This window comes from Theobroma cacao, chromosome 9 (assembly GCF_053813885.1).
Source record: "Theobroma cacao isolate CCN51 chromosome 9, ASM5381388v1, whole genome shotgun sequence".
NCBI lineage: Eukaryota > Viridiplantae > Streptophyta > Magnoliopsida > Malvales > Malvaceae > Theobroma > Theobroma cacao.
Genome location: NC_142647.1, coordinates 43,501,144 through 43,641,692, shown reverse-complemented (window position 1 = coordinate 43,641,692; position 140,549 = coordinate 43,501,144). Strand labels below are relative to the sequence as shown.

At 33.3% G+C, this 140,549-nt stretch overlaps 17 protein-coding genes, 1 long non-coding RNA gene and 1 other non-coding gene across 29 annotated transcripts in view; 5 read left to right on the top strand and 14 right to left on the bottom strand.

Moving 5' to 3' along the window:
- Positions 1-10,046: 10,046 nt before the first annotated feature.
- Positions 10,047-10,153, bottom strand: LOC148761004 (small nucleolar RNA R71). The gene has a single exon (XR_016028692.1). It is a non-coding gene; the product is annotated as a small nucleolar RNA R71 (small nucleolar RNA).
- Positions 10,154-33,203: 23,050 nt separating this feature from the next.
- On the top strand, positions 33,204-36,016 carry LOC18590071 (zinc finger protein JACKDAW). The gene is made up of 3 exons (XM_018127432.2): positions 33,204-33,724; positions 33,835-34,231; positions 34,443-36,016. Exons 1-3 carry the CDS (start codon positions 33,592-33,594, stop codon positions 35,485-35,487), a joined length of 1,575 nt encoding a protein of 524 aa, XP_017982921.2. The 5' UTR covers positions 33,204-33,591; the 3' UTR covers positions 35,488-36,016.
- Positions 36,017-41,108: 5,092 nt separating this feature from the next.
- Positions 41,109-42,382, bottom strand: FLA12 (FASCICLIN-like arabinogalactan-protein 12). Its single transcript, XM_007015366.3, has one exon. The coding sequence runs from the start codon at positions 42,099-42,101 to the stop codon at positions 41,364-41,366; it is 738 nt and encodes a 245-aa protein (XP_007015428.3). The 5' UTR covers positions 42,102-42,382; the 3' UTR covers positions 41,109-41,363.
- Positions 42,383-43,800: 1,418 nt separating this feature from the next.
- On the bottom strand, positions 43,801-46,566 carry NF-YC10 (nuclear factor Y, subunit C10). The gene is made up of 4 exons (XM_007015365.3): positions 46,002-46,566; positions 45,465-45,549; positions 44,468-44,509; positions 43,801-44,163 (listed from the first exon to the last, which is right to left on the bottom strand). The coding sequence occupies exons 1-4, from the start codon at positions 46,470-46,472 to the stop codon at positions 44,090-44,092; spliced, it is 672 nt and encodes a 223-aa protein (XP_007015427.3). The 5' UTR covers positions 46,473-46,566; the 3' UTR covers positions 43,801-44,089.
- A 135-nt stretch (positions 46,567-46,701) lies between these two features.
- Positions 46,702-49,369, bottom strand: LOC18590068 (Pentatricopeptide repeat (PPR) superfamily protein). Of its 2 annotated transcripts, none has more exons than XM_007015363.3 (2): positions 49,174-49,369; positions 46,702-48,552 (listed from the first exon to the last, which is right to left on the bottom strand). In XM_007015363.3, the coding sequence occupies exon 2, from the start codon at positions 48,378-48,380 to the stop codon at positions 46,788-46,790; it is 1,593 nt and encodes a 530-aa protein (XP_007015425.3). In that variant the 5' UTR covers positions 48,381-48,552; positions 49,174-49,369; the 3' UTR covers positions 46,702-46,787. The 2 variants fall into 2 exon arrangements, 1 of the variants encoding a protein (XP_007015425.3); XR_016028422.1 differs by having other exon boundaries at positions 48,428-48,557; positions 49,174-49,316.
- A 13,641-nt stretch (positions 49,370-63,010) lies between these two features.
- BGAL8 (beta-galactosidase 8) lies at positions 63,011-71,605 on the top strand. 3 transcript variants are annotated; one of them, XR_016028479.1, is made up of 20 exons: positions 63,011-63,637; positions 63,725-63,820; positions 63,993-64,105; positions 64,189-64,255; positions 64,397-64,489; positions 64,701-64,844; positions 65,050-65,138; positions 65,302-65,407; positions 65,551-65,638; positions 65,893-66,011; positions 66,174-66,338; positions 66,441-66,643; positions 66,753-66,862; positions 67,643-67,752; positions 67,929-68,042; positions 68,398-68,499; positions 69,768-69,979; positions 70,072-70,408; positions 70,495-70,654; positions 71,246-71,605. XR_016028479.1 is itself a non-coding variant. In XM_007015359.3 (19 exons), exons 1-19 carry the CDS (start codon positions 63,476-63,478, stop codon positions 70,600-70,602), a joined length of 2,538 nt encoding a protein of 845 aa, XP_007015421.3. In that variant the 5' UTR covers positions 63,011-63,475; the 3' UTR covers positions 70,603-70,997. The 3 variants fall into 3 exon arrangements, 1 of the variants encoding a protein (XP_007015421.3); XR_016028478.1 differs by having other exon boundaries at positions 71,239-71,605; XM_007015359.3 differs by lacking the exon at positions 71,246-71,605 and having other exon boundaries at positions 70,495-70,997.
- An 896-nt stretch (positions 71,606-72,501) lies between these two features.
- On the bottom strand, positions 72,502-73,963 carry LOC18590066 (uncharacterized). The gene is made up of 2 exons (XM_007015358.3): positions 73,556-73,963; positions 72,502-73,436 (listed from the first exon to the last, which is right to left on the bottom strand). The coding sequence occupies exons 1-2, from the start codon at positions 73,863-73,865 to the stop codon at positions 72,718-72,720; spliced, it is 1,029 nt and encodes a 342-aa protein (XP_007015420.3). The 5' UTR covers positions 73,866-73,963; the 3' UTR covers positions 72,502-72,717.
- Positions 73,964-80,654: 6,691 nt separating this feature from the next.
- On the bottom strand, positions 80,655-82,861 carry LOC18590064 (uncharacterized). The gene is made up of 2 exons (XM_007015356.3): positions 82,362-82,861; positions 80,655-81,614 (listed from the first exon to the last, which is right to left on the bottom strand). The coding sequence occupies exons 1-2, from the start codon at positions 82,780-82,782 to the stop codon at positions 80,896-80,898; spliced, it is 1,140 nt and encodes a 379-aa protein (XP_007015418.3). The 5' UTR covers positions 82,783-82,861; the 3' UTR covers positions 80,655-80,895.
- Positions 82,862-85,683: 2,822 nt separating this feature from the next.
- PDX2 (pyridoxine biosynthesis 2) lies at positions 85,684-89,438 on the bottom strand. The gene is made up of 7 exons (XM_007015355.3): positions 89,135-89,438; positions 88,923-89,050; positions 87,706-87,793; positions 87,486-87,559; positions 86,897-87,088; positions 86,296-86,393; positions 85,684-86,051 (listed from the first exon to the last, which is right to left on the bottom strand). Exons 1-7 carry the CDS (start codon positions 89,187-89,189, stop codon positions 85,925-85,927), a joined length of 762 nt encoding a protein of 253 aa, XP_007015417.3. The 5' UTR covers positions 89,190-89,438; the 3' UTR covers positions 85,684-85,924.
- A 2,268-nt stretch (positions 89,439-91,706) lies between these two features.
- Positions 91,707-98,364, top strand: LOC18590062 (serine/threonine-protein kinase GRIK1). Its single transcript, XM_007015354.3, is given in 13 exon segments — positions 91,707-92,321; positions 92,663-93,050; positions 93,763-93,837; positions 93,921-93,965; positions 94,288-94,362; positions 95,638-95,725; positions 95,831-95,955; positions 96,529-96,624; positions 97,131-97,197; positions 97,303-97,418; positions 97,543-97,621; positions 97,752-97,859; positions 97,862-98,364. Coding segments are annotated over 12 exon segments (1,233 nt in total). The 5' UTR covers positions 91,707-92,321; positions 92,663-92,729; the 3' UTR covers positions 97,900-98,364.
- A 27-nt stretch (positions 98,365-98,391) lies between these two features.
- Positions 98,392-102,402, bottom strand: LOC18590061 (putative serine/threonine-protein kinase PBL23). Of its 2 annotated transcripts, none has more exons than XM_088809984.1 (9): positions 101,962-102,402; positions 101,727-101,866; positions 101,120-101,217; positions 100,782-100,975; positions 100,149-100,607; positions 99,882-100,033; positions 99,585-99,797; positions 99,173-99,322; positions 98,392-98,919 (listed from the first exon to the last, which is right to left on the bottom strand). In XM_088809984.1, the coding sequence occupies exons 1-9, from the start codon at positions 102,137-102,139 to the stop codon at positions 98,641-98,643; spliced, it is 1,863 nt and encodes a 620-aa protein (XP_088666110.1). In that variant the 5' UTR covers positions 102,140-102,402; the 3' UTR covers positions 98,392-98,640. The 2 variants fall into 2 exon arrangements, with proteins under 2 accessions (XP_088666110.1, XP_017983526.2); XM_018128037.2 differs by having other exon boundaries at positions 99,882-100,030.
- Positions 100,419-101,789, top strand: LOC148761003 (uncharacterized). 2 transcript variants are annotated; one of them, XR_016028402.1, is made up of 3 exons: positions 100,419-100,558; positions 100,656-100,726; positions 101,160-101,789. It is a non-coding gene; the product is annotated as an uncharacterized LOC148761003 (long non-coding RNA). The 2 variants fall into 2 exon arrangements; XR_016028403.1 differs by having other exon boundaries at positions 100,471-100,564.
- A 636-nt stretch (positions 102,403-103,038) lies between the features above and the next one.
- LOC18590060 (Translation elongation factor EF1B/ribosomal protein S6 family protein) lies at positions 103,039-105,308 on the bottom strand. Its single transcript, XM_007015352.3, has 6 exons — positions 105,120-105,308; positions 104,857-104,973; positions 104,653-104,722; positions 103,801-103,915; positions 103,574-103,687; positions 103,039-103,471 (listed from the first exon to the last, which is right to left on the bottom strand). Exons 1-6 carry the CDS (start codon positions 105,203-105,205, stop codon positions 103,308-103,310), a joined length of 666 nt encoding a protein of 221 aa, XP_007015414.3. The 5' UTR covers positions 105,206-105,308; the 3' UTR covers positions 103,039-103,307.
- Positions 105,309-106,705: 1,397 nt separating this feature from the next.
- LOC18590059 (beta-glucosidase 8-like) lies at positions 106,706-107,817 on the bottom strand. The gene is made up of 4 exons (XM_018126900.2): positions 107,789-107,817; positions 107,615-107,702; positions 107,372-107,462; positions 106,706-107,100 (listed from the first exon to the last, which is right to left on the bottom strand). The coding sequence occupies exons 3-4, from the start codon at positions 107,452-107,454 to the stop codon at positions 106,866-106,868; spliced, it is 318 nt and encodes a 105-aa protein (XP_017982389.2). The 5' UTR covers positions 107,455-107,462; positions 107,615-107,702; positions 107,789-107,817; the 3' UTR covers positions 106,706-106,865.
- Positions 107,818-108,204: 387 nt separating this feature from the next.
- Positions 108,205-109,235, bottom strand: LOC148761002 (hydroxyisourate hydrolase-like). Its single transcript, XM_088809726.1, has 3 exons — positions 108,972-109,235; positions 108,582-108,697; positions 108,205-108,379 (listed from the first exon to the last, which is right to left on the bottom strand). The coding sequence occupies exons 1-3, from the start codon at positions 109,233-109,235 to the stop codon at positions 108,205-108,207; spliced, it is 555 nt and encodes a 184-aa protein (XP_088665852.1).
- On the bottom strand, positions 108,619-114,712 carry LOC148761001 (beta-glucosidase 11-like). Of its 5 annotated transcripts, none has more exons than XM_088809967.1 (10): positions 114,518-114,581; positions 114,334-114,397; positions 113,452-113,504; positions 112,246-112,321; positions 112,076-112,147; positions 111,825-111,912; positions 111,478-111,733; positions 111,108-111,223; positions 108,972-110,937; positions 108,619-108,697 (listed from the first exon to the last, which is right to left on the bottom strand). In XM_088809967.1, exons 3-9 carry the CDS (start codon positions 113,497-113,499, stop codon positions 110,631-110,633), a joined length of 963 nt encoding a protein of 320 aa, XP_088666093.1. In that variant the 5' UTR covers positions 113,500-113,504; positions 114,334-114,397; positions 114,518-114,581; the 3' UTR covers positions 108,619-108,697; positions 108,972-110,630. The 5 variants fall into 5 exon arrangements, with proteins under 5 accessions (XP_088666093.1, XP_088666095.1, XP_088666092.1 ...); XM_088809969.1 differs by lacking the exons at positions 114,334-114,397; positions 114,518-114,581 and having other exon boundaries at positions 108,972-110,287; positions 110,371-110,399; positions 110,717-110,937; XM_088809966.1 differs by lacking the exon at positions 113,452-113,504 and having other exon boundaries at positions 114,518-114,712.
- An 8,835-nt stretch (positions 114,713-123,547) lies between these two features.
- Positions 123,548-129,730, bottom strand: LOC18590055 (beta-glucosidase 11-like). 2 transcript variants are annotated; one of them, XM_088809784.1, is made up of 14 exons: positions 129,369-129,730; positions 129,207-129,270; positions 129,051-129,116; positions 128,405-128,460; positions 127,543-127,618; positions 127,371-127,442; positions 127,125-127,212; positions 126,779-127,034; positions 126,387-126,502; positions 125,964-126,184; positions 125,612-125,640; positions 125,441-125,528; positions 124,407-124,497; positions 123,548-123,933 (listed from the first exon to the last, which is right to left on the bottom strand). In XM_088809784.1, exons 1-14 carry the CDS (start codon positions 129,507-129,509, stop codon positions 123,693-123,695), a joined length of 1,605 nt encoding a protein of 534 aa, XP_088665910.1. In that variant the 5' UTR covers positions 129,510-129,730; the 3' UTR covers positions 123,548-123,692. The 2 variants fall into 2 exon arrangements, with proteins under 2 accessions (XP_088665910.1, XP_007015406.3); XM_007015344.3 differs by lacking the exon at positions 129,051-129,116 and having other exon boundaries at positions 129,369-129,723.
- Positions 129,731-130,150: 420 nt separating this feature from the next.
- On the bottom strand, positions 130,151-135,233 carry LOC18590054 (putative serine/threonine-protein kinase PBL18). The gene is made up of 6 exons (XM_007015343.3): positions 134,911-135,233; positions 132,950-133,305; positions 132,723-132,858; positions 132,249-132,385; positions 132,011-132,134; positions 130,151-130,784 (listed from the first exon to the last, which is right to left on the bottom strand). The coding sequence occupies exons 1-6, from the start codon at positions 134,969-134,971 to the stop codon at positions 130,366-130,368; spliced, it is 1,233 nt and encodes a 410-aa protein (XP_007015405.3). The 5' UTR covers positions 134,972-135,233; the 3' UTR covers positions 130,151-130,365.
- A 3,891-nt stretch (positions 135,234-139,124) lies between these two features.
- The window catches only part of LOC18590053 (proteasome subunit alpha type-3), a 4,354-nt gene continuing 2,929 nt past the window's right edge, over positions 139,125-140,549 (top strand). The window contains exons 1-6 of the mRNA XM_007015342.3: positions 139,125-139,344; positions 139,449-139,488; positions 139,590-139,673; positions 139,795-139,868; positions 139,980-140,151; positions 140,287-140,333. Coding sequence (XP_007015404.3) covers positions 139,241-139,344; positions 139,449-139,488; positions 139,590-139,673; positions 139,795-139,868; positions 139,980-140,151; positions 140,287-140,333 — 521 coding nt within the window. The 5' untranslated portion in view covers positions 139,125-139,240. The remainder of the gene's footprint in view (positions 139,345-139,448; positions 139,489-139,589; positions 139,674-139,794; positions 139,869-139,979; positions 140,152-140,286; positions 140,334-140,549) is intronic.

The window sequence follows — 140,549 nt, the reverse complement described above, 5'->3', positions numbered from 1 at the left end:
ATTGGAGTAGAGAATGTTGGAATATAGGGATGGGGCATGGTGTCACTATCATTGCCGTTTGAGCAACATGTTTAGAGCTTAAACAAATTTTCTAACCTAGAATTAGCTTAATAAATATATGAAACACACAATTTTGGTGCATCTCATTATAAATGTACACTTCAAAGAAGAATGCTTGTTTCGATAACTTCTATCTTCTCATATTGTGAAGCTTTTATACTTCCATCACTGTTGTTTAGTGGTAGTATGTATGGAAAACCTGCTAAACATTAGTAGTTGCCTGGGCTCATAATCTTAAGGAGAAAAACACTAGTAGGGCTCAGGTTTCATATATAAAACAGATTTGTCTTTTCAACAAGGAAAATTCTGCCTGTCAGATCGAGGTCAGAATTGATTTTGATTGTTGAAACGGCTTGATTTGGAAATATTGTTGATTCCTTCATCCTAAGTTAGTGCTGCATTTCATGGGCTTGCTTTTTCAACTAATTTAGCAGAAAATTGGATGCAAGAGGGAGAAAAGATGCTGCTCTTGTCTTCATTGCTTTCTTTGACATAGTTTTCATACGAGCCATGGTTTGCTTGTGGAAAAACATAATGAAGGCATACCAGAATAACAAGTCTCTGGGGTTCCTTGTTTGGTCCTTGTGTCTTTTTCTCTAACGTTTGCTTTGAATGTATGTAGTTAGACATGTTATGTTCCTCTTGACATACCTCTTTTGCATGAGAATGAAAACCTCATTACAGCTTGATTTGAAATGTACTCCTAGTCGCATTAGAGGTTGAAAGAGTATTATCAGTTTGGCAAAGGTGGCTTATAACATGCGAATTTTTCTTTCGATGAAAACAAACTGATGATACCTAGGCCTCATTTCTTCGGTAATGGAGACCACATGGTCATATTTTTGAACTTTATCTGTTCTTAGTATTATAAAATTGGCCTTGTTTGACTTGATTTAATTATGCCATTCTCTGTGGATTCGAATCCTAGGTGCATATCTTGTTATGTTTGGCATCTGGCTTATGAGTAGGAATCATGCACTGTCAAATGATTGAAACTTAATTTGTCTAACCTGTTCATGCCTCATTTGATGACAAGCATTACTAGATGATAAGGATCAAGTTTGCAGTTCCTTCTGTTGAAGTTTGAGTAGGAATATGATGGCTTTTTATTAACGACTAAAAAGCAAGTGAAAATTGTGTAAGAAAGAAAGGATAAAATGCAACTGGAAAATGTTTTGCCAAAAATGAAATAAAAGGAAAGGAATTCCCATTTGGGAAAGAAAATAGCGTTCAGTGTTTAGTTGGCGAAATTTTGCAGTTCTAAAGTTTTACTCTATTTTCTGTAAAAATAATTACTATATTTTGGATTGAGAAAACTGAAACTGAAAGATCAATTTTGTTAAATATATTTCTTTTATTTGGTAACACTTGTGCCATAGGATTTTTCACTTGTGATTTCTCCCCACTAATTTAAGCTACATTTAGTTGATAATTTTGTTAGTTATTTTTTTAAAAATAAGAGATTATATTAAATGCGTTGATAGTATATACTTTTTATATCTGATGTAGCTTAAATAAGTGGGGATAAATTTAATGTTTAATGGACCCTTATAATTTTCACATTTTGTTTGCAATTCTAAATGCTTATCTTAACAAAGTAGACATGCGTTTAATCATATGGAGCCGAAAATTTAGAAGTAAAGTAAAGAGAATTTTATGGAGCAAATGCTTTAAATCTATCAAAACCCATCACTCAAAATTACTACTACCGCTACCACTAATCACCCTTTCAAACTTTCAATTTCTTTTCAAAATGAATCAAGTCAATTAAATGGAAAAATTAAAAACTTTTCATCAAAATAAAAGCCCCACCATTTAGTGGGATTGTTCACTATAAAAAGCTAGCGTTAGTAGGTAGCGTGGGAAGAAGAGAGGGAGACAGAGAGCCATCAACAGCATGGGAAGAAATAGAATCCCTTTGATAGAATGATATTAGAGAGAGAAGGGTGAGAAGAAAATTTTAAAAAAATGGGTTAACTCATTAAAAATTAACATTTTTATATTTATTATTTTTACTTTTACCTCGTTAATGAAGTGGTAATTTTTTGTGGTTGGACAATGCATAGAAGCTCTATATTATTAATACATCAAATATATTCCAAAAACTAAATAAACGGTAAATAGCAAAAACATCAATCCTATAAAGTTTTAAGCTTATCTCTTAACCACCTTGGTTGAATTATGCAATTAGTCACTGTACTTTATAAAAAAGGTGGATTTAACCCCTATACAATAATTTGTGTAAATTAAATCTTTATACTTTGTGAACTTGTTAATTATAGTTTCTGACTCTAACATTGCTAAACTTAAATATGTTGACATGACGTTGATTATATATTGACGTGACATGATTATGTTGATGTGAGACAAATGTTGACATGGCATAATGCTAACATGACATAATATTAATAGGTCCACATGAATTTAAAAAAAAATAACAAAAAGCACTCTAACTCTAAATTCAATGAGATTTACCAAAAAAGAAAGAAAATTAACAACCTAAGAGGGAGAAACAACTGATATTGGAATTAAATAGTTGAAATTTAAGAAAAGTATGATCATGATTCTTGGCCTTGTTTTGAATTTTAATTCTCAGTGAACATAATTTTCGAAGAGTTTTGGACAAGTCGAGAGATTTTGGTGGATAAAACAACAAAGAAGAATTAGAGATTTTATAAGGTTTTGTTAATATATTTTTGGGTTCTAAATGGTGCAAGGTTGATTGTGCATAATTAGTTCTCTTGTAAATCCTCTCGATTCTTGTCAGTTTTTACAAAATGAAAACATATTTTTCTTTAGTTTTCTTGTGGGTACTTTTTATTGCTGGCTTTTGTTTTGTTCTGCAAACTAAAATTAGTTTCTTGGATTGTTGCAGGAAAACCTTAAATAGCCAGTTGAGTATAAAATAGTTATTTCCATAATAAATTTTTTTCTTGTTTTTTTCTTATTTTTCCTTTTTATTATTTTCAATTTTTTTAATTTTATTTTTTCTTCAATTGAGTAAAAAAAATAGGGTGGTACTCATGGAAGAAGATAGTTTCATGTGAGGGTGCTTTTGTTAATATATTTTTGGGGGTTGTTAATTTTCTTTCTTTCTTTCTTTGTAAATCTCATTTAATTTAGGGTTAGGGTGCTTTTGTTATTTTTTTTTAAATTCATGTGGACTTTTTAGTATTATACCATGTCAGCATTGTGCCACATCAACACGGTCATGCCATATCAACATATAGTCAACGCCATATCAGCGTACTTAACCGTTAAATTTAACTGTGTTAGAGTTAGGGATTATAATTAACAAATTCACAAAATATAAGAATCTAATTTACACAAATTATTGTATAGGGATTAAATCCATTATTTTCGTAGAGTATGGAGACCAATTGTATAATTTAAACCAACCATCTTAGTAAACTTGGGTGACGCTTATTATTAAATCAAAGTGCTATTTTATAATTTGTTCAACATATTTTAAAGTTGTTTTCCATTAACATCATTCTAAGAAAGCAACACATGACTGATGTTTCTGAAAATATGTTTGGTGGTAGTGTGATTTTAAGTTACACAAATTGGAATAGCTCTTTCCCCAACAATAAACCTCATTGTTTTCATGGCTGGGTTAGGGTTCTAAGAAGAATTTGAGCTACGGCCTTGATATGGGAATTTCACCCCTTTTATATTTTTAACTTTATTTACAAAATAAAAAATATATATTTTAACAATTAACCTGAACTTGTCGATGGGAATTCTGTCAAAAAAATGCATCAAACGCCAGTTTGTTGATAGGATGATATTCCAACAGATTTTTCTACCAAAAGATTGTTCGTAAAAAATTTTGAATTAGCGCGCACCTCAATTATGACAAATTTTCAACCAACTGTATTTGTCGGAATTTTATTAAAAATAGGTGAGAAAAACAAAAATTATGAAAGGGTTGGAGAATCATCAGAATTTCGTCAATAATGGCACCTTATTTTTTTACGAAATTTTTCTTACAAAACTTTGTTCCTAAAAATAATGTAATTCTTTTATCATGTGTTAGTTTTAAGCATAAGTAGGGTATAAATTGATAGCTTTAAGGTTGTATAGTTCACATATAAAATATATTTTGAGATATGTAAGGTAGATATACAAATTTATTGAATAAACTATAAAGTTTTTCTTTTCCAAACTTGGGTTGCATAAAGTGGAAATTAAAGTGACTAACAAATGAATACAACCTATGAAAATAGATCATCAAAAAAGTGTTGTTGTTCATTGCTACACTCTAGCATTGAGTTCATGTTAATAAGATTGAGTGATATACATGTATATATATATATATATATATATATATATCTTTATACATGCAGTTATTGCTATCTTTCGATATCATAAAATTTTATTGAAGAGAACGGTGGTTGTAGTAGTCTCAAGACCATTTTGTTTTAATTAACCCATAAGTCTTCAGTTTGTCCTAGACTATGAGTTGTTTTTAAGAAAAATTGTATTTCAAAATTATGAATTTAAATAATATAATCCAAATGCAGAATTGTTAGTTTTTTTGAATAATTAAAATGTGGACCCATTATTTAATTTATATTTGTCTTTTATCAAAATTATGCTAAATTAATTTGATCTTGATAAAAAAGATAATATTATATAGTTCATAATATGATCTTATAAAATGAATTACGATAAGTGGTAGCAAGAATTCATTATATAAAGGTAAGGTTAGATCTCTCCTCATGTTTACAAAAAAATATTATAAATAGATTCTTTCTCCTCGTATTCATTCTCATACCTTCGCTCACTTAAGTCGAATTTGAGGAAAAGGAAAAGGTAGGGATGTGTTCAGTATGAAGACGAGGCTTGAGACCAAGAAAGAAATTTCGAACTCTTCAAAGATCTCTTAATTCTACGAAGTAGAAAAGCAAGCCGAATGTGAGGAAAAAGGAAAAGGTAGGCATGTGCCGAATATGAAAGCAAGGTTTGAGATCAAGAAAGATATTTTGAGGAGGAAATTGTGAGAAATAACCCTCTTGATAAGGTGATTTCAAAAATAGCCTACGATATAAAGTTAACTGTTTTTATCCAATCTTAACATGAGTTGACAAAAATACCCTTGAATACATTTCTGGCAAATTAATCTCCCAATATCTTCCTCCCGCCATATGCTCAACTATCTTAACTTCCTCAACTCTCTCAACTCTATCAACTCTCTAAGCTTTCTCAGCTCTGTCAAATCTCTCTTGCCATCCAGCTATCTGTTGAGCACCATCGTCATCATGTTGTGATTTATCTCTCGACATTTCACTATATCGTCGTTGATATACTGACCCTAGAGCAGAGATGACATCAATGTATATTATTGAGTTTATTGCTGCTTTTCACAAAATCAAAAAGTTGATGAAAAACCCACCCCATTAATTTCTTAAACTTTGTGTGTAAATTAAAACATTTCCTATAGTTGTTACACGTCATGCATGTAACATCTCTAATGCAAATGGCATGTAAAAAATATATTGAAAGAGCTTGGCTTTTAATAATATGTTTTAGTACATGGCGTATAATAAAATTTTTCTGTACATGATGTATAGTAAATATAGCGTGTAGCAAAATCATTGTACTTGGGGTGTAAAAATTTTTTTGTTAAAGATGGCCTGTAGAAATATTTCTTTTGAAAATGGTGTAGCAAAATTGTTATGCACATGGCGTGTAGCAAAATTGTTATGCACATGGCGTGTAGCAAAATCATTACACATGGCATGTAGCAAAATCATTGAACACGGCATGTAGAAATATTTCTTTCAAAAATGTCTTGTAGCATACTGTTCTTGAACATGGTGGGTAGCAACATTGTTATGCACATGGCGGGTAGAAAATTGTTATGCACATTGTGTGTAACATGTTGTCAAAATGGTGTGTAACATTGTTTTGAACATGCCGTGTAACAAAATTTTTTCAACATGGCGTATAACATGTTTTCGATAGGGCGTGTAGCAAAATTTTAAAATATGGTATGTAATGTGCAAATTGACTGACATTTTTTTTTTCAAAATTTCAATGGCATGCCAATTGTGCGACTTATGATAAGACACGATGGTTAGTGGGTCGAGGATATTTACAAGGGTGGTGAGTCACAAATACAAGGGGTTATGAGTGATTTGTCGTTTACTGACTTAATGAAGTTGATTGAAGATGTTGTTAGGGTAAACTCATAGATTCACAAGATTGAGTTACATGCATTGATCAATACACTCGGAGAGTTATCACACCCAATTTTTAAAGACGAGGAAGATGTTACATTAATTCTACTTGAGCAAAGGAATGTTTTGGTAATGTACATCACCATTAAGGAAAGCCATACAAATGTTATGCCATATGAAGAAGTTGTACAACATGGTAATCACATCAATCAGATTGAGATTTATAGTGCCTCACATATACCACAGCATTCGGTCCCACCCACAACAATTGCAATCGACGTATGCACATGAGTTTGTGCAACACAACAGTTGGCTACACAATTCCAATTAGCATGTGCATCGAACCAATTACTTGTTTCTATCCAACCAATGCAACGATCGGATGAAACTATAGAAAGTGTAATGCCATTTTCAAATGACACTGTGACATTGCAATCAACGTATGCACATGAGTTTGTGCAACCCAATAGACACACAAAAGTTGACTACACAATTTCAATCAGTATGTGCATCGAACCAATTACTTGTTTCTATCTAACCAATGCAACCATCTGATGAAACTATAGAAGGTGTAATGCCATTTTCAAATGACACTGTGACACTTGAGGATGACACTACGATGCTCAAGGATGGCATTGTGACACTCAAGGTTAATACTGCATCTGATCAGGGTGAAGAGGATTGGTTCCCTATCGGTGAAGATAGATTTTATGACGATTCTAATAGCGGGCCTGATGAATGGCATGATGACAGTTTAGATGATGATTGGCTTTATGACAATGACATTCCAAATTGCAATGATGTTGAAGGTGAAACGGAACATGTTGGAGGTGTTAATGTATGAGATGTTTTGTGCGATGACCCATATACAATAACCTTATTGCTGGTAACAATGGGATTCATTCACCTAAGACATTGCCCAATGATAGTTATCGAGCAAAGGGAAATCCATGTGTATCTCGTACATGGCTTATTTTGGGTGCCAAAAGGTTTTCTTTCCAAACAATTACCATTGAGGAGTTGACATCTGCCAATGACTATTTATACAAAGGAAAAATGTTTTCCTTCAAGGCCGAATTGAAACGACCTTTGAACATATTAGTATTAAAAAAGCAGTTTAAGAGTAAAAAGGTCATGTCAAGCTCATTTTGAGGTTATTTGTAAGGACAAGGCATGCAAGTTTAGTGTGCGTGCAATGAAGTTACCTGAAATAGAATATTGGTAAGATCAGGCATACCACAAAGTACACATGTGTACTGTCAATGGTTTGCATGGGCGATTCTGAATCGTGAATGCGTAGATAATTGGTGAACTTATGTCACACAAGTTTCAGGCTAATAGAGTAGCATTGAAACTTAAGGACATAATTTGTGACATGAGGGTTGTGTGGGAATTGTAATGCTTGTATGGAAAGGCCTGGCAAACGAAGAAGTATGCAGAAAGGCTTGTTTTTGGTCCCTCGGAGAAGTCATTTCAACTACTACCCTCGTATGTTTATATTTTGAAATGAGAAAATCTCGGTACAATCACTACAGTGGCTATTGATGAGGCACAATGATTCAATATTGTTTCTGGCTAAACGGGGCTTGTATCTAGGGGTTTAGGGATATAATGTGTCTTGTAGTTGCAATTGATGTGACACATCTGAAAGTGATAACTCTATGATATAGAGTTATTTGAGCGTAATTTTGATAATAATTTGGCTTAGTTTTTGTAGTAATGCATAAAAATTAGTAGTTTTTATTTAATTATTTTAAAATTAGTTATTTTAGGTGAGTCAATCTAATCATAATTAATTTTATGCATAAATTGGTCTTAATATGGTTAAGATATGCTGTTATTGATTTATTTGTGCTTTTGTAGGTGTTTGAAAGAAGAATATTAGTGAAAGAAGGAGAGCAATTTCGAGGTGCAGACTTGCACTACACATGCTTCGGTATTTTGGTCATAACTTTCTCTACAAAGTTTCAAATGAAGTAATTCTTAAACCATTGGAAAGATAAGACAAAAATATATAACTTTTATGTTTGCCACTTCACCAATTTCGGCATGTATGATGGTCAAAATCTTGTCGAATTTGGTACACTGTAACAATCTTAGAGTAATTGCAATTTCTATTAATTAATTGTGCAAGGCTCTGACTTACATAGTCTGATGAGGACATCCCAGCTGAAGTTGACTACTTTCTTCACCCAATTTGGCATAACTTCAAAGCCTATAAAAACAACCTTTCGGAAGACTTGATGAAAAAAAGAAGCAAGAAAACACCAAATTGACATCGGAGAATTAAGCTACAGAGTCATTGAAGGAATTTGAAGAATTCAAGGAGATTTGGAGATCAAGAAGACAATCCTTGGTTTTTTCTATCTTTTTGTTATTCTTTTATTTCCTTAGTTTTAATGTGTAAATTTTATTCAATGATGATGTATGACTTAATGGGGAATTAAGTTTTTAATCTAAGATTACGATTGAACTCAATATATAGTCTAAATTATTTATCTCTCTTTTATTTATGTTTGATGGATTTAAGTTGTTTATTTTATTCTGTTCTTGATACTTCTAATTGACTGGCCACCAATTAGATTGAATTGAAAACCTAGGTTAAACATTGACGAAAGAGGTTTAGGTAGACCTTGAATAAAATAGCGTATGATCGAATACACTTAGTGATTAGGTGGTTTGATTTGCATATAGGGTAGACATACACCTATAAGCCATACGTAGCCAAAATTAGAGCACAAACTTAATGAATCTTTCTTCAATATAATTTGCATAGACATGTAGTAAATTAATTGGGAAAGGTATTTTTATGAGAAACTCGACAGAGACTTGTAAATAATTTAGGACTCTAGGTTAGCAACTTAATCCATTAAACTAAGTTAAGAGAGAGACAATAATTAGATAAAGTATTGATGGATATTATAATCTTAGGTCTAGTAGTCATTCACATTTAATAAAGTAAATTTGCTAATAGATTTTAGACTAAGTTTTAGTTTTACTTATTAGTTTATTAGTTTAAAATCTTTCTTTTTAATTGTTTAGATAAAATTAAGGTGTATTAATTTTAGTAGTTAACAATAAGGATTAATTCAATTCTTTGTGGGATCGACACTCTACTCATCTCTATATTATCTTTGCGATACGTGCACTTGTGTGAGTAGAAAATTCAACAACAAGTTTTTGGCACCGTTGCTGGGGAATTGATTTTTAATTCTTTCTTGTTAATATTAATACCAAGCATTCTTAATTTTAATATAGACTTTTCTTTTCTTTAATTTTTCAGGTACTTTTGGTCGTTGTATGCGAAGAGCCTAAAATTTGAAAATTGTTCCTTTTGATCCAGAAATTGAGAAAACTTTTCATAGACTTCAGAGGAAAAATAAAAAAAAATTTGCTCCAAGTAAAACAATGGCTAATCAATAAGAAACGAAGACTAAGCCTTCAAGGGAGTATGCAGTCCCACAACTGCAAAATCTCCACTATAGTATCCGAAGACCTCTTATTCAAGCCAACAATTTTGAAATTAAGCCATCAATCATTCAGATGATTTAGACTGTTGTTCAGTTTGGGGGTTTGCCTAATGATGATCCGAATGCTTATATTGTAAATTTCCTGAAAATCTATGATACATTCCAGGCCAATGGTGTTACTGATGATGCCATAAGATTGAGGCTTTTCCCTTTTTCATTGAGAGATAAAGCAAAGAGCTGGTTAAATTCGCTTCCTACTAGTTCCATTAATACTTGGGATGATTTGGCTCAAAAATTCTTAGCAAGATTCTTCCCACCTGCAAAGTCAGCAAAGATGCGGAATGCTATTACTACTTTCATGCAATTTGATTCTAAATCACTATATGAAGCTTAGGAAAGGTATAAGGATTTGATGAGAAGATGTCCTCACCATGGATTACCTAAGTGGCTGCAAGTTTAACCTTTTTATAATGGTTTGTTGGGACCTTTTAGAACTACTATTGATATTGCCGCTAGAGGTGCACTTATGAGTAAATCCATTGATGAGGCTTATGATTTACTCGAAGAGATAGCTTTTAATAATTATCAATGGCCATCTGAAAGATTGGATACAAAAAAAATTACTGGAATTCATGAATTAGATGTATTGAACACTGTTTCTACACAATTGGCCTCTCTCACAAAGAAAATAGATAAACTGAGTGTTAATGTTGCTTAAAACTCCTTTATGACATATGAATTTTGTGGGGAAAGACATTCCAATGACAATTGTCCCATCTATTCTAAGTCTTGTCAATTTGTTGGAAATAGGCAACAAAACAATCCCTATTCCAACACTTATAATCCTGGTTGGAGGAATCATCCTAATTTTTTATGGAATAACAATCAAGGGTCTTCATTAGCAGCTAAGTCAAACTTTCCCCCTAGATTTCCATCTAGAGCCCCTATGCTAGAAAAAAAGCCTTCAATGGAGGATATGTTCATGCAATTCATGACAAAGACTGATGCATTTATAACAAAGACTGATGCATTTATGGTAAGGATTGATGCCTCCATTCAAAATCAAGCAGCTTCCATTAGAAATCTTGAGATTCAAGTAAGCCAACTTGCCAATGCTTTAAATACTAGACCTCAAGTTACCTTACCAAGTGATACTGAACCCAACCCAAGAAGAAAAGGTAAGGAACATTGTATGGCAATCACTCTTTGCAATGGAAAAGAGGTACGTAAAGAGGTAAGTAATCAAGCATTAAATCTTGAGATTTCAATTCAATCTGATGAGAAAGAAATTGAAAAAGATGCTAAAAAAGATATTGTGGTTGAAAAATCTGCTGAAAATTCAAAAGAAAAATCATAATCTGCTCCCACACCTCCACCACATTTTCCTCAACGTTTTCAAAAGCAAAAACTTAACAAACAATTCTAGAGATTTCTTGAGGTATTTAAAAACTACACATTAATATTCCTTTTGCTGAAGTTTTAGAACAAATACCAAGTTATCTTAAATTCTTAAAAGACATCCTGACCAAAAAGAGGAAATTGGAAGACTTTGAGACAGTTGCACTCACTGAAAAGTGCAATGCTATAATCCAGAATAAGCTTCCACCAAAGCTTAAAGATTAAGGGAGTTTTTCTATTCCTTGCACTATTGGTAGTTTTAAAATTTCTAAAGCTTTATGTGATTTAAGTGCTAGTGTTTCAATAATGCCTTTGTCTATTGCCAAAAAACTTGGATTTCAAGAGATACAACCTATTACAGTTACCTTGCAATTAATAAATAGAACAATTAGGCACCTAGTTAGGATTATAGAGGATGTTTTGCTTAAAGTTTGGCATTTATACATTCGGTGGACTTCATTATGCTTGAGATTGAAGATAATGTTCAAATTTCTCTTATTTTGGGAAGATCATTCTTAGCTACAGTTGAAGCAATTATTGATGTGAATAATGGCAAAATAACTTTCAAAGTTGGAGAAGAGGAAGTGGTATTTAATTTGTTCAATGCAACTCAATACCCCTATACAGATAGTTGCTATAAAGTGGATTCAGTCAATGAGGGTAAAGGTAAGCCTATTTCACCACCTTCAACAATGCAGGCGCCAACTCTTGAGACAAAACCACCACCATTTTTCAGCTATCTTAATTTTGTGGTTAGACAGCGAGTAGTACTTTCTGATTCACAACTCTATCTTTTGCCAAGGAATCTTAGACCATATTAAGGGAACAAGTTTAAGGTGGTAAAGATTCATCCTTATGATATTATTGAGATTTATAGCAGACTTGTCAGAGAAGTCAAGGTCAATAAAGAAAATCTCGAACCATATAAAGTAGTGCAAAATGGGGTATCATAGTCAAGCTAGTGACTATAAAGAAGCATTTCTTGGGAGGCAACTCAATCACTCTAACTTACTTTATTTTATTATTTTTATTTTTATTTTTTTTATTTAATTATTAAATTATTAACATTTTTTTTATTTGTGCAAGTTCATAAAAAATATATATTTAAAAAAAATTTAAAAATTCAAAAAAAATTCAAAAAAATATATTTAAAAAAAACTTTTCGTGTAAAAAAAATAAAAATAAAAAATAATATTTCAAAAAAAATTCAAAAAAAATTTGAAAAAAAAAGAAAAAAGGAAAAAAACAAATTTAAAAAAAAAAGTGATAAGCAGCGGCTCCCACTATGGGAAGCCGCGGCTTAGCAGTCTTCCAACAACATGAGCTGTGGCTCCATAAAAACAAAAAAAAAAAAGGCCTCTTGGATGTAGGTTGTGGCTCCCACATGGGGTAGGCCACAACCCCTTTGAAGTGGGCTACCCCACCACCCTCAATTGGGCTGCCAACATTGGGCAGCCCACTAACAAAACCCAATTCCCCCCATATTTGTACTAGCCCACTACCCACCACCTTCCATTAGGCTGCCAACATTAAGCAGCTCACTGACCAAACCCAATTCCTTTTTCTTGTTTGGACTACCCATTACCCAATAAAAAAATATTTTTTTTTATTTATTTTCTTTTTAGTTATTTTTATTTATTATTTATTTTATTTCTCTACATTATTTATTTATTTATTGTAGTAAAAAAAATTCATCCAAATGGCAATGTGATGATAACAATAAAAATGAGGATTAGAGCTTCTCAAAAATTCATCCAATCACCAGGGAGTATTCTTTACCTTTCTTTTATTTTTTCTAACATTGAGGACAATGTTTAGTTTAAGTTGGGGGGATGAATTTATTTTTCTAATGATAAATATTTTGTGGAAGTTTTAAATTTAATTTTATGTGCATGTTTATCTAGATTTATAAATAATTTAGGATTAGCTAGTAAATGAATTTATTTTTTGTTTAAATTTTAGGAATCTAGAGTAAAGTTGTACCAATTTTTTTTTTATTTCTCAATCCAATGATAATAACTAGTTGTCTTGAATTTTTAGCCTTTGGTAAATAAGGTTTTGTTTGGATTCATGCTAATTTTTTTTTTTGTTAAGTATAATTGTTAGGATGTGATTTTCACAATTTTAAACATTATATCTTTTACTTTGAATTATTGTGAATATCTAGATAAGGTTTATATTGATGTGAATTTTAGATTATGTCATGAATTTTAGAATTTGCTTGATTTTCTCTTGAGGTAAAATCTTAGGCAATACTTACTTCGAGAGATGATTTAGGCCATCTTTGGACTGTTTGAGCCTAAAAACCCAACTTTTTAAATTTTTATCCCTAGTATACCCCTTTTGAGCCTAATTTCCCTTTTCTTTGTTTAACTACATAATATTTGAGCCTAGCTTTAAAATTAATTTTCCAATTTTGCAACCCTCACTCCTAAGCATGTATATTGTTTTAGGAAATATAAATTGAGCTAAATGTTGAAAAAGGTGGAAAGGTGATGTTGATGTGAAAAAAAAAAGTTCAAAATATGAAAAAAAAAACCTCATTACATACAATACAAAGAAAATAAGTTTGGGGGTGTGAAATTACAAAAAAAAAAAGTGTGTTGAATGAAAGAAAAGTTCAAATGTGGAAAAAAAGGTGTTCTAGAAAAAAATAGAGCTCTATATATAAGTCCTAGAATAATTATGTACTTAGAGTGATTTGAGCCACATTAATATCCTTTATCATACCTTGACCCTAGCCATACAATACAAGCTTTATAAAGTTCTATTGATCCCTAGCTTTGTATTGGTCTACATTAGTGAAGAGAGAGATGAAAAATAAACCTATGGAAATCTAGTACTAATATGAAATTGGTGTTGGCATAAACTCATCCGGATATCATGATATTTTTTGTAAAAAATTTCACACACACGAAAATCCATTTGAGAATGTGCTTGCATTAAAATTGAAACATGAATTTAAATGAGACCTTTATTTTTCCTTAGATTAATGATTTATAGACACTTTTTAGGAAATTATAAAGAATCATTGAGTTTGTACACTTTATCTCTAGTAGTAGTAGTAGTAGTAGTAGTAGTAGTAATAACAATATTTATTTAATTGAATTTGATTTTCGTAAGTTAGGTTCTTTTCTATGTTTTACTCGAGGACTAGCAAAATCTTAAGTTTGGGAGTGTGATAACTCTATGATATAGAGTTATTTGAGCATAATTTTGATAATAATTTGGCTTACTTTTTGCAGTAATGCATAGGTGAGTCAATCTAATCATAGTTAATTTTATGCTTAAATTGATTTTTATATTGTTAAGATAGGTTGTTATTGATTTATTTGTACTTTTGTAGGTATTTGAAAGAAAAATTTTAGTGAAAGATGGAGAGCAATTTCGAGGTGTAGACTTACACTGCATACATTTCGGTATTTTGACCATAACTTTCTCTACAAAGCTTCAAATGAAGAGATTTTTAAACCATTGGAAAGAGAAGAGAAAAATATACAATTTTTATGTTTACCACTTCACCCATTTCGGTATTTAACATGATCAAAAATCTTACTGAAGTTAACATACTGCAGTAATCTTAGAGTAATTACGATTTCTGTTAATTAATTAGGTAAGGCTGTGACTTACATAGTCTGATGAGGACATCCCAGCTGAAATTGACTTCTTTCTTCACCCAACTTGGCTTAACTTCAAAGCCTATAAAAATAACCTTTCAGAGGACTTGATGAAAAAAAGAAGCAAGAAAACACCAGATTGACATCGAAAAGTCAAGCTACAGAGTCATTGAAGGAATTCGAAGAATTCAAGGAGATTTAGAGATCAAGAAGACAATCGTTGGCTTTTTCTATCTTTTTGTTATTCTTTTATTCTCTTAGTTTTAATGTGTAAATTTTATTCAATGATGATGTATGACTTAATAGGGAACTAAGTTTTTAATCTAAGATTATGATTGAAATCAATATATAGTCTGAATTATTTATCTCTCTTTTACTTATGTTTGATGGATTTAAGTTGTTTATTTTATTATGTTCCTAATGCTTATAATTGACTGGCCACCAATTAGATTGAATTGGAAATCTAGGTTAAACCTTGACGAAGGAGATTTAGGTAGACCTTGAATAAAATAGCTTATGATCGAATACATTTAGATGATAGATAGTTTGATTTGCATATAGAGTAGACATACACCTATAACCCATACATAGCCAAAATTAGAGCACAAACTTAATGAATCTTTCTTCAATATAATTTGTATAGACATATAGTAAATTAATTGAGAATGGTATTTTTATGAGAAAGTCGACAGAGACTTGTAAATAATTTAGGACTCTAGGTTAGCAACTTAATCTATTAAACTAAGTTAAGAGAGAGAGACAATAATTAGATAAAGTATTGAGGGATATCATAATCTTAGGTCTGGTAGTCATTCACATTTAATAAAGTAAATTTGCTAATAGATTTTAGATTAAGTTTTAGTTTTACTTATGAGTTTATTAGTTTAAAATCTTTCTTTTTAATTGTTTAGATAAAATTAAGGTGTGTTAATTTTAATAATTAACAATAAAGATTAATTCAATTCTCTATAGGATCGACACTCTACTCATCTCTATATTATCTATGCGATATATACGCTTACATGAGTAGAAAATTCAACAACAAAAAGACAGGTTCAAGGTTGTTTTGTTTGTCACTGTATGCAAAGATGTGAATGAGTGCTTATATCTGGTTGCATCTGGCATAGGCCATATTAAGGACGAAGACTCATGGATATGGTTTCTTAGCAGCCTGTGTGATGCGGTTGGTTGTCTTAAAAGCACTATGTTCATTTCTAATCAACATCTCAGTATTAAGAAAGCAATCCAAATTGCATACCCAGAAGTGCACCACAATTTATGCGATTACCACTTGAAAAAAAAAACTTCAAAAACAAGTTCATGCAGGAGCCCATTTTGACCTTATAAGAATAAACCCTAAGATATAGGCACGTGCATGGTCACCGGTAAGGCAATACCAACTCACGACATCCAACATTACGGAATGTGTTAACTCCTGCTTGAAGCATGCAAGACAACTGACAAGCATTATTCTAATCGAGCTCATCAGAGATATATTCCAGTGTTGGTTCCATGACAGATACAAGGAAGCCGTCAAGGTGACCACGCCCCTCAACCCTTGGGCTATCAAGTAGTTGAGCAAATGGTTCAATTATGCACATCACTTTCTAGCTAAACCTATCAATCAAGTGGAGTTCTAAGTTAAAGACGGGGAAGATAGACAAACTTGTAAACTTGTCTAGAAAGACGTGTTCATGTTTTGAGCTACAGACAGATCTACTACCATGCTACCAAGCCATCGCGACAATAAGGTACGAATATCTTTATCTGTTATTTGATTAATAATTAACATAACTTTATCTGTTATTTGAGTTCATTGGATTTTTCAGTAAGTGCAAACATGAAGCCATTGAATTCTGCGCAAACTACTACAAGACAACCTCTTTAGTGGAGGGTTATGGTGGGTCCATTCCCTCGGTTAGGCATCCTAGTGACTGGTACATCCCTCTAATTTGAAACAAATCATCGTTTTGCCACCACCTTGGTCAGGTCAAACGGGAAGACCTAGGAGGAGAAGGATTCCATTAGCTAGGAAAACAGTCTACCACGGAGATGTTCACAATGCAAGAAGGTCGGGCATAATAAACAAAATTGCCCATCTTCGTTTACAGTTTCATCCACAAATCTGGTACCATCTCCAAGTTAGACGACTTCTCCACGAGGACGATGACCGAAAACATGTTCAACTTACAGACAAACCAATCACACATGCAACACCTATCCAATACGAAGGACAATGTCTGAAAATGTAATGTGTCTTGTAGATAAATATAGTGGGTCGACCTAACTAACTGTGTAAACCATGTCCAATACCTTTCTCACAATTTCCTTTTAAATTTTCTTGCATTTATATTTTGTGTTTGTTATCTAATAATGGACTGAGTTGATATTTCAACATCTTGTTATTCTAGCTTGTTATTCTAGTTTGTAATGATAAATTCAAAGAAAATGTCATCATTGTATCTGGTCTAAAATGACAAGGTCTGAAATGAAAAATATTTTCTTCTTAATTGCTTCTAATATTTAGTAGATTTCATTGTAATGTGATTACACGCTACGGCTTGTTATATGTCATTTACCTGTTGTTACATGCCATTTCGTTTTACTCATATGGTGTTACACGCTACAGCTTGTTAGATGTCGTTAATATTTTCTTGTTACACACCATTTCAAAAATTCTTATATTGTTACAAGCCAAACTTGTTAGATATCGTTTACATCTTGTAACACGCCATTTAATTGAAGTCTTATATTGTTACATGCCACGTTTGTTAGATGCCATTCACATTTTCTTGTGACACCATTTCAAAAAGTCTTATATTGTTGCACGCCAAGCTTGTTAGACGTCAATTACATTTTGTGACACACCATTCATTGAAGTCTTATATTGTTACACGCCATGCTTGTTAGATGTTGTTTACATCTTCTTGTGACATGCCATTTCAAAAAGTCTTATTTTGTTACACACCAAACTTGTTAGATGTCGTTTACATCCTGTGACACGTCATTTCATTGAAATCTTATATTGCTACATGCCACACTTGTTAAATGTCGTTTACATCTTCTTGTGACACGCCATTTCAAAAAGTATATCTTGTTACACACCATTTCAAAGAAGTCTTATATTGTTACTCACTAAGCTTGTTAGATGTCGTTTGCATATTCTTATGATGTGCTATGATGTTGAAGTCTTATATTGTTAGCAGCAACTCTTGTTAGATGTCATTTAAATCTTTTTGTGACATGCCATTTCCAAAAAAGTCTTATATTATTGCACGCCATGGATTGTTAGAAAAGTTTACATCTTCCTATTACACGTTATTAGTTTTACTCTAACTGTGTTAAACCTCACAGCTTTTTAGATGTCGTTTACATCTTCTTGTGACACGCCATTTCAAAAAAGTCTTATATTGTTACATGCCATAGATTGTTAGAAAAGTTTACATCTTTCTATTACACGCCATTTAGTTTTACTTTGATAGTGTTAAGCACCACAGCTTGTTAGATGTCGTCTACATCTTCTTGTGACACGCCATTTCAAAAAAATCTTATATTGTTACACGCCATAGATTGTTAGAAAAATTGACATTTTCTTGTTACATGCTATTTAGTTTTACTCTAATGGTGTTAAACGCCACAGCTCGTTAGATGTCGTTTACATCTTCTTGTAACACGCCATATCAAAAAAGTCTGATATTGTTGCATGTTATGGATTGTTAGAAAAGTTTACACCTTCCTGTTACACGTTAATTAGTTTAACTCTGACAATGTTAAATGACATAGCTTGTTAGATGTCATTTACATTTTCTTGTGACACGCCATTTCAAAAAAGTCTTATATTGTTACACGCCATGGATTGTTAGAAACGTTTACATCTTCTTGTTACACGCCATTTAGTTTTACTCTGACAGTGTTACACACCACAGCTTTTTAGATGTTGTTATAACTTCTTGTTACACATCCTGGCTAATGAATAACATGCCAACACTAAAAAATCACTGCTTGAATGTAAAACAACCAATTAATTTACGAACATGCAATCATCATAGGCACTATGTCTGAAATGAAAACTTAATGTATTAAATGTACATATATTAAAGTTAATTGTATCAACCAAAAATGTTCATACAACTTCCCATATGTTCACTATGCAAGGTTTAGGGTTCGCTATCACAACTATTGGTAATAATTTCAAAAGCGTATTGCAGCCGCATATTTGCAATAATTTTTTGCTTAACTTTCATTAGTCCTGATTGCAAAATATCATCAATGTAACCTACTGTGAAGTGTCTTAAAGTTCTCTTTTCTATTATGCTTCACTCTTATCTTTGTAAAAGAGCTTTGAGTTTAACTTTGTACATCTTAAATCAGCTAGGTGATTAATTATGCCATATCTTCTCTTTATTCTTGTTTTACTTAGAATGTGAGAGACACTTTAAGGGTCAGACTAAGCTTGAAAGTCTTAGGGGTTGTTGTAAGGGTTTGGAGTTTGGATTAAAAGCTCACCTTGTAAAAGCTTGGTGGAAGCTATTAATTTTACTGGTTTAGTGAAGTTGGGTTGAAAATTCTTGATTGAGAGATCAAGGTAGCAGATGTACGTTAAGGGAACTGAATCACTATAAATATTTGTGTTTTGTCCACTTCTCTCTACCTTCTCCTTACTGTGTACCTTTTAACTTCAACAAGTTTCAAACTTTCCATTTCAAAATTATACAAAAAGTTTTTCAAGCTCAACAGCTACCTTCAAAATATTTTTAAGTGCTATTCACCTAGCACTTCATTGGGACTGACAATGTGGTCAATGAATTTGGTGATTGAATGAACCAAAAAAGTGTGTTGGAAATTTTCGAATAAATTAAATATGGGACACAATCCCATATTGGAAAATAAAAGAAAAGTCATGTCTATTGAAAATTAGAAAAAAAAAAAGTCATATTTTTTTTGGAAAAAACCAATAGTTGTGACTATTTGAAACAAACATAACTGTGTTCGTTGGGAGTAGACACTATTAGCTTTAATAGCTTGAAAATGATAAAAAATTTGAAATAACAAAAATGATCAAAATTTCTTGTTTAAGTAATCCTTGAATACTTTTGAAATGCTTAGTGTTTCTTTACTTGAATGATATTTGAACTTGTTATTTGAAGTTGTTTATGAAAGGAAAAATCTTTTGAATACTTTGAATCTCAAGCAAGAAGAATCAACTGCTAGAAAGGGAAACATCAATTCTTGAAGATACAATAGCCACTAGAAGAGCAAGAATCGACTTATCAAGCATCAAGTGATTGATTCTTCTAACATTGCAAGACAAAAATTGAAAACTTGGAAAACAAGAAAATATAGGAGAATTGAATTAAGATGAAGTGGGCAAAAGCAAATTTGAATTTTCAACTTGGCGCCCAAAGTGCAAGAAGAATCAATTTCTGGAGGAGCAAGAGATCAATTCTTAAAAATCTAGGATGAAGAAGAATCAATGTTTTAATAATGCAAAGATTGACTCCTAGAAAACAGAATGCTCCAAAGACAAGAAGAATCGACTTGTCAAGAATGCAAAAGTCGATTATCGAAAAACAAAATGCTTCAGAGGCAAGAAGAATTGACTTTTCAAGAATGCACTGATTGATTCTTATAGGACAGAATGCTCTAAACCAAAAGAAATCGATTTCTCAAGAAAAAAAGGTCGATTCACAAACTTTAAAAAACAACCATTAGACACGAAAATGATAAGAACAACAACTAGTTTTCCTACCAAGTCACCCCCAATGGCTATAAAACTTTTCCAAGTATAAAAGGGACTTCTTTAACACATTTTGAATGGGAGAAGAAAAGAGAAAAAGATCATTGATCAAGAATAAAATGAGATGAAGAAGAAAAGAAAAAGGACAAAAAAATCAAGCTAGAACAAGACACTCATATTCTTCTAAAAAGCTGGTGAGCTATCTTTGAGCTTCAAATTCTCTGTGCTTTCACTCATATCTTTTGTCATCATCTTTAGCTCTCCAAAACTTTTCCTCTATGTACTTACATAACAAAACCAACTTTCTAGAGGTACATTTGCTTTGATCTTATAAGAGAAAGATAGGTTATGCGTAAGCCTTGAAAAGGTAGTGTTGTAAAGGTTACGCCTAACCCTTAAAAAGTTAAAAGGTTATGCCAGATTCTTGAAAAGGCAAAAGGTTATGCTTTATCCTTGAAAAGGAAAGGGTTATGTTTGATCCATAAAAGGTAGTGGTTTGTAAAGGTTATACTTGATCCTTTAAAAAGTAGTTTCTTAATGAATTTCAAATTCTTTTGGTAAGTCAAGGGAGAGAATGTAAGCACCTATGGAGAGGGCCGAACCTATAAATTCTTTGCATTTTTTTTTCTTCTTCCTTTTCTTTGAACTTGCGCATTTTGTTTTGAAAAAGTTTTAGAAATTTGTTTATAGCTTTCTACTCTTCACTTTTCATACTTGTGCATTTTACTTTATTGAGAAGAGATTTGAATATTTGTTTTTAAACTTATTTATTCTTCAACTCACTTTTCAAATCACACTTAATTCATTTTAAAACACTTGTGCACTTTTTTTTTCAAGAGTTTTGAAAATTTGTTTTCAACTTGATTGCTCATTCATTTGCTCACTAACTTATTTTTGGAATGTTTTAAAGTGAAAACAAATTTGAGAAACTTGTTTTCAAGCTTGCATTCATTGAAATTTGATTTAAAGAAAAGATATTTTTAAAAATTTAATTCACCCCCCTTCCTCTTGGATATTTCCTCATTATAATGGAGTTAACATTCCTAGCAGACACCTACGCTTATAAAAATACTTTCCTTTGGAACAACAAAACAAACATGAAAAAAACAAAAACAACAACCTCTCATTCCTTTTCTAATATTCTCCAAGTTTTTTTCTATATCGTTTGCTGCAGAAAAATTTTATAAAAGTTAAATAATGTTGCCATACTCCAGTGCCCAGTGGATTGATTTCGTCAATACAAAACGCCATCAATTACTAGGCTTCATTGTATCTTCAAGGCTTATACGTTGGTAACTCTTTTACACACTATAAGTAGGGGTAAATAAAGCCTTAAGGAAAGTGGCATTGTTACTTGCCTTGAAGCCATTTCTTGATTTTTCAATTTCGTGTTCTAACAATCTTAAAGTTTTATTTCATTTTAACAATAGCTGCCGCAATTGGAACACTAAGAGAATTGGCTTCTGGTTTTGTGAAATTGGACTAGTTTCATGGTGGCAACATTCTAAGATCGAGAAAGAAGATGCAATTCTAACATTGAAAGTTGTTTATGTCTAAACTACACTTAGACTAAAAAAGGGTGAAAATGAATGTGTTGCTACAACCAGAGAAAGGCATAAATGGGACAATGCAGATTATATGTGCAAGGGTCACATTTTGAATGGTATGACTGATAGCGTACTTGACACATACTAGAATGAGGGTACTGCAAAAGAATTACGGGCCAAACTAGAGGCAAGGTATATGATAGAAGATGCAACAAGTAAGAAATTTCTTAACAGTCGCTTTAATAATTATTAAATGGTTTATGAATGTTCTATTATTGAACAACAGTGAGAGATTGAAAGAATGCTTAATCAATTTAAGCAATGTAAGATTAACATGGGTGAAACTTTAGTTATGTGCTCCATTTCAGCAAACTTCCTCCATCATGAAAAGAGGAAATAACTCTTGAGGCTTTGGTAAATCATCTTCAAATTAAAGAAGAATATTGGAAACAAGTACAAGTTTCTAGTGAAGTCAAAGTACATGTTGTGGAGGAAAGACAAACCACTAAATCTGTGAAAAAGAAGTTCAAACAAATTGCCAATGGTTCAAAATTCAAAACAAAAAAGAACAAAAGCACATGCTTCCATTGCAAAAAATCAGGACATTTTAAGAAAGAATGTTGATTATTAATGAAGAAAAATGCTTCTTCAAGTAGAGATGCTTATAAAAATTTTGTAGCCGTGATTTCTGAAATCAATATGCTTAAAGAAAATAATGCTTGTTGAGTTGATTCAAGAGCAATAAAGCATGTGTGCAATAATAAGAGTTTATTCAAGAATTTAGCACCAACTGAGTGTTGAAATTTCCTATACATGGAAATTTTTCTTCATCAACAATTAAAGGCAACAAGATTGTTGAACTTAAGTTTAATTATGAAAATTTTTCTTCAGCAACAATTAAAGGCAAAAGGAGTGTGGAAGTCTATTGAATAAGTTTGGTTTCAAGCTTGTTTTTGAGGGAATGTTCAAATTAAATGTTATTAATGATAATAAGAATAAAGTTGCTGTTTCTGCTTATATGGTAGAATCTTATTATTTATGGCATTATAGATTAGACCATTTAAATTATAGAAGATTGGATGATATGCATAAAATAAACTTAATTCTAGAATTTAATCAAAATATTGACAAATGCAATACATGCATGCTAACAAAAATAACAAGAAATCTTTTCCTAAAGTTAAAAGAAATACTAAATTACTTAAACTTATACATAGTGATGTTTGTCATATGCATAGTACACCAACATTAGCTAGAAAGAAATATTTTGTCACATTCATTAATGATTTCTTTAGATATTGCTATGTATTTTTTTTTACTAGGAGGCCTACTCGAGCGAGTTCTACATAAAGTAAGCACAGCGTCAGCGCTCGGCTATATCGGATAGAGGTTTATAAATTTAAGGTTTATAAATCAGAAGTTGAATTATAATGTGAGTCTTTTATCAAGTGCTTAAGATCGGATAGAGGTAGAGAATATTATAATCCAAGTTACTTTTCTTCCACCGAGATTGTCCATCATATTTCAGCACCTTACACACCACAACATAATAGTGTGGCAGAAAAAAAAATAAGATCTTGACCAAAATAGTAAATGCTATGTTATCATATTTAGACCTTGGAAAAAGTTTTTTGGGAGAAGTTTTATTAATGCCACATATTAAATAGAGTTCTTAAAAATGAAACTAAAACCACCTCATACAAGCAATCGAAGAAAAAGAGACCAAACCTTAGTTATTTGAAGGTTTGGGGATGTAGAGTTATAATTAAAGTTTCGGAAACCAAAAGAAAGAAATTGGATGAAAGAGGAATAGAATGCATATTCATAGGATATACATAATATAGTAAAGGATATAGGTTCATGGCAATTGAACCAAAGGATTCAATTTTGGTTAACATTGTTTTTGAATCAAGAGATGCAATATTTGATGAAAATAGATGCAAATCTATTTAAAGACAACTACAACCACTACAATCAGTTTAATCAAATGACATTCCATTGGAACAAAATGAAAATAATGATAAATCTAGTCTAGAAACAAGGAAAAGAAAAAGGACTAGAAAGGCAAAAGATTTTGATCCAACTGTTATATGTTCCTAGTAAAAGGAATAGAAGAAAATATAGATAATGAAATTCCTTATTGTCTTAATTTGGAGTCACACCTTATGATGAGCCAATAAAGTCTCAAGATTCTGCATATTGGAAAGAAGCAATGATAACTCTATGATATAAAGTTATTTTGATTATTCAAAATAGTTAAGTTCTTGAGTTTTTAAGTAATTTTAGATAGTTTTTATGGTTTTCATTATTAAGTTTAATACCTGTTGGAATATTTTAATTTTGGTAATTTTACCTTATTTCTATGTTAAAAGTTCTAATTTGAGCCATCACTAGTTTAATCTTTGTTTTGAAGGTGTGCAAGTACATAAAACTTCGTGGAGGTGAATCGAGCAAGAATGATTAAGTGCAGAATTTTTTAAATATGTTGCGGTATTTTGATCATAACTCTCTCTACCAAACTCCAAATGAGGTGATTCTTATACCACTAGAAATATAAGAGGAAGATATACAACTTTGATGTTTATCACTTTGCCCATTTCTGATCAGATCATAGTCAAAATCCTTGTTGAAGTTGGAGTACTGCAGCAGTCTACATGGACTGAACATGATTCAGTATTTTGAGAATATCTTTCACTCCAAAAGTCCAATTGATGTGATTCTTGAGTCATTATGAAGCTATGAGACAGTGATACAACTTTCATAATTACAATTTTGCCCAGTTCAAAAGGGATAATGGAGAAAAATCATCAAGAAGCCAGCACTATGATGCTGAAAAGACTTTTAGGCCAGATTTCAACACAAAACCTTTGAGAGGAATTTCCCAAAAATAAGCATCTTACGAGATTTTGGAAGTTAGAGGTTTTGGAGGATATTTAAGGGGCCTTTTTCAGAGATTTCTGGGAGGAGGCAACAAGCAATTTCTCTGGAGAAAAAGAACCAAAAACAAAGTAAGAAAGCAAGAGAATTTGAGAGAGAATCAAGATCACAAAACTTCAACTGTTAGTTTTCTCTCTCTACTTTTGGGTTATTCTTATTTTCCTGACTTGTATTAATGGCTAATTTTCTTTGGATGAAGTTTTTAATAGATATTATGATCTAAACTATTTTTCTAGGCTTGTGGTGGATTTCAACATGTAGTCTGAATATTTGTTTCTCTTTATTTACTATGAACGGGTATAATTTTGCTTATTTAAATTTGTTCTTAACGTTTTTAATTGTCTGATCAACAATTAACTAATTTGTGAATCTAATTGAAATTCGACAAAGAGATTTTAGATTGGACTAAATTTAAATAGTGCATATTCATGTCAATTAGGTGATCTAATTCACGATTCAGGTAGACGTACGCCAATTGCCATATATAATCAAATTAGAACACTAGCTTAATGAACTTTATTTAATTGATTGCTATAAACATATAATGATCCAATTAAGTTAGATATTTGTGCAAGCATCTCAACGAAGACTTGTATCAGATGAAATGTTGAATGAACCCATAATCCTAGGTTTTAATCTATTACCTTTCTTTAGTGAATTTTTAGTTTTTGTTAATTAATTTAGTTTTAAATTGAATTTAGATTTAATTAATTTTCTACAAAAACAAGTTACTTGAATAAGATTGATCAGTCATAATTTTGGTACTTAATGAACAATTAGGAAGAAATCTCTATGGGATACGATTTTGGACTTACTATCTATATTACTTGTTCAATACGTATACTTGTGTGTGCAAAATCGAAAACAAGTTTTTGAAGTCGTTACCGGGGATTTGTTCTCCTATTTATTTTACTAATACTAATATTCACAAATTAATCTTAATTTGAGTTTTTCTTTTTTTTTTTATTTTTCAAGTACTTCTAATTGAGGTGATGAATTATTATAACTATCAATGGCCATCTAAACAATTTGTGCTTAGGATGGTTGCTAGTGATTATGAATTGGCTATTAGTGCTTTGACCATCTAAGTACATGCTTTGTCTTAGAAAATAATTGACACTTGGGGTGTTAATGTTTTTCAGAGTCCTTTTGTGACATGCGAGCTTTATGGTGATGGCCATTCAAGTGATTGTTGTCCAACCTATTATAAATCAATGTAATTTGATGAAAACTTCAAAGGGCAGCAAAACAATTCATACTCCAAAAATTACAATTCAGGGTGGAATCACTTAAATTTTTCATGAAGTAATGATCAAGGTCCTACATATTCATCATATCTTGTTTTCCATAATGGTTTTCAATCACAAGTTAGAGCTCGTATACCTGAGAAGAAGCTAACTTTGGAAAAGATGATTATGCAATACATGGCAAAGAATGATGCCATTATTCAAAGTCAAGCAGCATCAATTAGAAATTCTGAAACATAAGTGGACCAACTTGTCAGTGCTATCAATAATAGACCTCAAGGTACCTTACCAAGTGACACTGAGCGTAACCCTAAAAGAGAAGAATATGGTAACTATCTTGATGAGGTAAATGGAAAAATGTGATAGATGATGAAGATAAAGTAAATCAAGAGAATACTTATAATAAGCAAGTTCAAAATAAAGAAGTTAAGTAAAAGAGAAAGTATCTACACCATCACAAGTCAAGCCATGTGTACCTTCCATTCCCTTTTTGGATACAATTAATGAGTTACCTAAGGTGTTTTTATGTAAAATCTAAAGAAACTTCTTAAAGCTTGTTTGGTTCAAGATTAAACAATGAAGGACAAGAATGAAGAACTCACAAATGTTACACATGTTTTGAAGGCTACACCAAAAGTGTATGGTTCAAGAAGAACTCAATTTGAAAAGTTGGTAAAAGTCAGCCTATTCCACCACCTTGAGTGGAACAAGCACCAAATCTTGAGTTAAAGCCACTACAACCTAATCTTAAGAGGATGCTACTTTCACACCTCAAGCTTTTTCCATGCAAACTCAAACATCCTTAAAGAGTGAATGAAGATCTCAACCAAAGTCAAGTTATTGACTATTTAGATTTAGTTGTTATTTTAGTTAGTCTTTGTTTTTCTGTATAAATAAGTAGTTATAACCTCTCCCTATCTTATTTTGTTGAGTGTGCAGGTTTAGAAAGCATGAAAATGAGCATGCGAAAGAAAATTAGAACTTTCAATGCACTGCCACTATTGATAGGAGAGTTTACTTTCCTTATGCTATTTTAGCTTTTCACATTGAGGACAATATGCAATTTAAGTTTGGGGGATGATTTTATTGTTATTAGTTTTTGTGATATTTTTAGATTAGTTTATTTTCGTTAATTTTTTTTAATTTTATGCATGTTTTAAAACTTGAACTAGATTTAATTACACTAACTTCTTTTAATTTCTTTTAATTGTACTAATTTTTTAATTTTATGCATGTTATATTCTCATCTTAATTCTTTGCAAATGTGAATATTATTTGAGTATTAGGTTAAGTTCTTATGTTAAGCTTCATTGTAAGAATGTGATTTCCATTAATTTAAGTGCATTATCTTTTAGTTAGATTCATTATACATATCTAAAGAAGGTTTATGTGAGTATGAAAATTTTGAATTATGTCTAGAATCCTAAAATTTATTTGAATATCTCTTGAGGTGAAATCCTAGGTTATACATAGTTAAGGAAATGAAATTAGGCCATCTTTGAACTGATTGAGCCGTTCAAGCCACCTTATTATATATTTATCCTTAGTTTACCCTTTTTGAGCTTAATGTAACCTTTAAATAAACAATTTGAATTTTTGCATCCTTCATTCCTAAGTGCATAAGTCAATTTAGGAAGTATTAAGAGCTAAACAGTTAAAGAGCTAATAAAGATGAAAATGATGAAAAGTTCAAAAGTTTGGTTGTATTCATCTCACTACCCAATAAAATAAATAAGTTGAGGGTGTGAAATTAAGAAAAAGAAAAAGGGAAAGAAAGAAAAAGAAAAAGATTAAAGTCATGAAAAATTTGATTCAAAAAAGAGTATTCTAGATGAAGGAAAATAATGCTCTAAATAGGTCTTAGAATGACTATGTGCCTACGGTGATTGAAGCTACATATTATTCCATATCCTACCTTAACCATAGCCATAATCACAAACTCAACAAAGTCCTATTGTTCTTTAACTTAGTATTAGTCTACATTAGTGAAAAGAGAGATGAAAAGAAAATATATAGAATTTTAATACTAATTTGAATTTTGCACGCGTATAAACTTATCCAGATTGTATATTGTTCTTGATGAAAAGATTTCACACACACACACAAAAATCCACTTAATGATAAGTTTGCATTTTAGTTGAAGCATGAACTTGAATAATATTTATGTGTTGCTTAAAGTTGAGAATATGGATTAACTTTTGAGAATGTTAAAAGTGATTAATGAATTGGTGCAATTGATTTCTAGTTAAGTTGTTTTTCTTCATTTTGGTCTTACATTTTAGTTTATGTTTTGCTTAAGGACTAGCAAAAGTCTTAAGTTTGGGGATAGACTCAATAATGAGAAATAATACTTGGATTTTGGTTGATCTTCCACCAGGTTCCAAACTAATAGGTTGTAAATGGATTTTCAAAAATAAAATGAAGATGGAACTCTAGACAAGTTCAAAGCAAAATTAGTAACAAAAGGCTTTACCTAAAAGTAAGGGATTAACTACTTTAATACTTATACTTTAATAATAAGAATTGCTACAATTAGACTTCTAATCTCCCTTGCATTAATTTATAAGTTGGTAATTCACCAAATGGATGCTAAAATAGCATTTTTAAATGCTGAATTAAAAGAAGAAGTCTATATGGAACAACCAAAAGGGTTTATTGTTTCAAGACAAAAGCATAAAGTTTGTAAACTTATCAAATCTTTGTATGGGCTTAAACAATCACCAACACAATGACATCAACAATTTGATGAAGTCGTTTTAACTAATGGCTACAACATAAATGAATCTGACAAGTGCATATATAGCAAGTTCCAATATGCTAAAAGTGTTATAATTTACTTATATGTGGATGACATGCTAATTTTTTGCATGGATTTGAAACAAGTTAAGAAGACAAAAAAAGTTTTTGTCAAATAACTTTGCAATGAAAGATATGGGAATAACAAATATCATCTTAGGAATTAAAATATTCTAAAATGAAAATGGCATAACTTTGTCACAATCGCATTACATTAAAAAGATACTTAAAAAGTTTGATCCTAGTAATTTTATACCAGCATCTACACCCATGGATCCTCAAATTAAATTAGTTCCTAATGTTGGTGGGATTGTTGATTAATTATAATATGTAAGAGTGATTGGTTGTTTAATGTACGCAATGACATGTTCAAGGCTAAATATAGCATTTGCTATTAGAAAGTTAAGCAAGTACACAAGTAAACCAAGTATTTTACATTGGCAAGCCATAAATAAAGTATTAAGGTACTTAAAGAAAATAATCAATTATCGACTTTGCTATAATGGATATCCATCAGTGTTAGAAAGATTTCAAATGCTAGTTAGATTATAAGTTTAGAAGATCATGCTTCCACAAGCGGATGGATCTTCATGCTTGGTGGGGTGACATTTCTTGGAAGTCTAAGAAACAAACGTGTATAATGGATTCTACCATGGCACCCAAATTTATTACATTGGCTGTTGCCATCAAAGAAACTAAATGGCTAAGAAATTTACTCTATGGTGTATCTTTGTGGCCAAAACTAATCTTTCCAATTTCTATTCATTGTAATAGTGAAGCAACTCTAGCAAAAACATATAGCAAGTGTATAATGGAAAGTCTAGACATATTTGATTAAGAAATAGCTATGTCCAATAATTAATTTTTGATGGAGTGATCACTATAACTTTTATAAGGTTTAGTGAATACTTTGAACATCCTTTAATGAAAAGTATTGCTAGAGATCTTGTAAATAAGACCTCAAAAGGGATAAGGCTCAAACTCATAAATTGAAAGTCACTTATGGTGAAAACTTGACTTAACAATTGGTATAACGTCAAGTCTTAAGTTCACAAAGTACATGATCTGTATATGGCTGCTAGCACCATAACATGATATATTATATTCTATCCAAGTAAAGTGCTAGGTAACCATGGCGGTAAGGAAAGTATGAGTTATATACTCTTAATAGACCCGTAACATAAATTTACTATAATGCTTTAGTTACGAGGGCATTCTTGACAAGATCTACCTATGTGAGTGTGAAGTGTGAAGTGTGACCATTTCTAGGAGCTCAAAAGCTTGGCTCTAACATCACTCATGAAAAGAGGATGCAAACACATAGTCATAAAAAGGCCAACAGATATTGTGCATTCATTGGTGTTGAAATCCTTGTATGAGATGTATTCAATTAACTAAACGGAATAGCTAATTCAAAGCATAGTTTGCCATGCAATTTCAATTAACTTTTGACATGTTTTCACTAAGTGAAAGTTCTATTGAAAGACACCTTCCTTTATGCAATCGATTTTCAAAATTATGAAAAATTTGGATTAATTTGAAAATGGTGAGGATTATTGGACATTTTCAAATAAAATAAATATGAGACACAATCCCATATTGGAAAATAAAAGGAAAGTCATATCTATTGGAAAGTGGAAAAAAAAAAAAGCAATTTCTATTGGAAAAAACCAACAATTGTGGCTATTTGAAACAAACACAACCACCTGTTGGGAATAAGCACCTATGTCTATAAAAAGACTTTCCTTTGGAACAACAGAACAGACAAGAAAACAACAAAAACAACAATATCTCTTTCCGTTTCTAATATTCTCCGAGTTTTCCTTTATATTGTTTTGCTGAAAAAAAATTATAAAAGTTTAATAATCTTGTCATACTCCGGTGAGTGCTTAGTGTATTAATTTTGTCAATGCAAAACCCCGTTAATTATTGAACTTCATTGTATCTTTGAAATTTATACACTATTGATAACTTTTTTGCACACTATAAGTGGGGTGGATAAAACTTTAAAGAAAGTGACATTATCACACAACTCAAAGTCATTTCTTGATTTCAGTTCCATGTTCTAACAAAGTGTAACCTTTGATGATTTGTCATGAAATCTGAGTTGAATCATATTTGGATCCTTCCTAATAATGAAAAATTGAAATTTAATGTTTATGGATGTGCGAATAACAAATCAAGCCTTATTGATTTGGGGTGTCCTCTGAGACGAAAAGGGATTGATTATTGGCTTGTTCTTTGGACCTCTCGAGATTCAAAACTCAAATTCGCTAGGCTAATGGCCATAAGATAAGCTTTGAAGCTTTTTGCCTCCCCGTCTTGGGTGAATTCTTAGAGTTTGATCATAGAATCGGATTTCAAGTGGCTTTGGCATGGGTCAGTGAGCAATCTTAGACATTGAATTATTGGAGCATTTTTTTATGATATTGAAAAAAAAAAACACACACACATTACAACTTCAAAGTGCAGCTTCGTATGTCTATTTCACATGTGAAAAAAAAAATGTTGCAGACCGTACGGGCAATTGCAAATGGGGAAGGTTCGTTGGCCACGTAAAAAGTGATGAATTTCACATGCATGAATAGGCTAATCCATATTCAAAAGGAGAAAAGTTTTTTCTACCCAAAAGAGCATCTGTAGGGTACATTTTGTTGGAGACATGTGAATCAAGCAATGGGTTTTGAAAATCTCAAGGCTTTGCTTTCTCTCTTATTACACCTTACGTTGTATTGTATAGGCATATATAATGCTATATCAAGTGTGAAATCAATTTCTCCCATTCAAAATTTTAAAATTCAAAGCCCTATTTTTGCAAGCAGAGGAAGCTTCTCTCTCGCCCCCACTCTTTGTCTCTTAAAGACCATTAATATTTTTGTCGTCAGACCATATAATCAAACTCCACTAAATATTTTCACTCAACTTGATCAGTGACATCAAGTTAAGGGACCCTTCATTAATTGACAAATGTATACAATTTGTAAAGGGCTATTCACCTGCGTACTACATGAACATGAGGAGAGCTTGCCACATTTTTAACCCAAGAATTCTATGTCTAGTTGATTAGCATAAGGTTAGAGATAGAGTACAGGCACAAGGGTGAGCCAGATTAAGCGAATCAAGTAGACACATATATACAGAACCGGAAGTTACTATAGAATGAAGGGAATGACTGAGTCAACTCGTACAAGATTCTCTTGTTGTTTTGGCAGCCAAAACCAAAGCCACCAGAGAAGGGAGCGAATTCCAAGAGAAAAAAAAAATGTGAGTGAGAGTCTCGTGGGCTGGGTTTGTTTGTTATTTTTTTTTTTTCCAAGTCGACAAATCAAGCGGTACCAGTCATCTCTTGTCTTTGTATCTATCTGCCTTTTGCGTACTGACAATCTCTTTTGTGGGTCCCTACTCCCTACCCATTGCCCACTCACCTCTCACGGACGGCACTGCCTCTATCTTTTCACCTTTTTCCTTTTTAATTTTTTCCTCTCTTTCCTCTCTCAATATCTTCATGCTTCTTGTTACAATTATAGCATAATCATTTTTACCTCATCAATCAAACTGGCTGGCTGGCTGTAAAGGCGAATCACTTTTCTTTCACCCTCTTTCCCTTCCCCCTCTTTCTCAATCATGATCCCCTTTTCAAAATTCAATCCTTTTTAAACTTTCTCGTTTAGTGTTTGGTGTTAAAGACAAGTGACAAAAGGAATATATATATATATATATATGAACTAAGTATTCGTTTAAAACATCTAAGTTTGAATCCCATTAATTAAATTCATATTCATTAAAAATAAAAAAATCTAAACTTGAAAACCCTCAAAATTAAAAAGATTGAAATTTAAATTTCGAATGTAAAATGACTTGAATTCATATCAATTTGATCAAAGATTATAATATATACTTCAAACTCGATCTTAACTCGAGATGAGATAAATATGAAATGACCCGATTTTGAACCAATTATATCTTACCATTTCACCCAGTTGCCCCTTCAATGTTTCATTAACAATATTCTTTTCTTCATTCTCTTTCTTTAAATAATGCAACTCTGTGTTTAGGTTTACCTCATACCCAATCTTTGATTTTTAGTAATTCCCACATTTTATTTTTCCCATCTAAACCTTTTACATTCACTCACATGTGGCATTTTAATATTACAAAATAATAGTGCTGGTGTATAGTATAATTATTTATATAGACGGTGGTCCAGCTGAGTCTATGGCTGACTGACTTCGAGAGAAGCCGTGTAAGATAAGGAGAGAGAAAGAGATGTGAAGAAAATATTCTCTCCAGCTAGCTTTCTTTTTGGTGTTTTCTTCTGGGTTTCAAACCAAAAAGAAAATATGGTTTCCTCATGAGTTAGAACAAGTTCAAAAAAAATTCAATCTTTCTTTTGTTTTTTAAATTTAAAAAACAAAAACAAGGAGAGGGAGGGACTTGTTGGGTTGTGTTATTTGTAGCGAAGCTTTTGTTTTGTAGTAGTATATCAGTTTTTGAAGTAGTAGTTGCCCAAAGCTGCTTCAGCTTCGTTAGTTTGGTTTATTTTGTTTAGCTACTTTAGGATAGATAGCAGTGGTTTGAATCCATCAAAGTAGCAGAAATGATGTCTCAAGATGGGCTTTCTGTTCCCTCGACAATCAGAGGGTTAGCTCAAGAACCAAATTCAAACCCTAACCCTACTAACCCTACTGCTAATCCAGTGAAGAAGAAAAGAAATTTGCCAGGAACTCCAGGCAAGTTTCCATATGCTTCTCTATTAACTTCAATCTTCTACAATTATTGCTTTCAGAACTGTTTTTCTAGATGGTTTTTCATTTGTTTTTGGATTTATTAAATTAAGCAGATCCGGATGCAGAAGTTATTGCTTTGTCCCCAAAATCTCTCATGGCAACCAACAGATTCATCTGTGAAATCTGCAACAAGGGTTTTCAAAGGGACCAGAACTTGCAACTCCACAGAAGAGGTCACAATCTGCCATGGAAGCTCAAGCAGAGAACAAACAAAGAAGTTAGAAAAAAGGTTTACATCTGCCCTGAAAAGACCTGCGTCCACCATGACCGTTCGAGAGCGTTGGGAGACCTCACAGGAATAAAGAAGCACTTTAGCAGGAAACACGGTGAGAAGAAATGGAAGTGCGAGAAATGTTCAAAGAAGTATGCAGTTCAGTCGGATTGGAAAGCTCATAGTAAGATTTGTGGCACTAGAGAGTATAGATGTGACTGCGGAACACTCTTTTCCAGGTAATATATGCAAATGCAATATATAGTTCTGTTGGTTTAAATTAAATACTATATCTGTTTCATATGATTAGTTTGTTGAAGAATTAAATGCATATTTCACATTTGAATTTAATGAGGTCCCCCAAAAGGGCTATATATCAGCTCTTAATTAACAAGTTGAAATGGGTTTTTTTTTATTCTTCTCCTTCTTCTTTTCTTTTTTATCATACAGGAAGGACAGCTTCATCACTCATAGAGCTTTCTGCGATGCTTTAGCCGAAGAAAGTGCAAGATTCACTTCGGTTTCAACGACTATGATTCCAGCCTTTAGAAATGATTTGATAAATGGGGCCAATAGCAATGCTCAAGCTACAGGGATGCACCAGTTTTCATCAGGCTTTAGGCCAGATTTTGCTGGTCCGGAGCTAGTCGAAAATCTGAATGCAAATGGACAAAAGCCAAGGCTACAATTATGGCTCGACCAAGCTAATTCTCAACTCAACCCAATTGGTATTCCGAGTAATGCTAACGCTTTCTTAGCAACAAAATCTACCAGCTTGCCTGACTTGGGAATAGCACCAATGACCATGTTTGGATCACTATCACAGACACAATGGCTCAGCAAGTACCCAGAAGCATCATTTCCAGGTGCCAACCTCTCTGTGTCAGCATTGCCACGAGGACTAAAAGAAGAAGAAGAGAACAAGGGCAATTTGTCTGAATCCATAACATCTTTGTATTCGAATAATACCCGGAATAGTCTCCAACAAGGCCAGGCTCACATGTCAGCCACTGCACTCCTGCAAAAAGCAGCCCAAATGGGATCTACAAGAAGCAACCCAGCATTCAATAACAGTGGCTTCGGGTTAGTGAGCTCATCCCCCTCAACTATGTCGAGTGCCAATACTTACGATCAGAGCAAGAATGAAGTTTACAAGCTAGTCAAGCAAGCGAATCAATCTGAGAACATAAACGAATTGGTGAGTTCATTGTCTTCAACTCGAGCAACCATTATGAAAGATGGGTCTGCATTAGGTGATTTAAACTCGAGCTCATTTGTCAATAACGCCACCACCAAGAATATGGACAATTTGGTGATGCAAGCTAATGGAAAACAAGGCCAAGCTGTTGTGTCAAAGCTCAACACAAATTCCAATGAAGTTGAAGCAAGCTTAACCCGGGATTTTCTAGGTGTGGGAGGTGAGTCAAGCAGACCGTTCTTGCAACAAGAGCTTGCCAAGTTTGCTTCAATGGGTTCAGTTCAACCATGGAGTTGACACTTGGAGAGTTGAGAGAGAGAGCCGGTTCAAAGTGCACAAATAGATCGAAAGGTAAGAGCTTGCTAGCCTTGTTGAAGCAAGTGAATGATGATGAAGGCAAATTATACACTGTCAAATTAAGTAGGTTGGTTAAGAGTATAATTAAGAGCTAGCAAGATGAAGAATAGTGATGAGTTTGTACTCGGTGGAAATGAAACAGCTAACGAGTCAACTCGGAAGGGGAGTCTTGTGAATGGGAAGAGGGGGCGGGGGGGCCACTCGACTGACTGCGTTGTGGAAGAGACCGAAGAGGAAGAGAAATGGCAGTCTTTGGGCCCTCCATGCACGTAGATTTTTCACCTTTTTATTGCAAGTAGTACTGCTAGTATTTTTTTTTTTTTTCTTTGTTCCTGAACGTTGATTAAACCTAGTGTTAAACATGGCTGTGACCACTTGTTGCACTGTATTTTCCCCTACTGTGACGGCTGTGACCATTTTCCAACCTGGACTCAAATAAAAAGGGTCAATTACGTTTGTTTAGGTTCCACTTCCATTTTGCCACTTTTTTCTATATTCCTTAAAAGTTCTTTTCTCTGCATTACAAAAATTTTGAGCTACTCAATTAGAAGAGAGACTATCTTCTCTCGCCCCATTAATCTGATATCATTCCTGTTAAGATTCAAACCCAAACTTTCCAAAATAAAACTTAAAATTTTAGCCCTAAAATATTTTTTAAAAATTTTTTTATGTTTTCGATTTTTGTTTTCAGCTTTTTTCCGATTTTTCGACAATAAAAGCGAAATTTCTAAAATTGTTGGAAGCCAGAATTTGTTACCATCATTGTTTTCGGAAACAATGTTTCCGTTTCTAGCACTGTTCACAAGTAGATGTAATGCTCACATAAAAATATAATATTCATGTGTATTTTAATTATAAAAAGTATAAATTAAATAAATAAATAATTTAAAATCTTATATCAAATTTAATCCAAAATATTAATACTTTTAAAAATATCTAATTAAATATTAAACACTTTAAAATCAACTAGTTATACTAGCATATTAAAATTTTAAAAATATAAAATGTGATAAATATAAATTAAATATATAATATAATTTATTAATATTATATAATTTAATATTATAAATTAAATTCAATAATTTATCATAGTTTAATAATTATTTCATAATTTAATATTTATTAATAATTTATTGATATTATTGATTTATTAATCAGATAATCATTTAATATTCTTCAATAATGCTATACAGTTTATTCATATTTATTAATATTATTTAATATTATGTAATTTAATTTTTGATAACAATAATCAATATTATATAATTTAACATTTTAATTAATTAAATTTAATATTAAATAATTCATTATATTATTATCTATTATAATATTTAAAATTATTATTAAATTATTTATATAGAGTAATATAAGTGAAAATTATTATTTGAATAATATAAATTCAATTTAAACAATACCTTATTAATTTATAAATTTTAAATATATATATATATGTATACATAAAATTTAACACTTAACATATAAATTACATCTAATATCTAAACACAACATATCAAAAAAAATAGATGTAAAGAAACATTCAACAGTCGACAAGCATTATCAAAGAAATTAAATTCAACGTCATTCTTCTAAACAATCAAATTAAAACAAATTCGAAAATGAACCTCCTAAGCTTGGCTCCTTACAGAGGTCATCTAACTTGTTAAAGAAGATAAAAATATAATTAATATAAATTTTTATTAGAATAAAGTCAAGAAACTAAATATTTTTATATAAAATTAAGCAAAAATTCACAATAACTAACATTCTCTCGAAGTGAAGAGCGCATATCATACCTCTAATTAGAAAAGAAAAGAAAAGAACCTTAATTATGGGACCGGGAGAGTACATAACTTTTAAGGAAATGTCATCTAATTATATATGTCCCTAATCATCTTATTTTATTAAGGGTAATTGGGTAGACTTTTATTTGCACAAATTACTAACATTGGCTTCAGTATTTATTCTTTTGTTATTTAATACTCGTACAATGGAAATGATCATATGTTATAACCCTTCCCTTCCATAAAAAAACATAGGTCTTGCATTGCAGAGTTGCAATTGTTCTATCAAAAAGATGTGCTCGCATTTTGAGAAGAGCCAAAAAAGAGAATTCCACATCACATTATATCGGTATGAGCCCCCACAGAATCTTCTGTGTACTGATCACTTTGTCATATAATATAGGAAGAGAATAATTAACTTTACTTTTATACAAAACTATTGCGTGTATTATGTATATGTGTTTTAAATGAAATCTTGAAATTATGTATTATGTATATCTTATAAAAACGCCATTTTTTATTTGTTTTTATGAGACTATATTTACAAATAAAAATTACAATTTAGAATCAAAGTTTGTATATAGATTGATAATAGATGGGGCATGCAGGGGTTGAAGATGGGGTGCATGATTAGCTGTGAGTTACTGTTTTGTCCAAGGGCATGTTATTGTCTCGAAATAAGAAGTCCTAAAGTTATTGTAAAAAGTAGAATATGTTCACATTAATTATGTACGGGTGCAAGCAAATTGTAGGAGATTAATTGTAATGCAAACAAAGCTATCGCTCTCAACCTCACAGAATGGTGTAAGTTTTGTACCAAACAACGCGTATTCACACACACTTCACACTCAGTCGTTGCATCCAATAATATTGTTTTTTGGTTCAACATGTTGTACTGGTGATTGTGTTAATTGCACGGTTTAAATATTTCAATTGATTTCTTTTACGTCAATCACGATTTGGTTAGCGGTCCTAGCAAGCTACTTAGTCTCCTCCAAACTGTAATATTAATTTTAGTTCAATAAAGGAAATCATTGTCCTAACTCCAAATCAAATATATAATTAAGTACTTTGAAAATGTATATGATATGTATATATTATGCATTCAAGATAATTGGGATACCATATAGGGCCATTATTATTTTATAAATGTTATTAGATCCCACCCTTTAATTAATATAATAATTACATGCCATATCAAGAAGTAGAAATATTTGAGACAAAAACAATATATATGACTAGTCAAGTTTATGGAAAAAGAATGGGTGACCCAACGGTTTTTGACTCAATTAAATATGACTATTCAAATTGATTTTTACATGTTAATTATTGGTTATTTTGTCATTTTTATTTTAATATTATTTTTAAGAAAAAGTTTAAAAATATCTTTTTTTAAAAAAAAAAAGTCTACAAACTAAAAACAATCTTTGTAAGCTTAGTTTTCGTTTACGTAACGACTCAAAATATTTACACAATCAATAATTATTGTTTATAATATTTTGATTAATCAACATTCAATGGAATGAGTCAAGAGTTGAGCCATTGATGTAATGACCTGAAACTTTGAATCCGCTTCTATTGCTCTGAAAGAAAAGGAGTCAGTGCTCTTGTAATGCAACTTCCTTCAATTTATAACCGCCGCAAGGGCATGGGACATCCTTTTGTCCATGGTAATGTAGGCGCACAGGTAACCCCACAAATCACAAATTGGGTTCCTCAAGTCAGAGTTCAGCTGGAATACTAAGCAACCGTCCATGAGATTACCATTCTTATAAGCAAACCGACCCTAAACTCTTAACTTGTACGAAGAAAAAGAGTAGGTGTGATTCTCACCATGGCCTGTACTGTGTGTAAAATATACACACATGCTTGAAATTAATATATATTATTTTAATTGAATCGCAGCTTGCAGGAGTTGAAGTGTTGATTCCTTTTTCTTAAAATTGAAGGGAAAAAAGGAGGGAGAGTAAAGGGTGAAGAAAACAATTGACAAGTTGAGTGAGGTTTTGCGTACATGTCATGGTCCAGTTAAGCATAATATTTAAGTTGAAAATACATGCCACCAGCTGAAATGAAGCACCTGTCCTACTTTTGGAAGACTATAGCAGCACCCCATTTTGTCTTTGTCTTTCCCTTTTTTATTTATTTATTTCTTTATGAGAAGGACATGTTAATTAGCGGTTCTTCTTCCTTCTTACTTTTCCAAATATTAAAACATCTAACAATGAGAGAAAGTTCCTTGTTAATTAGACTCACTTTTTAGTGGTTCTAGATCCTTCCTTCCTACTTTACCATAAAGGGAGAGAGAGAGAGATTCTTGTTATTGTAAAACTGAGGAATTTATATATAAATATATACCTTGTCTTTCATTTATAGAAATTTAAACATAAAATTTTTAAATTAGAACTTCAAATATTCATCATTATACACGTTACATTAGATTGGTCCATTACCAAAATAATTACCTCATTTCTATAACACTCTGCCCATATCTGGTAAGTTGGTGGACCCAAATTAATTCTGTAAAAATAGGTTTCAAGAACAAAACTGAGAGAGCATTGGATCCTCCACAAAAAGGTAGGCCACCCGTCATGCATCATGTTTTCTAAAATGCTACAACAGATATTCTTCAGCTGTGTTTTTGTTTTTTATTATTATTTTTTTTTATTCTCTTTAAGTGATCATTTGGATCTACAGCTTAGGTGCAATTCCTTCTGCATCAAAATAGAAAATCTGATTTTTTTTTTAAATTAAATTAAAATTTTTTGAAGTAAAAGACATAAGCATAATATCAAACTCCACCCTTCAATTAATTATTTGTTAACAGTAATGCTAGGCCCATAGGTATGGACAAACAAAAGTAGTTGGGCCTGCACTAGGCTACAAAGATTGGGCATTTCCGGGCCCAACACTCATTACCCTGCCTTTGGTTGTTGATGACATCTTTGGAAATTTACTAGTCTTCAAGGATGAGATATTATTATATTATGATTTTTTTTTTTGTTTTGCTCATCAATTATACCATGAGTTTAGATGGTCATTAGTCCCTCACTTAAATTTCATTAAATCTGGGTGTTATTTTAATTTTGACTTAAAGAAGAAATATTGGAATTTAACTCATTGAATAAAGAAATACATATGTCTATATTATTGAACTAAATGTTTGAATGGTTTTTAAATCTTTTAATTTAAAGAGAAAAGGAAAAAAATTTTACATTAAAATGAGTAAAAAAAAATATTTTGTTAATTGGTTTTCCATCATACTAAAAAAGAAAGACTAAATTCTCATGAAATTTACCTCAGAACTTAATTAGGTTACATCATTAATAACCCATTAGTAATTACCGACGGTATATTATAAATGAGTTTTATTTTTCTTATTGAATAAACTAATGATTTATATTTTACATTGTGAGTGTATAATTTACACAATATCAACAGATACTAAGTTGTTATCTCGTTAAAACTATTGTCAATATGTGAGTTATGATTTACTGTAATTAAAATATGTAATTATCGTTAATATATATATATATATATATATATATATATATATATATCACAAGAAGATCCTCTGATTATTTTAATAAATTGTGCTTATAATCCATATGCATATATGTGTATGGCTGTGAAGTTGGATGGAAAGCAATGAGTAAGCATAATGATATGGTATGATACAAAGAAGTGCAACAAAATTCACAATTACATGGGAGTTGGAAAAGAAGGATATATTACAGTGAAAATCTTAATAGAAAAAGAGAAGAAATGAAGAACACAGAAGAAGAAGAAAAACCTCAAAATTCAATCTTGATAGCAATTGACTCTCATCACAGACTGGCATTATACAAATAGGATAGAACAGAATGATAAATGATAATTATTGAAAAAGAAAAAGAAAAAAGGAAAAAAAAAGCACTCACCATCTTGATCACCACCCTCGAATCCAACCCACCGGATATCATAGCCCAGAAGATAAAATGGATCCCCCAAATTATCACCTTAATAATCCCACCAAAACTTTGTTTTTGTTCATCGTCACAAAGAGAGTGCGACAACTATAGCACTAACTCCCCAAAACACTACATTTTGCATGGTGAGAGTACTGACAGCTTTGGAGTTGTCAGCTGGGGTATCGTCAGGGCTATCAGCAACGGCAGCCTTCTTCTTGGACTTGGCCGGTGCAGGTGCCGGGGCTGGAGGCCTAGGATCAAATATTTGCAAAGGTTGAAGCACCTTATCGACTTGATAAACAGCAAGCTGACCATCAGTGTAAATGGTGCCAGAAACGCTGGTGTTTGTAAGCCCTGTTGTTATATTGACCGAGTTTCCTGAGGTGGTGACATTGAGAGGAAACTTACCATCAGCGCTATCCCCAGCTTGTGTTCTCAAAGGGTTACTAATAGTTTGGAATTGGGTTGATGACAGGTATGTTGGGATTATATGGAATTGCACCAGCTCAACTTTTTGTTCATCGGAGAGTGAGTTTAAGGTGCCGGATTTAAGGCTCGAGAAAGCATTATCTGTTGGTGCAAATATGGTCATGCCATTGTTTGTGTTGTTGAGCTGTCCAAGGAGCTGGTTGGCGACTGCGGTGGCTTTTAGAAGGCGAATGAAGAGGGTAAATTGGCCGGCTTTTTCAAGGATTTTGGTGACATTAGTGGGACCGGGTGGTGCCGGAGCCAGGGCCGGAGCTTGGGCTAGTGTTTGTGGGCAATGGAGGAAAGAGAGAAGGAGAAATGAGAGAATGAAGAGATGTTGCTTCATCATCACCATCGTTGTAGCCTCTTTGGGATGTGTGGGAAATGGTTGCTTGGCAAGAAAACAATGCACAATGGAAGTGAAGAGGGTTGGGATGGGAAGTGGTCCTAGCACAAAATGTTTGGATATGTGTTAATAGGAAGAGAAAGAGGAGGGTTTTTATTAAGGAGGGGAGAGAATGAAGTTAGGTAAAATGGCCAAGTTTAGATAGCAAAAACATAGTTGTTAGCTTGAGCAACTCAATGTTTTCTTGGGAAGGTTGGAGGAATGAATGGAGAGAGAGAGAGAGGCAGAGGGGAGGGCGAAATTGATGACACTGTTAGAGCAACTAGATTGCTTGGAAAAGCAGGAAATACAGAGATTTGGAGTGGATGTGTGGACAAATAAAGATGTGAATGATTGCTTTGCTTTTACTTGTATGGACTTTTTGGGCAAAAAAACACTTTGAGTTCGATTGCCAATGCGTACCTTAATTAACAAGTTTCCAATGGAAGCAATTGGATAAAGATGGATGGTGGTTCGTAGGTTGGGCCATTGGGCCCTTTCGCATTAATGCTACCCTCAATGTCAACGCTGATTGCTCCAGTTGGGACGATGATCCAGCTATGGAAATTGTGCTGCGCTCTCCTTTTCACCCTCCCTCTCCTTTTTGTTTTTTTTTTTCCTTTTATATGCATATAAAGAGATTCATTAACTATTAATTGTTGAAATATATCTTTTTTGTTGTTGTCTTAGATATAAGATAGATTAGAGTTGAGACCTGCAGGGAAGCCAAGCTAGGCTGAGTCTGAAGTTGCTTCCTTCTCAATACAAGCCCATATGTGTTGCTTTGACAGTTAAATCAATGATGTTATTGTTGGTTGGGTGAATAAAAACAGTGGGATATTAACAGTGGGATATTTCGCATTCTTTTGGTACAGAAACTTAAAAATATTGTTGCTAATTCTTAGTTGAGTTGGATACACGCATATTGAAGTTTGTATGTATGCATCCATACTGTTGCAAGATTCGACCATTTTTATAAAAAGAAAAAAAAACATAATATAAATAATTCAATTGGGCCTTTTCCAAATCATGAGATTGCCTGTAAGTATCTATCTTATATCACATCATTATAACCTAGTTAGAAACGTAATTTAAGTTCAAAAATAAGATTCTTCTAGTTTTTAGTTTTCACTCATAATTCTTGGGTGAAATGGACCATAATTTGAGGCTTTTACTACCTATAGTTCAGGCATTGACATGATTCATAGTGTTCAAGAATCTTACAAAAATACACACGTCAATCAGTTTCTTTTTTCTTTTTCTTCATTGAGGGATAATTAAACATGCAATTTTGCCATCAAAGGTGCTGGAGGGCGTTTGAAAGTGCTGCAAAGTGAAGATATCATCAAGCATGTTGATGTGGTAAACCACATGCACAAGGCTGTCAGCGTTTTGCTTCTTTGCCAGACCTGCATACTGGATTCCCACGCTTCATTATCGATGGAAATTTGTTGGGCAATATTGAGTAACCAATAGTTCCATCCTTGTTTAGGGAAGAAGCTATCATACAAGTCCTAAAACTATCAGTTCCCTGCCGAGTCATTACCATGCTACCCCCTTAACTAGAATCAAGACTAATGTACCCGGCGGGGCCTTTAAACACAATAAATTAAGTGCCTGAAAAGTGTCATCCCAATTTCCCAACTATATTTGAACCAGGCAAAATGTCTTTCTGACTAAACCATTATCTTGATTGCAAGAGATTCATTAGTTCACCAGCTGAATATGCAAAATGTCTCCAATATGGACACGCATTAATTCATGCTGGGATACATGTTATAGAGAGATACGCTGACTCGTGGATCAAATCCATGTTAGTGAAAGAAGTTACGCCACTGCAGTGCCCTCTTTCAACTGATAATGAAAAACAAGCCAATGACAAGAGCCTGAATGTGTCCAAGCTGCTTAAAGCAGGCCAGTGCGAGATCATCGTCTCTGTTTGTATATATTCCAAGGTCCTATCCTGCCCCAGTCTCAGTCAAATTCCTCTCCTTCAATGCATCTTCGGCTTTTATTTTCTCAGGGACATAATCTACAAACACAAAGAAAAAAGTTCCAGCAAATGTAAATAATTGTTGGAAGAATGTGGAAAAAGCTTGGAACTGTGAGAAACTTTTGGGACATAGCTGTCAAAGAGAATAAGAGAGGGCACTAGAAAGGTTCCAGTTAGTTTAGCTAGTGAAAGTTTTATTTCATTCAATGAAGGACTTACAGTTGAACCCCATGCTCAACGTGTAAAAAGAAATTAAAGGGAAGGAGAGGATCGTGAGGGTTAACCTATATTTAGTAGCCATTGGCTAAACACATATAAATAAACAAATGAGAGAGACCAGTACCTGATAGAAAGTCGTATCTCCTCCGTTCATGAACAACTGTTGCTGCAAAAGCAAGAGAAGCATCATAATACTACTTCAATTAAAGATGGTTATAGCTTTTTGCAACAATTGTATCCAATTCTTTTGAAACTTAATTGAGCAACAGGAAAAAAGAAATATGCAGTTGCCTGAGATCCACTTTTCAAGAAGCTATAAATATAATATCATAAAAATACATACTTCATAAATTATTAAATTCTGGATAAATAATGAATGGAAAAGGCATCTGGAACATCTAAATATGATTTCAAGTACCCACATCATTTGCACCAATCACAAGCAATGGAAGGAGATTATGCCTATCAATATATTTTAGATTTGTAGTGATGCAGTGAAATGCCAGATTAAAGTTTTCAAATTGTCAGATTTCAAGTCAGGTTCACCTACATGATCATCCTAAAATATCAGAAAGACCAGAATTCAACCACCTTAAAATTTCAATTCTAATGACAGATAGCATTCTTTCCCAGCAGAGCCCCAATGCAGATAAGCAGAAGGTCAAATTGGATGCAACATAGAAATAACTATAAATGTACAAATCTGACCCACATAAACAGATCTCAAACTCCAGTGATTAGTATATTTTTCTAAACTCATCAACAGAAAACTTTCTTGTTGGCTATCGAAACCTGAGAATGAATTAGCAGTATTGCATTGCATAAGAATCTTGAGCTTTTATGTTGAAAAAATTATCATACCTATGAACATAATGTTTATGAACAACTTACTGATCTAAAGAAACCACTCAAAATATACCATCAGAGTTCCTACCCCAATCTTTACCAGAAAGATGTTACACCATCTGATTCTCACAATATTTTGTGTTGTTTAGGGGCAAATAATAATTAGGTAGAGTAAGTTAAGGTTCAAGATAATATTCTACATTTTCAAGACATTACAACAATGCAAGATACAACCAGCAGAGAAAATAATATATGAAAGACAGAGCAGAAATTACACAGGTGCTTGTAACTAAGCGATTTCTTGCGGTCCTTCACAGAGGATTTATATCCATCTTCACAAAATTGTTCAAGGAATTTCTCCTGCAAGAACCAAGAATACATTTAGACATGAAATAACATGTTCAAGGCCGGCAAGAGATATAATCAAAACCGAGTCATAATCACTATTGAGGCAAACATTGCCCATACACAGGAATCCACAAATGAACAACTATACTAAACAACAAGGAAAAGAGAAAAAAAAAACCGATTTTTAGTACAATTAGAAGCAAAGAATTATCACCAACAAAAGAAAAATCCAACTTTTCTATATATATATGTTTAATTCTCTAACTCACTTCCCATTTTTTGTCAAGCATGCATCCAAACAAATATAGACCCAATAAATAACAGCAAAGAATGAGTTGCAACCTTGGAATATATAGATATTGACCCACATCATAATTTTAATAACTAAAGTTAAAAAAAGAAAAGAAAACCCTAATGGCATTCAAGAACGAGATCCAAGAAAATGCAGAGAAAGAAAGAAATACCGTGGCTTTATTAACAAGAAAAACAACATCTTGAGGAATAGCCACTCGGGAATCTTCACTCTTCATTATCCTCTTTATTCTATTCATGGGAAATCTACACATCTTTGCTTCTTCTTCTTCTTCTTCTTCTTCTCCTTCATTCTCCTCTACTTTTTCCTTTTGTTTCCTCTTGTTGGATTTAACATTCTTGTTGGTCTTGTTTTCATCTTCTTGTTCTTTTGAGTCCGTGCTTGAAGATGGGACGGCAATAACCTCGGACTCGACCAGGGTTCCATTGCTGCTCTTGTTTTTGTTACTGTCTGGCTTTGGCTTCGGCTTCGGCTTCGGCTTTGATTTGTTAGCCTTTTCTGTGGTACTTGCTTTCTTGTCTGGCTTTTTTAAAGCTGTTTTGGTTTCTTTGGCAGGGCTGCTGTTGCTCTTCCTCTTCTTCTTCTTGTTCTCTTCTTCTGTGGGTTTCTTGGAGGAGGCCATGGCGCTCTCTCCCTCTCTCTCTCTCTCTCTCTCTGAGATTTGGAAAAGTCTGACTCCAAAGTGAGATCTGATATTTGGGCCTTTTGTTGGGCTTTCCATACCTCTTTTATGATTTAATATGGGCCGGGCTTGAATTTATGACACTGACATCATTGAATTTCTTAAAGGTTTCTTTCTATTTTTGTTGAATCTTCTTCATAAATCAAATGCATATCACATTATGTTTAACTTTTCAATCAAACAAGTATTTGTTGCATTACAAAACGATAGTTTTACACATAAGAGTGCCTTCAAATTCTTTAAAAAGAATAAAGCCTAAAAATTATAATCCAGATAGTTTATCGGAGAAAATGATCTCTGTCCAGATTCTTTTATTACCAACTCATCCAGTAGTTCAAAAACAGACAGCAATTTCCTTTCTTTGCAGTTCAATTCAGTCAGAAACTCCCAACAATGCGGTTCTGGTTTAAACCCAGTTTCTGCCAATCCTACCAAAGCCGTAACTGCATCATCTACCATTCCAGCTTTACAAAGGCGAATCAACAAGTCATTTGAAGTTGCATAATGTGGCACAAACCCCCTATCCAGCATCAGACCCACCAGCTTAGCTGCCTTTTCCATTTCATCTTTCTGGCACAATGAATTCAATACAATTCTGTAACTTGCTTTATTCAAGTAAACACCTTCATATGGCAGTTTCTCGAGCATCTGAAGTGCATCTTGAAACCTCCCTTCTCTGCATAATCCCCCAAGTAATACATTTAAAGTCACAACATCAGCTTGGCATTCCTTTTCCTTCATTTCCTTAAGCAATTCCATTGCTTCTTCAATTTGAGCCGCCCTACAAAGGCAATTAATCAATGTAGTATACCCAATTGTGTCAGGTTTCAGACCTATGCTCTCCATCTCAACAAAAACCTCCTTGGCCTCTTGCCACCTTCCCTCCTTGCAAAACCCATTTATTAGGGTAGAGTAATTGAATAAATTAGGATTGCATCCATTGTTCTTCATAAACTCCATTATTTTTCTAGCCCGATCAACTTTCCCTCTGCAACAGAAGCCGTTAATTAAGATATTATAAGTTAGGACATCTGGCAATATCTGATCCTTAGCAACCATTTCCTCAAACAATTCAATTGCTTCTTTAAGTCTGCCACTTTCACAGAGACCACCCATCAAGGTTGAGTAGGTAATCAGATTGGGATAGGAAACCCTGGACTTTTTCATCTCCTTTACAACTTCAAAGGCAGATTCAAGATCTCCATTCTTACAATGATGTTTAACCAAGATGTTAAAAATGCATGTGTTGGGTCTCAACCTGAGAGATTTCTTGGAGTTCAAAAGAAAATGTCGGGCCAAATCAACCTGGTTTGATTCAATCAGGAGATTAAGACAAGTACTGATAGCTTTCAATGACGGTTTTTCACGAACAATTGGCTGAATTGCATAGAACATCTCAAGTACCCTATCATGTAAAGAAAACTTAGAAAAATGCTTCATGAGATTGAGGAAGACACCTTCATGAAATTTACAAGTTTCATAGGTCATTTGACGAAGAATTGAGTCAATGGCCTGAAACTTCTTTGACTGCACAAGCTTATGAAGGATGGTCCCATAGGTGGCATTATTATGACTAAAACCCTTCTGCTCTGATACCCTGTTAAATATTTCTAAGGCCCGCTGTGGATCTCTCTCACGTTTGATCAAGTTGATGGCAGTCTCGTGAGAGACAAATCTTGGTTTCCTTTGAGATTCCGTTAAGGTATATGGGATTTCTGGAGGAGGATCTCGTTTTTGGGAGTTGGCTTTTAGGAATTGAAGAGGGGAGATCCACGGAAGCAAGGATGATGAGGTTGAAGAGGAGGAGAAAGACCGCTGGTTACGGAAAGAAACTCCCACTGAATTCATGGAAAACTGCTTCTGCCTTTACAAGGTTTCATCATCTGAAGAAACCAAAATCTTCTCAGTTGTTCTTACAGCACCTTTAAAATCCAGCCAGACATTATCCCTATTATCTTCATTTCACAAGTTATTGTAACAACAATAGAAACTGTATTCACGGGAAGTCAGACACATTTAGCTGCACTTCATTTGAAAGAAAAATAGACAAAAGGTCAGCTGAAGAAGCTTCCATTTAACAGATAGTTAATCATAACATAAATTGACAATCAAGCATATAAAAACATTCAAGCGCACCATTCCTTTTGTTAATCCGTGATGCCTTGTAGAGTTTCCAACAAAAACAAATACTATCTATATGACTGAAGACAATGATCTCTCTCTGGCTTAACACTTACATCAATATTCTATTAAAACCGTACATTACATTCTAACAGTTAACAAACGGATCTATCCAGTTTCCAATATGGCAAAATCAATCAGGAAGATTCTCAAACACACTGTCCTAATTTTAGTTGAGGAATTCAAGCAAAAACTTGGGATACAATCGTATTTCCTAACATTTTCTCATTCATATAAAACTTTATTTCTTTAAAAAAGAAAACTTTCAGGGATTTGCATTGTGAAATTTAAGAAAACACTTGGAATGAAATCGTACTGTAAAGGTGTTTCCACCTATATATTCAGTTTAATAATCATGTGCAGTGAAGTAAATGATTTGAGAAATGTTAAGAATCTTAAAATTTGAGAACAAGAGGAGAGAGGGTAGAGAAAAAAAAAACAAGAAAATTGATAAACTAACCCGCCAAAAGGGGAAGAGAGAAGAGTGCTCCAAGGAGAGGCAGCGACGAAACCAAGAAACTGTGATGAAAAAATAGATAATGGCGAAGTTCAGTCGTCTGTGACCAATCCAGGTGTTCGGAGGAAAGTGTCGGCTCGGCGGAGTCTAAGAAGCGGAGTTGACGGTTAATAGAAACGGAATCGAGCGGCGGAGCACCGGAGCTAAGCGAAGAAAGCAAACAACTAAAAATGCCATACCAAGTTACCGACTAGGATTTGGGCCCGCCCTGTGGAGTGGAACAGCCCCGCAACGAGACCACACAATAGCCCAAAATAGAAACAACAGCGGCACAGCAAGTCCAGCCGCGATTTTTTTTTTTTTTTTTAAGAAAACATTGCAAAAAACATTTAAGTGTATGTTATGAAATAGAGAACAAATATAAAAAAAATATAAGAAAAAGTATTTAGAAAGAGTGAGAAAATCTTATTTAAGTATATTCTTACAAATGAAATGAGGAGCTTATTTATAGATTAATAACCTTTTATCTAGATAGAATTTACAAAATAAAAATAATAATACTAAGGGATTAGATAGATTAAATTCTAATGTTGATCTAATCTAATTTATATTCAAACCTAGATATAGATAAAATAAATAGTATTCACAAAAATATTCATAACACTTCTCTTAAATATCATTGTATTAAGAATATATCTCATTAAAACTTTACAAAGAGAAAACCTTATAGAAAAAATTCGAGTGAAGGAAAAAGAGTACATAATTTTTTTCAAAAATACGTTTCTGAAATACTGTCTCATTAAAAACTTTATCAAAAAAAACTCAGTGCGAAAAACCTTGATGAAAGAAAATTGTACAATACGTATTTTACTCCCCTAATGATTGAATTATTTAATGTCTCTAATACGACGCATTTCAATCTTTTATATCAATTTTTCAAATATTGCAGTAAGAAAGGCTTTAGTGAACAAATTTACCAGATTGTCACTTGAATAAATTTGTTGAACACTAATATTATTCTTTTCTTAGAGATCATGAGTGAAGAAGAACTTTAACAAAATATATTTTGTCTTATCGCCTTTAATGTATATTTCCTTTAACTGTGCTATGCAAACACTATTATCCTCATATAACGTTGTTAAAATTTCATTCTTAGTTGACAAGTCACAGGTTTTTTGAATATGTTGAGTTACAGTTCTTAACCAAACACATTCACGACTTGCCTCATGAATTACAAAAATTTTTACATGGTTAGAAGAAGTAGCAACTATAGTTTGTTTTGTAAAACATTATAAAATAGTTATAACTCCACATATTAATCAGTAACTTGTTTGAGATTAAGCCTTGTGTGAATCAAATAAATATCATGTATTTGCATAACCAATTAAATTTTATTTTGATGTGTTTGAATAATATAAGCCTATATCCATTATTCCTCGAAGTATATGTTTAATTCTATACAAGTATCTTCTAACTGAAGAAGAACTATCTCTTACTAATAAATTTATAGCATTTAATATATCAGGTTGTATATTGCTAACAAGATACATCAGTGCTTTAATTACACTAAGATATGGTACTTCAGGTATAAAAAGTTCTTCATCATCCCTACGATGTCGAAAAAGATCTTCTTTTTCACACTATTGACCTTACAACTATTAGTGATCTCAATGGATATGCTTTGTTCATATAGAATTGTTTTAGCACTTTTACTATATAATTAGATTGATAAACAAAAAATTTCATTTGTCAAGTGTTCAACCTGAAAATTCAAACAAAATTTTGTTTTTTTAAGGTCTTTCATCTCAAATTTTCTCTTTAAGTAATCCATAACTTTTGATAACTCTCCAAGAGTTCCAATAATGTTCAAGTCATCAACATAAATAGCAATTATCACAAATTCATATTTGAATCATTTTATAAAACACATGGGCATATAGGATTATTTTTATAGTCTTTTTTTAACAAATATTTACTAAAACAATTATATCATTCTAGATTGCTTCAATCCATTTAAAGATTTATCTAATTTGATTGAATAAATTTCTTAAGAATTCAAATTTTGTGCTTCAAGCAACTTAAATCTTTCAGGGATTTTCATATAGATATCCTTATCAAGTGAGCCATATAAATAGGCCGTAGCTACATTCATTAGAAGCATTTCAATCTTTTCATTTATAGTCAGATTAATCAATATAGAATTGTAATTGCATCCACCAAAAGAGAATATGTCTCTTCAACATAAGGTCTTTGGGTAAAACTTTGTGCAACAAGCCATGTTTTATATCTTATAAGCTCATTTTTCTCATTTCGTTTTTACACATATACCCATTGATATCCCATTGGTTTTACACAATTGAGTGTACAAACTATAGGTCCAAAAACTTCACATTTTGCAAGTAAATTCAATTTCTCCTTAATTGTGTCATTCCCCATTGGCTAATCATTTCCATGTCTACATTCTTCAATAAATATAAGTTCAAGATCCTCATTTTCTTTCATAATATTGAGTGCTATATTATATATAAAAACATCGTCAACTTTTATTTCATTCCAGTGCCATCTTTTCTCGTCATGACATAATTAATTGAGATCTCTTCATTTTCAATGATTTCAGGTACTTGAATTTCTTCTAAAATTTTTATCAATTATGTCAAGGGTCTCTTTTAGAATTTCTACTTTCTCTTTCTAACCATATTGAATATTTACTTCTTTCCTTTTTCGAGGATTTTATCTATAAAACCGATTGGTCTCCACGTTTTTGACGTGCCTTGTCCTACAGGGACATCAATGCTAATAGGAGAATTTGCAGCTGATATATAAGATTTATGTTATTCTCTTTATGTTAGTAAATACGTCTAGCAACTGATTTACTATATTTTGCAAAAGAATTATCTTTTAAACTTTAAGTTTATATTGATTTGTATGAGGATCAAAACTAAATAATGATAATTCATTCTAAGAAATTTTCTTTTTCAGTTGCTTATTTTCTCCCCCTAATGTTAGAAAAATTATTTTATTAAAATAACAATCGACAAACTTTGCCATGAATAAATCTCCTATTGATAATTATAAATATTTAATTATAAATGGAGATTCATAACCAACATATATTCCTAACCTCCATTGAGTACTCATCTTTATGCGTTGTGGTAGAGCAATTAGAACATATACCGCACATCCTAAAATTCTTAGATAGGAAATATTTGGTTCCTGATCATAAATCAATTGTATAAAAGAGAATTTATAATAACTCATATGGCTTGATGCGTACAAGTGTTGTTACATCCAAAATGACATGCCCTCAAACAGAAATTGGAAGTTCATATTTCATAAACAATTATTTTACAATCAGTTGGAAGTATTTAATAAATAATTCTACTAAACCGTTTGGTGCATGAACAAAATTAATAGGTTGTTCAATAGTTATTCCAACTAATGTGTAATATTAAAAGCTTGAGATGTAAATTCACCAGTATTGTCAAGATAAATAATCTTAATTGCATAATTAGGAAAATGTCCTCGCAAACGAATTATTTGTGCAAGTAATCTCGTAAATGTCAAATTGCGAATTGATAACAAACACACATATGAACATCTAATTGATGCATCAATTAAAACTATAAAATATATAAATGATCCACATAGTGGATGTTTGAATCCACATATATCACTCTAAATATGTTTCAAAAATGTAGGAGATTCAGTCTCAATCTTAGCTAGTGATGGTTTTATAATTAATTGCCTTCAAAGCAAACAATACATAAGAATTCATTAGATTGAAAAATCTTCTAGTTTTTCAATGGATGAACTCATTAATTTTCAATAATTTTAGTATCATTATTGATCCGAGATAGTTCAACCAGTCTGTCAAATATTAAAATCATTAGTAAACTTCTAGTTTACTATAGTATGAGTTTTAATTATTTTAATATTGTATAGTACAATCTAGAGAATAAAACGAGTAATTTTTTTTTCAACACACATTTCCTACTCGAGATAATAGATGTAATATAAAGGTATTAGGTGTCCCTTTCATTCGTTGTTTCAATATGATATCTATTCAAATGAATATCTTTAAAACTTAATAAACTTCTTTTAGATGTAGTAGAAAATAATACATCTTCTATTATAAACTTTATTCTTCTAGATAGTAAAATATTGGCTCTTCTAGAGTGTTCAATTAATCTTGTACTACTAAATATTGTATGACATTGGTTTCTTACATTGTCAAGTAAAAAAAATATTTCTTACTTTTAAATATAGTTGTGCATTGTAGTAATATCTACTAGACATATATTTACTTCATTGATCTTGAATCCAACAAAATGAATATTAATATTTTTCTTTAATAAGATAAGATACATAATAATAAACTTACAAGTTGACATAAGAGAACATTAAATATATAATTTATTAATTAAAACACACAATAAAAATATATCATTTAAATATAATAAAAAATATAAAAATATTTTTATAATAAAGTTATACTAAAACATACCAACAAATTATTAAGAAATTTCATTCTTAGATATTTTCATTACGAATCAAATGATTAATCCTTCTTCAAGGTGGACAAGAAAATCAATAATGGATATTTCCATTACTAATCATATGATCAATTCCTTTTTTAGGGTGGACAAGAAAATTAACAATATCTTAATGTGTTATATCAATTTTGCCATAGTTAAAATCATCACGAGATGTTTTAGTTTTTAGTGATGTTTGATAAAATTCAAGACATATAACAGGTATGTATTAATGATCTTTCATGCCACATCAATGACAATATGTTTCTATATTTTTTTTTTCATTTTTGTCTTTCCTATTATTCATCCACTTCTGGTGGATTAAAAGTATTCATCCACTTTTAGTGGGTTACAAGTATCCATCAACTTTCGGTGAATTATCCACTTTTAATGGGTTATCCACTTCTGATGGTTTAGTGGGTTAAGGTAAAATTATCCATCCATTTCTGATGATAAAATTACTCTTAGAATTAAAATAGTGATAGTGTAAATTATTATGGCGACTTCTTCTATGTCTATGATCATAATTATTAAATGATGTTACATTCACTTCAGGAAATTGATGGATTCATGGTTTTTTATTAGCAGCTCATTTGTCGCATTCACTTCAAAGAATGGAAGTTCATGGTTTTTCATTAATAGCTATATAATAGCAAATTCATTTTCCAATCAAGGGACAAAATATAATATTTATTACATGAAAGCTAATTCACATTTAAATTAATTTTCATAGATAAAAACACTAAAAAAATACCAAGTTACTTACTTGATTCACTAAAACAAAAATACCAAAAAGATATTAAGTCACTTACCTGATTCGCTAAAACCAAAAACCAAAGACCAACTATTGAAATTATTTTAAAGCTTGAAAGAAATAGAATTTCATGATACCAAGAGATTAGAGAATCGTGCTGATAACGTATTATGAAATAAATTTTAAGAGAACAAATATAAAAGAAAGTATTTAAAATGAGTAAGAAGATCTTATTCAAGTGTATATTTACAAATGAAGTGAGGGAACCTATTTATAGGCTAATAACCCCTTATCTAAATAGAATTTACAAGATAAAGATAATACTAAGGGATTAGATAGATTAAATCCTAATGTTGATCCAATCTAATTTACATGCAAATATGAATATAAATAATATAAATAGATATTCACAAAAATATTCATAACAATTATTAATTAGTAATAGTTTTCTTGGCCAAAGAATAGAAATATTTATATTCTCTTTTTGGCCAAACACTATTTATAAATTTTAAGGTCTATTTACTGTAGTGAATCTATGTTGACAATAATTAAAAGTGAACATTTTAAGGTAAATAAAATATCATATCCTCTCTTTTCTTTTATTTTCAAATTTCCCTTTTTTTTTATTTTTGTTTTAATCAATTATTTAAATACATTAAAATTAAATGTTGAAATACTATTTATTGTTTTATCTTTTATATGTATTAGAAATGGAAGAGTGAAGGGGGAAAACGGGGGGTTGGATAAGCAAGTAACTAAGAAATGACAAAATGAAGGATATTCCATAAAAAATTAAATCCTAAATTAAATTAAAACAGTTTAATATTTTTTTCTTTTTTGTCCAAATTTTTTTTCTTCATTTTCAAAATTTAAAATTGTAACATTGAAAGTAAATGCAAAAGGAACATATGAACTAGTACAATTCTTTTACTATATTTCCTGCATAGTCCAATCAAAATCATAATTGAGTGAAATCCATCAAAATTTTATATGAAATACATGATAGACTCCATTCAAAGATTGTAATTGGATAATTATAGGAAATATATTGCTAATGACAATGAGATTTTAAGTCTTAAATTCAATTTGTCTCATCATATGTGAAATTGATGCTATTTTATATTAGATTTTATCTAGTAATAATTTATTTTGTTATGAATATTTTTGTAAATATCCATTTATGTTATCTACATCTAGGTTTGATGTAAATTAAATTGGATTAAAATTTAATCCATCTAATTCCTAAATGTTATCTTCATCTTGTAAATTCTGTTGAGATAAGGAGGTTATTTGCCTATAAGTAGGCCTCCTTAATTCATTTGTGAACACACATTTTAATAAGATCTTTTCTCTCCCTCTAAATACTTTCTTTCTTCTCTTTAATTGTTCTTTCAAGTTATCTCTATTTGTTCTTTTAAATTATATTTTCATAACACGTTATCAGCACGATTCACTAATCTCTCACTCTCAAGCTTCTCAAAGTCGAAGTTTAATTTTTTTTAGGTAATTTTTGTCTATTGTCACTTTATTGTTTTGCCCATATTTTACCAATTTATAAAAAGTCAATTTCCAATTTTATATTAGTTGTTTTTCATCAACCAATTTATTGTTTTGCTTGCCAATTACGATATATTGTGTAATAATAATATTTATGTTCTTTTAAGTTATCACCATGTCAAATTTTACAAAGCTTGAATTTGTGGCCCTTGATATTATTGGTAAGAACTATCTATCTTGGATTCTAAATGCTGAAATCCATTTAGATGCTATGGGTCTTAAAGACACAATCAAAAAAGAAAATAAAGTATCCAATCAGGATTAGGCAAAAGCAATGATTTTCCTTCACCACCATCTTCATGAAAAATTAAAAATTGAATATCTTACAATAAAAGATCCAGTCGATCTTTAAAAAAGTCTAAAAGAAATATATGACCACCAGAAAACAGTAATTCTGCCAAAATGTCATTATAATTGAATACATTTGTGATTGCAAGATTTTAAAACTGTAAATGAGTATAACTCAGCATTATATAGAATTAGTTTCAAGCTAAAATTGTGTGGAGAAAAAATGATTGATGCTAATTTATTAGAAAAAAAATTCTCTGTTTTTCACACCTCAAATATGCTTTTGTAGCAGTAATATCGTGAAAAAGGTTTTAAGAAATACTTTGAATTGATTTCATGTCTTCTTGTGGCAAAGAAAAATAAAGAGCTATTGATGAAAAATCATGAATCTCACCCAGCTGGTTTTGCTCCATTCCTTGAAGTGAATACGACATCATTTGGAAATTCTGGTCGTGGTCGTGGTTATGGTCGTAATCGTGGTCATAACCGTGGACGTGGAAGAGGTACTCATAATTATCATAGTCGTGGTGATTACACAAATTATTATTCTGATAATAAAAACACCCACCAAAAGTGAATGAATAGTGAAGAGATACAAGAAAAAGATAAAAGTGGACAAAGTAAAAAAAATATAAAAAATATTTCTTATCGATATGGCATGAAAAGTCATCAGTCACGTACCTGTCGTAAGTCAAAACATCTTGTTGAACGTTATCAAGCATAACTAAAAGATAAAAGGAAAAATATCGAAACAAATTTTGTTGAAGATGATAGCCAAGTTGATATAACACACTTAGATGTTGTTGATTTTTTTGCTCACCCTGAAGAACGAATTGATCATTTGATTGGTGATGAAAATCCCAATAATGAAATTTCTTAAATTATTTGTTGATGTGTTTTGGTACAACTCTATTAGGAACTTGGTATATTTAGTATAACTCTATTAAGAAGTTAATGTGTTTTAATATGTCTATTAGGAATTTTTTTTTATGTTTTTTAATAATAAAGTTTATATTTAACGTTCTCTTATGTCAACTTGTAAGTTTCTTATTATATATATATTATTTTCTTGAAAAAAATATGGATATTCATTTGGTTAAATTCAAGATCAATGATAAAGATATATGTCTAATAGATAGTGCTACAATGCACACTATATTTAAAGACAAGAAATATTTTTTTCACTTGACAATGGAAGAAGCGAATGTCAATACAATATCTGATAATTTGAAAGCTCTGAAAAAGTCAATATTTCACTACTTGGAGGAACAAAATTTATAATAAAATATGTATTATTTTCTACTAAGTCTCAAAGAAATTATTAAATTTTAAAGATATTCATTTGAATGGATATCATATTGAGACAGTGAATGAATGAGACACTGAATACCTTTATATTACATCTATTATATTGGGTAAAAAGTGTGTATTGGAAAAATTATCCCTTTTTTCCTTTGGAATGTACTACACAAAAATTAAAATGATTGAAACTTATGCTATAGTAAACCAGAGGTTTACTAATAATTTTAATATTTGGCATGACCGGTTAGGCCATCCCAGATCAATAATGATGCAAAAAATTATTGAAAATTCATGTGGTCATCCATTAAAAACCAAAAGATTTTTCAATCTAATGAATTCTCATGTACTGCATGCTCTCAAGATAAATTAATTATAAGACCATCACCAGCTAAAGTTGGGATTGAATCCTCTACATTTTTGGAACGTATTCAGAGTGATATATGGACCCATACATCCATCACGTGGACCATTCAGATATTTTATTGTTTTAATTGATGCATCAACAAAATCGTCATATTTGTACTTATTATCAACTCGCAATTTGACATTTGCAAGATTACTTGTACAAATAAATCATTTGCGAGCATATTTTTTTGATTATGCAATCAAGACAATTAGTCTTGATAATGCTGGTGAATTTACGTCTCAAGCTTTTAAGGAATATTGCATGTCAATTAGAATAAATGTTAAATAATCCGTTAGTCATGTTCATACACAAAATGGTCTAGCAGAATTGTTTATCAAACGCCTTAAACTGATTGCAAAACTATTACTTATGAAATTCAAACTCTCAAATTCTACTTAGGGGCATGCCATTTTGCATGTAGTAGCACTTGTACACATCATACCAAACAAGTTATCATAAATTCTCCATTATATAATTGGTTTATCGTTAGGAACCAAATATTTCTTATCTAAGAATTTTTTATGTGCGATATATGTTCCAATTGCTCCACCGCAACGCACAAATATGGGTTCTCAAAAGAGGTTAGGAATATATGTTGGATATAAATCTCCATCTATAATTAAATATCTAGAACCCTCAACATGAGATTTATTCACTGTAAGGTTTACTAATTGTCATTTTGTTGAAGCAATTTTTCCAACATCAAAGGCAGAAAATATCTTGGAACACATTATCATTATCTACTTTTAATCCTCGCACAAATCAATGAAAACAAGAAGTTTAAAAGATAATTCATTTGTAAAATATAGTAAATCAGTTACCAGATGCATTTACTGACCTAAAAAGAGTAACTAAATCTCATATACTAGCTGCAAATGCTCCAATCAGAATTGATGTAGGACAATTTGATATTGCTAATGAGTCCTAGACACGCCAGAAATGTGGGAGATCAATCGGTTCCAAAGATAAAAATCCTTAAAAAAAAGAGCAAATATACATAATGGTCAAGAAAAGGAAACAAAAACTCCATAAGAAACCGCTGATATAATTCCAGAAGAAATTATTCAAATGCATGTGGACGTGGGCTTATATTATTCAAATGCATTAAAATTAGATTTAATTGGTTATGCAGATGCAAGATATTTATTAGATCCATACAAAGCTCGATCCCAAATAGGTTACTTATTCACATATGGAGGTACGACTATTCCATGGCGTTCTATAAAACAAATTATAGTTGCTTCTTCTTCTAACCATGCAAAAATTTAGCAATTGATGAGGCAAGTCATGAATATGTCTAATTGAGATCTGTAACTTAATATATTCAAAAAACATGTGGCTCATCAACTAAGAAAGAAATTCCAACAACATTATATGAAGATAATACTATCTGCATAGTACAGTTAAAGGAAGGATACATTAAAAGTGATCGAACAAAACCTATTTCGTCAAAATTCTTCTTCACTCATGATCTCTAAGAAAAATGTGATATTAGTGTTCAACAAATTTGTTCAAGTAATAATTTAGCAGATTTGTTTACTAAAGCCCTTCCTATTGCAATATTCGAAAAGTTGGTACAAAAAGATCAGAATGCACTTAATTAATGTTGTTATCAAAGAGAGTAAAATACGCACTATACTCTTTTCCTTCATCAAAGTTTTTCCCATTGGATTTTTCCCACAGGTTTTTCTTGATAAGGTTTTTAATAAGGCAGTATTTCAAGAGCGAATTCTTGAAAAGAATTATGTACTGTTTTTCTTTTTTTCGGATTTTTTTCTTATGAGGTTTTTTCCTTGTAAGGTTTTAATGAAGCATATTCTTAATACAATGGATATTCAAAGGGGAGTGTTATGAATATTTTTATGAATATCCATTTATTTTATCTGTATTTAGATTTGATGTAAATTAGATTGGATTAGAATTTAATCCATCTAATCCTTAAGTGTTATCTTCATCTTGTAAATTCTATCGAGATAAAGGAGGTTATTTATCTATAAATAGACCTTTTCAATTCATTTGTCAACACACACTTTAATAAGATCTTTTCTTTCCCTCTAAATACGTTTCTTCTTTTTTTTAATTGTTCTTTCAAGTTATCTTTATTTGCTATTTTAAATTATATTTTCATAACATATTTAATTTATTTGATTGATTTTTAGAATCTGATGTTGTAGATTGTGATTTACATGTAATTTTATAAAAAAATAAAAATAAAAACTAGCTGCAGTTGCAATCACATTGTGGGAACATATCTTGCTAAAGATCAAGTGGTTGGACTTGGATTGGCTGTTATAGCTTGGCGCACCAATTAGCAGCTTAATAAGAATAAGCAGATAGGGAGGACCGCTACTTGTCTCTATTGTGGCACCACCCCAAAGTCTATTTCAAAACCTAACCAAAAGGCGAAAGCACTAGCCCACCCTCACCCCTACCCCCACCAGAGTTAGTCAACAAAAAGATATGCCCTTTAGGTAGCTCCATTTTGTCCAGCGTTCACATAGCCTTTAATCTGATTTCTCATGCTTTGCTTCTTCTCTTTCAACTGCTGCTGCAACAAACAAATGGAACTACTCTCCATTACCCCCAAGAGTTAATGCTGTTTACTGCCACTCGTAACATGGATGGAGAAATCATTGCTATGGCTTGTCCTTGAGCTAACAACCACGTTGGTTTTTACTCAAATTCATGAGGACCAATGATTTTCTCTGCTAAAAATCTTGATTGTTCAACCGAAGGTTTCAATGTGTTTGAGAATATGCTTGTGTCGTTTGAAATTACTTGACAATATTTATGCACAAACTTTACAATATTTATGTAATTATAACCTAAAAATTAAAATCTTAAAACATCGATATTTTAAAATTTTAATTTTAAGATAAAAGTGTAAGATGTATTGGATAATAAAAGATTATACGCGTTTATAATCTAAGATCTCATATATAAAAAAAAAAAAACTTTAATTTTTTCAAAAAAAAAGTAATATATATAATATAATATTTGTCATTTATATTTATAATTTATTAAAATGATGATAAAAAATTTTACGTACAATTAAATTGAAAATATTCATGAACGAATAAATATAATGAAAGTTAATTTACTTATACATAATTCTTAGTGAATGTAGTTAAAAACACTTTGAAAAGTGATAAAACAAAGACATTTGGAAATGGAGGAGAGATGAGTCCAGAATAGAGTTTTATAGCGTCAACCCTTGAAGTGAACACGTAACATAATTCCATTTTAATTGTTGTATTATATGTTATCTTGACTCACGGAGTACTCCTTTATAGTTTTGTCTAACTTCTCGATATGCTCATTTTTTATTTGGTCGTGCCACTAGTGTTTCATAGATGTGCCCAATGACAAAGAAACAAATATGCCATTTTCATTAGTATTAAGTAGCTTAACGGTGCAATTCGTTTGCCAAACTAGCAATACCATTTTTATAATTATATAGTGATTAAATCTCAATCCTACCTTTTTATATTTTCACGAAAGGATAGTCGTTTTTCCAACTTCATACAAAAGAAACTTTCTGAATTAGGAAAATGCTAAATTATTAGACAATTATTGTTCTTTTGGCTTCTTTCATTCCCCATGAATTGCTCTTTCATTATTAAGTTATAATATTTATGTGTAATCATTTCTCTTAGAATTTATAATACCCTACTTATTTTTGTAGAAAAAAGTCATTTATCGGAAACGATATAAAGTAATCATTTAATTTATTACACATTTTTGTGATATCATTGTAATACTAATGATTAATATTCTTTTTTTCATTATCGTTATACATAAAGATTATATGATATCAGCTAAAATGGGATCTCACACACCAAGAAAAGATGATGAATCCAACTTTGGAGTTTATGCCTTCATGGCGATCGTATGATCCCCTTTGGAGTCACGCAACTGTTATTTGTTATCGACAATCAACAAAAAGATTAAGGTGAAGAAAGAATAATTTTTTTTTTTGTTTTTAGGGTTGAAAATTTACTACAGCGACATCGCAAAACTCCAAATACTAGTGCCCTCCACCCAAGACACGTCCGACCGTGACCTTCTGTCCTCCAAATTCATGAGTCATGACTTTACCCCTTTTGCATTAATTTCATAATTTGCCTATTGCCGTATTAATACTCCGATAATATACTTCTAATCCTCGTATAATTAATAACGGAGACGTGTTTAATCTATGTATCTAATTAATAAATCAGGTATATCTTCACCCGTTTGAGTTCCCATGAGTTTCTTTGCTAGTTTCATTGACTCCATGATCCATCAAAATTGAAAGGCTTGCGACTCTGCGGGTTGATGATGCCAACTTGCAAGCGTATGTCTTCTGCCGACATTTCTCTTTTTCTTTACTATTAGTTTCTGTAGAATTTTTCAATTAAGATTTTCCATTAATTCTTACAAAATGAATTAAAAAGAAAATTCTTTTCTACAATACTGGAAATGCTTTTTCAAAGGACAAAAACAAAAATAAAATGGCGTGTAATCAATATCATATTGAATGGGAATACAGGCAGCGCATCCAATAATATGTTGTGGCATACGATTACGACCACTGCCTTGGTATTATCCATTATTATGAGTTTAATAGTGAGGGACCCAATTTCTTTCCAATTTAATATTCACGGACCCCTCACCTAGATTCTACACGTCCCTGCTTAAAGTTAATTGAAAAATCACCATTATTAACTTCTTAATACTATTCAGAAATGAGGGAGGAAAGGCAACAAACAAAGGCTTTTGAATATCTTAATACAATAGGAACAGACATCAGTGTTTCTCTTACCAATACCCATACGCGAAGTGAACATATTTGAGCAGAAGAATCTTAAATGACGTAGGTAACCCTGACACCGTCGTCCAACCGATCCGCCCTTGCTTTTTCATTTTTCGTTTTTGTTTTGTTGCGCCCTTCATACGTGTACGCACCATAACCCGAGACACGTGGCAAGACGAAAAGGCAGGTGCATTATCTTTGCAATTTATCCAGCAGCACGTGATTTCATTCTCCACTTCACTTCTTCACTGCGGTAGCTGCTTCCTCCCTACTGCTCTGCTCCCCTGCAAAGCTTATAAACGCCATAATTATCGATCAAGAAAATAAACCAAACCAAAAAAAAAAAAAAGAAAAAAAAAAGAAACTAATACTATTATTTAGAAGAAGATGAGGAGAATGGAAATGTGAAGTAGCGGTGCCGTGCACTCTCCGGCGAGTAAATGATGTAGCTTAAAAGTGTTTTAATTTGAAACACAAAGCGGGCAAGCAACAAATATTATCAGAAAAAGTAGAAAGGCATCAAACCAAAAGCCAAAGAAGAAAAGAAATGTTGCAAAGAAGAAGTCATTAGCTTAACCACTATTCAAGAAAGTGGTTCTTTTTTTTTTCCTTCAAAGAAAAAGAGCAGGGAATTATTGTTTCGTGTGTGATTGTACTATTGTAATTCCGACATGGGAAGCAGAACAAAGATTCTGGTGTTGGTTTTTTGGTTGGTTACAGCAACGACGTCGTTTGCAGCCACCGTCACGTACGATCACCGGGCGATTGTCATCGACGGGAAACGCCGTGTTTTGATCTCTGGCTCCATTCATTATCCACGCAGCACCCCTGACGTAAGCTTAATTTTTTCCTTTTTTTTTTTTTCTGTTTTCAGAACAAGAAGAAGCTCTTTTAATTATGGTTATGTTTCACGTTTGCAGATGTGGCCGGACCTTATACAAAAATCGAAGGACGGAGGCTTAGATGTCATTGAAACTTACGTTTTTTGGAATTTACACGAACCAGTTAGAAACCAGGTTTCGTCTTTTTCTTTTTTTTTTTTTTGTCAATTTTTTTTTTAGTTCAGGGGAAATGTTGTTCAGTTGTTGGAATTATACCTCATCCGAACTGAACAATACGTCCAAATGGAAGCAAAATGTAAATCCCATTAATTTCCAATTTTTTTTTTTTTTGCTTACTGATAAACAGTACAATTTCGAAGGAAGAAACGATTTGGTTAAATTTATAAAGTTAGTTGCAGAAGCTGGTCTCTATGTTCATCTACGCATCGGTCCGTATGCTTGCGCTGAATGGAATTATGGGTAAACATTTTATTCCCCTTCTATTTTGGGTACATGTAAGATCTTATTTCTTTATTAAAACCATTTTGGTATAAAATTTGCAGTGGTTTTCCTCTTTGGTTACATTTTATACCTGGAATCCAGCTACGAACTGATAATGAACCATTTAAGGTAAATGAGGGTGTAGTATATTGTAATTTATTATCTCCTTTAACTTTTTCAATTTTGGGTTTTTTTTTTTAATTTTTATAAAGTTGACTGAAATTGTTGCAAGAGCTGAAATGATGGTACCACTGTGGTTGTTGGTGTCAGGCGGAAATGCAGCGGTTCACGGCTAAGATCGTGGCAATGATGAAGCAAGAGAATTTGTATGCATCACAAGGAGGACCCATTATTTTGTCACAGGTCACCTTTGTGTTTTGTCCTCTCTTTTTTTTTAATCAATGCCTGTTGCAGTATTGCTTGCTTATTGGTACATCTCTTATGATTTATGCTGATTTTTAATTGTCGGTGCTATAGTTTCTTTTGTGGTATTTTAGGCTTATTTTAGAAGTACTCTTTATGTTTTCCATATTTGTTTTGGGTGTATTTATGTGTTTATTGTTAATAATACCAGATTGAAAATGAGTATGGGAATATTGATTCATCATATGGGGCAGCTGCAAAACGCTACATCAAGTGGGCAGCTGGTATGGCTGTTTCCCTGGATACTGGAGTTCCCTGGGTTATGTGCCAGCAATCAGATGCTCCTGATCCCATTGTAAGTTTTTTCTTTTTCTTTTTTTTTTTGGGGTTTTTCAATTTATCTTTTTACTCACAATTTTTAATTCATAGTAGTTAATCAATTCATTCAAAATTTGCGTACTTTTAGTTGAAAGGTATTTTAAATTGTTTACTGTTTCTTTTGACAATCTGGGTATTGGCTTATTCATATATAATTTCTTCTTTTATCTTGGCATTGACAGATCAACACCTGCAATGGTTTCTATTGCGACCAATTCACCCCAAATTCTAACAAGAAACCAAAAATGTGGACTGAGAATTGGACTGGATGGTAGGGTGTCTGACTCGGTTATATAATAGTAATCTGACTTCTACAAGCTAACTGTTCTGGATTAAATGTCTCCATCAAAAATGTTGATTGCTTATTTCTCTTATTCAACTTTTTGTCAAAATGTTTCTTACTCATGACTTCCCCAAGATATTTCAAATGCCAGGTTTCTTTCATTTGGTGGTGCTGTTCCCTACAGACCTGTAGAAGACATCGCATTTGCTGTTGCACGGTTTTTCCAAAGAGGTGGAACTTTCCAAAACTATTATATGGTAATGGAAATTAGAGTTCAAAAGATATGTTTGTACATTATTTTTGATACTAATGAAATTCTATCCTAAAATCAAATATGGTCTCATTCCAAACCAAACATGTAACTTATGAGTCAAATTTGTTTTGGTTGCTCTTAAAACAGTATCATGGTGGAACGAACTTTGGCAGGACTAGTGGTGGACCCTTTATTGCTACCAGTTATGATTATGATGCTCCAATCGATGAGTATGGTATGCCTTTAATCAATCTAATTAATTGTTAGTATTCCTAAGCATCCACTTGGCTCTATAAGTGCCTGCAACATACTTCAGGTCATCAACTGTATGCAGCTTAACTAATATTTGTAGTTGTTGTGATGATGAGGTGCTGGTCTTGTAATAATGAAAGAATGTTAATACATGATTATTCAGTTTATAATTTATGAAAAGGCATCTTCTAAGTTTCATCTGTCAATCAGTTCAGTGTTCTTTTGTGTATGTTGCAGGACATGTTAGACAACCCAAGTGGGGTCACCTAAGAGATGTTCATAAGGCTATAAAGCTTTGCGAAGAAGCATTGATTGCCACTGATCCTACAATTTCCTCTTTGGGTCCAAACTTGGAGGTATTTCCTGGACTCTTCCTAGTTCACTATTTTCAAGCACAAATTGTGCTCAGATCATTATCGAAAGATGATAGCTTAAATTAATTGATAGAGGTCTGACTGCTGCTTCTGTCAGGTCTTGTTCTAAATTGCTAGTTCATTAATGAATTTTTTCTCCCCCAGTCTGCTGTATATAAAACAGGATCAGGACTATGTGCCGCTTTTCTAGCCAATGTGGGCACCCAATCTGATGCGACGGTTAATTTCGACGGCAGTTCATACCATTTGCCTGCATGGTCGGTCAGCATCTTACCAGACTGCAAGAATGTAGTTCTGAATACCGCAAAGGTTTGTAACTTATGCTATATGATAACAGCATCAATTTTTCCCTCTAGTAAGTTTGTTCTTTCTAGTAAAATTATTCATCCAGTTTTAATTTTCACATGACAGATTAACTCTATGACTGTAATTCCAAGCTTCATGCATGAACCTTTGAATATCAATGCTGATTCAACTGAGGCAATTGGGACAAGCTGGAGTTGGGTATATGAACCTGTGGGTATCTCAAAGGCTGATGCATTTAAAAAACTTGGATTGTTAGAGCAAATAAACACTACTGCTGATAAAAGCGACTACTTATGGTATTCATTTAGGTATGTTGGTGTTTTGTTTTAAATTTTGTTTCCTGAGGGTGTGATTGCTACCTGTCTATATTTTTAAGTTTAAAATGTTTTAATAAATTTTATTGAATACTTTTGGCAGCACTGATATCGAAGGAGATGAGCCTTTCCTTGAAGACGGATCTCAAACTGTTCTTCATGTGGAATCACTGGGGCATGCCCTTCATGCTTTTATAAACGGGAAACTTGCAGGTAGTTGGAAATAATAGTTGTATTTGAAATGCAGTATCTTAGATTTCCATATATATTTGGTCATTTTCAATCGCAATTTCTGTCTTCTTTTCACTTATCCTGGAGTTCTACACTGTTGTATTATTAAGTAATCTTCAAGGTTTTCTGTAGTAAAATGGGATGAATGAATGGGTTAGCATTTTGAGTAAAGATGATAGGAGCATTGTTTTTTTTCTCTTAACAGATTTCTAGCTTGTATTGGCTTGGATAGCATTTCTCTGAACAATATGGAGAATGTGAACCTTGGCTTAGATTACACTAGCTATAATTGATAGTTTAGGAAAATAGTGCAGTGGATAGTCAGATAGTTTTTGTGTCTCATACAATGCATAGAGCTCTGAAAGAACTTCCCAACTATTGAATCATGAACATCAAGTTTGGGTTTCAAATTTATGGTTAAAATATGAGAAGACTGCAATTCCGTTGATAAAATTAACATTAAAGTCCTTTCTAATGTTGCATATTAGGTAATGGAAGTGAAAATGCATCAGAAGCCACAAAAGAATGTCTTGCATTGGGGAGTTGCAGGAGGCTTATTAGCTCAACACACTAGTTTAGAATTCTGGGCAGGGTAGCTCCAATATATTCTCTAATATCAAAATTTTATGTTGAATGACATAGATTATAGATGCTGATATTACATGACTTTGCTTGTACTGTTACAGCAGAGGTGATGTTTCATTTGAACCACTATAGCAATACTGATTATGTGTGTGTATCTTTTGAAACTCCTTCCTGCAGGGAGTGGAACTGGTAATAGTGGCAATGCTAAGGTTAAAGTGGATATTCCTGTCACTGTTGGACCTGGGAAGAACACAATTGATCTCCTGAGTTTGACTGTAGGACTGCAGGTTCAGCTCTCCTGACTAAGATTTACATAATCATTGACTGAAAAATGAAATATTTATCTGCAAGTTCTAGTGTTGTAGTTTCTATAAAAGCTGAATATCTTATCTGTTGGATTAATCAGTTGTAAGAAAAATATTTAGATATAAGTATCATCTAATTGGACACATATATATATCAGAACTATGGAGCCTTTTTTGACCTAGTGGGGGCAGGGATCACTGGTCCAGTGAAGCTTAATGGTTTAAAGAACGGTAGCAGCATCGATCTCTCCTCACAGCAGTGGATGTATCAGGTCAGTGTCTCTTTCTTTAATTTTCCTGTCAACATTAATCATTATCCTAATTACAATTCTGACCAAGGGTAAGATGGTGAATAAACACTGCATTTCTTTATAACTTACAAACTGGGAGAATGGGTTCCAAGAAATGGTTTTGAATCACATCCATTGCAATGGTGAACACAATCTATTTCTCTCTGCCACATCAAGCATCCATCCATTGATTGTGGTGAGATGGCACTAGATAGTCAATATAGTAGACCTCACTCTGACTGAATAGGAATCAAACCCCCAAGTAATGTTAACTTCCAAAAGAAATTTGTGCAATAGTACTTTAACTTTCTTCTTGTTTCTCCAATCATGAATATAGGTTGGACTTAAAGGGGAAGATTTAGGTCTACCAAGTGGAAGTTCATCACAATGGATCTCAAAATCGACCTTGCCCAAGAATCAACCCCTGATTTGGTACAAGGTAATACTTAAGTTTTAATTAGGTATGGTTCTGTGGACTTCAAATTTCCTTATTGCAGCAAAAGGGTATTAATTATTCGATAAGGCATTATGCCTTTCATTCCTTTATTAGTTACTATATAATTTAGGGTTTTTTTTTGGCCTGAATATTACTTATGTTTGAATCTTCTAGTTCTGATAATTAACTTACGTCTTGAAAACCTTCTTAGCACCTGAATTGTAGAATTTCAAGCTGTAAAGAATGTGATGATAGATGTTCAGAACTAGATGGGACATAAGAATAGAGCAATTATGAGACAGGGAATATTGAGCTTAGCATATATATATATATATATATGCATATACTGTCAGTGGAGTTTTTAAATTCCGCCAGCAGGGTTAGAGGATTGCCATATACCCTATTAAGGTATATTTAAAAAAATTAATAAATCAATCTGATAAATAAAAGGACATGTGACAATATTGTAACCTCGCTTGTGGAGTTTAAAAACTCCATGGTCAATGTGTACTATAATAGTCCTATATATATTAAGTGAAAGAAAGCTGGGGGTTTGCTGTTTAGCAGTGAGCAATATTAGGAAAAATTTGAGTTTGAAGTCTCTACCTTTCAGAATATATATCGATTCCTTCTAGGACAATCTTTAAGCAGAACAATTATTGCACTAACCCTTTTCCAGAATAAACAATCAGATACAGCATAAATTTTTGTTGCTTTCGTCCATTAATATTAATTAAGTGTATCAGTTCCTTTCAGCACAACTTCCAAAGTGAATTATTATGTAGTAACCTGTCACCTATTACTTCTGAACATTTTTCCCTTTACAAATGAGGAAATTTCTCAAAGAGTAATGATAGAGAGTAAAGAAAGAAGGATAGAAATCAATAGTTGACTTTTAAATCATGGATGCTCGTAAACAGAACATAAAAATTATGAAAAAAGGTTTTAATGCCCAAACTTATAGTTTAAGAGTTTATTGTATAGTAAAATGTGAAAGAGAATCCTAGCATCAAATTCCAAAATCTTAGTATAATGACAAACCAGGTTGAGGTTTTAAGTTGGGTCATTCATGGAGAGTCAGTTTTTGCCATATGTTGTAGGGGTGATGACTTGGTTTAGTACAGGCCAAACATTTTTAGCATCATCTATTTCTTTTATAATGAATTTTCATACCCTAGCTAACCTGTGAGCTATCAATTCATAAAAATATATAATGAATCACACAATTGAATCAACATCTAAGCAACTAGTGATCAATTTTCTGTATGCAGACAAATTTTGATGCCCCAGCTGGAAATGACCCAATTGCTTTAGACTTCACTGGGATGGGGAAGGGTGAGGCATGGGTGAATGGACAGAGCATTGGACGTTATTGGCCAGCCTACGTCTCTCGAAGTGGTGGCTGTACTGACTCTTGTAACTATAGAGGATCTTATAATTCAAACAAATGCCTCAAGAATTGTGGGAAGCCATCTCAGCAGTTGTGAGTGCCAAAGAGTCTACATAGGAAAGCCTGAAAATTAACAGTTTAATATATAAAAATTTCTTATCGTGGTTTATCTATTTCACTTATAGGTACCATGTACCCCGTTCATGGTTGCAACCAAGTGGCAACATTCTTGTTTTGTTTGAGGAACTTGGTGGGGATCCGACACAGCTTGCTTTTGCAACCAGACAGATGGGAAGTTTGTGCTCACATGTATCAGAATCTCACCCATTACCTGTAGATATGTGGAGTTCAGATTCAAAAACAGGAAGGACTTCAAGCCCTATCCTATCCCTGGTTTGCCCATCTCCAAATCAGGTTATTTCTTCAATCAAATTTGCAAGTTTTGGAACTCCTCGTGGGACTTGTGGTAGTTTTAGCCATGGCAGGTGTAGCAGTGTTAGGGCACTCTCCATCGTACAGAAGGTGCTATATTGCTCACTCTTCATCTACAACTTTTGTGGTTGTTAACTAAATTATTTATATTTACTGATAATTGTCAAATTATTCAGGCTTGCACTGGATCGACAAGATGTAGTATTGGAGTATCAACTAGTACATTTGGTGACCCTTGCAAAGGAGTCATGAAGAGCTTAGCTGTAGAAGTTTCCTGTACATGAAGAAATGTTAATAAGCATGCATTACAGGGTGCAAGCGAAGCATTGTCCCCAAGTAAGTGATTGATCAAATAAGAATTTTGACAGCTTGTCAAAGTAAAAGGATTCTTGCTACAAAAGGAAAAGGTTTCATACAACAGATATATTCTTGCTAGTACTAAGAAAAATAAACGTTAGTGTTGTGTCAACTCTAATGATAATTGTGCGCATCAGTGTATCTTTGAACAGAGTAGATGCCTTCTTGTGCAGGAAAGTGTATAATCCGGTTTCTATCTTATCCTTGCAGTAGTTACCCTGTTATATATGTTTTCTATGCCAGTAAACCCGCTTTGAAATGGGGACTGAGGTGAAGATTGATGAAATATTAGTGCACTGTGTCATGTGACCCAAACATAAAACCGATGTGATTATGGAATTAGATATTTCATGAACTAATGACAATAAGCCACACATGCCTGAGAAGAATTCAGCTGTTTTCTTCATTCTAATTGTAATGGGGTTTCTATGATCTTTGCCTAAAGGAACAATTTAATAGTGCTATTTTACGAACTATTCTTACAATTACTGCAATGATGTTCCTTAAATTGGCGTGTTTTAATTGGTTAAATGCAAATATATTGATGCTTAAATTGTGTCTAGTCTACAGGTAGAAATAGGAAAAAAAAAACCTCATTTTGTTGGTACCACCGTTCATCAGAGCTGCAGGCTGGTGCTAAGTCATTGTAATCAAGTTCTCAGCAGGTTCTGTTATTTTAAAGTCCAAAGAGTTGAATTCAGGAACCTTTTTTTTTTTTTTTTCTATTACTTTATACTTAATAGTGGTTTTTAGACTGTAATACAAGTATTAGACTATAGAACTTGTTGAGAATCTCCAGAGCCAGATTCCCAAAACACATTCTCCTAGATGGCAAATGCCTTGAATGCCGGCATTGGAAAGAGCTTAGGATAGAATTTCAATGGAACATTAAATTTGTATCCTATAATTTATTACGATCCCGTTAGCTCCTCTCCTACGCTCTTCCTCACCCTTTTTTAAGCTTATGTTATGGCCCCAAATCAAAATGTTCTTTAAACGTGATCAAAGGGAGATTTGACTGTCAGGAAATACGTTACTACAAAAAAGAGAAGCCAAAGGAGTCCTGACCTTTTTTCCAATCACCTAGCGGCTGATGCTTCCGCGTGTACCGGAGTAGACCTATCTTGACTCTATCCTCGTCAGGAACTTTCAAGAGAAGAATGGGAAGTAAGACGACGTCGTTGTGTCATGTCAGACATGAACGTCAAGAAGGGAGCAGATAAAATGTTTTTAAAAATAGTGCAGGTGGGTGAGATTTTGAGTGATTTATAAATAGAGATATCATATATTTTATTAAGTTAATTTTAAAAAAAAAAATTAATAATTTCATGACAAGTGATATAAAAAAAACTTAATTTTAACTTGATTTCATTTAAACACTTTTCTAGAGAAGTCGATGGAGAATTATTGTGGAATAGGATGCTTTTAGATATCTCATATCGAGCAGGCAAGGAGTGTTGTGGATGATTTGTAAACAGGATGTACATATTACCCTTTTGGGGGAGGGTAATGGAGGAAACAACAAGTCAAACGATCTAAAGCTAACATGTAGGAGAGGGTAATGGAGGAAACAATAAGTCAAATGATCTGAAGCTAACATGTACGATAACACGCTTTTTCCACTTAACAAACTCTGTGGAGGATGCTTCTCTCCTCGATCATACATAATACTGTTTGTTTTTTTTTTCCTTTGACTAGAAGATGGAAGCACTAAAGGCAAATTCGATTGGCGTGATGCTTCAAGATTGAAAACCATTCTGCATGCATTAACTAGAGCATACCGAGGGCAATTGGTGGCCATAATGTAAAGATAAACCATGTATATATATATTGAAAAGAAAAACAAAACTTTTAGATCTTTGAAAACAATAGAGCTGTATACATCTGTTTAAAATAATAATGTGCTGGGCAAATCTGTAGCCCTTATTGGTGTTTCAATTACAATGCTAATGACCCCGCTGAAAATTTACATACATTACGCTGCCTTGTTATCAAACAACAATATGTATGTAATTTATTTTAATCATCATTGTGGTAGTCCCTTAGATGGAAGCAAAACCGGCTTGTCCTTTGAACCTGCAAAGTTTGCAGAGAGGAGAAAAGAGGGATGGCGTTTGGTATTTGTCCTCCCCACCCATCATCGGCATTGGAACACCTCTCTTGACAGGGCTAACATAGTCTGCCCTGTAAGTCTGGCCTAGCACTCCTTCCACGCGATCGCTTACATTAGTAAATTTGAACTGTGTCTCCAAATGGGCAAAAGCATCATCAGCTGGCAATTGGTAGTTGTGAACCTTATTTTCCCGTTCTCCAATAGCTCTAACCTTTACGTTCAATTCAACCAGCCCTGCAACTGTCACTTTAACACTATTGGTATCATCAGTTCTTTCTACGACCACTTCTCTTTCTTCAGAATTAGTCCTCCATTCAGCCTCTCCATCAGTGGGGATGTTAACTGCTTCACCGTCCCATCTCACAGTGAGAGCATCAAAGCTGTCATCCCATTGAGAGACTCTCTTTGCAGCGAGGACGAGAGTGTGAGTGTCGAACATGACAGCCAGGGCTTGCACCCATGTGTAGTCCCGAGTCCTTCCTTCAGGTCGTGTTCCGATGAAGTGTGCATTGATTTGGAGGTTATCATCTGATACAATGGCAAAATTTCCTCCCTTGGCTCCATGGAAGTAGAACATCACTCCATCACCACCAACAAACCTTGGATCATAACACAGAGAGCCATATCCATTACAGTTTGGTCTTCTCCCTGTCAAACGACTTAAAATTTATCAGCATATATAATACTGTAAAAATACATTGCTGCATAAGAATTCCTTGAACAACATACAAGCATAACATAGAAGAGTACTTAAGTAGGAGACTTACATTTGCAGGTGACTTCACACTTGCTACTGCAATCAAAGAAGCATCCTTTATTCTTCTTGTTCTTCTTGGGCTTCCTCTCAGGGCATTGAGCCGGACATGTGAGTGTCTTGCCATTACATGCCCCTCTTGCTTGGCACAAAACTCTTTCCTGTCCTTTATTGCTTGGTTTCAGAACATCATAATGTGTTGAAGCAGCATCATAGGGTGCCTTCTTGCTGTTGCCTTTGCCATTACCTTGAGCATAGCTCGCGTCCATGGAATTGAACACTAGAGCAAGGGTCACCAAAACGAACGAGTATATTCTACCCATGTCTGTATGTTTAAATGCAAGCGTTTGTGTTTATGACTTTGCTTTTCTTCTCCTTCTATTGATCTTCAAGTGTTGCAGTTTGGACAGGAGATGCTGAGACATGGTGTGAAGAAACCTATATAAAGGCCAGTTGGGGGGGCAATCTGCCTAGAAACTCGGTTAAAGCCATGTGAAATTTCTTCTTACTATAAACAAGCAGTTGAGAAACAGCTCCTCTTTAATTTTTATGAGTCTTCTGGATCTGTCCATTTGACCATATGAAATTGGGAGGACTACATTTAGCATTATTGTTATGGTTGCTAAACTTAGGCATAGGACTTGCTTGAGATCGGAGACAATAGCCTTCTGAAATGATACTAGTAATTTTGATGCTTCTAGTTCAAGCACTAATATTCTGCTAGCCAGTTGAGCAAGATTTATGACCAACTCAAGGTGCCAAAAAAGTCATTTAGCTGCAGGATGAGACTCCAAATTGAAGGATTCGACTTTGCTCCCTGTAAACGTTAAAGGAGCTGCACACTTAATTAAGGGGTGTAACAGTCCTCTGTTTTGGTAATGAACAGTTTTTATCTCTAGATGTTTGAAATGATTCTTCTGAAAACGAAGAGAAGTGGTTTCTGATTCTGAAAAATTTCTATCATGCTGAAATTTCTATGAAATGAAAAGTGAAAAACACCCTTTCTTCAGTTTGAAGTGACTCAGGGAAGAAAGTAACGGGTAATGCACTCTCTTGGCTCCTAGCTTTATGCCTTTAATGCAATACTATGGTCTGCCTCGAACAAAACACCCTCACCCAACCCCACTGGCTTTTTCCTTTGTAATTATTATTTTTTTAAAAAAATTCTCTTTTTTCTTTAGGTACACTTGAAAGAATTAAGAGGAAAAGAGTTATGATTGTCATCAAAGTATCTGTTAAGTCAAACGGCACATGTTACAATGGAGAAGGAGACAGTATGCAACTGAAATCCACAAAATAAGAAGGTAATTCCATTTTGTTTACCACATGGTATTAGATCATTGTGATTTACGAACTAGTAATGGGTTGTAATGCCAGCTGATAACTTTATACAGACATATATGAAGTAGTATTGTATATTTTCAGGATGGTGCTTTAATAAGTGAGCTGCATTTAAAGAAACCAGTTCAGCAGATTGCAGTAAAGGATGCAAGTGGATATATATATATATAAATCCATCAAGGAGTGAAGGGAAACACACTTCTGACATTGTAATTAAAGTATAAACTCCGCTACTCGCTTAAATTCTTATCACGCTTTGTCATGTGATTAAACCTCTCATAATGGCCGCCTTGGATCTCAAAGTTTCCAAATTAAAAAAATGGCTCTTGAAAGTCAAACAACTCTACAGTTCTGGTTTCTGCACACCCCCAACCGCCCACATCCTAATGGAATTTAAAGTCTCGGTTGCAGAGCATGACATCAACACTTCAAAGATAAGGATGTCCATATGTCAAAACACATGACTTAGAATTTTATCCTTAAGCAGTTAAGCAGTTTTTTTTTTTGAAATAAAGGTCACATGTTGTGAGCCGTTAAAAGACAGCAGTTATAATTTATGCTGTCTTTGATCCCCTATTTTTAGAGTAACTGTTTCTTGCTCTTATCCTCTCAATATTTGTGTATAAATACACTTACTGCAGCAGTGAAATAATCAATCATTCCTTGTTTTCAATTTATCTCTTTTATGAAATTCTCTCTTATAAATATTCTCAAAAGATCAACATGGTATCAAAGCGTTTTTGATTGATCTTAAGGGACCTTGGCAAAATAGTTTCAAAACATTTATCTTTTACAAAAAAATTTTTCTTTATCTGTTCTTTCTGTCAGACTTCAAAAATAAATGGCTTCCTCCAATTACAGCATTGCTGCTCCTCCAGTTTTCAATGGCAACAATTATCCCATGTGGGCTGTAAAAATGAAGGCATATCTAAAGGCCTTCGACTTGTGGGAAGTTGTGGAAGTAGGAGGAGATCCTCCTGCCCGACAAGCCAACCCAACAATTGCTCAAATGAAGCAATACAATGAAGAAGTAGCAAAACGGTTTAAAGCTTTGTCTTGCATCCACTCTGCTGTCACGGATGCAATCTTTGTAAGGATCATGGCATGTGAATCTGCAAAGGAAGCTTGGGACAAGATAAAGGAAGAGTTTCATGGTAGTGATCGTACAAGGCAAATACAGATTTTAAATTTGTTGAGAGAATTTGAAGTGCTAAAAATGAAAGATGAAGAAACGATGAAGGATTATTCTGATAAAGTTTTAAGAGTTGTAAATCAATTAAGACTATTTGGTGAAAATATAACAGAAAGAAGAGTTGTCAATAAATTTTTGGTAAGTTTGCCTGAAAAATTCGAATCAAAAATTTCCTCTCTAGAGGATTCTAAGGACCTGACAACTATGTCAGTATCAGAATTAATAAATGCTTTACAAGCTCAAGAGCAACGCAGAGCATTAAGGCAAGAAGACCATGTTGAAGCAGCCTTGGCTGCAAGAAGAGTTGACAAACGAACCAGTAGTGGAAGTCACAAGAAGTCTGAATATGAGAAGAAAGACAAAGACAAGAGGTATGAAGAAAAGAAACAAGGAAAGAAAGGGCAATTTCCACCATGTTCCTATTGTAAAAAGAAGAATCACATTGAGAGATATTGTTGGTATAGGCCTCATGTAAAATGTAGAGCTTGCAATCAAAAGGGACATGTTGAAAAAGTTTGCAAAAACAAAGAAAATCGGGTTGAAGAAAAAGCTGCAATTGTGGAACAAAAGGAAGATGCTGAAGAAACACTATTTATGGTTATTGAATCAAATGACTCAAAAAAAGATAGTATTTGGTTGATTGATAGTGCCTGCTCCACGCATATTACAGGTAAGATTAAGAATTTTCTTGATCTAAATAAAGCCTACAAGTCAACTGTGGAAATTGGAGATGGAAATTTGCTAAAAATTGAAGGTCGTGGCACTGTTGGTATCACTACTAAGAAAGGTATGAAAACCATTGCAAATGTTTGCTTTGCACCTGAAGTTACTCAAAACCTTCTAAGTGTAGGGCAGTTAGTGAAAGAAAAAAATTCACTTTTGTTCAAAGATGAACTGTGCACGATTTTTGACCCATCTGGTAGAGAAATAGCAACTGTAAAAATGAGAAACAAATGTTTCCCATTAGATTTGAATGAAGCAGGTCATATGGTTTATAAATGTGTTTCAAATGAAGCTAGGTTGTGGCACAGAAGATTAGGCCACATCAACTATCAGTTCATAAAGAACATGGGATCTTTGAATCTTGTCAATGATATGCCAATAATTACTGAAGTTGAGAAAACATGTGAAGTTTGTCTACAGGGCAAGCAAAGCAGGCATCCTTTTCCTAAACAAAGTCAAACACGAGCCACAAATCGGTTGCAACTCATACATACTGATATTTGTGGTCCTATTGGCACTTTATCACTTAATGGAAACAAATATTTCATTTTGTTTATTGATGATTTCAGTAGGTTTTGCTAGATATTTTTTCTTAAGCAAAAGTCAGAAGCCATTCAATACTTTATGAAGTTCAAAGTTCTTGTGGAGAAGCAAACTGATCAGAAAATTAAAGCCTTAAGATCAGATAATGGCTCAGAATACACTTCAAATGAGTTTAAAGCCCTGTTAACTCAAGAAGGAATCAAGCAATTTCTTACAGTACCCTACAGTCCTCAGCAAAACGGTGTGAGCGAGAGGAAGAATCGTACTATTATGGAGATGATCAGATGTCTATTATTTGAGCAACAAATGCCAAAATACTTTTGGGCAGAGGCTGCAAATTTTGCTGTGACTTTGCAAAATTTAATACCCACTACAGCTTTAAATTCAATGACACCATTTGAAGTTTGGCATGGATATAAACCATCTATTTCAAATGTGAAAGTATTTGGCTGCATTGCATATGCCCAAGTTCCCCAGCAGAAAAGAACCAAACTGGACTCAAAAACCCAAATCTCAATCAACTTGGGTTATAGCAGTGTTTCAAAAGGATATCGATTGTTTAATGTTGAAACAAAGAAAGTTTTCATAAGTCGAGATGTAGTGTTCAATGAAGACATTCACTGGAATTGGATGAAGAATGAAATTGCAGAAAATAACAATGATAATGTTGCAGTAAACCTGGATGTTTTTGAAGAAGAAGCAGGACATGAGTAAGATGATAATATCGATGACATACCAGTAAGAGGAATTCGATCTTTACAAGATATTTATGAGCAATGTAACGTTGCTATAACTGATCCATGTTCCTATATTGAAGCTGCATCTGATAAACAATGGAAACTTGCTATGGAGGCTAAAATGACAATGATTAAAAGAAACCAAACTTGGATTTTGGTTGATAGACCAAAACATCAAAGAGTTATCAGTGTAAAGTGGATTTTCAGAACCAAGCTAAACTCTGATGGCTCAATAAATAAATTGAAAGCCAGGTTGGTGGTGAGAGGTTTTTCTCAAGTCCATGGTGTGGATTTTTTTGAGACTTTTGCTCCAGTGGCAAGGCATGACACCATTAGACTTCTTGTAGCACTTGCAGGAAGGGAAAAATGGAGGATTTGGCACATGGATGTTAAATCTGCGTTTTTAAATGGGACTATAAGTGAAGATATTTATGTCGAGCAGCCTGAAGGATTTGTTGAGAAAGGCAAAGAAGACAAAGTCTGTAAATTGATCAAGGCTCTTTACGGTTTAAAGCAGGCACCAAGAGCTTGGTATAAAAAAATTGATGCTTATCTGAGGAGTAACAAATTCTTTCGCAGTGAAAGTGAACCCACCTTATACGTGAAGAGTTCGTTGGGTAAAATCCAACTTATTGTCTCAGTTTATGTAGATGATTTACTTATAACTGGACCAAATAAATCTGATTTGAACAGCTTCAGAAATAAAATGAAATCTGAGTTTGATATGAGTGACTTGGGTGAAATGAGTTATTTCCTTGGTTTGGAAATTCAGCAAAGGTCAGACTTTATCTGCTTGCATCAAAAAAAATGTGCAGGAGAGCTGTTAAAAAGATTTAAGATGGAAGGTTGTAAGCCTGTGTCTACACCACTTACTACTGGAACCAAACTGTGTAAAGATGATGGAAGTACCTTGGTTGATGTTACTAAGTATAGGAAATTAATTGGTTGCTTGCTATATCTCTCAGCATCAAGGCCAGATATAATGTATACCACTAGTCTGCTTTCTCGATTTATGCAATCACCTACAAAGACTCATTTAACTGCTGCAAAACGAGTTTTGAGGTATGTGAAAGGGACTCTAAATTATGGTCTTTTGTATGGACAAGTTGAAAATAAAGAATTGGAAGGGTATAGTGATAGTGATTGGGCTGGGAGTTATGATGATTCAAAAAGCACCAGTGGATACTGTTTTTCTTTTGGAAGTGCTATGTTTAGTTGGAACTCAAAGAAACAAGACATTGTTGCTCAATCCTCTGCTGAAGCAGAGTATGTGGCTGCTGCGTCTGCAACAAATCAAGCTCTGTGGCTTAGAAAGGTACTTTTGGATTTGAAGTTTGAACAAATAAATCCAACTGTTCTCTGGTTAGACAATCAGTCTGCTATTGCTCTGGCTAAAAATCCAATTAATCACAGTAGAACCAAACACATCAGGATAAAGTTTCATGTAATACGAGAAGCTGTGACGAACAATGAAGTTGTTGTAAATTACTGTGGTACTGATGATCAAATAGCAGATATTTTTACTAAGGGATTATGCAGAGAAAAATTTGAGTTGCTTAGAAGCAAACTGGGAATGGGCAACGTCGACTTCAAGGAGGTGTAATGGAATTTAAAGTCTCGGTTGCAAAGCATGACATCAACACTTCAAAGATAAGGATGTCCATATGTCAAAACACATGACTTAGAATTTTATCCTTAAGCAGTTAAGCAGTTTTTTTTTTTGAAATAAAGGCCACATGTTGTGAGCCGTTAAAAGACAGCAGTTATAATTTGTGCTGTCTTTGATCCCCTATTTTTAGAGTAACTGTTTCTTGCTCTTATCCTCTCAATATTTGTGTATAAATACACTTACTGCAGCAGTGAAATAATCAATCATTCCTTGTTTTCAATTTATCTCTTTTATGAAATTCTCTCTTATAAATATTCTCAAAAGATCAACACATCCCTTATGCTTACAATGTTATGAAAAGCTTTATATTTACAACAAGTTGCATTAACTTATAAAAGAGAATTGCTCAAGTCAAATCCATTAGATGTTAACAAGTTCACCTTGAACCTGCTGAAAATGCGGCTTCTTGTAAGAGAATGTCATATAGCAAGTGGGGCATTTCGTTTCAATCTTCAAAACCATCATATATATTGTTTCACCAATAAGATACAGAAAGAAGTAATACCATATCCTTACTCTTCTATTATCCGGTATATATAATATACCAGTTCAATCTTTTGAGGTTAGCCTTCTTTACTCTTCTGATTTATGAAAATCTATGATGGTGAGTTAGATTACGGCGGGAAGACTCTGTCTGTAAGGTCTAAAATTGGCGTTTAAGGAACAGTTTTCTTTTCTGATATTTAACTTTGAACATTGACTGCTTAATGGCAATTGCTTACTAGGCTGCCTGTCTAAATTAGCTGTTGAGTTGCTTCTGAAAATGAAGGTTTCAGAACAAAGAAATCTTAAGGGCTCCGTGGCCATATATGGCCAGAAACTTTCATTGTTCTTGTTTCTGTTGAATAAAGCTATGAAGAAGTCAAACACAAGAAAGTTGGTCCTGTATAAGTCTAGTAATGAAGGCACTTCCTCAGCAAGATTAACATTTCAGCATTAAGAAATATTTTAAGCGCATAAAAACTAACTAATTGTATGTATATGATGGGCAACTTTCATATGGCCCTTATTTGTTTAAAATAACAAAAATAGGAAGGTAAAAAACACGCTAAACGAGATGATTGACTCATCTGTTTAGTTATAAGCTTGGTTCATTTGCAGAGAACAATATATTTCTTCTCTGATTATTATCAGCATGGAGAAACTCTTCAGATGCTAGCAACTCCAGATGGTCTCTGAAACCTGCAAGCATTGCAGAAAGGTGAAAAGAGGGATGGAGTTAGGTACTTGTCTTCCCCACCCATCATTGGCATAGGCACCCCTCTCTTGACAGGGCTAACATAATCGGGCCGGTAAGTCTTTCCCAGGACTCCTTCGACAAGATAACTCAGATTGATGAATTTGAATTGTGTTTCCAAGTGAGCGAAGGCATCATCATCAGGTAACTGATAGTTGTGAACCCGGTTTTCTTCTTTGCCAATTGGTCTCACCCTTATGTCGATCTCCACCAGCCCAGATACTTTGACTCTAACACTGTTCTTGTCATCAGTTCTTTCTACTAGCACTTCTCTTTCTTCACCATTAGTCCTCCATTCAGCCTCTCCATCATAAGGGATGTTAACCGCCTCGCCATTCCATCTTACACTGAGAGCATCAACATTGTCATCCCAATGAGAAACTCTGTTGGCTGCAATGACAAGAGTGTGAGTATCAAACATGACAGCCAAGGCTTGCACCCATGTGAAGTCACGAGTCCGTCCTTGTGGTCTAGTGCCAATGAAATGAGCATTGATCTGCAACTTATCATCTGAGACAATGACAAAGTTTCCATCCTTTGATCCGTGGAAGTAGAACATAACTCCATCACCGCCAACAAAACGAGGGTCGTAGCAGAGAGAGCCATAGCCCTCGCACTTTGGTTTCCTCCCTGCCAATATATAAGGACATTCTAAAATCAGTCCGAGTTAAAATGTACTCTTCCATGCCTTAGAGTTGCAGCTTGAAAGTAATATCACAACAAACTATGCTTCAAGGACAGAAGAACGTTTTCCTCTATGTCTCAGTTAAGCGGACAAAGATCTTCCTCTGTACCTTTGGGATAATTATGTCAACCAAAGTACCCATATACTATTATTCTAGTTTTCTTTCAAGGTTGGACAAGTTAAAAGAGTACAAGAATTACTCCTCGACCTTGGCCTTCTATTGGTTTTTATTTAAAGCTGTTGTAGTTACAAGATGCTTTATATTTTGTCTTCCTTTCCTTTTGTATCAATGCTACTTGATATTGTGGAATATTTTAGAAGATAGGCAAAAAGGTAATCTTCCATACCCTATATGTATGGAAATTGGCTTCCATAAAGCCCCTAACATACTCTCCTTTTACACTCTTATCTCTCTAATTTTTCTTACTACTACTTATCATAAACTGGCTTCAGCTTCGGAGAGTCAATCCGGAGCCAAGCTCCGGTCTCTCTCACTATCCTTGCATGTCTTGAAGATCGATATTGGCCTAGACCGAAAATTTTACCATCAGCACTTGGCAAAGTAAGCTAGAGAGTAAATAGAGAGCTCCTACAACTTCCAATACCATATTCACAGTAAGCCATGACTCCCAAGTATATATAATGAAGAAAAGAAGAAATAGATGCATAGTGATTAAGTCAAGTAGGCTTACATTTGCAAATGGCTTCGCACTTGCTGCCGCAGTTAACATGGCATGCCTTAATCTTCTTATTCTTCTTAGGCTTCCTCTGGGGGCATTCAGATGGACAAACAAGGGTCTTCTGGTAACAAGCTCCCTTTCCTTTGCAGTATGCTCTTTCTTGGCCACGCTCTGATGGTGACAAGTTGTCATAATCCAATTCACCATCGTTTTTCTTCTGCTTATCCTTATTTTTATCCTTTTCATTGCCCTTATTCTTTCCCTTACCGTTGTCATTGTAATCGTCGCCATTGCCTTTGCCATTGCTATTGCCCTTGTTGTTGCCATTGCCCTTGTTTCCATTCCCTTTGTTGCCTTTATCATTACCATGCACCATGGCAACTTCTGTGCATAGTAATATAACAAAGAAAACCACCAAAATATATGACTTCATCTTATCTATTTGTAAGTCGTAAAAGTCTTAAAAAAACGCAGTAAGATGTTTCTTTCTCCTCCTTGTTTGGACTTTCAAGTGGTCGATCAGTGGAGGAGAGATGAGAAAAATTGTTGCACAAACTGAAGCTTTATAAAGGGTACGTCAGCAGGAACTAAGCCCCTGGGAGTTAGGACGATAAGGACAAAACTTTTTGTGATTCCTTGCTTCATTCCCAGGACAAATTGCAAAGGAAAGAGCATTTCAGGAGGAATAAATTACATGCAATAATTCAGGTTTTGAGTATTGACCAAATAGCTGTAAAATATTTCTTCAAACCAAGTCTATGTTGTCTAACTTTACTTGAGCTCATTGTAAAGTAGCTTTAGCTCCAAAATTCAGTATAGTTCAATCAATCAGCCATAAATAAGTGTTTGCTTTAGGTGTTAGAAAAGTGTTTCCTCTGTTGCTTTCTATTTTTTATTAACGAAGATTCGTGATTATCAAGCATTCTCAAAAGCAATAGACATTTACTTATGCGGGAATCAATATTAAAGAATTTGCAGAGACAACATATTTATAATATGTTAGGATTTTGAATATTAATCGGTTTTAATTTCTATGCTAATTTCATTTATATATCACGAAACTTAATTAGACCCATTATTTCAAAATTTCAAATGATTATTAAAAACTAAGTTCTCAAGAGGAAACAATATAAAAAAATTAAAAAGAAAAACCTCTTTTCAATTAATTTTTAATTATATATATAAATAATGTCAAGACATATGAAAATTTTTACATATTTAAACAAAGCATCTTATAAGAAAATAATCACCAACATCTAAAGACTACAACCTTTTTGAAAGATATATGAAGCAAAACAAATACAAGACACAAAGGCAAATTAGTACTCCTTGCCACTCCTACACTCTTGGACACTTTTTTCGTACCACTTTTACTATTTTCTTTTCTTTTTTTTAAATTAAGGTTAGTTTTAGTCGTATTTTTTCTACTTGCATTAAGTAATTCATCTTTTAATCTAACAAAGAAAGAATTAATGTTTAAACTATCTACAATAGTTTCTGTATCGTGTTTGCCGCACATATTAAGTCCAATTATTTAAATGCAAAAATAGTGAAGGAAAATTTGAGAGTAAATAAGTTGGTAAAGATCTAAATATATTTTACATAATTGAATTATTAAACCCTTCATAATGAACATATAAAAGTAGTATTTTTTTTTCTTTTCTACCCTTCAAATATATTTATTTTGGGATGACTAATTTTAGCAAATCTCCATTTTTGGGTCCTACTAAGTGCAAATAAAAATTAATTCCCTTTCCTCTTTTCTACTCATCCTTTTAATTTTATCGTTTATGCTCAATCATTTTTATATTCTCTAACCTTTTTTTCACTTAATAAGCAAAGGTTAAGTGGCCATTGCAATTGAATTTTTTATTCGGTGTATCATGGTTAGCCTTCACATAGACCTGATGAAACGCTTGGGTCAATCACACGATTGATGCAGCAGTATGGTGGCCACATGGCGCCCTCCACGGCCTCACAGGCTGACAATGTTGCTTCCGGCACTCCATCCAATGATTGATAGCCACATATGCATACTATTTACTAATTAATTGGGATTTCTTGAATTCCATGTTTTATATGATGGACATAATTCCACATGGGAAGAAATAAATAAAAAAAGTGTTTTTTAGATAAAGAGGAATATAAGTTCTTAGCAGTTGGATTAAAGTCAATTGAAGTATAAATATGACCATGGTTAATCTGTACAAATTTTGTTTGATTTTTTAATTAATTTAATTAATAATATATAATTAATATATATTAATTTAATAAAAGCACTTGGCATTTGGTGTAGTTGCAGTTGATTTAAATAATAAATTATAGTTATGATTGAAAGAAATAGACATTTAAATGTCTTTAGATAGTCAGTCCTCGGGTTTTAAAAATGACATAGAAACAACTTTAGTCATCTTTCCTTTTTTTGTTCTCTATATTGTTTAGATTTCTTTATATCATAAGCGCAATCAATTACTGAGTTTTGTTATATTGTCAAAGTTTCTCATCATCTATAAACCTTTTGCAAACTATTTCACGAAAAAAATTCTAAAAATAAAATATTGATCCATGCCTTGAAACTATTTTATTGATTTCTATGTTTTGCAATCCCAAATTCTAACATTATGTTGGAATTCCTTGATAGATGAAGTGAGAATTACATGATAAAAAGAAAAGACGACCCCGTGACTGTAATGAAAATCTTTAAATTTTAGTTTTCTTTTTGATACTCTTTTGTGTAGTGGCAGAAGAGGAACAATACAAAAGAAAATGTGTACCGTATTTGATTCATGATGTTATATTTGATAAGATTATATTCATACACCCATGCGAGTAAACATAAAGAGTAGCAATACTCATTTCAATACTCATTCGTATACATGTACATAAAATTTAGCATGGTTTTATGAATTTTCTTTGTTTACCTCCTATCAGGGTCCAACCTGGATCATAGAAATCTGACCTGGTGGAGTTCACGAAAGTAGGTCTAGTTCCACTAAAAAGAAGTTGATGGGGCAGCGACTAGAAAGAGTAACACCTAACGTGGTCTGGAGACCTGACTGTTGGGTGATGGAGAGAACATGGATCAGTTGGAGGCATTCCACTCTTTTCATTTTCAGAAATCTTCTGCTGACTTAGCCAATGGTTCTGACTAACAGGACTGACCACAAAAGGGTGGAAAGTGTAGATTCTTAAATAACAGTAAGGGAAGTGTAGTTAGGTGAATAAATGTATTTTTCCCTATGACATCTTATGATTACAGCACAATCATACACTTAGCTAGCATGTGTAAATGTGTCTGTCATTTAAGCCAATAGCAAGGGCAACGATAAATCAGTTGTTCAAGAAGCAAATGAAAAGTAACTTTAAATTATATTTGCCATATAGAAAGCAAACCCTTTACCTGTCTCAAAACCAAATGTCACCTAAAAAGAATACTTGTCAAATTGAAAGACTACCCTTTTGAAAAATATTGAACATACATAAACACTATAATTGATGAGGAGAAAATAAAACAGGAAGAAAAGGAAAGAACAAAAATACTGAGAAAGACTAAAATAATCTCATTGCCACTTAGATTATCGAAATATAGGAAGATCATATCTTGTTTGTTTGTCAGAACTTAGATCCACTCCGCTGACTGCAACAGTGGTATTTGAGGTCCCCTCTCCATATCCACGAGCCATCTTTAGAAAGTAACTATGCCTGCACAAGCAACCATTTACAACCTAGGGTTAGCAACCAAAGAACCAAAAAAAAAACATTTAGAACCTCAGATAAGATCATAACAAAAATAATAATAACTTTAATGGATGGTTAGCACCCGAGCATTTGGCTCATTAGTTGGTGCATGATCTCTCTGCTTAAAGAGTAGGGTTTGAATCCCCCTTCCCCCAATTCAAAAAAAAAAAAAAAAAAAACCTTCAATTGATGGTTAAAATCTTTATACCATCTAGTGTCTGCAGTCAACTCAGGGTGGAAAGCAGTCCCTAGCAAGTTTCCTTGCCTTATGGCAACTATCACTTTCTTTTCAGGCACAGCATTCTCCTGAAATACCCAAAATTTAGATAAGAAGAATTAATACAGCTAAATAAAGAACCAACAATAGATAGTATAATCTTTTTCTAGAGCATGTGTAATTTAGCATATATAGGCAAGGCCATAAAAACTGTCGGTTGCTACAAACTGCAGCCCACCTTTCAATTAAAATTGTTATTAGTTCTTTTTAAGCTTTCTAGAGCAAGAAGGAAAGTTCAAAACAAAGATTTCCCAAGTCCTAATCTTATACACCACATTTTGTAAAAGCAAGTTCCTCGCTGGACCTATAATAAGGATGAAAGATCATTAACATTCAACCTATACAGCTAAACTTTTAAACTAAAGAAATAAACAAACAAAATAGATCTGTCACCCATTACAGGAAAAGGTATAGGAAAGAAAAATTATCCAATCCAGCGTCCTTCAACTGAAGCAAGGTCAATAAAGTTTCATTGATTTACTTTCAATTATTGCAAGGAAGAAGAATTTGATAGAAAGAGCAGCAAGTATACCTCTTGGATTTCAACAGCAGAACTAGAGTATAGCACTTTATTAGATGGAATAGGATAATCAGCCAGCACTTCAACTTCTGGCCCCACTTCGAGAACTGCAGGAGCACGTATGAAAACACCAGGAAATGTCTCAGGGCCACCTTCTCTGGATGCAAGTTCTGGTACTAAAAGCTCTGCCTCAAAGCTTTGGATCTAAATAAAATTTATTTATTAAATAACATACAATTTAGTCCAACATTAGAAGTTTAAACAAAAATCAAATTAAAAAATGAGGATAGGAGGCTACTGAACTCTTCATAATTATAGACATACATCACATTTCTGTAATTAAGAGGTTTCTAGATGCAAAAAAAAAAAACAGTTTTAACTTTTAAGCTAGTTAGATGAAACTTATCAATTTCCCAAGTTTGCAACTTAAAATGCTGATTAGAACACTTTAGAGTTGTGCAATTTCTATGGATTTGCATTCTATTAATCACTACACAACTTGCAGAGAGAGGCAAGTTCAACTAAACAGTGCAATACACCATTCTATCCACTTAACAAGCATCTTGCACATACAGTAAAATTAAAGGCATATGTAAATTACCTGACTGCCAAAGTAATTTCTATGGACAGTGCAATCCAGGCCCCCAACTAATTCCTGTCCTCCTTCTTTCTGTCCTGAAACGTTGCACCACTGATTTCAAATTCAGAACCTTCTGAATGATCTCATTTTGGCAAGTGGCTTGGTGCAATCCATTAATATTTTGCAAATTTAGCATGCAGAATCCAAAAGGAGGCGGAGAAATGAAAGAACAGAAACCTACCAACAGCTTTGTTTGCCAAAAATATAAGACCCGCACAAGTCCCCCAAACTGGCTTCCCCATTTGAACAAACTCACGCAGAGCTGGAAACTGACCAGAAATGAAAAATATTAACCAATTAAATGCAATTGAGACACTTATAAATGTTCTCATTGAGGATATTCCAATAACTGCCAGAACTGACTCATGTGCATAATAAAATGTTTAGGCTTGTGACTGCATTTAAATTACAAATCAAGATCAAAATGAAATTGGAGACTCCAAAACCTTTATCTTCAGAAATGACACACAGGAACGAAAGTTGGTTGGTCGGTCAGTCACTCTTAGCAAAGAACTCATTTAATCACTAGACATGACTCAATCAACCTCAATTATAATAATTTTTGTCTCTTACATGCTGAGTCTTTAGCCATATATACTTGAAAACATCTAACAATGTCAAACACATTCTTCTTACTTCAACCCTTTTTCCTAGATCAAAAAAGTCACTCTTGGGTACCAATGCATCTCAAAGTCCAAAATGCACCAAAATCACCAAAGTTGCCCTTCTCTTATATCACCTTTACCTTCTAATGACTAGATTTAGAACAATGATCATTCTCATATTTACCTGCATGAACATATTTCATAAAAATAATAAAGCAAAACTATATGAACATGTTATCTTCTGACTACTAAGCGCTAAATACCACAAAACATAGCTTGGTTGGATTGAAAAGGGAAAATATAAACATAAATTTTGCTATACTCAAACTGCAAGCACCAGTCGCTAGGATTTGTTATTATTTTTACCAATTGCCTTTTGCTTTTGGAAGTGAAAAACAAAAAAATAGATAAAAAGAAAAGTAAAAAGAAAGTATGTTTGGATACAAAAGCAAACAATAATAAACTGCAAGACTTTACTTTTACATCGAATCTTCATTTTAATTATTTAGTGATTTTCAACCAAAATGATCTTCAATCTTAACATTTGCATTTGTTTTTATAACAATAAAGCAAAAAACGAATACAAACAAGATGCAAGTGAACAACATAAGAAGCGAACGGCCTCTAATTAGGTATTCCATGCTCTTCAAAAGCAGAAATATGGGAAAAACAAAAAGAACCAATTTGATCAAAATGAATCAGAATTCAATCTCTCACACTTAGATGATAGTCATTGCAAGCCCATAAAGGATAACTTCTCGCCAAAGAGGAAATTAAGAGAAAGAGGGAATACAAGATTGTGAAACTCAGCAAGCTTAGCCATGGTGGTGCTCTCTCCACCAGGAATGATAAGAGAGCTGATAGTCTGAAGCTGCTCTGGCTTCCTTACCTCCACTCCTTTCACTCCCAGCCTCTTAAGCGCTGCAAAGACAAAAATAATATTTTCAGGCAAACATAAATCTCATCAACAAACATTTTGAAAATGTAAGTAAAAGAGACTATTGCCTGCTATGTGTTCGTTGAAGGATCCCTGTAAAGCCAACACTCCGACGACGGCCATGCTTCACTATTCCAGTCGACTAGAGGAAGAGAGACGTCGAGCAATGGAACTCTTTGTTTCTTTCTTGCTTTGCTGCCTGTTTATTGTTTGGATTTTTAATATTTTTCAGCCGCCGAAATGTTAACCAATCGTATCGTAAGATAATTGCCACTTGCCGGTCCATAAACTGGCGGCTATTGCGGTATTGCCCTATTCCCCACCACCAACCACTGCCAACCAACGACCAACATTTGAAACACAAAGGAAAAGTGCAAAACTATAATAATTTTTAGAGGAATTTTTTTTTCTCACGGAGATGTCCTCCAGCACCATAAGTTAAAAGGAACATTTTAAAAAAATATATTTAAAGATAAAATATTTTTAAAAATAATTTTTTTTATAATTTTAATTATTTTTAGTTAAGTTATATAAAATTATTTTTAATAAAGTTACACGTTATGATATTACACGTCATGTATAAAAATTTATGATAAATCATGGTTAATGTGTTACATATTATATACAAAAATATATGACACGTCATGTACAAAAACTTATGATAAGTCATGATTAACGTGTTACACGTTATGTACAAAAATATGTGACACGTCATATATAAAAACTTGTGACAAGTCATGGTTAACATGTTACACGCGATGTACAAAAATATGTGACAAGCCATAATTAGCTTGTTATATGTCATATACAAAAATATGTAACAAGCCATATACAAAAACCTGTGATAAGCTATAGTTAGCTTGTTACACGCCATATACAAAAATCTGTAACAAGTCATGATTAACGTGTTACATCTTATATATAAAAATATGTGACACGTCGTATACAAAAACTTGTGACAAGCCATGGTTAGCGTGTTACATGCTATGTACACAAATATGTAACAAGCAAAGTACAAAAACCTATGACAAGTTATGGTTAGGTTGTTACACGCCATGTTGAAAAAAATACTGTTATTACAAGTCATGTAAAAAAACATGTTACACGCCATGTTAAAAAAAATATTATTGTTACACTCCATGTTGAAAAAATATTGTTATTACATGACATATTCAAAAACATTTTGTTACACTTTAATGCCTAAAATATTGTTGTTATTTGCAAACCAAAACTTCAAATCCTCTCAACTTTTTTCTTTTTTTTTTTTTTTTTTGATAATTTGACACAAATTAAAGTGTTTTTAACATGTTTTCATAAATCAAAATACAAATGTTTTTTATATTTTTATATAAAACACCTACTTTGACTAAAAATAAAAAAAATTGAAAACCTAGATTTATAAATTTTAAAATTTTGAGTTTATTGGTATATATGTCCTTATTCAATTAAAAGCTATTTTATACATTTGTGATTTTTTTTACCATTTTAGTTCTATCCAAAATATCTAAAAATCGAATTTCTCAAACAGTCACCCACCCAAGCACATCAAAACCATTGCTTGGTGTCTTAAAAGTGTAAGAAAAAGAAATATGAAAATGCGAAAGAAAGAAATCGGAAGCATAACAGACGAATGCCGAACAAAGAAATCTATAAAATTTGAGAGATTGAGATGATGAGAGAGAAATTCGAAGTACAAATGGGAAAAAATGGGGAGAAATTGTGATGAATAGTTTAATTTATTTAAAATAGTTTAAAGGGTATTTTCGTCAAGTTATGATTAAAAACGGTTAAATTTATTTTAATGGTTACTTTTAAAATGTTTTTATTAAAAAAAGTCATTCCTCACATTTTCTTTTAAGTTAAATTATACATTTAGTCTTCAATTTTGTGTAATCTTAGGAAATGTTGATAAAATTTTCAAACTTGTTTACAAAATCAAAATTAAACTTCAAAATTCAACAAGAGACAAATCAAGATAAATTACACTTTAATTTTTTTTAGTTTGATTTCTTTTAGAATTTAATTTGATTTTTGTTTCAAAATATTGTAAATTATTTTTTGTTCAAATCAAACTAATTTTAATATTTGACTTTGAATTAGAATTAAACTATATTAGATTTCAAAATATATTATATATACACTATATTTTATTCATAAAATATAAAATATTAAAAAAATAAATTTGAAAACTCATTAAACTTATCGTCCTAATTTTAAAAGAGTAAAATTTGAATATTTATCAAGTTAAATTGAAATAATTATACGTAGATCATTGAAATTCGAATATTTATAAATTAAAATTAAATAATTTAGTTTTCTTTAAATTGATATTTTTGTTATTTATTTTTTGGTTATTTTTATAAAAATAAAAATATTAATTTCTTGGATGAAATCTATGGTTACGAAATTTGTTGGAAATTTGATGCTCGTGAGGTGTAAATTTGTGGTTGGATGGTAACTTCCACCACCAAACACGACACAGCCCAAAACAGACCAACTCGTTTCTGCGTGGTAGTTTCTAAAACTACCTTTCTAAAACGTAAAAAATAAAAATTAAAAAACCCAAACAAACAAACAAACAAACAAGCACGCTCACAATTTAACAGCGACGCATGGTTTTGTCTTTTTGTTGGTGGCAGGTCGGGCGGCTTAACCAAAACAAAAAGAAAAAAACCTTTTTCTGTTGTATTTTTGTTTCTCACACTGGCGTATACTCTTGCCCCCAATTTCAAAACCTTGGATCCCTCTTTCTCCATTCACCAACAAAAAGGAAAAAAGAAATTTGAATTTCTGATTTCTCTGATTCCTATTTCGATTTGAAACAGAAAAAGACAACGAAATCGTCGCTTGGATTTCACAATCCTATTCCCTTTGAAATAGGGTTTCAAATTCCTAAACTTTCATCAAAGCGTTACGTGCCTTTGAAATTTGATTTTCTTTTCTCCTTGTGATAACCGCTGCGAAGGCTTCTTCTTTTTCGTCTTCTTAGTGGTTCATCTTTCACAAAAGAAATCAAATTAAAATTAGGTTTTTTATTATCATTGTTGCTTTTTTTTTTTTTTTTGCTGTTGGGAATATTTGGGGATAAAAAGGTCAACTAAAAAAAGTGGAGGTTTAGCGATGTTGGGTGAGAATCGCAGTGGGTTTAAAAGTTGTTTCTTTCATTTGGCTGAATGGCATCCTTTGGAATAGCATAGCTGATTAGGGCATCAAGCCCTCTTTGATTTATCCCTCCTTGATTTTTTTTTTAATCAGGTAATATGAATTTGATTTCCGCATTAAGTCTATTTAGGATTTTATATCTTGCTTTTTTACTATTTTGAATTTAATGAATCAATTGTGTTTGAATGTGTATAATGTGTATAATGTGTATTACTATTTAGTCATTTTCTAATTTTGAATTAAATACAATATCACCTATTAGCAATATTCAATGAAGTAAAAACAAAGCACTATAAGTAACAACCTAAGGAAGACCAAGTTTTTATGTAATATGTATATGCATTTAAGTTACTCTTAATCTTAATCTGAAAATTACTATGGGCAATTTCATGTTATAGGTGGTCTATTGACCTAAGGTTATGCTTGCTTTGCAGGTTTAAGATTTGTGATTCGTTGTGCTGAGAGCTGTAATTTACTACTTTCAAGGTTTTGAGTGTTCTAATGTTCAGTAAGAGCTTTTCATTTGCCAAAGCAATGGGCTGCTGTGGTTGCTTCGGCTTCACAACAAAGCCCAAACGATTGTCGCGGCCCAATTGCGGGTCAAACTTACGAATGTCCCAGGAGTTTTTGTTAGATGAAGAAATAGAAGAAGAGGATGATTGTTCATATAATGGTGAGGTTACCAGCACTGCTCATGGAGATGAGGTTGAGAATCTAAGCCGTGCCAAGCGTTCTGAAGAGATTTTGAGGTTCAAACTTGACAATGGATTTATTTGCAGGCAATTTCCTGTCAAGGAAACGAACAAGATTATTCGCTCAGAGGTTAGTGTGCAAATCAATTTTGTTGTCTCCTATTTCACTGAACTTTTGTGACATATGATGGCCTTATTCTTGAGTCTGCCATTTTGTTATCTTTGATATGAATGCTGCTTAACCTTTATTATGGGTGTCAGCTTTGCAAATATGCATGTATCAGGTGACTTCTGTCACTTTACACCTCTTTAACATGCAAAATTGTTTCCTTCTGTGCAGATGTGAAATTTCGTAATGGATTTTGATCTCATGGATTTATTGTATTTGTGATGGGCAGTTTATGGTGGGGTGCTTGAGGAGTTTGCTATTATCATGTTGTTTATAATGCGTCTAAATAGTTCGAATGTAGTGCTAAGTTGATGGACAATGAGCTTGGAGACTAATATGAGCTACCTATGCAGCTTTTGATAGTATCAGTGAAGTGTAGCATCACTGTTCTTCCCTCTTGAGGAAATGTAGTTCTATTCTGAATTTGGTCTTTGTTTCATGATTGTGGCTATTTTAGCATTTACAGTTTTATTTGCTATGGTAGTATATCTCATTTTCTTTTCCGCTGGAGGAAACTGATACTGAAATGTCATGTACATTAATATTGTTGTCTTGTGGATGTGTTTCAGCATGACAGATATTTTGTGTGCTTCGTATTATACCAGTAAACTTCATTTCATTGTTTGTTGTCTCTTATGCTTATTATGTTTTGAAATTTCAATGTCATTTTCAGGATGAAAATGGGAATAAGATGGTTAATGAGTATGTGCGTGAATACAAGATTGGTTCTGGTAGTTATGGGAAAGTGGTAAGGATATCGTTGATAGACACTGTCTTACATAATTTTTATAAAGGAATTAAATCTTACTATTTTGTTCGTTTGTGGGGCAGGTTCTATATCGAAACAGTGTAGATGGAAAGCACTATGCAATTAAGGTTAGTAGCTTGTTTCAATGCAGAAGCATTCCTATGAGGGTAAAAATGGCAGTAAAAACTGAGAATGAATGTTTTGATGCTATTCTGATGCAGTATTTACATGGCTAGTGTATGGCTCCACTTGGAGCTGCATTTGTTTGTTGACTAGCAAAGTTGAAGCATTTTAAATTAGAGAAACATTTTATCTTTCATTAGGTTCTTATAGGTTATGACATTATATGGTATTTGGTGTTTTTGTTTTCTGGATCTGTTACAATTTAATGTCAAATTAAGGTTTCATCTTGCAATCATGTGTTTTTGTTTTTTAATATTTAAATTACAGGCCTTTCATAAGTCTCATTTATTAAAGCTGCGGGTTGCTCCATCAGAGACTGCAATGACTGATGTTCTTCGTGAGGTATTGGCTTGATATTTTGTTTTCCTGATGTAACCACTTATATATATGGTGGATCAGACTTTACTTTTTTGGGATTCAAAGCTTTCTTATTCCCATAGAGCCATATGAAGTCTATTTTATGTCTGCTGTTTAGTGTTGTTTAGTGTACAGTAGTCTATTTGGTTCTTTATGTTTCTTGGTAAGTTCAAAAGTTGCAATTTTCATTCTTAAAGTTTGATTTAGAATTTTAATCTAGTGCATTGGGTTTATATTACGTCAGTTTATGAATTGCTATTTTAGGTTCTTCTTAATCTAGCACTTTCATCCACCCTCCTTTCACTTTCGTTACGCGATGCAAAATGTAATTTGCCCCACTTTGAACTTTTCCTTTTTTCTCCTTTTCTTTTTCTCGTCTTTTCTTCTAGGAGATTTTCTCACCTTCTCCTATCTTAGCTCTCTCTGTCTCATCCCCCTGCCACCCCGTCATGCCCCCCCCTCCACCACACACACTCTATATTTTCTTTGATGATGGTTAGCCAGAATGAGAACAACCACAATTTTGAGGAAGAGTCCCAAACTGTGTCATAGGATAGCAGTTAAGGAGAATTTCGTAATTTGCCCTATTTTATTTTTTTAGCCAAAGTTTTGTATGCTTGTGGTAGAATTGGAGGGTAAATGTACTGCACCATTATTTCATTTCTACTATTTTCACTTCCTCACCATGGGAGTATTAAGAAGGAAAAGGAGAAAGCAAAGGGAAAAAAAATGGAGGAACAGAACTGTGCAGAGAGCAGGGAGAAATATAGAAGTTATTGTTGCATTTTTGTGTGGTCCCTGTGTTAGTGAGAACCCATCAAATTATGTTCCTTGGTTTACTCTTTTGGCCTTATCTAATTTGGTTCTTTTTTTCTCATATTTAAAGGCTGTTATCCTCCTGCAGTCCTTTTTTATAAAATAAATTGGAAGCTAACTCAGCCTTCAACTCTTTTCTTTTCTTTTAATGGAAATTCAGTCTCTAATTGAGCAAAAGAATGAGCTGATATTTGGTTTTAATATGTTGGCATTGGTATTTTGCCATCCACTATGTATTAAGAAAGAGGAAGGGGAAGAAGAGAGAGAATTTGTAAAACTATTTGGTTAATTTCTTTGGTGCAAAGAGGGAAGGTGGAAGAATATCAAGATGTCTAGGTTCGTGCAGAGAGCATCTTAAGGGCTGCTTTAATTGTCTACTGTTGATATGTAGAGTACTTATTTTTAGATGACTGGCCATATTTATCATATCCATTTCCCTTGCAGGTTCTAATTATGAAAATGTTGGAACATCCTAATATAGTTAATCTCATTGAGGTGATTGATGACCCAAGCACGGACCAATTCTACATGGGTATTTATATTTCCTTTTTCTTTTCTTTCTCTATCAAGTGATGTGCTTAAAAGAGTCCTTGAGTTAGCCTTATTATTGACTGCCATTGCCTTTCTTTTTGTTCAGTTCTTGAATATGTGGAAGGCAAATGGGTTTGCGAGGGTTCCGGTCCTCCAGGAGGCATTGGAGAAGATACTGCTAGGAAGTATTTGCGAGATATAGTATCTGGGCTTAAGTACCTCCATGCTCATGTAGGATTTTAAACACCTACTTTTGTGCATGATTTCATTTCTTGTTTCAATTCTTTTTTCTAATTTTCACTACTCTATCAGGGTACATGTGTGTGGTATGGTCCAACTAAATACATGGTTACATATGTATGAATAAAGTTTTTCTTTCAAGCGTATGTGTAGAGAAGATTAATTCGTTTTTTCTTGTCTTGCTCTTTTTCCTTGTTTGCTCATGTTCATGCAAACACAAACACAGTTCTTAAGGTTTTCAGTTTAAAATCAGCATTCCTGAAGAAGAGAGTTGGCCAGTTGTGATATCTATGATATAGATTTTCACATCATGTCCATGCATGTTTGATACCCTGTGTTTTGATGTTTTGATGACTAAAGTTGTTGATCAACGAATCTTCTGATTTTCTTGTTGTGGTATTTCTTTTCCCTGAGTCCTTACTACTGGTTGAAAGTTTGCACATTCTCCCATGAATTTTACTTTTTTATGTAAAGTATCTTGTTTCCTGTGATATACAATAAAGTCATTTGTTAGTTATTAACTTGCTAGTTTACTGTGCTTACCTGTGTCTTCTTTTATTCCAGAATATTGTGCATGGAGATATAAAACCTGATAATTTGTTGATTACTAGCACGGGTACAGTGAAGATAGGAGATTTTAGTGTCAGCCAGGTGTTTGAGGTGATGATTCTACTTCACCCTTAAATGGCCTCATATATATGACTTGAATGAGAGTATTAAAGTTTTATTGTTTTTAATTGTGGAATATATGTATGTACATATACATATTTATATTGCTCTTTCTCTCTCTGTGGATGAATCTTTCTTAATTCGTGCTGTTTTACTGTTTATTATTTAAAATATAAAATATATGGGCTACAAATTTTGTTGATAGGCGGTTTCTCTTAGACATGAGCTAGTGCAGAAGGGGTAATTTACTTGATAGGATACATGCAATTGTTCTTATAAGTTCAGTGCACTAAAAGTTTATTGGATGAAGCACATTTGAAAATATTTGGTTGAAGGTTTTTAATAGAACTTTGTCCTCGTTAGCTCTTATTCTCTTTGTGCCATTTTTATTGCCTTTCTTTCGCTTTTGTAAGTCCCATTTAACTTAAATCTTTTTTGGTTCTGTGGAAGAAAGTTTTGTATTTACTGTTGTGAACAGAATCATTTTATATCTGTAGGAGGACAATGATGAGCTTCGCCGTTCTCCCGGGACTCCTGTTTTCACTGCACCTGAGTGCTGTCTAGGTCGGTGTTCCCTCTGTTAGTTCAAGCTATGCTCTAGTATCATGATGATTAGTTAGAGAACATAGTATATGTTTGTTTTTGACCATGCATGAAATCTGTCAACAGGTTTAACATATCATGGAAAAGCTGCAGACACATGGGCTGTAGGAGTTACTTTGTATTGTATGGTACTGGGAAAATATCCATTTCTTGGAGAAACACTTCAGGATACATATGACAAGGTATGCGGATTGCTTTCTGTCTCTCTCTCTCTCTCTTGTGCACACATGCACACATTCTCTCTCTTTCTTTTCCTTTTTGTTATATCTCCTACAGCCAACAACATCATTCATTTTCTTTCTGCAGATTGTTAATAACCCTTTAAATCTGCCAAATGACATGAACCCAGAATTGAGGAACTTACTAGAAGGACTTCTTTGCAAAGGTTAGTAAAATCTTTCTTTCTGATTTTCTGGTCCTTTATACCCAGAGCTAATGTTTATTAATTGCCCTACCATCTATTCTCACGTTGCCTTGCTGTCCTTGGTGGTTGTGAAATGTAAAATATTTTTCAGACCCAAAACAGAGGATGACTTTGAATGTTGTAGCAGAGCATTCCTGGGTTATCGGAGAAGATGGACCAATCCCCCAATACCTGTGCTGGTGTAAGCGTAACAGCTACCAGAGGGGAGAAGTGATACTCACATGACAGAAACTGACTAGATTATCTTCTGGTTTTGATAATTTTATGTACAGTAAAAAAAAACTAGGGTCTTCTTTTTGTCCTCTTACACTTTTTAAAATTTGCACCGGAGGCAGATACAATAGCTAACACTGGAAGCAAAATTTTCTGGAATACATTAGGTAAGGTATACTAGGTTCATTTGTGCAAGGAGTGAATTTGTGAGATTTGTTATCTTAGCTTTCACAACCCCCCCCCCCCCCCCCCCCCCCCCCCCCCCCCCCTTGGGAAGCTTCAGTTTGTGAAGGTTTTCTGCATGCTATAAGATTTTTACGGTGTATCAACATTTGCAATGACTTTTTAGTTTTGTAATGAGAATTACAAATGTCTTCTCATCGGTTTCACAGCAGTGAACTGATTGTATAGTGACCTCGTCAAATGCTTCAGATGAGAACTGCTGTTGAGGGAAGCATTCTACCTGGATTTTGCATGTTGGGAAATTTTAATTGTGTGTTTGTATATTTTAGAGGAACGTTGGTTTGGTTGTTTTCGCTACTTTTGCTTTCAAGAATGGCAAAAAGTACGATTTATTTATACAATATGAAAGTAGTATTTTGTTTGACTTATTACAATGAGACATGAGACTTACATTTAATTTACACGTAAAATGAAAATAAATAAATGTTTTATTAAAATTAGAGAAAAATATGAAAAAGAGATAATAAGTTGAGTTGGAAAGATGAACTCGTGGAGATGAGTGTCCGAAGAGTTGTTCGAATGATTCAGGTAAGCATTTCTCCATATTGCGCTTGACGTGCCCTCCCTGATTTTGCTCTCATATATTTAAAACAACCATCATTCGAAGAAAACTTCCAAACATTTGCTGAGAATGATCTACTTCTCATCTGTCTTGTCACCGTGACATCTAAATTACCTTCGTTGCAACTTTCATGTTCGACAGTCTTGACATAATTGTGTGGCAAATATGATTTCAGGAGACTATGGTCTTCATTTAAACTGCTTGGTTTGCTCTCTATTATATATTCAAGAGTAGAAACCACCTGCAACAAGATATTATCAGTCAACCATGTACAAACACATAAACATTAGAGTATTTGGCTTAATAATAGGTAGGTGTCCCCCCTAGACATGAAGTTTATGATCTCTTTTGTTCAAGCCTAATTTTGAGGTCACGTTTAATCTACCCGAAGATTTCAAATATTTATCATCTTTTCTGGTACCGGTTCTGATCAAGTTCATTATTGCTTTACAGTTTCTGTAATTAGGTTTTGCTTGCAATGCCCTGACATTTACCTTATCCATGGGTAATCTTTTCTTGGGGTTTTTGCTTATACATTTCTGTGCCAGTTGGGCCATCCTGTAAAGCTGGAAGACATCATGGGAATTAGCAATTCTAGGATCAAGTAGCTCTAGATACCTCCTCTGCTTGAGAAGTGCTCTTGCCTGTAGAAAATTAGACATAATGTAACTCTACATTCTGATAAGCAAGAAGCCCCAAGCCCAGGCATATATCTTGATTCCATGTTTATAAGGTCAATATAAGAGTAAATGTCATGTCTTATAGATTAAAAAAAAAAAAACAAAAAGAAAGAACAAGAAACGAATTTGGAGTGGGGGGAGGGGTGGTAAAGAAGCAATAGTGTAGTATTAAGACAAAACAGAAAGGTTTATTCTAAACGTAAGATTATAGTGTTTTGCATATTACCCATGTCAAAAAACCCTTTTGCCCCTGCTTCTTTTCCATGGTCCTTTGCCCAGTTATCAGCTCAAGTAGAACCACACCATAAGAGTATACATCTGTCTGAGTAGACACTGTCCCATTCTCAAGATATTCTGGAGCTAAATAATAAGATGTCTGAATATTCTCCTGCTTCAGGTACCTATCCGATTGCATTGTTGCTAGCCCCAAATCTCCAAGCTAACAAAACATATAGTAACATTTAACATGGAACTTCGAATCAGTGTATAAAGGTTTTATGACAATTTAGATTCAAGTCGTTACCAGTGGTTCAGAATCATGGTTTAGAAGAATGTTACTTGGTCTTATATCTCTGTGAATGATGTTGTTTTCATGTAGATGGTTTAGTCCTCTGGATGCACCCAGCGCTACTCTTAGCCTCTCTGTCCATGTCAATGGCATAGGGTAGTATTCTGCTTCACGTGGCACCATTTTTAATGATATTATTAGCTAAAAGCCTTGTGCTGAACCAAAAAAAAAAAAAAAAAACACTGATCCAGAAGATTTTTTTTGTCATATGCTTCTCCTTACGCGATAAATGTTGATTTAGTGAACCATTGCACACATACTCGTAGACAAGCAGCCTATGACTTCCTTCTGCACAGAATCCCAGCAGCATGACCAAGTTGTTGTGTCTAACTCTGCTGAGTGTATCCATTTCTGACTTAAATTTAATGGGTTCTTGAAAGTATATATTGTTGTTTGCTGGCTTAATCACAATACTCAGCTTATTTTCTAGCTGACCTCTGAAAGCACATTGAGCACCACCTTCAGATAGATTGTTCTTTGATGAGAATCCATCCGTAGCAGCATGGAGTTCCACATATGTGAAACCTTTTCTCAATTCCATATTTTGTTTTCTATTGTCACAAATGGTGCAGGCTGGGTTTTGAAAAGTTTCCTCGGCTTGCAACCCTATGATTGAATCTGCATAACTGCTGGTATGCGTAAGTTTCTGATTTTGACTCACTTGATTTGCTTCTGCTTGACCTACAGAATAATTATCAACACTATAACTATTGGTTCCCATCTTTTCAGTGAAACAACCTAGGAAACACAATAGTATGAAAATGAAACAAGAAGAAAGATGTGTCCTTAACAATGAACTGGTGAGTGTAACTAGGCAGATAGAGTAGTCAAGTAATTTGTCACAGTTTATCTTACATGTCGGAAAGAGTTCAATGCTGAAAAGATCTTCTTCTTCCGGGGCCCCTGACATCGTATCATCATATATTACACTAAATTCGTTGAATTTCTCTTTTGGTCCTCTCCATAGCTCGATCCTATTATTCCTCTTCATCCTCGATATCCCACATGATAGCTTTTCCAGAAAGATTTTCTTGTTTTTCTTCATCTTCCTGTTTCATAAATGAGCTTTTGAATCAATATTCAACAGGGCAATTGCTGCTTCTGTTAAACAATCTATTTAGCTATGCCTTGAATGAATCTAAATCTTTGGTTTCTTGTGCAATATTTTCATTCTGATTTGATTTTTGCCATACCTGTCCAGAATTACCCATGTTGCCTTCAAATCTTCTGCAGATTTCAAGGCCACAACTGCTGGTGAAGCTCCTGCAGCCACTTCTATCCTAAATTCTACCTGAGATATCCATGAATGTATCTATCATTAGCTCATTAATTTTTTACATAAAAATACAATGAAAGCTTGATAATTAATCTAACTTTTTCTATGCCGGAGAACCTACTTCTCAACAAATTGGAGTGATTGATAGTAGGCTAATAGCCTTTGACAACCCCTTTTTTTTTGGATGAAATGTAAGACAGTGATTAACTTGGATAATTTTACATCAAAAGCTATTCTTGGCTGACTTTCAAGGTGTCTCGTGTGGGATCCATAGAACAGAAGAGTCTTGTGATGTATGATATTGTTTCCGAATGTATTGAAATGTTTGAGTTGTAGTTATTTTATTGTTCTTAAATCATGGTTTGAAATTCCATTGTTCAAGGATATTCTGCTTAAAATAAACCAATATAGAATTCAGAACTATTCTCATACCAATGTAGTTGTAGTTATCCATCCTCTTGAACCAGGTGGTTTCTATGTTTAAGAAAGATGTTACTGTAAAGACTAGAAATGTAGTTAACTACCTTTTCTGCTTTGTAAAGCTTTGACAGATCTATTATTTCAGCATTGTTTTCATACGCCTCCTTCCTTGCTGCTTCCCTATCAACAATTCTGTGGTTTGATCCAAACTTTGAACTGGAGTCCACTTTGGTTCTGTATCCCACTTTAAAAGAGTGGAGAAAATTCAGTTTGCATAAATTAAAACAAGCAAATTGATAAATAATCTCATGAGTGTGAAAGGCATGAATGAAGGCTTACAGAGCTTCCTTGTTCCTTTGAAAGATAGCCGACTAGGATTGTTTTTATCATGAAGGACTCCAAGGAGGACAAGCAAATCTCCAGGCTTGAGAAATAAGCCATGAAGTGCCCACCTAACGGCACTTGAACAAGCCTCTTTAGACGCATCCTGGATCACCACTACCCTTTGAACGTCCATTGGAAAATTCACAACCCCTTAAATCTGTACAGAGCTATCTCTCTATCATTCTTTGCTATAACAAGTTATAGTTATCTTTGGAGGTGACAAGATAAAGATCAATGGGGTTCATGTAGTTTTGTCCATAATCACAGATGACTTGAAACTATAGTAGCAAAATATATGGGACTGGAAATACTGAAAGGTGTTTTTTCTTTCATGACAGAAACCAGGCTCACTGGCAGTTGATCCAGGAGAACGTATCTGAAGTTGCTTATATGGTATATTCCACAACTGAAGTGAAGAAAAGATTCTATTGGCTGTTTGTACAAAACATGAAATGGCTCAAATGTTTATATCCAGTAACAATTATTATAAATAAATTCACTGCATCTGCATGCCCTGTCAATTCCAAAGCCAAGCATCGTCAACCATTCCTGTCTTTGTTGTTTGCACGACAAGAAACTAGGTAAGCTCTGATGAAAACTAAGTTTTCTTATCGGTGAAACTACGAATGTGGTCTGCATTTTATTAAACTTTTCATTTTGCAAGTGTCTGCAATGAAAAGCACAAAACTCTTCAATTAATGACAATTATTTAAACCGAACCAAATTTTTTAATTAAAAATTAGACATACTCATGGGTAGTTTTATCAGGTTGTAACGCCATTAAAACTGACCAACTGTTGATTCACAATGTCAGTTAACAAATATTCATGCGACAATCAGGTCATTTTACTCGGAATTCAATTCTGTATAGATAAAGGATACACTGCATTTCTCCATAAAAGGGTATTAATTAATTGCTTCACCGCCACCTAATTTGGCATTTCAACATTCCTTTTTGTTCTTTATTTTTTCCAGATAAAGATAAAAGCAAAATTTAATCTGGCAGATAATGAAGATCCAAACGGCCATCGATGACTTCCAATCCCATCTATAGTTAAATAGCCTATGCAATTATCTGTTCGTAGACAAACTTAAACTAAATTAAAACATTGAACATTATACTAGAAATCCACTTTTGCAAAACATCTCAAACTCCTTAACCTTTTCATCTCTCCTCCATATAAAGCAGAAGCAGCAGCAAGCACAGGCCAAACGTAATATAGGGGGCAAAGCAAAGGACAAAAGGTTGACAACATGGCCAAAATTGGCTAACCCCAGCAGATGTTGAATAAAAAGGTTGTCTAAATTTTGTTGAATGCAACTATGTCACAACTTTGAACATGTTCACTGCAGGGCTCCACTGTGAGGTGCTCCTCAATAAGGGCATCAACAGATACAAGATCGTCCACTATAGTAAGCATGATCTGGAGCTTCTTAATGCCGTAACCAACAGGAACCTGTTTAGCTGCACATATTCAATTTAAGAAATAAAAACATTAGGGAAGGCATTGTACATGGACATCTTGTTGACACATTTAAAGTGATAGAAATTAAAACCAAACCATACATGCTCCCCACAAAAGACCAGGCATCGCAACAGCTCGAACAGCTTCTTCCAACTTCTTCATGTCAGTCTCGTCATCCCATGGTTTGATATCCATAAGCACAGAAGACTTTCCACCTGCAAGATTCAAAAAATGTCAAATGAATACAACAAACAAAGCAGCAAAATGAAAACAAATGCATCCTTCACATGAAAACAGACAACTTATTCTAATCAACACAAATACTTACTCTCTTTCTTCTTAGCAGGCTTCTTAGCAGCTTCCCTCTCCTCTGCTGCCTTCTTTTCCTCTTCTGTCTCATCACCAAACAGATCCAAGTCATCGTCATCATCTGCGGTGGGAGCCTGCCAGTAAAAACAGGTAAACAAAAATTGACTAAACAATTCCACTAGAAAAACTGATAAATGAGGTGACCGATGCAGAGATTAAATAGACTATCCAACAGTAACATTAAGCTTCAAAGTTACTAGCCCTATTTTAAAGGCAATTGCTCTTCTTGGAGTAAACTTGCGGAAACCAAGGGAAACAGAAAATTCAAATTTTGAATCCAAATTTCTTAAGGAGGAGGAGCAATGACGATTGAGTAAGGCTAGGTTGTTAATTTAAAGGCATTCCATAAGGGGCAACACCAAGGTAGAGTTCTTTAGATAACATTCATGAAGTTCCCAATTTATAGTGATCAAATTATAACTATAATCGATAATCAAAATAGGCAGCCGGACAGAGCTTCTCAAATAGATATCACATACAAGAATTAAAAAGAAATTGAAAAATTTTAATATTTTATTTGTATGGGTGATTTATGATAAGCTTCCACTGCTCATCAACTGTTATTCAATTTTGTGTAAAGAGGTTATTTTCAATTAACTATTTACATATTATTGATGTACTCGTAGAGTTATATCGATCTACAAGCTTTAATTTTTACCTTTAGTTTTCATTAACTCGTTTTCAACAGGGAACTTCATGAACTTCACTCTAAGTCTTGCCCTTGCTATAACAACCATTTACTAAGACGTAATTAAACTAAAACTTAAAAGACAAATATTAGTTGGGTCCAAGAAATTAATTTGTGGCACACCTCGGCTTTAGCAGATTCATCTGCAGCAGCTTTGCCACCAAGTCCTACGCCAACAGCTTTTCCAGGGAAGCTACACACAATTAAAACAACATAGGCTTTTTTAGATATTATATTCAGTAAAATTTCAAAGACAGATCTCACCGTGTACCAAAAAATTCTTATTCGTAAAAGGGCAACATGGTAATAAGAAACAAAAAACATTACCTGGCGGCAAGATGCGAAGATACACAGTTATACCACTGGCGAACATTGGGAAAAGAATCACCAGGATTCTTCAAAACAGCAGCATAGACTTTTATGTCATCCTTGGTCAGCTTATCCCTGAAAAAAAAACCCAAAAAAATTCACTATCAAATCTATGAAAGAAATATAGATATCTTTGCTTTTCAAAAAAAATTCACTATCAAAATTTAAAAAGACGAATTGGGTTTTAGGAAAATAGTATGAAGAAGATAATTGGGGCATACCCAGAGATGTAAGATTTGCCAGAGAGGAAGTCATTAAGGGATTTAAGGCCAGACTCAGTGTGGAGATCTGAGAAAGTGATGGCCATTTTGGGAATTGGAAGAAGATAAAAAGAGCTGCTGGGAAATCTGAGCAGAAACGAAGCAAAGCCCGAAAGAGAGGAAAGCAGAGTGTAAGTATGAGTGGTATATATAGGTAGTAGTAGTCAAATGTGAAGGTACCAAAACCCTAGATATATTGCAATGGCATATTCCCTTTGGATGGCTTCCTCTTCGGAGCTTCAAGAACCGGACCCGGTCCAAACAAGGCATAAGCACGATCAATTATCTCCGTAACCTTAATAAAAAGTTGCATTATATATACAAATCATTTTTATGTGACGGTGAAAACGTTTACGAATTATATTAAAACTTTGTCATTATGTATTAATATCACGTAAAATAAAATAATAAATAGTATTTTTTAATAATTAACTTTTTATTAACAATAATTAATTAATTATTAATATAAGAGTTTATTAATATAAAAATTTTATTGAAGTAATTAAAATTTTATTTAAATTTTTTTAAAGAACTTTTTTTTTGAAAATCCAAAAAAGGATCCGCTTGGAACCGCGACTTTATACTTTTCAAATAATTAAAATTATAAATGCTTTTTTTTGTTTTATTTGAGAAATGAGAGATTCTTTAAGCAAAAAAGATACGTACTTATTATTTAATTATATAATTTATTTTGATTTGTTAATTATGGAGTTGTGAAATGGGCAGGCGAGGCCGGGCTTGAAGACCACAATAACTTAATAGAAGCTTGCCCAGGCAGGGCTTAAGGTCCAACCTTTCTCAATAACGGAACTTCTGAGGAAACGAGTTCATCCATTAGCCCGGCAAATCCAGTACAGTAAGACAACAAGCTTTACTGCGACCATGGATGCTGCGGTATAGGCCCAAAACTTTTTTTAGATATATTTTTTTAATTTCTATATCAATTAAATTAACAAATTAATATATTAATTTCAGTATTAATTTAATGGCATAGATAAGTTAACAATTATGATATTTTCATAAACAGTCATAATTTCAGGTAAAGAAAATCATAAATTTAGGCTCATGTCATATTATTTAAGCTATTACATAATACATTCATCAAGTATAAGTTCAACTAAAATTTATTAATCCATCGTTATAATTCATAATATAATAAAAAAAATGGGTAAAAGGAAATGTTCATGATATAACATACCACATATAACAAAATTTAATTAAGTAATAAAAGTCAATGTTTACAGAAGTATTAATCCACTTAACACTTTGTTAATAATGTATTACATCAACAATATAATCATATAACATTATTTAGTTAGATGAAAAGCTAGCAGGGATGAAGTGAAAGATTAATGAAAATAACAAATAATGTAAAAGAAAGAATTAGAAAGGACAAAATTATCAAAACAGGAGAGAAAAACTCGAATATAGAAAGTATAAAAAATGAATGTAAAAGATAATTTAATTAGAACACAAATAGAAAAAGACAAAAACACAAAAAAGAAAGGAAGGAAGGGAGTTACTTTTCTAGTAACAATGGCACAAAAAGCCTTATTTAATATGCTTGTTATCTAGCACAAGAATTGCATTGTCAATAATAAAAAAGAAGATGGATGAAGCATAAGAATGAAGTTGTGGATATAAAGTAATAACACCAAACCATGAAAGGCTTAATGTAGATATAAATTAAAAAAGTGAAAAAAAAGACTAAAGGGTGAAAGGTGCATTGTTTAGAGATGATAAGCCCTTGGGGTGAATCATGACTCTGCCTTTTCCCTTCAAAAATTGAGCATACCACTTAGCAGAAAGCTTAGGGTACCTTGTTAAATCAGGACCATCCAAATCTACATAGTACAGGCCAAAGCTGGATTCATAGCCATCTTGCAATTCAAATACATCTAAGATAGACCATGTGAAATAGCCTCTTGTATCCGATCCACTCCTTCCAAGGACAAAACAAATTACATCAAACAAAGTGTAAAAGAGTAAAAGAGGGATCTGCAAAGTTTCCAGTAAAAGGTGTTGTTGGAAGTTTAATAAAAATACACTTTTGATTCTGATTATTGCAAAAATTTGTTGGACTTTTCTTTCCTCATCACAGTCAATTTAGTCCTGTGGTTGGCTTAGGGTGGGAAGAAGGGAGGTGGAAAAGAACAATAAAAGGTTATGGAGTTATATTTTTATATATGTTTGATGCCAGTATAGAAACATACCTTATGGCTTCAAGCACACTTCCAATGTATGCATTCAGAGATTTCACCGTTCGCCAGTCTTCCAACAAAGAATTGCGTCGCATCCTTTGACCTAACAAACGTGTCAAATATCTCATGTTAAGTTTATTCAGTTGGAATTTAATATATAAGAAAAGTTTAAAAAAAAAAAAAGAATATCTAAACAATTACACATCAACACAGTACTGATAATTACATAACACCCAGAGAGAGAGAGAGAGAGACCATTTTCGTGGATGTAAATAGGAGGGCTTCCATAAGTTTCCTTTAAATACTGTAGCAACCCTTTGAGGCCCCAAGGTGTGATGGGAAACTGAGCCAAACAAGCTGGTTAGTGATACATTAATCTAATCCAAGATTAAGTAAGACAACTTAAAATTTTGGCACTTAAACTCTCACCTCAAATGTTGATGCATTGAACTCGAATGCTGCAAGAACCAGAAAGTGAGTACACAAGATTGAAAGCAGTTGATGTGGTGCAGTGCAGTGGTCTTGAATCTTGATTGATCAAGCTTCATTTAAAGCATACAAATGTTTATGTTTGTAGCAGACAATTGGATTATTTAGAAAGAGATGAAGTTGCAAAAGACTACCACATACAAGCATGACAACAAAAGGCATAGAATGAGCAGCGTTAACTTTGTAAGCTTATAGTAAGAGAAAAAGAATAAATTCATATTCTAAAGGGTGTGACAGCACATAAGGCAAGCCTTCACAGATGTGTTTGTGAAGAATAAACATCTTGGTTTTGCAATGTGAGGTGACATACGTATTAATTCCAGTGCCATATCTGCCATAATGTCTCTGTGTTCCATCTATAAGCAGCTAGGGTGGTCCTTCACATACATTGTGCGGTAAAAGTTTAGCCCAATGAAGTCAAATGAACCTTTTACCCTCTTGGACTGACGATTGGTGAAGGCTGGAAGCCTTGAACCAGCATTCTTCTTTATTGAGCTAGGATAGTCTCCGTATACCAGGGGATCCATGAACCTACAATATAGAAAAAGTTTAGTTAATTACTCCCCTGAGAACTCCAAATATAAAATCTATATGCATGCTATAATAGTTGTGAAAAGAGAATCTCCAAAAGTCATAAAAAGTTTAATTTCACTGATCATATAAAGTTTTATGCTCAAAATTGATTCAAGATAAATAATAATTATTGCACTTTATTTATAGAGCTCCAGCTTACCAACCAAGATACATATCATTGGCTCTCTGAACTGCAATTTTGTCTTCTGTGGTGTTTGTTAAGGGTAAAAACCAATTGTTGAGGAGGTTGATCCCTATGAATCCCTGCTGCTTGTCCTGCATTAGTATATATCTAAAATGATCAGCATTGCACTTGATATGTCACTGGCCACAAAATTACTTACACCAACATTGAATTCAAAATCTTGAATGGGATCCATAGTAAATAGACATTGGATTTCAAACAGATTTTGGAGAATTTGAAGCAGCCTGTTTCTAAGGAGGAGCTGGATTCTTGTTATCAAGCTCCTTGCAGTGAGATCAGTGCATAATATTATTAGATGATTTACAGGCAAATTGATCAGTGACTTTCATACAGCTCCAGTGATACCTGGTACTTTTTCTTGTATAGTCTTGCCACTGCTGCATGTGCCAATAAGATATTGTGAACTGCCATATATGGTTCAGTTGATGAGTTGCCTTTCGAACAATTAAATGGAAGAGAGCATCGCCGTGGTGGCAGAACCCCAAGATCATAGCTTCCTAATACAAACACATTGGCCTCATTTAAAGTAGTCCAATGCAAAACCCTATCACCAAACTCTCTGAAGCACACATCTGCATATGCTGTAAAGTCTCTCCTGCATAAATGCATTACCAAACTATCCCATTTCAAACAAGACCCATTTATGTAAATGATGCATCAATTAAAACTTATAATTGGAAACTTTACACAATTTTTCGATTGATCCATCCTCCATACTCATCTTCAAGTGCCTGTGGGAGATCGGTGTGATGTAATGTAACATGTGGTTGGCCAAGACATCAAGAATATCAACAGAAGACAGACAATTTCTTGTTTAACAATAAACATTGCAAAAGTACTTTGTCCATGCAGTCAAGGAAGGCTACTACCAATATTCAACTATATTGGTATTAGCCTCATTTAGGACAAAACACCGGCTCTAACCATTTCTGATTAGTTCATCAATGATATTGTTATAATATTGCAAGCCCTTCGGATTAGTAGGTCCTCTTCCATCTGAAGGAGAAAACCGAAAATTCAGCATTTCAGTTGTAAAAAAGAACCATAAATTTCCGTCTTCATGTTGTTAAAATGAGCACAGGTGACAGTTTCCTGCTTGGGATGAGCCTTGACCATAAAATGGAAAATCTGTAGGCTTCCAAGCCTATATCTACCATGAGTTGAACATCTTCCTGAAAGAGACTTGTAAACCAGCATTCATCAATTTTATTTCTAGTGAATGATGTGTTAAGATCAATTGGGAAAGATTCAATGTATAAGGAACTTTATTTGACATGGTGGATCATTATCTTAGTATGTATCCGATAAAAAAAGAAAAACTCAACACAATAGACAGTGCAGGAAAAAGTTTTTGACTTAGTATATATATCCCCTTCACTTACCAAACGAGAATCAGAACCACCTAAATAGTTACAATTTTATCAGAATGCCATGAGTTGTGATTTCAACATGTGATCAAAGTACAACATTAATCAAAGATTAAATAAACTCTTTCTCTGTGGGATCGTCTTCTACAAATGAGGAATTTCGCATGACTTTTTTCAGTAAGAGAGAGAGAGAGAGAGAGAGAGACCATTTTCATGGATGTAAATAGGAGGGTTTCCATAAGCTTCCTTGAAATACTCTAGTAACCTTTTGAGGCCCCAAGGTATGATAGGAAACTGAGTCAAACAAGCTGATTAGTGATACATAAAACAAACCCCATAAACTAAGACAATTAAGAACTTGGCGTTTGAACTCCTACCTCAAATTTTGATGAATTGTATTGGAAAGCTACAAGCACCAGAAAGTAAGTACACGAGTGAAAAGTGGTTATGTAATGAAGTGCGATGGTCTTGATTGGTCAAGCTACATGTATGTAAAGCAAATAAAAACAGTGAAAAGATTAAAAGGAAACATGTTGCATAAGGCTGCCGCATATAGAAACATGACAACAGAAAGCATAGAATGACCAAAGTTGATTCTGTGACTCACACAGTAAGCGAAGTAGAACCAATTCATATTTTAAAGGGAGTAACAGCACGTTAGACAAGTCTGCATGCTTGTTAAGACACACAAACGCCTTGGTTTCAATAAGCAAGATGACTTACGCATTAGTTCTATTGCCATATCTGCCACAACATCTCTTTGTTCCATCTCTAAGCTGCTAGGCTGGTCCTTAACATACATTGTGAGGTAATAGTTTAGTCCAATGAAGTCAAATGAACCTTTGACCTGATTTGATTCAATATTGGTGAAGGCTGGCATCCTTGAACCAGCAGTCTTCTTCATCAAGCTAGGGTAGTCTCCATATACTAAGGGATGCATAAACCTGAAATATAGAAAAAACTAAGATTTAGTTAATTACTACACTGAAAACTACCAAAATAAAATATGCCAGGTCTCACATAAGATAGTTGATTGTGCAATCAATGGGAAATTTTCAAAATAATTCAAGGCACATAATTGTGATGGAACTTCATATATAGAGCTGCATCTTACCAACCAACATAGAAATCATTGGCTCTTTGAGCTGCAATTATGTCTTCTGTTGTGTTTGTTAAAGGAACAAACCAATAGTTGAAGAGGTTCAGCCCTATAAGTCCATGTTGTTTGTCCTGCATTAGTTTTTCTTTGAAATGGTCAACATTAAACTTGATATCTCATTGGCCCAAAATTTCTTTATACTCACACTCAGTTAGTAGACGTTGGATTTCAAGCAGAATTATGACAGTTTATAAGCAGCCTATATGCCTATGAAGGAGACGGATTCTTGTTTTTTGAGCTCGTTGCTGTTGAGATTGGTGCATAAGTTCAATTATATATATTTATTAATTGACCAAAGAGTTAAATACATACAGCTCAGTGGTACCTGGTACTTTTTCTTGTATAACTTTGCCACTGCCGCATGTGCTAATAAGATATTATGAGCTGCCATATATGGTTCAGTTGATGAGTTACCTTTTGAACAATTCAAGGGAAAAGTGGCAGAGCATCGGCGAGGTGGCTGAAATCCAAGGTCATACCCTCCTAATACAAACACGTTGGCCTCATTTAGAGTAGTCCAATGTAAAACCCTATCACCAAACTCTCTGAAGCATACGTCTGCATATGATGTAAAGTCTCTCCTGTATAAACACATGAAAACATTTCCTATTTAAAGCAAGATGCATTTATGGAGAAAATTCATCAGTTACAACTTAAGGATGGAAACTTTACACAATTTTCTGATTAATCCATCCTCCATACTCATCTTCAAGTGCCAGTGGGAGATCAGCATGATGTAAAGTAACATGTGGTTGTATTCCTGGTTGACCATGATATCAAGACATATCAACAGAAGGAAGGCAGTTGTTTGTTTAACAATAATCATGCTAAAAGTAGTTTGTCCATCCAAATGAGGAAGACTACTCCCATAATACAAATATATTAGTATTAGCCTCATTTATGATGTAAACATAGGCTCTAACCATTTCTGATTAGTTCATCAATGAGATTGTTGTAATATTGCAAGCCCTTCATATTGACAGGTCCTCTTCCATCTGAAGGAAAAGTGAAACATTAGCATTTCAATTGCGAAAAACAACGGGAAATTGCATTCTTCATGTTGTTTAAAATGAGCACAGAAGACATGTCCTACTTGGGATGAGCCTTGACCATGAAATCGAAAATCTGTAGGCATCCAAGCCTATATCTACCATGAGTTGAACATCTTCCTGCAAGCAACTCATAAACCCATCATTCATCATTTTCTTGTGAACGATGCTTTATGATTAGTTATACTTGATTCCACATATAAGGAACTTTACTTAATATGGTAGATACTTTGATTTAGTATATATATCTGGTAAAAAAACAAATGAAATGCAATAAACAGTACATGGAAAATGTTTTTGGCGCAGAAATTATTTTAAAATGCTTGAGGATGAAGAAAGATAAAAATTGAGAGAGATGACTTATAATTTGCATCAGAAAGTGTAGTGGAAGGTGTCATATTTTCCTAAAAAAGAGAGAGTTTGGTGTTTCGCTGACATTAACAAATCAAGAACTGTTCTGTTATCTTCTGGGGAATTAATATAGGTAATTTTTTTAACTTAATAGGTCTGTGTATTAAATGGTAATAAGATTTCCAACTATTCCTTTCCTTTTTGGTTGGACTTGGAAGTTCTCGATTGATTGTTTGCATGATGATATGCATTCTGAGTTTTGTAGATGCTTAGAGAAACAAGGATTAATTATCTTTTGAAAAGATGCAGTTTCTCAAAGATACATAGTTGAGATAAGGTTTTGGCAATGTATGCAAAATTGCCAGAGCTTGGATTTGTCAATTAACTGTATGAAGAGAGAAATATTTGATGCTTTGGCATCACACAGGACTGCTTACATGCACCACGCACAATAACATACAGGAGCAAAACAGTAAGTTGCATTATGATTACAAAAAGATGAGATTCTATCAGACCATCATGCTTGATGTTTAAACCATGGCCTCATGTGTGAATAAATTATTTGTCAAAAGAAAAAATTTGCATGAAAATTGTACTCAAATGTTACTAAGCAAGTTAATTTGTCAACAGTCAGCTTGGTCGTTTACTGCTATATATTGGAGTCCTGCTATATGTTTACTGCTACCTCTAAATTGGTGTCCGTTCTGTTTCCTCTATTGAAGTTGCTGTTCCTGGATAGGGAAACTAACTTTGTATTTCATTCTAGTAACTTAACAAATTCCATGACTAACTCAAAAGGAGGAAGAAAAGAAAGAGGAAGGTTTGCAGTGTGATAACAGGAGGATTGAATAACCTTAAATCAGAGGCTTATAATATAGGGAAAGAAGAACCATGTGCACCTTGTACTTGTGATACCCATCATATGCTACGTCCGCACTGGCACCCATAATACCTAAGGCAATTAATCAGCTATATCAAATGTCATATGAGCACATACATATCTCAAATTATCACTCTGCTAAACTGGTGATTGTTACAAGGATCCGTTTTTCTGTCCTTAGGAGGCCTCAATGCAGATGAGCTTGAACCTCAATAACCGTTTGAAGTTTTAAAATGCCAGTAGAATGATGACCTGGCTCCATGATAAGAAGCAAATAATCTCTTGCAAAGGTCATGAAGCAAATAGTGAAGAATCCGTCCCCCTCTCTCTCCTACTCTCAACCCATAAAGGCTTGTAGCCTTGATCATGGAGTACCCATACAAAAATATAGTCAAGCAATTCTCTATTGCAATTTCCACTAATTTTATGGAGCATAAAAGGATTTCCAAGATATTCTAACACCTAACTGGTTAAAAAAAGGTTCCCAGGGGAAAAAGAAAGGAGGAATGTTGCCAGGGGTGGCCAATTTTTATTAGGGGTCAAAAGAGATAGAGTAAGAAGAATAATGGTTAAAAATATATTTTTTAAGAAAAAGACAAAAAATATATATAATATATAAAGGTTTAAAAAACTTTGGGAAGCCACAGCCCCATCAATATACAAGGCTCCGCCCCTGAATGTTGCCCTGCATATAAGAAGGTTGCTTGTGCTAGGTCTATGAGCACCAAATATGAACTGTTTCTCTGGTGTAACACGTTTTAAGTCCCATGCATAGGCCCATTTGATGTACCAAGATTTGCCTAAAAACGGCCACCTAAACTAGTACCACAAAGAAAAAACAAAAACTAATCTTGCAAGAAAAAAAGAAAAAGCTATGTGATGGATTAGAGAAAATTCATACCAGCAGGAGTAAAAGTATCCTATATACTGGGTGTCCCACCATCTTCAGTAGCTGCACCTTCATACTTTTCATTCGTCATATCCAAGCACACAATTCAACAGCATCAGCACTACTATAATCTTTCCATATTACAACATCCAAACTAATTAATGCAGAACAGAATTTAAGTAAAGACTACACAGACCTGAAAAGCTGAAGTCGATGCACCAAAAACAAAGCCTGGTGGGAAGTCATTTCTGCTATATAAGTCGGCAGCAAAAAGTACTAAATTTAACTGAAAAATAAACAACAATATTAAACCCAAAGCTAAGTTTGCAGCTTCCATATTGTTATTAACTCAAAAGTGAAACAGAGCAACTTGTATGTATGTTTTTTCCACTAGTTGGTTGGTTTTGTAAAGGAATGGTAATTAGCTCTTTCGTTATACGTTGTAAAGGGGGTTCTTGTGATAGGGAGAGGAAGCGTTGCAAACAAGTAAAATGATGTGCCTGAGGCGGCAGAGAGGAAGATTGAAACAGTTCCTGAAGTACTAAGTGCTGTGGCAGGTGGAAGACAATAAGAAGAGACTTAAAGAGACTTAGAGAGTACAAGATAATTAGAGAGAGAATTTAGAGAGAGAAGCTCTCAAGTTGAGAATGTGTTAGCTTGGAGGGGGAGAGAAGAGTCCTCCCAAATGAATTATGAGGCTCTATATATAGTGCTAAAAGTGACGGTTACATAAGAATAGGCTTTAATGCGCCTAATGAATGACATTATTATGAAGAATATTAATGTAAGTAACCGTTACTGTAATTGGATGTAGTAAGACTTGTTTTCAAGTAAAGGTAATAGAAAATAGGTGTACAAGAATAGGTATAAGAGAATAAGCTGTACGAGAATAGGTATAAGAGAATAAGCTGTACATGAATAAGCATACGAGAACAAGGTAAGAGGGTGAAACACTTGTACTTCAAGAAAAGGTTAAGAGGAAGACCTCTTAACTACCTCCATATTTGAGCTACTAAGCCAAACTCTCTGGAATATCCCAAGATGAAAGTAACCCATGAACCCTACCATTTATTCCGAGTTGCTTTCACTGTCATCCAAGTGAAATGGTTATTCTATTCGAAGTAGTTGTTCTACTTGCATTAATTGTTCCATATGGAGTAGTGTTCTACTTGTTTTATTTATTCTGTGTGAAGTAGTACTTCACTTGTTCTGGTTGTTCTCTATACAACATTATATTGTAACGTAATTCTTTAGAGTAACAGTATTAACCAAAATCTAGTATCTACATTTTGCCCCCTGCATAAAAATTTATTGTTAAAAATAATTCTTATGTATTAATTTAAAGTAAAATTTTTTTGTACTATAACGTATTATACTGTATCATTTTGAGCAGTAATGCTTTGGACAGTATTGTTTTAGACAGTAACACCTTAGCTAGTAATACTTTAGGTAGTAACATGTTACTATCTTATGTAAGGTGTAATACTATTTTTTTTTTTTGTAATGTCAATATCTTTTTGTAATATTTGATTGATTATACAATAATATTAAATGTCTTTCGTAATATTTGATTGCATTTTTTTTAATTTCAATATCTTTTGTAATATTTTATTGATTATGCAATAATATTTAATATCTTTTTCATAAAAAACCTTAATTCCATTTGTAATATTTTATTGATTATGCAATAATATTTAATATCTTTTTCATAAAAATCTTGATTCTACATGGCTTATAAATATCAAGTTACTATGAACAATTTTCTTCATTCATATTCAAAGTAAAGCAAAACAAATTTTAGAGTAACGTCGATTCTTTTGCGAATCTTTTCAAGTAAGTAAATTTTTCTTCTTCTTGTAATTTTTTTTTAATTTTGTTTTCAATCAGTTGAATTTTTTCTAGTTGAATTTCTCTTACTTGTTGCCCCCTGCATGAAAATTTTTTTTTTATATGAAACAAGAAATTTTTTTCATGCATGAGCTGAAATTTTTTTTTATTGAAAGAATTATAGATATATATTCAAGTACATAAATAATTTTTTTTTAAATGTCAATAATAATAGTTATTATATATATATATATATATATATATTTTTTTTTTTTTCTATGGAGAGTAATGCATGAATTTCATTCTTCTTTGACTTTGTCTTTAGTGCCTTTGATATTTTAAGCTTATTTTATCTTTGTATTCTTCTTGAAAACTATTTTGTCTTTAGCTTTTTAATTGCTCATAACACAAGCCACGGTTTTTCTTTATATATATATATTAAATTAAAGTTTGATTTGTAGCTCACAGCACAAGAAAAAATGTAAAAGAGAACTTTGAAGATTTTATTTTATTTTATTTTGATATGTAGTCTTAGAAAAGTGAATAAAAAGAGTAAATAAGGTTAAAGTTAAAAGAATAAATAAAAATCGATTAACTTGTCAAAACTTTTTTTCTTTTTTCTTTTTTCTTTTTTGTCTTTGATTTGTTGGCAGCAAAAAACTGCAAGTTGTGGTTTTTTTTTTTATATAAAGAAGAGGGCTTTGTACGTTGGAGTAATTTATCGGCACCAAAGACTGAAAGTTGCAGGTTTTATATATATATATGTAAAGAAGGGCTTTTTTAACATTGAAAGGCACAAAGCTACAGTATCTTTTTTTTTTATAATATTGTTTTTGAAACATGCTACACTTCACCTTTTTATTTTAGAAAGTTTTTGCTTTGTAGCTCGCAGTATGTGCCGTGAGCTTTTTCAATTGGAGCTCGCGGTTCATGCCGCGAGCTTTTTTAAGTAGAGCTCCCGGTATGTGCTGCGAACTCTTTTAAGTAGAGCTCGCGGCATAAACCGCGAGCTCTTTTAAGTGAGGTTTTTTTTTTTAATTTAATATTATTTTTATATTTTATCTTGAATGTTTTTGTTTGTTTTTGATCGTACAGCTTTTAATCATAAGCTTCTTGATTTAATATTTTTTTAAGTATAATTTATTATTTTATTTTTTATGAATAATGTTTAATAAAAAATATTACAACAAAGAAAACAAGAACAAGCTAAAGTGAAGGAAGCCTCATGTCAGCTTTTGATAGAGAAAAACACTAGAATAATGAAACAACTAATAAATAAGCACATAAAAGCTAGTTTGTCTTAAAGCTGCATGCTCTTTCTTGTTTTTTTTTTTTTTAATATAATTTGACTTTAACTTTGACTTTTGTAGTGTCTTTTATTTTAATGCTTTGTAGTGTTTGAGAGCTCCTTTGTACTTGAGAGCTAGCGCAAGTCGTGAGCTCTTTTAAGGCCGCGAGCTTTCAAGTTTGTAATTATTATATATATTTTAAATATTATGTATATATATATATATATATTTAGTTTTATTTATTTGTTGTTATTATTATTATTATTATTATTTAAAGCTGTAAAATTTTTTTTTTAAGTTTTACTTATTTATTACATATATTTATTTATATTGCATATAAAAATAATAATAATATAAAAATCTATAATTTTGATAAGTTTTATTGTTTTACTTTATGGTTGTGATTTTTTTTATGCATAATAAATAAGTAAAAATAAAAAAATTATTACATATGTATACTTATCTCTTTTTCATGATCATGTTTGTAGGCAGCTTTTTCCATCATCCTCTATGCCTAGGACGCGTGTCCCTCCGAAGATCAATTATGGTGAGCCTGGAAGAGTTGCAACAAGGAAGAAAACCACTGCACATAAAAGGAAGAATAGTGATTCCAAATTAGTTGCTCTCAAGAAAATTAAAGTAGGAAAGAGTGGTGAAGTTCCTCCTGTTCCTGAAAATTGGAAAGATGAAATTATTAGAGAAAGAGGAGAAGATCGTTTTTGGGAAGAAGTTCGTGCTAGACAGGTTGACGAACATCCCTCTGAGTCTGTTGGATATGATTGGAATCGTTTATGCTCAGAAGCACCTCCTCATAGAAGAAGTGGTATTCCATGACCATCTATTCTGAAATTCAGGTTTGAACGCGGTGAGTTTCCCTTTTCTGTTACTAAGTTAGGCTCCAATTCTCAATTTGTTCATGGTTGGGATGAATGGGTAACTAAGGTGTTGAAGAATCCTTCTTATGTTAAACTTCTCTCTTCTGCTGGGATACTTGATGCTATACGTATCACTTCCAAGCTCAATATTCGTAGAGGAAAAAGGATAGATGTGTGGCGTGCTATTCTTGCGAGGTGGAGCACGTTTTCTCATACTATGATTACTGCATGGGGAGAATTAACCTTCACTCTGGAAGATGTACGTGTTCTCTTGGAACTTCCTTGTATAGGAAAGGATGATTTTCACTCTATTAAGCTTTCTGAAGAAGAGGTATGTACTCGAGATTTTTTCTTTGATCTACTTAAGAGTTTGAGTAAAATTTCGAAGGTTGCACGATTTTCCAATTGGATAGGGGTTTTTTATAAAAAGTTTAATGCTAAAGGAATTGAGATTGATTCTCCTGAGTACTCAGACCATAAGTATGAGCTAGTAGCTTTAATAATTTTTTGGTTGGCATGACACGTACTCCCAGGGTGTCCAGATGATGGTATCTCCTCAGCAGTTATTCCTTTAGCAATAAAAATTGTTAAGGGAATACGCTTTCCTCTTACTCCACAGTATTTAGGATCCCTATATAAGAGATTAGACTTATACCAACTCAAAACTATTGAGTCAGCTAGGCGTTACAAGGTTTTGACTTATGTGGATGTTTCCTTCATTCAGATGTGCTTATGGGAAAGGTTTGGTACTTGTGCTCCCATGCCTAATGCATATCCTTTTGCATCTTTTTCTATGAATAACCGTTTATCCAGAAACAACTATAGAGCTTGGGCATGGCATGATCGACTACAAAGGGGTAATGTTTTTGAAGTGATGGATGTTACAAAAAAATTCAATCCCAGACCTTATGTGCAGCCTATAAATGGATTGGTGATCCTGCAATTTATTATGACCTTCATCCTCTACAGTCTGGAAGAATGAGCTCACGAGGTATTAACTTTTGTATATGGGTTCATAGTTCCCATTTGCCTTCTATGATTGAGAGTTTTAGTTCTGGTGGAGATAGAAACTTTCGTTCTGTTGAAGTGTATTCTCCTTATAGAGTGGTACGTCAATTTGGATTTGACCAACCAGCTCCACCTGACTCCTCTTCGCCTATCAGCTTTTCTTCTTGCATTTCTTCATTTCTCATGACAGGACTTTCACTCCGTTCAGATAAACTGAAAAGTTGTACTGTCCCAGCTTTTGATAAAGTTGGTATCCACACTTCTGGATGGTTTGCTTATTGGATGGAGTGTGTTGAAGAATGGAGATATTTTATTGTTCCTTTGACTAATCCCAGAGCTTGTCTCTACACTCCTTTTATAAGTAACTCCGATGTATCCTTACGCTTGATTTCTCTCAAAAAAAAAAAAAGAAATGTAAATGAAGAAGAAGATGATGCTCCTCGCGCTCTTACTCATCAAACAGAACATGTGCATCGAAAAGTAAGTTCATCTTTTACTTCTTCTTTTACTTTTTTTTTTTTAAATTCATTCCCTCATCGTACTTTTTTTTTTTGTAAAGAGAAACAACTGTGAGAGTAGAACTTAACTCGATTGAAGAGGAAGAAACTTTTGAAGCTGAGATTGAGGAAGAATCATGTGACTCTGAATGTAGTGATGAATTTGATGATAAGTCTATTGATGTTGATGAAGCTGAAAGTGAAGGTGAGCTAGCCCCTTTTGATGATGTCCTTGATTTGGATGTTCTATTTCCAAATCATGTTCAGAGCTTTATTCCCCAGGTTATTCAAGATGAGGCTATTCTTAATACCGAGGTTGTTCATAACACTGAGGTTATTTCTGCTGTTGAGATTGTACCTGATGTTAGAGTTGATGCTGGATTTATTCTTGATGTTGTCATCAATAATGTCGGAGCAACTTCCAATATTGAGGTTGTTCATGATGTTGGAGTTGTTACTAATGATGCTAGAGCTACTTCGATTAATTCTCGTGCTTCTTCCTCCCCAGTGCCAGAACACAGAGATGCAAGTAATGCTTCTGGCACTCAAGTAGCACATTCAAAACAAAGTGGTAAGAAAGTTGACTTCCATGGCTTTCAAGTTTCATTGGAGTATGTGGCATACTTGGAGCATGTTTTCAATATAGAGAGAGAGTTTTGGAGTACTTCCTTTGTAAAGAACGTAGACGTCATTTGCTTAATGATGGAAGTGTTGGGTAGAGCTTTAGCCATTTCCCATGCTCCACTAATAAGTACTTCACCAGAGGAATTGCAACAGATGTTACAGGATTTCGATGATGCTTGTAACTTTGGATTCAAGCTTGAGTGCCTCAGTGATTGTAGATCTAAATCCAAGATTTTTCTCAACAAGTCTTCCTTGGAGAATGAGTTAGAAGACATTGCAGCGAAGATAGCTTCACTGAAAAAAACGTGAAGTTGAAGTACAAGAACAATTAGCTGTATTTGCCAATAATAACTCTTCTCTATGGAGTATGTAATTGACTAGTCTTTTGCTTTTCTTTTACTCTTTTTGAAAGCTCATTTGAGCTAATACTCCGCTATTGATATATCATATTTCTTTTTCTTTTGCAATAATAATAATGCTATATGCTTGTTGCGTATGTGTTTACATTTCATATTATTGTATGTGGCCAAAAAGGAACTCTCAACTTTACATCAAGGAGATTAACTCTAACTTGATATGAATGAGGTTAATTCAACCCTTAAAATAAGTAAGCGTAAGAGCTGCGGTCAATTTGTGAGCAATAAGCAAGGGCCAAGAAATGAGCGATAAAGCTAGCGGCCAATAGCATAACATTATTACAGACAAATTATGAGCGATAAAGCTAGCGGCTGGAATGTGAATAATAAATTATGGTCAAAGAATAAGCGATAAAGCTTGCGACCAAAAGTAGAATATCATTGCAGCCAAAATATGAGCGGTAAAGCTTGCGGTTGAAGTAAGAATGATGAACTATGGTCAAAGAATAAGCAATAAAGCTTGCGACCAATAGTATAATATAATTACAGCCAAAATATAAGCGATAAAGCTAGCAGTTGAATATGATTTTTTTTTTTTAATGTCAAATTGCAATTCATAAAGCGATGAAGAGTTAAAGTCATAGAAATATCATACATGAGCAGGAAGCGGGTTGTTCTGGACCTTGTTGTTCTCAATCAACAACTCTTCTGCTTGCATTTTCTTATGGAATATTTCCTTTTAAAAAGGATCTCTTCTTTCTCTACCTTTCCCTTAAATTGCATTCACTGTTGGAGTATTCTTTCTATCGAAGCAAGTAGCTCTCTTTTGTTTGAGAACCGTATTATTGGTTCTTCTTGCCATTTCCATTAACGTAGTAAAAGTTGGAAGAGGTAAATTCTGCTAGTGTAGCCTACACTCGTTAAACATTTTTTTATTTTTGAATGCAAACCGTCACCAACTCCTTCTCATCATAAGACTCTTGTATATCCAACACCCTTTCTCTAAAGTGTTAGATGTATTCCATGAGGTCTTCTTTGGACTTTTGATATTCTGTTCCCAAATCAAGGAGATTAACCTTCTCTTGAGTAGAGAAGAAGAACTCCTCCCTGAACATCCACATCGATTGTAGTTTCTCCATTTCCTTCATTCCCCTTAGTGTTTGTAACTAGAGGAATGACTTTGTCAGGTGCACTCTCATTAAAGTATACAAATTGAGCTTGAAAAATGATGGAAGTGAAGGATGCAAGTTGAGATATGGTCTCCAACATCCGCCTATTGTTGTCTTCTAACATTTGCATTCTTTCTTCAGAAGCCTCAATCATTTTCATCAACTTTTGGATGTAGGTTGGAATAGATGTATCTTGGTTACTAAAGGAACTGTCTATTACTTCCAATAACGCAAAGTTTTTTCTAGTAAGCTTTTACTTAATGCAATCACTCATCCCCAGTGGAGTCGCCAAAATGTAAAGGGGGTTCTTGTGATAGGGAGAGGAAGCGTTGCAAACAAGTAAAATGATGTGTCAGAGGCGGCAGAGAGGAAGATTGAAGCAGTTCCTGAAGTACTAAGTGTTGTGGCAGGTGGAAGACAATAAGAAGAGACTTAAAGAGACTTAGAGAGTACAAGATAATTAGAGAGAGAATTTAGAGAGAGAAGCTCTCAAGTTGAGAATGTGTTAGCTTGGAGGGGGAGAGAAGAGTCCTCCCAAATGAATTGTGAGGCTCTATATATAGTGCTAAAAGTGACGGTTACATAAGAATAGGCTTTAATGCGCCTAATGAATGACATTATTATGAAGAATATTAATGTAAGTAACCGTTACTGTAATTGGATGTAGTAAGACTTGTTTTCAAGTAAAGGTAATAGAAAAGAGGTGTACAAGAATAGGTACAAGAGAATAAGCAGTACGAGAATAGGTATAAGAGAATAAGCTATACATGAATAAGTATACGAGAATAAGGTAAGAGGGTGAAACACTTGTACTTCAAGAAAGGGTTAAGAGGAAGACCTCTTAACTACTTTCATATCTGAGCCACCAAGCCAAACTCTCTGGAACATCCCAAGATGAAAGTAACCCATGAACCCTGCCATTTATTCCGAATTGCTTTCACTGTCATCCAAGTGAAATGGTTATTCTATTCGAAGTAGTTGTTCTACTTGCATTAATTGTTCCATATGGAGTAGTGTTCTACTTGTTTTATTTATTCTGCGTGAAGTAGCACTTCACTTGTTCTGGTTGTTCTCTATACAACATTATATTGTAACGTAGTTCTTTAGAGTAACAGTATTAACCAAAATCTAGTATCTACATACATGTTTGTCGATCGTCCAATCTCGCTGGAGTAATCCTCATCCGTCTGTCTTTACTGTTAAAGACATGTAGTGGAAGCTTGTGCTTGGCAATCCAAGTGGCTTTGTCTCCATTTTGTCTTTTCGCTTGTTGCCTTTTGCTTTTGTCATTTTTGACAATGCAACATGCATAACGACATGTTGTTACATAGAAAAAGATGATAATTTTGTCTGACTAATCAGTCATCCTTGAAGTTACACTGATGGACTAAATAGAATTATGGCCCTCAAAAGAAGACTAATGAAGTTCCAATGGAGTAGTTTTTCTCTTACATTTACCATGATCGCGAGGCTAACAACCGTGACGCTTTGACAATTGATTTTTTAGTACACACCCAAAAAGAAATAAGTAGCATCCCACAGTAAAATGATACATAATTGCAAAAGGGAAAGAGAGATGGATGGAGCAGTACGCATGAATATCCATATATACTCTATCCTTGTTCAGGTCTTTACATGAAAATATATAAGGAATTGCAAGTGGTGGAACAAATATAACACCACATTACTAAGGGCTATTAACGTATGTAGATATCAAGGGTACAAATTAATGCGTGAATTGTGCATCCAAAAAGGACGTATCATTGAGCTGAATCACTCCATTACGGTCCATGCTTTTTCCCTTCAAAAACTCAGAATACCATTTAGCAGAAAGTTTAGGATACCTTCTCAAATCTGGATCATCCATATCTACATAATACAGGCCATAGCTTGATTCATAGCCATCCAACATTTCAAATACATCCACGAAGGACCATGTGAAATAGCCTCTCGTATTCGACCCATTCCTTCATTACATCAATCAAAACAAAAGACGAAAAAGAAAAGAAAACCATATGTTAAATTAGATACAAATTAAATCCAAATATCAAGCAGGATAGAGAAATCCCTGGCAAATACTAATATCCTTTTTTCGCATTGAATCTGCAAAGTAAGTTGATACAAAGTGCAGCCTAGACAGACGAGGAATCTGCAATCCTACTAGTAAAAGGTGTTTGATAATATATATACTAATTAACTATTGATTTTGATTGTTGCAAATTTTTTTGGGAGATTCAAAACAAAAAACGAGACATAACTATACCATGTATTTTGTATAAGTTATTTTATGAATTTTCTTTGTCTCATTCTGTCTTCCTCATCGCTGTCAATTTAGCCTTTGAGGTGCGGCTTAGTGTGGGGAGAAGGGAGGTGGCAAAGAACTATAAAGAGTCATTGGCTTGTTGCTTTTTTATATTTTGATGCCAATATAAAAACATACCTTATGGCATCAAGCACGCTTCCAATGTATGCATTCAAATATTCCACCCTTGGCCAGTCTTCCAATGAAGAATTGCGTCTCGTTCGTTGACCTAACAAACATAAATATCATGCTAAATTTAATAAATTAGACCTTAATATTCAACATAAAAAAGAAAGTATTCACAAATCATTTAACCTAGTCAGAATAATTTCACATCAATGCAGCGATAAACCCTGTTAACCCAAAAAGACCACATTATGTTTCGAAAGACAGTCACAGCTGGTGGTTCATGCATAATTTTCAGTTATATCTTAGACAACATTTTAAAAAGTGTAGGTAGTTGCACAGGTGCTTAATCCTATGAAAAACTAAATAATACTTTGCCAGAATGAAGGTACAAAACCACAGATGATATTAAAATGATTAAAATATCCATTTAATACCAGAAACTTTATAGGGTGATTTTCAAAGCAAGATTACATGTATAGAATGAGAAGTATACATCCCCATCAATTGAAGACTTCACATGCCAAACTAAAATCAGAACCACCTATGTAGTTACTATTCTATCAGAGTGCCATGAGTGGTGATTTTGATATGCTGTCTAAGTACAGCATTTTAATCAAGATTGAATAGACCCTTTGCTTTGAAGATAGTCTTCTACAACTAGAAATTTAGCATGCCTCAAATGTTGCATTTCATCATTTACATATCATACTTAGTTTTCAAATAAAAAGATTGTGATTGTTTCATTTGAAATACTATAATTTTACTACTGAAATAGAATTTTATTCTAGCAATGTAATTTTCCAGTTTCCTTATTTTCTTTGTGATCCTACCTTCTGAAATAAAACTATTTTCTATCTCAAGGCAAAAATTATATATCAGCTGTAAATTGTGATCATATTACTTTGTCGAAAAAATAACACATTCGAGCTCCTCTCACCAAAAGAAGAAGAAGACGAAGAAAATCCAACAAATCAAATTAAATAACAACGCATATAAAAAGACATTTTTCACTAAGACAGAGAGAGAGAGAGAGAGAGAGAGACCATTCTCATGGATGTAAATAGGAGGGTTTCCATAAGCTTCCTTGAAATGCTCTAGAAACCTTTTGAGTCCCCAAGGTAAAATAGGATACTGGGTCAAACAAGCTGGTTAGTGATACATTAAACTAACCCCATAAACTAATAAGACACTTAATTTTGCATATAAACTCTCACCTCAAATGTTGATGCATTATATTGGAACACTGCAAGAACCAGAAAGTAAGTACACAAGACTCAAAGCAGTAATGTGGTGAAGTGGAGCGGTCTTGATGGGTCAAGATACATAACTATAAAGCAAATAAAAACAATTTGGAAAGATAAAGTGGAAACATTTTTCAAAAGAACCACCACATAGTAACATGACAACAACAAGCATGGAATGAGAAAAGTTGATTTCATAAGCTCACAGTAAGGTTGTAGAATCATTTCACATTTTAAAGGTAGTGACGGCACATGAGACAAGCCTGCCCAGACATGCATGTGAAGACACAAAAACACCTTGGTTTCATTATGCAAGAAGACCTACACAGTAGTTCTAGTGCCATATCTGCCAAAACATCTCTGTGCTCCATCTCTAAGCTGCTAGGATTGTCCTTAACATACATTGTGAGGTAAAAGTTCAGCCCAATGAAATCAAATGAACCTTTGACCTGTTTAGATTCATAATTGCTGAAGGGTGGCATCCTCGAACCAGCAACCTTCTTCATCGAGCTGGGATAGTCTCCATATACCAGGGGATGCATATACCTGCAATGTAGAGAAAATAATATTTTAGTTTATTACTGCACTAAAAACAACAAAAATAAAATATGCCAGAATATGTGATAATAGAGAATCCTAAAAAGTTGTAAAAACTTGAATCAGATAAGAGGTTGATGATTGGAGATTCTTCAAAATGATTCAAGGCAAATTATAATGATGGAGCTTTATATGTAGAGCTGTGGCTTACCAATCAATATAGAAATCATTGGCTCTTTGAGTTGCAATTACATCTTTAGTTGTGTTTGTTAAAGGAACAAACCAATAGCTGCAGAGGTTCAGCCCTATAAATCCATGTTGCTTGTCCTGCATTAGTTTTTCTTTGAAATGATCAACATTAAACATATATGTCATTCGCCATAAAATTTATTATACTCACACTCAGTCAAAAATCTTAATTGGCAAATGTCGTAAGTAGACTTTGGATTTCAAGCACAAATTTGAGAGTTTATAAGCAGCCCATACATCTAGGAAGGAGATGGATTTATTCCTGTTTTTCAGCTCCTTACAGTTGACAATGGTCCACAACTGATCCATTAATAAATTGACAAGAGAGTTAACAACATGCAGCTTTAGTGGTACCTGATATTGTTTCTTGTATAACTTTGCCACAGCTGCATGTGCTAGTAAGATATTATGAGCTGCCATATATGGTTCAGTTGATGAGTTGCCTTTCGAACAATTGAGTGGAGAAGAGGCAGAGCATCTTTGAGGTGGTAGAAATCCAATGTCATAGCCTCCTAATACAAACACGTTGGGCTCGTTTAGAGTAGTCCAATGTAAAACCCTATCACCAAACTCTCTGAAGCATACATCTGCATATGCTGTAAAGTCCCTCCTGCATAAATACAGAAAAATTTTCCTAATTAAAGCAGGAGGCATTTGTGGACAAAATTCATCAGTTACAACTTAAGGATGGAAACTTTACAAAATTTTCCGATTAATCCATCCTCCATATTCATCTTCAAGTGCCTGTGGGAGATCAGCGTGAAGTAATGTAACATGTGGTTGAATTCCTGGTTGACCACGAGATCAAGACATATCAACAGAAGGAAGGCAGTTGCTTGTTTAACAGTAAAGATTCTAACAGTACTTTGTCCATCCAATTGAGGAAGACTACTCCCAAAATATTTATTGGTATTGGCCCCATTTATGATGAAACATTGGCTCTAACCATTTCTGATTAGTTCATTAATGAGATTGTTGTAGTATTGCAAGCCCTTCATATTGACAGGTCCTCTTCCATCTGAAGGAAAAAAATGAATAATTAGCACTTCCAACTGTGAAAAAGAATCAAAATTGCACCCTTCACGTTGCTTAAAATGAGCATAGATGATGTATCCTACTTGGGATGAGTCTGGACCATGAAATGGAAAATCTATAGGCATCCAAGCCTGTATGTGCCATGAGTTGAACATCTTCCTACAAGAGATTCATGAACCACATTGGTTATAAATATCCTAGTGATTGATGTGTTATGATCATCATTTTAAATATACAGATCAGATAAAATCAATAAAGATGCAACACATGCTAAAGGGTGGAAGTTTTTGGATAGAGGTGCTCTAGCGCCTAAAGAATGAGAAATTTGTCAAATATAGAGCTGCAGTTTAAAATTAGCATCAGAAAAGTACCAGCAGCTCTTTCATATCATCAAAGAGAATACATGTAGCAGCCAAAAACCTAAATGCCATGACTCTTGGGCACATGCACTAAGTGCAGTAGCATCATATTTTCCTGGAAAAGTGGGTAGCTTTTTCCCATTGAGTTTGATAAATCAGGAAAAATTACTCTAGCATCTTCTGGGGAAGCAACACAGGTAAAACTTTTGAAACTATTCGAACTATTATATTTGACGTTTAAACTATGGCCTCATGTGACTATCTCTGTCAAAAGACAAAAAAAAACATCTAAAACAGATGTTTCTAGACAAGTTATTCCTTTTGTTCATGTGTCAACATTTCTGTTTATTGGTGTTCTGCTATGTGTATAACGGAGGTTTAAGTTTAGCGTGGGGATATCTTTAAATTGATGTCTGTTCTGTTTCTACAGTAGAAATCATTGTTAATTTGGTAGAGGAACTTTTGTATTTCATTATAGTTTCTTAACAAAATTTCCACAACTTTCAAGAGGGGGTCAAAAGAGGTAGTTTTCACATTGTGAGTATAGGAGTGATTAACCTTACATCAATGCCTTAATTATACGAACCTTGTACTTGTGATACCCATCAGATGCTATGTCTGCATTGGCTCCATGCATATTCCCTAAAAGATTTTGAATTAGTTAATTAGTCAGCTATATCAAATATCATATAAACATGCACCTAAGCATTTAACTTGATGGCAGGTGCACATATTCCCCAACTAAAAGAGCTAAGTTCAAATCCTTCATTCCGTAAAATTGCACATTGACCAAATAGGAAAAATAGTATAAACATATACATATCTCAAAATATATCAGCTTTCAAACTGATGATTTTGACCTCGGTGGAAGAATTTTTGGGACCAAGGATCCATTTTTAGTCATATCCTTCAGAAGGTTCTAGAGAAGAGGATTTGAGCTTCAATGAACATTTTAAGTTTTGACCTCCATGACAAGAAGCAGTGGATCTCATCTCTTGCAGAGGTCATGAAGCCAATGGTGAAAAATCACAGTCCCTCTCTCCCTCCCTCTCCTCTCAACATGTAAGGGTTCATACCTCTGGTCATGGAGTAGTCACAAATATATGCAGGCAATTGCTTGTGGTACTAAAAAAAAGTTTCCATCAAAATAAGAAGGCCGCTTGGGCTATTGTGAGAAAAGACCATTATATGTAACATGATTCCAATAGAACGGGCAGTCGAACACCTTCTACCTTTAGTTTCCATATCAGACCAATTTATACCAAAATTTGCCAAAGACTGCCATCTAATTACTAGTACTACAAACAAAAAAACAAATATTGCACAATGTTAAAACCCCATACATAAAATGAAAGCAATGCCAAGGAACAGGATAAACTAAATCATACCAGGATGAGTAAAATTGTCCCATATACTGGGTGTCCTCCCATCTTCAGTAGCCGCACCTTCATACTTTCCATGCCATGGCACGATATTCAACAGCATTAGCACTAGCATTATTTTTCCCAAACTTAAATACAAAACAGAAATTAAGTCGACTAGAGACAGACCTGAAAAGCTGAAGTTGATGCACCAAAAACAAAGCCTGGTGGGAAGTCATTTCTGCTATATATATCAGCAGCAGAGACTACCAAATTTAACTGAAAAATCAAAAACAAGCTTAAACCCAAAACTGATTTTGCAGCTTCCATGTTGTTATTCAGCTCAAAAGTGAAACCAACCAACTTCTATTCTTCCACTTGTATCTTGATTTTGGAAAGGAACGGCTACCATAGGACTTGTCTACTTGTTGGCTCCACTTAATTATTTTCCATCACTGATATGATATGCTCATCCATCATGGCCATCCGTTTAAAGATATGTAAAATAATAGGCGATTTGTCACCTTTTTCCCCGCACAATAATAAGCGATTTGTCGCCTTTCCTGTTCTGTTTAGTCCATTTTTCTTTTTGGGGTTCCTGCCTTTTGGATTATTCAAGGCTCGAATGCATGAGGTGACGCTTTCTGTCCCAAGCTCCACTCGCTTGCAGTAATACCGCCACCAGTTAAAACGACGCAAGGGGTTTGGAAAAACACAAATAGAAAAAATATTCGTACACGTCATAAACAATCAGCCGGTAATGTTTTGAAGTGGCCTGGACTGAATGGAAATTTGCAGGGAAGAGGCTCCGGTTTTGGTTCTTTGTAAACATGTTAGGAAGTTACTTGCTCAAAGTTTTATCTAGAAAATTATACGATTTATTCAAAATTTTAACGACTAAACAATAAAAATACTTCAAAATGCAACTGCTTTATATAGGCTGCAAAACGATATTTTGGGGCATTCATTCGTAGTGACCAAAACTTTTTCTCAAGATTGGTAGAAGAAAACTGATGGTTAATGTACATTGGGATTTACGACTTTGTTGTTGCAATAATATTTCACATGTTCATGAACACTCTAACAAACTCAAGTATAACATATCTCTTCCATTCTTTCTGTCTTGTGTACAAGCCCCGAGTGATAGTTCGAGAATTCCTGCTCGCCATTAGTAAATTGCCTCACTTCAATATGAATTTATAGTTGTAGCTCTTGCCTTGTGAGGGCTATTCACATGCTTGATCCCATGATGATCCAGCTTCGCTTGTGACTGTTGGGGTGTCCTTGGTGTATCCCTTGTTGCATGGAGACGTTCTATCGAGGCTAGAACATCAACCATGCATGGCCTGTTCTTGGGATCCGTATGTAGGCATTGCAATGCAAGAGCAGCGGCAGCTTGTGCTCCTTTCTTAGAGTACTGCCCCCCCAACCTTGTGTCCATTATCCTTAGTACTTTTCTGTTGTCACTTAGGAATGGTTTTGCCCAGTCCACGAGTGTTTCTTCGGAAAACCCAGCTCTCTCATCATCCGTTGCTCGTCTTCCCGAAAGTAACTCTAATAGTACGACACCAAAGCTGTACACGTCGCTCTTAGGGGTCAAATGACCTGCGAGGTTTAAACTAGTTCATTAGTAGGATAGACACACCTCTGCTGATATCTGCTTAATAAATTTTCCTTTTTGAAAGAAGGCAGTAACATAACAAGTTCAAGAAAAGAAGAATCATATCAATATACCAAGAGGTTGGTTTTTCCCAATATCATCTTCTTCATAAGCAATAATTTCCAACCTGCAGTCTACTGAGAAATCTAAATTTCTACAACCCTAGTTTGACTTCCCCAAAGGAGCCTTGCTCTCAATCTTTCTACCTTTCCCCTTTCTTCACTCTACTATAGTTATAGTTGTCTGTATTGCAGGAGTTGTCTCCACCTCTCACAGTTTTTCTTTTAGTTTAATTACCCTCTTCTTGATTGCATAAATGAAAATTAGCAATGAAACAAACTGGTCCCTGGTATGATCATGTACCTAGTATATTAAGCATAATATGTTCAATAGCTCTGAGCCTCTGGCACATGTCATATACGGGGAAAAGAAGCAGAGACATACTGCCTCAGTGAGAAAATGCTGTTATTTGGAATCTAGGGGTGCCAAAGCTCACAAGGAAATGAAGGAGATCGTACTGGATGCAATTTGTGTAGTATGACAGTTTTGACAGTAACAATAAGATTAGTACACAACTGTTATGAGGTTTGTTATAAACACCTTATTGCTTAACCTTGATTCATTTAGCAAGCAAGCCAAGAAATTTGATTTCAGATCATTCACTAAGTTTAATCAGCATTTAATAACTATAAGCAATTTATGAAGAATCTCAAGCTCGACTAAAAAATGAATTCAAGGTGTGAAATCATTTACCAACCTAGTCAAGCTAAATTCCAAGAAAAAAAAGGTGTGACAAAGATGATTATTTCTTCTTGGGCTATCCAGGGAACATGTGGCATCTAAATTTTCACTTGAACATCTCAAACATTTCAGAGTACAGAAACAGAGCATGCTTGTGCCAGTATAGATTAATATCAGCTTCCTCAAGATTAGTGTGCTCCGATTATGGTTGTAACAAATTAACTGTAGTGTAAAATCTCATTCTACTCGTCCTTCATTCCATTTTCTTTTCTTATTTTTCATTTATTTATTTTTATCATTAATAGCAAGCAACAGATAAGCATATGAAGATACTACTGTCTCTACTCATTATCATGGTCACTCGTTTTCAAGTGTAACTCTTTCCATGGAAACAAGTATAGATAGTGTTCAAAACAAAGGTAATGCAAACCTGTTGCTACATATTCGGGGGCTGCATAACCACGAGTTCCTACAACTCTGGTTGAAACATGGGTGTTATCACCAGTTGGACCGTCTCTTGCCAAGCCAAAATCTGAAAGCTTTGCATTGTAATCCTACATAAGTTTACATGGCAAGGGCATTAAGTCGTTAGATTAAATGTACGTTTAATAGAAAATCTCAGATATTCAACTCAATAATAAGTCAGAACTTTGGATGTGTCAGCATACCGAATCAAGAAGAATGTTGGAAGCCTTCAAATCACGGTAGATTACATTAGCATTTAAAGAATGTAAAAAGGACAATCCCTGTGCAACACCCATTGCAATAAGCATCCGTGTAGCCCAGGAAATTGGTTGAACACCTTCTGAAAGATGAAAACAATAGTGGTTATATTGTTAGTATGTGACAGCAAATTCTATCCTGAAGAAAAATAATCCTCAGTGGAAAAACAAAATGAAAAAGAGAAAAATGAAACATGAATAAAAGTAACTCATATATGCAAAAATACCACCATCCTAAGAGCTAAACCATATCACTCCAGTTGGCCTACATAAGGCTTCTGCCAGTAGGAGACAACTAACTTCATATTGTGGTTTATCCCTCATGCTTTCTTGAAGCATTAATATGTACCATATGATTTAACACAATAAGAAGAAGAAGAATTCCAAAAGAGTACAGTCTGCAGAAAGAGACATGCTTACTCTTAAATAAATGATTCTCCAAACTTCCCTTTGGCATAAACTCATAAACCAAAAGTCTATTCTCAGACTCCACACAATAACCAATAAGTTTCACAAGATTTTCATGGTGAAGCTGACCCAAATAGTTAACTTCCGCCTACAAAGTTGATCAAAATGGAATCAGGAACAAAGATGAACTTGAAAAACCTGAAATAGAAGAAATGAAACTTATAAACCAGAGTACATACAAGCCATTCCTTGTGGCCTTGAAAGCTTTCTGCCTTGAGTCTTTTGATAGCTACAACAATTCCAGTTCCTGGCTTGGTAGGAGCAAAAGTGTTCTCATCAATCCAACCTTTAAAGACACATCCAAAACCTCCCTCTCCAAGAAGAGTGTCTTGCCGGAAGTTCTTGGTGGCATTTTTAAGATCACTAAAGCTAAAAGACTTGAGATTGTTAGAAACAGATGTATCAGCTTTGAGATTGCCTGAAACAGGTTTATGAGGTTTTGATACTGTGAATCCTTTGTTCGAGCCTTCTGGAGGTGATTTAGCAGTGGCAGAAGTTGATTCCTGCTTTGTCTTACTATGAGTCTTTGCACTACCTATAATAACAAAAAACAATAGTTACAAATTCATTGCCTTCAAAACCATATCTAAGCTGCAGCCCATTAAAACTCATATGATACAAGAGAAACATGGAAATATAAATATACAAATATATATATATTTAATAAACAAATAATATTATTTTAATCCTGAGCTATCAAAAACAATTCAAATTCATATGACCTGACAACCCCCCACAACAGAAACCAAAATGTTCTGCTTATGATCATTATGAAGTTATAAACATGCAGCTGAACCCCTTTGCATTCAGAGCAGATGATGAGAAATGATTTACTATTAAGGGAATGGCCACTTCATTTAACCCAGCCAAACCAAATTAGTTATTTGATTTTAGCTTATCCAAAAAATTAGTCTTCTGATTCCATAGATTGGACGGGGTTAATCATTAAACCAAGTGCATTCAAGATTTAAGATTGTGTAGCAGCAAATCTGCCTAATCTACCTTCACGCTGAGGTCCCAGCAGAAATCAATTGTCAAGTAGCTAAAGCTCTCTTTTTGGCTAATCTGATCAATATCTCACAAACTTTACCAAGTTCATATTCTCATCAACATTAGACCTGGTAATTAGTGTTTTCATGTCTTAAACGCGTCAGACACGATTAAACAGAAACACTTTAAGGTTAAACACAAATACGACACGAATACTATTCATATCTTAAATCTGAAACACGTATACGTTTAATAACCGTGTAACACGATATGACACGTTTGTTAAACGTGTCAATATGTAACACGATACAATTAATAACACGGTTAACACGATTAAGTAAAAATATTTATAATTAAATATAATTTTATTATTTAAATTTAAAATCAATAATTATAAAACAATTATAACAAAACAAAATAACAAGAATATCAAATATAACAAAATAAAATTTAAAATTAAAATTTGGGCATGACATAATTACATTATTATCTTTATAAAATTTAAAAATCTTATTAAAATAATTATTTAAAATTATTTAAGTAAGGCTAAAACAACCTTTGACTAGTAATTTTTAACAAGTTAATAAGCTTGTTATATATACATATTTAAATATGATAATACGATTAAATACGTTTATACGTTTAAATATAATAACACAATTAACGTGATTAATTAAACGTATTTAAATGTGTTTTAAACACATTACTCGTGTCTGACATATTAAGACACACAAAACACATTAAAGCTAAATCCAAACTTGTTAAATCTCGTGCCTTCTCGTACCGTGTTAACGTGTTATATCTAAAATTGCTAGATCTAATGAACATTTCCATGACAACATCGGGGAAGTAATTGGAAAGCATTCCAAGGTGAAAAGTTAGTCTGGCTACTTGAGGAACATGCTAACATCCATCTAAACTCATTACTCATGGAACTTTCAAATTTTTTTTTTATCAGAAACAGCAAGATTTTAGGACAAGGAAAAGACAAGTCTTTCCTGGGACAAACCAAACTTAGATATCAAAGTAGAAGAATTAAAACCAACCCAAATATATATTTCGAAAGCTTATTTTTAGACCACACGAAAAGAACAAACAAGCTTATAAGAAATAAATCAAAGGAAACAAAAAAAAAAAAAGTGAGACTGACCTGAAAAGTTAGTGGAAGATGCATGAGCGCACTTTGCAGGTTTTGGCCAGCAAATCCCCATGACGGAGGATCGGATGAGAAGAAGAAATGGTCAAATCATACGGAAGGAGAAGAAGAATATTAATTCTTGACGAAAACGATAACCCATTTAAAGGGCCAACTAATAAATACAGTAGGAGAAGAAAATAACCCAAAGTCCATTCCATTGAAGGCTTTGGAATTAAAAAGGGCACGAAATAAAAAAGGAAAAAAGATTTGAAGAAGCACGCAGGCGCTTAATTAGTCAATGGAAGGTGAAGCAAGCCTACGTTGAATGGAAATGTTTATGTCTTAAATTGTTTTATAGTAGAATTTAAAATTCTAAGTTTCAGGGCCCCCATTACAGTCCCACATAGGACGTAATGGTATTTGACTATTGACTTTAGAAGACGCGGATGCTCTGCAGCCATGACTGTTGAATATTGAACCTTGAACTTTTCTTTTGTTTTACATTTCTTCCATTGCCAGAAACGGTTCTTTTCTTTGCCTTCAATTTAACGTGGGGCTTTATCTGTTAGGTTTCCAATTGGAAAGATTAACCTGACCTCCATCCTACGAAACATCCACGACAACTAGGCCTAATCTCATGTCAGGAAAAGAGGGAGGCCTTGATGCATAGGTTTTATTTTGACCATATGAATGCACTATGCAGTACATATTAAAAATTATTTGACATTATTTTTGTAATACCCTAAAAAAAATCCTACTTAATTAATTATATAAAAAGTTATAATCTATATTAAATAAATAAATATAATATAATATAAGTTTAACTTTTTAAAATTACAGTTATAACTTTGATTTTATTGATAAAATAGAAAATAAAATAAGGATCTTTAACTAAATAAAGAAGTTTAATTAATATCAATTTTATTTATCACGTTTAAGTTAGTAGAGTTAAGGTCTGTTTATTTTATTTGACAACAACTCATTAAATCACGTTAAAAAAAAATAATGGAGGTTAGTTTATTTCATTAAATTCAAACAAATAGATAGAAGAGCTTAACACCAGGGAAGAAGAAAGACAAAGAAAACGAAAAAGCATGGATTGCTGATTAAGGTATGTTTAGAGTTGTATTTTAATAGTTTTGACACAAAAGTCTTAAATTATTTGTATTTCCTTACTTTTTATTCAAATCTGATATTTTTTCAATAATTTTCCCGTAGCATGGTAGGTACCAATGGAAAGGTCTTGAAAAGATTTTTTCAATGGTTTTTGTAGCATCTCATTTGGTTTTGTAGTTTGGAATATACGAATTTTTAAATTTAATTGGGAACTTGGTTTTCAACAGTTTTGACAACCCAACTTTAGGTCATCGAAACTCCATAGTCCGATAACTTTTTTGGTCGTTTTTTTGAGGGCTTTTGTAGTATGAAATAAGATGTTTAATTTAGCATCAATGGTTCGGTTAGGGGCTTCCTGTGTTAAGAGAATTAAAACCTCAAAATAGGCTCATTGATACTGAAATTTCAGAAATCTAAGTATTTTTGTGATGATTTCTTGAATTTTGACTTTCGAAACTTGATAATTTTGTGTTCTTTTTAATCGAAACAAATTATGGCGTTGTAGTATGATATAAATACTTCAAATTGATGTTGATTTTATCACTGACAATAATTCAAGTTAAGAGTTATAAATGATCGAAGTAAGCCAAATAGTCATGAAAATCTAAAATTTCAAATTTTATAAAAATTCATTTTTAATTATTTCAAAAATTATTCTTGACTTATATTCAACCTATTTTGCTAGAAACTTCAAAAAATTAAGCAATTTAAATTTTAGTGAATTTTTGTATAATAAATATTTATCTGATAAATTATTTTCGAATTGACATATTTTGAAAATTTTTATTAAAAATATTCGAATTAAATTTTGATTTGTATTTAAAGTAGATTCACTCAACCTCATATTGTTACTGATTTTGTACTATAATCTATGAGTTTCTAAATTCTGAATGTTTTATGTATTTATAAATTATTAAAGAAATTAAATTGATTTTTGATCAACGAAAGAGACGGTATACCTTAAATACCCTAGAATGACCAGCAAAAAGTTATGATTCCTTTTGCTAAGATAGTAATGTTGGTTTCTAATTTTGAGTACTTTGAATTAATAGGCTTCAAGATGTGTCTAATTCTTTATGCTTTGAGTTTGGTTTGGCGAATTAGATAAGTGAATGATATTCATTCAGTATTTTTACACCTTAAAAATTAGCCTCAATCTGAATTTGTACATGAGATATAATATTTTGTCCTATGATTTATTAAAATCAGGTTGAGCATGCAAAATGTATATGTATATGAGTTTATATGTTGGATTTAGAATGTGATTTATGCAAAACGTGATTTCTGATTTTGAAATTGTTCATGACTTTGTATAATGTATGCATATATATTTTCACGAATATAAACATAAATATTTAATCTGAAATGAATATGCTTTTGAGGTATATGAGATATACTTGAGAAAGTTGATATATTGTTTTATGAAATTTGGGTAATCTAAAAATATATTTTTTTTGTTTTATCTCCTAATATGGCTATACTCTGACCCTACTAATGAGGGTTAAATGTTGACCATGTCGACATGTATTCTATGATTAGAGATCGATCTTCCAACCGCACCACCGATTATAGAATAGTGGTGTTTATGATATCTGTTCAGTGCAGCCAATGGTTACTTTTGATATACTTCTGACCCGTGCCACCGGGATTAATTGTGGTTCTATTTCTGACCTATGCCACATTGGTTAAATGTTGTCGTAGCATGTTACAGGAGACTACTAAAATTTAAATATCTGTGAAATATGTTTGTTTTGTTATATGAAAATAGATATTTTGAAATATATGATTCTGAATGAGATTACCTAAAATTTTGTTTTGATATTTATATATGTATTAATAATTTCGACTTAAATATTTTGAACATGCTTAATCCGACTGAAGGGATGTCAGTTACTTGTTCAGTGGTTGTACTCATTCTTATAATCCTTATCATTTTTACAGATTTCAACACGTATTCATGTGTGAGGATTAGACTTGTTCAATGAGAGCTTTGGTTAGCAAGATTTGTACATGTCTTTTGACATTTATAAGTTTTAATGTAAGTATTTGTTTTTTAATTTGTAAAGAGATGATAGCTAGATGAGAAATTTGTACTCTTTATTGATTATATATAAATTGTATTATTTTGAGTTTTGATGTTTAGTAAAATTAAAAAAAATTAAAAAGATTTTGGAGTTATTACATTTAGTTTAGTAAGATGTTGTTGCCTTACATGCTTATGAGATTCATTTCATGAGTATGTGGCGTCTATTAGGTCCCAAAACCTTAGATTTGGGACGTGACAATTTTTTGTAAAAATAATGAGAGTCGTGTAGTAAGGTATGATGAGAAGAGAAAATGATTATTAAAGACACTAGATTCACATTGGCATACTATATAATTCTATAATATGTTTAGCATTAAAATAAATAATATTGTCTTTAACAATAACAGTAATATACTTAAACATATAGGAACTTAACGATATAATATTTATTTACTTAATTATTGATGTATTTATTTATATCATTAAATAAATATTTGAACGTTAAACCAGAAATTAAGGCCAAAAAAGAAAAAAATTGTTTGCTTCTATCTTTATTTATATAATATTATTTAAATGTATTCATGTTTATAAGTGTATTTATTTCATTAATTTTTAGCTATTTATTCACAATATAATTATATTTATTTCATTGAAATAAAATATTATTTTAGAAAAATGTATATTACATTATGTATATTTATCTATTATGTCATAATTTGCATTTGAAATATATTTATTTAATTTATTTTACATATATATAGATGGATGTTTAGACCTTTAATAGGATAAGATAATGATGCATTACTATCATATTATTACCGCCTATGAAAGCAACTTGGCTATATATTAGTAATATAGAATTTAATTTTTAGTGTTATATTTTTCTTTCTTTTTTAACTCGCTTGTCCCTATTTTGGACTAATATCTAATTCTCCTCTATCTTTATTTTCTATTTTGTAAATCGATAATTCGGGCTGATGAAGGCCTGAAGCGATAATTGGGCTTGGGCTGACCGTCTAAACAATAAATATACAGAGCTTTAGTGACCCATGTTGGCCCATTGGCTAGAATTTTTTTTTTTTCATTGAATTTGCTGTTAGCATCGGCGTGAAGTCTTGAGAAGAAAGAAAACTCGATATATCAAGGGGAGAAGAAGAACAGAAGAGCAAAGAGCAAAGTAGGAAAAAGCAGAGAAGAAAGATGAGCAGCATCGGAACAGGTTACGATCTATCAGTCACCACTTTCTCTCCCGACGGCCGCGTTTTTCAGATTGAATACGCCGCCAAAGCCGTCGATAACAGTGGGTCCGTTCCTCTTCTCTTTTCATAATTACTATAATATCCATATACTTCTTTCCCATTTCTAGGTTGTCCAAATTCTAATTTTATTTTCTTTTTTTTTTCTGCAGAACTGTAATTGGAATAAAATGCAAAGATGGGATCGTTATGGTAATGCTTTTGCTTCTTCTTTTCTTCCATCGCTTATTTTGAAAAAAATAAAAAGAAGCAAATATTTAAGTGTAAACTGAAAGTGGATGTTATTATTTTAGGGAGTGGAGAAGCTGATAGCATCGAAGATGATGTTACCTGGTTCCAATCGAAGAATCCACTCCGTTCATCGTCATTCCGGCATGGTGTGTTATCCCCTTCTTTTATTTTTTTTCCCTGTTGCTTTAATTCATTGCATCTTTAGCCACATTTGCAATGCTACATTTGGATACTCTCTCTTTCTCTGATATTGAATACTATAATTAGGCAGTGGCAGGATTAGCAGCTGATGGTAGACAGATTGTGGCACGTGCTAAATCTGAAGCTACTAATTATGAAAGGTTTTTATTGTTTTCTCTACTTCCAATCCCAAAAATTCAGCTTTAAAAAAAAATTATATTGTTATATGCTCATCTTATTATAAGTTTCATATTTTTTTTGGGTGTGTGTAGTGTTTATGGTGAACCCATTCCTGTCAAAGAACTTGCTGAACGCGTCGCAAGTTATGTGCATTTATGCACCCTCTACTGGTGGCTCAGGCCCTTCGGGTGTGGGGTTATACTCGGAGGTTATGATAGAGATGGACCCCAATTGTATGTGGTTGAACCATCTGGCATCTCCTATGTAAGTTCATTTCTCCCTATTAGAGCTTCATTTTCCTTTCTATTTTGTTACTTGGTCTATTGGTATATTTATACTTCCTCATAATTAATGATGGTTTTGTTCTTGTTTACCGGGTGCTTGATTAAATTGATGTAGAGATATTTTGGTGCTGCCATTGGGAAAGGAAAGCAGGCTGCCAAAACGTAAGTTATAAAACTATTCCTTCATTTGGTGGAACTTAGAAGCAGACATTTGATAAAGTCATTTGGTGATGCACGCTAGTTAGATGGGATGAACTTTTTGTTTTTCGCCTTCTCAACCAGTGAAAGCTATTGTCGTATTTAGATGCGATTGTCATCCAGTTGAAAACCCTTTTAATGGACGTAAATCCTTTGTTTTTTTTTTTTTTGCTTATATTC

Bases quoted from the DNA above. Each gene is read 5' to 3' on its own strand.
- LOC18590071 (XM_018127432.2), top strand. From the start codon at position 33,592: ATGATGTCTCAAGATGGGCTTTCTGTTCCCTCGACAATCAGAGGGTTA. The intron at 33,725-33,834 runs GCAAGTTTCCAT...TAAATTAAGCAG, and splicing joins AAATTTGCCAGGAACTCCAG to ATCCGGATGCAGAAGTTATT. The intron at 34,232-34,442 runs GTAATATATGCA...TTTATCATACAG, and splicing joins TGCGGAACACTCTTTTCCAG to GAAGGACAGCTTCATCACTC.
- FLA12 (XM_007015366.3), bottom strand. From the start codon at position 42,101: ATGGTGATGATGAAGCAACATCTCTTCATTCTCTCATTTCTCCTTCTC.
- NF-YC10 (XM_007015365.3), bottom strand. From the start codon at position 46,472: ATGGCCTCCTCCAAGAAACCCACAGAAGAAGAGAACAAGAAGAAGAAG. The intron at 44,510-45,464 runs GTAATTTCTGCT...TTGCTTTTGCAG, and splicing joins GCTTAGTTACAAGCACCTGT to CAACAGTTGTTCATGAACGG. The intron at 44,164-44,467 runs GTACTGGTCTCT...TTGTGTTTGTAG, and splicing joins GAGATACGACTTTCTATCAG to ATTATGTCCCTGAGAAAATA.
- LOC18590068 (XM_007015363.3), bottom strand. From the start codon at position 48,380: ATGAATTCAGTGGGAGTTTCTTTCCGTAACCAGCGGTCTTTCTCCTCC.
- BGAL8 (XM_007015359.3), top strand. From the start codon at position 63,476: ATGGGAAGCAGAACAAAGATTCTGGTGTTGGTTTTTTGGTTGGTTACA. The intron at 64,845-65,049 runs GTAAGTTTTTTC...TGGCATTGACAG, and splicing joins CAGATGCTCCTGATCCCATT to ATCAACACCTGCAATGGTTT. The intron at 68,043-68,397 runs GTCAGTGTCTCT...TCATGAATATAG, and splicing joins CACAGCAGTGGATGTATCAG to GTTGGACTTAAAGGGGAAGA.
- LOC18590066 (XM_007015358.3), bottom strand. From the start codon at position 73,865: ATGGGTAGAATATACTCGTTCGTTTTGGTGACCCTTGCTCTAGTGTTC. The intron at 73,437-73,555 runs GTAAGTCTCCTA...GTCGTTTGACAG, and splicing joins GTGTGAAGTCACCTGCAAAT to GGAGAAGACCAAACTGTAAT.
- LOC18590064 (XM_007015356.3), bottom strand. From the start codon at position 82,782: ATGAAGTCATATATTTTGGTGGTTTTCTTTGTTATATTACTATGCACA. The intron at 81,615-82,361 runs GTAAGCCTACTT...ATATATTGGCAG, and splicing joins GTGCGAAGCCATTTGCAAAT to GGAGGAAACCAAAGTGCGAG.
- PDX2 (XM_007015355.3), bottom strand. From the start codon at position 89,189: ATGGCCGTCGTCGGAGTGTTGGCTTTACAGGGATCCTTCAACGAACAC. The intron at 87,794-88,922 runs GTATTCCCTCTT...ATTTCTGGTCAG, and splicing joins TTGCTGAGTTTCACAATCTT to TTTCCAGCTCTGCGTGAGTT. The intron at 87,560-87,705 runs GTAGGTTTCTGT...GCAACGTTTCAG, and splicing joins TTTGGCAAACAAAGCTGTTG to GACAGAAAGAAGGAGGACAG.
- LOC18590061 (XM_088809984.1), bottom strand. From the start codon at position 102,139: ATGGACGTTCAAAGGGTAGTGGTGATCCAGGATGCGTCTAAAGAGGCT. The intron at 101,867-101,961 runs GTAAGCCTTCAT...ACTCTTTTAAAG, and splicing joins CAAAGGAACAAGGAAGCTCT to TGGGATACAGAACCAAAGTG. The intron at 99,323-99,584 runs GTAATATGCAAA...AATTTTCTACAG, and splicing joins AAAAGGGTTTTTTGACATGG to GCAAGAGCACTTCTCAAGCA.
- LOC18590060 (XM_007015352.3), bottom strand. From the start codon at position 105,205: ATGGCCATCACTTTCTCAGATCTCCACACTGAGTCTGGCCTTAAATCC. The intron at 104,723-104,856 runs GTAATGTTTTTT...AATTGTGTGTAG, and splicing joins TCTTCGCATCTTGCCGCCAG to CTTCCCTGGAAAAGCTGTTG. The intron at 103,688-103,800 runs GTAAGTATTTGT...TGAATCTTGCAG, and splicing joins GCCTGCTAAGAAGAAAGAGA to GTGGAAAGTCTTCTGTGCTT.
- LOC18590059 (XM_018126900.2), bottom strand. From the start codon at position 107,454: ATGCGACGCAATTCTTTGTTGGAAGACTGGCGAACGGTGAAATCTCTG. The intron at 107,101-107,371 runs GTATGTTTCTAT...TGTCCTTGGAAG, and splicing joins AGTGTGCTTGAAGCCATAAG to GAGTGGATCGGATACAAGAG.
- LOC148761002 (XM_088809726.1), bottom strand. From the start codon at position 109,235: ATGCATTTATGCAGGAGAGACTTTACAGCATATGCAGATGTGTGCTTC. The intron at 108,698-108,971 runs GTATCACTGGAG...ATACTAATGCAG, and splicing joins TATACAAGAAAAAGTACCAG to GACAAGCAGCAGGGATTCAT. The intron at 108,380-108,581 runs GTAAGCTGGAGC...TCTATATTGTAG, and splicing joins AATGATATGTATCTTGGTTG to GTTCATGGATCCCCTGGTAT.
- LOC148761001 (XM_088809966.1), bottom strand. From the start codon at position 114,567: ATGACTTCCCACCAGGCTTTGTTTTTGGTGCATCGACTTCAGCTTTTC. The intron at 114,398-114,517 runs GTCTGTGTAGTC...ACGAATGAAAAG, and splicing joins CATCGACTTCAGCTTTTCAG to TATGAAGGTGCAGCTACTGA. The intron at 111,913-112,075 runs GTTAGAGCCTAT...ATGGTCAACCAG, and splicing joins TGATGAACTAATCAGAAATG to GAATACAACCACATGTTACT.
- LOC18590055 (XM_088809784.1), bottom strand. From the start codon at position 129,509: ATGGAAGCTGCAAAATCAGTTTTGGGTTTAAGCTTGTTTTTGATTTTT. The intron at 129,117-129,206 runs GTATGATTTAGT...TTTTGTTTGTAG, and splicing joins GGACAATTTTACTCATCCTG to TACTAGTAATTAGATGGCAG. The intron at 127,213-127,370 runs GTTAGAGCCAAT...GTGGTCAACCAG, and splicing joins TAATGAACTAATCAGAAATG to GAATTCAACCACATGTTACA.
- LOC18590054 (XM_007015343.3), bottom strand. From the start codon at position 134,971: ATGGGGATTTGCTGGCCAAAACCTGCAAAGTGCGCTCATGCATCTTCC. The intron at 132,135-132,248 runs GTATGCTGACAC...AAACTTATGTAG, and splicing joins CCAACATTCTTCTTGATTCG to GATTACAATGCAAAGCTTTC. The intron at 130,785-132,010 runs GTTTGCATTACC...TAAACCTCGCAG, and splicing joins CCCCGAATATGTAGCAACAG to GTCATTTGACCCCTAAGAGC.